Source organism: Poecile atricapillus, chromosome 1 (genome assembly GCF_030490865.1).
Source record: "Poecile atricapillus isolate bPoeAtr1 chromosome 1, bPoeAtr1.hap1, whole genome shotgun sequence".
Classification (NCBI taxonomy): Eukaryota; Metazoa; Chordata; class Aves; order Passeriformes; family Paridae; genus Poecile; species Poecile atricapillus.
In genome coordinates this window covers 5,811,691-5,955,869 of record NC_081249.1, presented here as the reverse complement: position 1 = coordinate 5,955,869, position 144,179 = coordinate 5,811,691, and the positions used below count along the sequence as shown (strand labels likewise).

Here is a 144,179-nt window from a genome sequence, read left to right as displayed (position 1 = left end):
ATGCAGGTCCCAAACACCTACATTAAATACAACACCACTGCAAGAGCTCCTTATACACAAGTTGGGACAAAATGGAGTGTCTAGCACATGAAAAAAATACATTACCAGCAACCCTTCAACAACAATTCTTAAATTCTCTTAGGTACAAGGAGTCTATGACAAGGACAAGACATTAACTAAGATTTTAACAGCCTTATAGGCAATTCTGCTATTTCCTGGTGGTTTTCCTTTTCACAATCATTCTGCACACCAGAAAGGGAAGCTCTTCTCACCTTCCTGTGGAACTGGAAGCTGCAGCTGAAGAAGTATCTGACATTCTTTCTTCTCCCTCCCACCCCCCAATCTCACATCAAGACACAAAGCCAGGCATTGCCTCCAGCTTCCTTTATCCTTCTTTAGTTCATCTTAGAAATCTTTTTCTAGTCCACTCTCTTTTCCCCAATTTTCTCATGTATATTATTATTTGCACATACAGTATTTTGATGACCAGCACTAGCACAATACTGTCACCACACAATAAAGTATACTAAAAAATTAAAGTTTACAAGTCTGATTTAGTGCAAGAACAAGCAAAAACAGCTCTTCTGATGCCTGACCACATTAGCTATTCTTCAACAATGCAATTTCATAAAACAGCTAAAAGCCAAAACAAAAACAATTAATACTTTAGCCCTATTTCTCCATAAAAGTACTTTATGCTTGATCCTTCACCTTCATCCCATCTGAATTAAGTGTACCATACCAAATGCTATTTAAGACCACAAACAAATGCCCCGAATGAATACTGAAACAAGTGTTAGTCATATTGTTAATGCTGTTTTATACCAAGTTACACCTCTGTGAGCCAAACCAAGAACAGTCTATTGATTTGCAACTCATTACTGCCCACAGAGGGTGAAACATGGCTTAGTAACTTAGCATCAGCACAATGACCACATCAAAATGAGAGTCTGTGAGCTCAAAATCTGCTGGAAAGAACAAGCCACATATTTTATCTCTGTATCATAGCAATGTATTTTTTCTGCACCTAAAAATTCACTGTATGCCACAAAAATATTCCAGGATTCAACATTTTAAGTAAAAAGGACTGCTACTGAATACAGAGGAACTAAAGGATAATGTGTAAGCACCCTGCTATTCCAGACAGACACATCACATTATCAGCTTAAAACGGGTATATTCATTTTAAAACCAGTCAGCTTTTCCTCCTGCATTGGTTTTGAGGGCATATCAAATACACATAAGAATGTGTTTTTATGATCAAGGCAACACAGCCCCCTAGGATTAGAAGAAAAGTGATAACAGACCTTCAATGTGAAATATATTGGCTGTCTTTGAACGCAGACTAAAGCTGCTACCATGTATTTCCAACATCCAAAGGGCTGCAACATTTCATGTTCTGCTCAACTGGACCCTGTATCTACTGTAATCAGCATGTTTGAGCTGATCAAGCCAAGAACACTAAAAGTGAAGTTATCAGCAGGCAACACCAGCACAGCACTGACAGAGGACCAACCCTGAGACCAGTAAGTACATCAAGGAATTGTAAGGGTTGTCAGCCTGGAAATATGCACAATAAATTGTGAACTGGGTGCTGCTGGGCTGCAGGGAGGGAGAGGAGCACCTCACAGCAAGCAGGCAAGCACAACCTGTACAAATAAGAGAACATAAAGTCCCAAAAGATCACTATTTCTGGAGTAGTGTTGAGCAAGTTTCCTACCACACAACAGACCTCAAGCATGGCAGAAGTCTCATTTTCTATATATATGATGCCTCAGTAGTTGGTGTACCTATGAGCTACTTTCCAAAATATTAAAAAAAAAAAAAAAAAAGGAAAAAAATAAGATGGAGAATAAAAAAGAAATAAAGGTGAAAAAACGAACAACACCACTACAGGAATTTTTGCTTGTATCTGACTGAATTCTATGAATTTAAAATGAAACATTCCAAAACCCCAAGTAACCCTGGAATTCAAACTTAGGAGTAAACCCAAAACGTCTGCACAAAAGTCTGAGAATTGCTTCAAAGATTTTGTTGTAGGATTTTTTGTAATTTTTTGCGAGTTGGTGAGGAGATTGTTTTGTTTGAGGTGTTTTAGAAAACCAAAATAAACACAAAAAAAAAAAGGAAAAAAAAAAAAAGAAAGATGACGACTCAACCGTATCACAGCAAATTCAATTCAGTGGATTGGTCTCAACATTAACACCCAACCCAAACCATTCTGTGGCTGTCAGTAATGAGGCCAGAGAGTAAATGATTATCAGCCACAACTTGAAAAGGACAAGGAAGGATGTGGATATAGGAAGGAAAAGTAATTCTGGAATGCTATCATAATTAAAATCAAGAAGCCATCTAGAGAAGGGTTTTCATCTTTCAGAACCAAAAGCAAATAAGACCTAAACATCCCATAGAGATGATAACTAGGGAGTAACATTAGAGTCTGGTAAACTCTAGGAGCACCTACCTCAGCCTGTAAACCATGTATGTCTGAATTAATCTGCTCCCCATCCAGATGTCAACAGACAGCCCACAAATACAGAAAGAACTCAGTAGCTCTTTCAGTGATACAGCACCAAGTACAGGGTGCTTCTGCACATGAAGTACTAACACACAACAACTGAAAGCAGTAATGTTCAAGTGATAGACGTTAAAAAGAAATACCCCGGGAGAAAGAGAAGAACAAAGCACTTGTTTCCTTTCTTTCCACATGACAAAGTTCAAAGGGTAGGGCCTTTGGTACTTATCTAAACACTTCACATGCTGTGGGTGGAGAATGGAAGGAGAGCAGCCCTGAGGAGAAGGAATTGGGGGTGTTGGTGGAAGAGAAGCTCAACATGGCCAGGCCATGTGCCCTCACAGCTCCTAAACCCAAAGGCATCCTGGGCTGCATGCAAGGCATCGTGGGCAGCAGGAGAGGGGGGATTCTGCCCCTCTGCCCTGCCCAGGTGAGACCCCACCTGCAGAGCAGCCTCCAGCCCTGGGGTCCTCAACATGAGAACAACATCAACCAGCTGGAATGGGACCAGAAGAGGGACACAAAGATGCTCAGAGTGCTGGGGCACCTCTGCTATGGAGAGGAGCTGAGAGCTGGGGTTGTTCAGCCTGGAGAAGGGACCTTAGAGCCCCTTCCAGTGCCTGCAGTTGCTCCAAGAGAGCTGGAGATGGACTTTGTACAAGGGCCTGGAGTGACAGAACAAGGGACAATGGCTTTAAGATGAAAGAGGAGAGATTTAAACATCAGGAAGAAATTCTTCCCTGTGAGTGTGGTGAGGCCCTGGCACAGGGTGCCCAGGGAAGCTGTGGCTGCCCCATCCCTGGAAATGTTGAAGGTCAGGTTGGATGTGGAAGGTGTCCCTGCCTGTGTCAGGGGTTTGGAACTGGACGATCTCTAAAGTCTTTTCCAATGCAAAGAGTTCTGTGATTCTTTCCTCCTTGTCCTTCTTACTGACATTCTGGTAGATCAAATCAGTGCAGCCTTCCTGCTTTCCCTCTTTCCCTATCTAGGACACTTGTTCTACTCTAAATTTGTACAGGAACAATAAAAACCAGAATGACCATCTAACCAGGACTTCCAAGGGAAACATGCACTCTTTGTAGCAGCCATCTAATACCAAAGAACCATAAAATACTGACATTTTTTAGGTTCATGCCTGTCTCAAACCACCAAAATCCCCAATAATCTATTTTTTTTCCTAACAGTTTCCAAACTTATTAGATGCTTACAGGCTTTGTCACTGTAGCATCTAAATATACCACAGTGATTTTTTTTCCTCTAGAGGAAATTATCCTAACCCACTAACTACACAGGCAGTTTAAAACAAAAACTCCTCAGGTCAGATGACTAAAGAAGACAAATATTTTCCTTTGATACCAATGACAAGCCCAGTCAACTGAGATAAAAGGCTTTGAATACCTTTAAAAGAAGGCAGGGCCAAGACTACAATTCAGGGTAGTTTTGTTTGGGTTTTATCCTGAAGTATCACTTACAGCTAACCTTTCTGACACCACTTATTTTTCTACTAGTAAAAAGTTCTACTGTGAATATTTTTTCTTAAATCACCAGCCTGTAAGAAGTGGATCTACCTGAAGTTTTGGTGAGGTTTTTATATTTACGTCTTTTAAAAGTAGTCCTCTCACCCAACTCAAATTCATGTTCAAAAGAGGTCTAAAAACCAAAACACAACACAGCTAAATTGCTATGTAAAAACCGTAACTGATTCACTAGAAGAAAATCCTTTTAGCAAAACTTTAATGTTGCACTTTTAAATCTGTAAAACAGGTTAATACTAACAAGTATATGCCACTACTTCTCTTGACATGTGTAATCAAATATTTAAACACAGAATAATGTATCAAGTACACAACAGTGATGACTTACAATGCAGGGAGCAGTTCTGGTTGAGAACAGGGAAAATGCATTTATAGGATATAGTTGTTAAATGGTCTCACTAGCAGCAAATCATTCTAATCACTTGGGCTACATCCCGCTTCTTGCCAGCACATTTTTTATTACATCTATCTACTAGTAACAGAAGAACTTTTGAATCAAACTCCTCTAGTCCCAGAACAATATTCTTAAGCCCCTCTAGTCCCAGAACAATATTCTTAACTGCAAGTATTTGTTTTCACCAGAAAAAGATGCAAAATTCCTCCCCACCCCTTACTTTTATTAACCTTTCTGTTCCTGCTGTAGATAATTGGAAACATTTTCTATTCTTGGGCCTACAAAGCTTTTGCTGATGGTTTTTCTGTTGCTGCATCACAGAACATTCTGAACATGGACCAGATAAAAATGATGCATGCAATTCTCTCCAAAGATTATATAAAGTCCATTGTGATAAAACAGATTATTGACAGTGAGAACAAACATGCGAACACACAATATAAACAGATACTACGAGCCGATAATGGAATATTCCACAACTGCATGAAGATAATTACAAAAGAACAGCTTGTTAGGAAAGCTCTGAAAAAACTGTTAATTACTTCATTTAGCAGAATTGCCTTTTGTCTTCAGCCTCCTCTTCATATGGCTAGAGCTAATAATTTAAGTGTAAATCAGCTACATAAGGATAACTTCTTTGGCTGATATATACACCCAACAACAATACATTTAAGCTCCAAAGACTTTCTCAATGCTTCATATAGGATTCCTGAGAAGGAAACATTGTTTGGATTTCCTAGGAAATCAATCTGCACTGGTTTAGAGATTTTGTAAAGTCAACATTGTACAGAAACTACTCGAGTTCAAGATGTTTAACGCAAACACTCAATTTGCCTCTGCAAAAAATCCCAAAAAATTAATGATGCTAAAAATAACCCTTCTACAGCAGTGAGAAAGCTGTAAGATGACTCAAAACACTTTGTAAGCTTACCAGGTCTGGCAGCAATGCAGATAAATTGCTACAGACTTGAACTGAGAGTTCACAAAGTAACGTGCCAGAGAGAGCAGAACCACAGCTGGACAGTGAAACTCCCCAGTGACTTCCCAATCTAGTAAAACTGACAGTGTAAAAAATATGGCTCAAATTAATTAGGAATTGAGTCATCATGGCACTCAGTCCTACATGACAAGAGTGATTTAACACTCAGGGGTGCTGCCATACTAAAAAAAGGGGAAACACAAAAAGGAACGGCAACTTTCTGTGAATATACTACTTTTGCCACACTTGGAAAATATGGTTGTCTGTATGCCTAGAGAAAGGGTCTCCAGAAAGTTTGTCATGCCTTGCTGAATTCTCGGAACTAAAAATTCTCTGTTAAAATTACAGGTGTTTCCAGTGATGCAAGCACAATAAAATCAAGGCTAATTCTCCTATGCACAGCTTCTGAGGGCAAAATAATCAAGTTAAAGCACAAACATGAGAAAAGTACTGACAAAAACTGCAAATGCAACTGGCATCAGATGTCTAAGACATGTGGAACCTGCCATTTTTGTCCACAGGCCAAAGCCTGTACATAGAGTGCTGAATTCAGGGTTGTGCCAACACAGCAAATAACTACAGTTACAATACAGACTAACTCATAGATTTAAAAGCATAACTCTCTTTACCAAAGCATTCCTTCCAGAGCACTGACAAATTTATTTCAAGTGGGTAAAAACATTTGTTTACAAAACAACTCAGGTATGCACAATGTTGAAAAGAAGTTTCACTATGAACAAAACTCTCTCTTCAGTTCTCTTTTATTAAGAACAAACCCTAAGAGTTAACAGGAGTTATTTCATGATGCAAAAGTTTACCTGACAGAGATTAATCTAAATCTTGTAGCAAAAGGAAATACTAATGTTCTGAAAAGCACCCTCACTTAACCTTCACTCTTGCTTGATGTAATCAGAATTCAGCCATCCCTTCAGAGATCTGCTTTTCCCCTACGTGCACCTCCTGGGTGGGACACTTACCCCAGACAGTTCCAACTGCCTGAAACTGGAACCACAGACAAAAGATAAACTGTGTTTGTTGAGCAGCTTCTAATACCATGGCTTTTAATGTCTTTTGCAACAAACCAAGTCCATCCTTTCCCTGGAAGGCCAAGCCTCACCTCTTCATAAATCTCTGGAATATAATGCTTAGAGGAGCTTTCCTTCAAGAAAGTCATTATTGGTGCATGCCCTTATTTGAAATATTACAGTCTCTAAGTACTTCACATCTCTGAACAGAGAAGAAAGGAAACTAAAGCAATTACAGTAAAATGTATTCCCCATTGAAATCAAACATTTTGATTTAAAGTGTAGCAAGTCACCCTTACTACATTCACCAAAGAGGTAATCTCTGAGCACTTTTGCTGAATTAACTTTAACTTCTGAATTAGGCTGTCTCAGACCAAGCCACTCTAGTCCATACCAGTAAAGATAGTACTGCTGTGCTTGTCCAGAGCACTAGAAATTATTCCCTCAGTCCAGGAGTGAGGCACACAAATGACACGTAATGCTCACCTCTTATCTCATCTTTAAGTCTGCTGCTACCATACTGGATGGGGATAAAAACAAAACATTTTACAATCATAATGTATGCTCACTCACTATGCAAAATTAATACTGTTTTCAATATCAGACAACTGGGCTTGATTGAAATCTGGTTAAATTTTGTCTTTGGAATTTTGAGAATTTCCTTGTACAGAGACCAGAGTTCTTTTCAGCATCTACTAATAAAAAGTCCAAGGATCTACCCTGAGGTAAAACTTTGTGTACTTCAACAGACTAAAATGTTACTTATTCAAATCACACAGGAACTGAGAAGACTGACCCACACCACCAAGTCCCCCTGCTGCACACATGAAGACTTTCCAATTCTGAATACACATAAAGCCAGAAAATCTAAAAAACCAGCCCCCACAGCCTGAACAGTAGCATTAACACCATAAACTACATCCTCCAGATATTTCTGATATGCATATTTTTCTGAAATGTGCATTTTTCACACATTTCTTTAAATCTAAAGTAAAATGGATTTCAAAATTCTTTAAATAAGTGAGTAGAGAAGATTCAGTACAGATCCTGTTCACTTCAGCTTATGAACTGCATTCAAAAAAAGGAAAAAAAGTTTGAGACAGAAAAAAGGACATTTATAAAGCAGTTGAGAAAACATACACGCAGAGCTCAACAATTATACAGCTACAAGGTTACAGTTGGATACTTTCTCTAAGCAACGTCTAAGACCTTAATCACCAAGAAATGCTTACTCCATAATAAGACGACACAGAACTGTGAAACAAGTTTCTATTTCACAGGCACATAAAGCATTCCCAGTGTTCTGGTGATAAAGTGCAAATATGTATTTTGTAACATCATCAGTAGAGATACTTCTGGTAGAGATACTACTGGCCTGACTCAGACCAGTCCCTGGCTGCCTTTTGTTAAAAAGAAAAAGCAGAACTCTGTATGCTGATCTCATTCACTTTACCTTTTTATTGACAGCATTATAGATTAGCTGAAATAAAAAAGACTATTCCAGTTGGAAGGAACCTACCAGGATCATCTGGTCCAGCTACATGACCACTTCAAGGCTGACCAAAAGTTACAGCATGTTAAGGGCACTGTCCAAGTATCTCTTAAGACACGGCCAGACTTGGGACAGACAGACACCTCTCTAAGGAGCCTCTTCATTCTCCCGTTAAAGAAATGCTTCCTAATGCCCAGCCTAGTCCACGTGCTTGTTTTAAGCGAACTTTGAGTGCATCCCTCTATACCTGTAAGAGCAGGGGGGGGCTCACGTTTTACATCAGGACCACCTGCCTGTCTGTGAAACCTGAAAGGACTAATTCATCGCTGGAAGCACGAGATCCAGTTCTGGTTAACTAAACTGTCTCAGGGATGGAACCAAAGCACAGCAGTTAAAGATTAAATGATAATGTCAGTGGGAATGCATCAGTGGGATCGCCGCAGAGGATGCCTCCTCGCAACTTCTCTTAGCACCAGCAAAGCCACACAAAGCTCGCTGGCAGGAAGTTTGGGATTCACGATTTATTCTCGTATTTTACCCTCTTCCCCTAAACACCTCTGAGCACGACATTCGGCTTGTTATTTACTACAGAAACACCCCCAAGTTTGCCCACTGCCATTAGAAAGGTGGGGGGGAGCAGTGAAGAGGCAAACCCCGTCATCAGATCCCCTTTGCAGGCGCCCTGTCCCCACCCGGAGCTGCGGGAGCCCCCCAAAAGCAGCCACCCCCTCCCGCCTCGCCCCGGGCCCGCAGGGGCACCGGCCGGACCCCCAGCCCGAAGAGCCGCGGCGACGGGGACACTCACAGGTCACGATGGGCTTGTTCTCCATGGTGTAAATCACGGGGGGCTTCTCCCTGCCCTCCTCCTCCTCGGCGGGGTCCATGAGCGGGCGGGGTCGTCAGCCCCGGCTCCCCCGCCCGGCCGGCGCCATGGGAACACGGCCGGGGGCTGGGACGGGACAGGCCGGGCCGGGCCGGGCCGGGGGTGGTGCTGCCGCTGCCGCCCCCCCCCCCACCTCCCCCCACCCCCTTCCCCGCGTCCCCGCAGCGCCGCTCCGGAGGGGAAGGCGGGCGGGAGAGGCTCATCCGCTTCCTGGATCACCGGGCAGGCATTACCGCTTCCGGGGAGCGCCGCCGCCGGGGCACCCGGAAAAGGGGGAATGCGGCGGGCAAGGAAGGGAAGCGCGGCCCGGCACCGGAGGGAGGTCCCGGCATGCGGGGACCCGGGGCGGGGCTGCCCCTGAGGGAGGGCCCGAGGCGCCCGAGGGTCAGAGCACCCCGGGCCGCCCCGGTCGGTGACGGCCGGCGTGAACGGGGTGAATCACGGAATGGTCGGGGTTGGAGTGACCGGAGGAGATCACTCGGTCCATCCCCCTGCCCACACAAGGTCACCCAGAGCAGGTGACACGAGGATGCGTCCAGGTAGCTCTGAAATGTCTCCAGAGAGGGAGACTCCACACCCTCCCTGTGCAGCTGTTCCAGAGCTCTGCCACCCTCAAAGGAAAGAAGTTCCTCCTTATGTAGGGGTGAAACTTCTCGTGTTTTAGTTTATGCCCTTTGCTCCTTGTCCTGTCGCTGGACACCACCGAAGAGGCTGGCACCATCCTCTTGACACCCTCCTGGGAGATGTTTATAAGTATGGGTGAGATCTTTCTCAGCCTTCTCTAGACTAAACAGGCCCTGCTCCCCCAGGCTCTCCTCATAGAAGAGATGCTCTTTATTAAAATTAATCTTATTTAAATTCATTGCGGGAGTTCTGTGAGGCTTTGGTGGACTTCATGGGCAGCTGCCCGATGTGTCATTCCCACGGCTGTTCCTGGCTAGTTCAGTGGGAGTCAGAGCATTAGGGATCTATTTTCCACTGACTACAAATATATAAGTAAATATAACCCTTGAAGTTTAATGATTTATAATGTAGGGTTTTAAATGCATGGAGATAATAACACCCCATTACACTTCTGTTGAGTCTAATTAGTGGTATTAGATCCATAAAATTGACCCTTGTTTTACTTTGCACTGAGATGCTATTCCTTTCTTTTAAATAAATCTCCTGTTCACCTTGGTCATCTGTAGTTTATTCAGAATCAATGCCAAACTTAGAGGGTTTGCATTTACTGTCTCAAATAAAAGTGAGTAAAATCTAGAAGGGCATATTGAAAGTAGCCTACCAGAAGGGGTAAAAAATGGAAAACACTGCATACATGTGTAAAGCCAAATGTAACCTCAGGTAGGACTATAAGTAATCTGTGAATTAATCATAACTCTTTATTGCAGAGTGGCATTGTGCTCAGGTGGTTTGGGTGTTCAGGTATTTACAGAAGTCAATTTGTTTAGAATTTTCTTTCAGTAAAACCTTAGCCCTGTTTTCTGGACTCTAAAATGTTGATTCAAAAATACTTACAGCATCCTTATAACATATTTCATTCCTTAATACTGCTGAATACTCCCAGTTTTATCTCTACCATTTTACTGTGGGGATTATTGGTTGTTCCCTATTTGAATAATTTCACCAACACATGCACAGAAATTTGCTTTCACTTTGGTTGTAACAAAGCTTGTTTCCTTGGCACAGTCAGACTTTAAGAATTTTATATAGCAAAATAAATTGTTTTACCTGATTTTCAGGTTTAGGTGAGCAGCTGGACATGAACATTTTTTTAGTGCTGTGAGAGTCAAGATATATCATGGTACAATTTTATTTTAAAAATGTCAGCACTTAAACCTGTTTTACAGTGTAAGTGGTAAGTGTATGGCAAAAATTATTTACTGAAACAGAAAAGAAAAAACCCTCTTTATGCACTTAAAAAAATTAGAAATTCCTCCCAGTAAGCTCCAAAGTAACTAATTTTGTGCATCTGTCAAATGGTCCTGAACAGCACAGGTAGGGAAACAGGTACACCAAAGTCAAATCTATTTATCCTCTTTTCTCAGAGATTAGAGCTAAGGCAAATAAATTCGTTTGGATTAACATTTTAATCACTATAGAATTTGATAAACAATTTGATTTCCTTTAGCTTTTATGTTGCAGTGTACCTGTTTCTATTAAAAACAAACATAAAAACACTTCCGAAAACAACCAACAAAAAGATAACCCCTGTCCTAGCCCCACTTGCTATTTTTGATAGCAAGTGAAGCAAATACTTCTCCATTTGTGGCTTTTTCCTAAACTATCTTCTCCCTCCCAAAAAACAAGACAGACTGTTTATTATAGACAAGAAGACTAAAGAAAACAACTTTTCACTGTCTCAGGTGTTTAATTGCCAAAAATATTTGAAAGTCATTTTGATAGGGAAGTGAGATTGACTGGTCTCTGATGGGAAAAGTAGATCTTTTATAGCAAACTGCACAGAGAAAAAAAATCAAGCATTTGGAAACCGAGACTTTGACAGTGTTGTGCTTTTACCTTGCATTTTGAAATTAATAGATGAAATGTTCCTTCTGGGGAAAATATGGTAAAGGAAAAAAGGGGCCACTTGAAGGGCAACTGGAATTTTGCTTTTCCTCTTTTACACGAACTAAAATACTCTCTGTCTCTACTAGAAATCATTACATGTCTTAAATGAATATTAATTTTGTATCCACAAAACATAATCATTACAGACACCAGGGCACTGTGGTGCTACAGTTCACTCCAATTTTTCAACCTCACATCTATGGCAAGATGAAATTTAATTCTTGCCTATCAGTCTGTCTCTTTAGCCAAACAAATACTCTTCACCATTTCAGATTGCTGGGTGTCAGGTGCCTAAAACACTTCTGTTGCCACATTAGCAGGGCAGAATTATGCCTGCACTTTGATTGAGGAGTCAGTAAGAGAGAAGGAGCTGAATTTGAGGTAGTTCATGGCCAGGCAGAGCCTGTACAAGTGCTTATATGTATCAGCATTATCATTTCTATTCCAGCCACAGGCTTAGTGCCCAAGTAGGTCACCTCTGGGATGGATCTTGACTTTGAGGCACAGTATAAAGGAGCAGATTAATCTAGGAGGCGTCTGTATGACTGGATGGAAAGACTGCATGTATATTACTAAACCAGGAAGAGTTTCCTGGTTTCCAAGTCTGTGCATCTCATTTTCCTGTGCATTTCAGGTCAGTGTGGACAGAAGGGCACAGCAGCCTTTCTTTTCATCCCTATTTCACAGCCTGGCTTCTGCACAGAGCAGAGGTGTGCTGATGGAGCAGGGCCATAGCACACACCATCAACACTCGGGTGGGTGTTCACAGGAACGGGGCTCAAACAGGAAAAACAACCTCAGAAAAATAGACTCTCTCCCAAAACAAGGCACATAAACTCATTATATTTCCACCCAGACTCTGCACATCACACTCACTTGGTTTAACTACACTTCATTACCTGTTTCGTTAGCAGTAGCTGGTGTCTCTTCCAACTTTCACTTTGTGCACGCTGCCTGTGCAGCCTCACCACTTCTCCCTCAGTTCATAGCTTCTCTCTGCAATAGGATTTGTAAGTTACCATACAGAATTCAAAATTTTCTCCTGTCAAAATTTTGCACCGTTGTTCTTCTGTGATGTTTCTTCTTACTGATGAGTTAGAGATTTATACACCCAACTGCCAGCAGGCAGTCCCATCAGTACTACCTGGCTGGGTTTGGGTTAGGCTAGCTTCATGGGCAGTTTCTGTGGCTTTTGGGAACTCTCCATCCTAGAGGAGGAATGAAGTCTGACTTGAAAGGTGAGAATTGTTTCAGAGAAAGAAACTGGTTTCAGAGGTGCTGTTTGTGTATATTGTGTGGTGGTTAATGTAAAACAAGGGTTAAATTTCTCATTGTCCTGTTCTATCATATTTTGTATGCCCAAACCCAGTGGCACAGGTGTCAGGCAAACAGAGGAAGTCAGCATATCCCATATCCCTTTTTCTGCTCCTGAATTTCCATTTCCTTTTTTTTCCCCTTGCTCCTCTTCTGTTATGAGTTTGTTTAAATGATGTGCTCTGCAAGGCAGGACAAGGTATTTCATTGTATAATATTTGGCACTTAACTTGATCAAAATAAAACGTTGTTGTACCCTTAAGAACCATATCACAGAGATTAATGACCTCAGTAACTGCAAGAGAAGCAGCAGTGGTTTTCTGAGGAACTCAATCCCATGTCTCAGTTCTCCCAAAGAGCAAGAAGGTTAATTAAATCCTGGCTCTTTGTTGTAACATTAAATCCTAAAATATCATGTCAGCCTTCAGGTCTCTACTGGGAGAACTCTTGGTGAATTTCTTTCAAATATTTAAGCAGCAGGAAAATGAAAGGAAAACACTTAAAGTGAATCCCTAATTGCCTTATGTTTTGATGCAGTGTCCATTACAGGGGAAAACCCACATTTGAAAATGTTCCTGCTGAGTTTGAAAATTATGACAACCATCCTATTTTGAGGAAGCAGAGAGAGAAAAGATAAACAGAAAGAATGGTGTTGATGAAAGGAAATGATTACCAGCAGGCAAGGTTTTGATAGGAGGAAAGTAAAATTCTTATGCCAGGATTCTGTCGGGATGAAGACAAAACCAGCAGTGTCTACAGGACAATTTGATTCCCCCTCTCCACTGTTATCTAAGATAACCAGGGCCCAGGGGTATCATGGTAGATCCTAGGATCCCAGGATTTGCTAGCAATAACAGTCATGAATTTCTTGTATCCTCTCAATCATATAAAATCCAAGTAAAGATTTACCATGAAAAATCTTATCTTTATATTCTCTGTATCTGACCACACTCTAACATTTCTGCTGGATGTAGTGGGTTGAGCCTGGCCTGCAGACACACAAACACTCACTCTCCCATCCCCAGCAGGACAGGGGGAGAAAAGAAGAAAAACAGAAGTGGGAATGCACATGGGTTGAGATAAAAACAGTTTATTAGGTGAAGGAAAGTGACAGAAATGAAGCAAAGGAAATCATTCACCCCATCCCACATGCAGAACAGCCATTCTCCAAACAGAAACCACCTTGGAAGCCAGAAATGTCCCTTTCTCTGTCCCAGTTTTTACTGGTGACCGTGACCTTTTGGCATTGTATTGTACATAAGGAAAAGCCCTTTGCCCAGTTGGGGTCAGCTGGCCCAGCAAAGTCCCCTCACAGTCTCTTGCCTATCCCAACCTACTTGCTGGAGGAAAGGAGTGTCCAGTTCTACTTGTTTTTACAATAATCTCATTTAACAGATTGGGTTGGTTTCCCTGCTATGACTTAGTGTAGGATTATGCCAGAGATATTAATGAAATAATATCCAGACTTTGACAGATTGTCACCCACTACTTAAAACTGAGCCTGTAGATGGACAGTCCTGGGTGAAATGGTAGGAGAGAGCTTATACATGTCCTTTTTTACTGAAGTTTTAGGTTCTGTCTGACCTGAAATGATTACAGAAGAGAAATTTTATGGGGAAGATGAATGTTTGAATGTTCAACAGTAGCAAGTTTTGGAATGAAAAACTGAAGGGATTTCTAGAGAAAGAGTCCCTTTTCAGGCTTAGCATCAACTTTCACCTGTGGAGAAAGTTCAAACAAACTTTTCCAATAAGGTTGAAGGATTAATCCTCACTTGTAGGGATTTTTCTTTGATACTTTGGTAATTAATATTTATGGAGAAATGGATATTGGAGTCCATGGGCTTCCACTGAGATGATCATCACTCCATACAGTGTTTGGGATTAAAAATAAAACAACATAATAAATATAACTAAGTTTTACAGAATTGGTGAAGGAAACTTTATCCCAAAGGAAGAATTATTCAAGGAGTCAGGGGAGAAGCAAAAGCCTAGTTTTATGTTTTCACTTTGATTTGTGGCAGCAGTCAGAAAACTGTCACCAAAAGGCACAGAAAGTTTAACTGAGGGAATTCTGTTTTTAATTAACTGATTTCATGAAATCACAGCCACCTACAGAAACAGAAAAAAAAAACAAAAGCTAGATTTTTATATTTGGGAAAATAATTTTATAAGATTGTAAATTCCTTTTTTTTAAATGAATACTTTAAAAGCCACCTTGTCTTTTTTGAATTAGTATATAGCCACAAATCATTAGTGGTACATAATAATCAGAATGTTGGCTTTTTATTTCATATTGTTGGGAATTAATCATTGACAGAAATACATTTAGTAGCAACAAAACCAGCATGGGGAACCAATTTGCATAGAAGCTCTATTCAAGAGCATTTTCCTTCCATCCATAGATTTCTGGAGCAGAATCTGCTGTGTTTTGTGAACTGTTCCCCATCACCAGAGTTAGAAAAATATGGGAATGTAGAGAAGGTGACAGTAACTGTGGAAGAGCTGCTGCATGTCTCTGTTCTGAATCCCCTAAATGACCACGGGACAAACCAGAGGGACAAAGTTGAAATGTGGGACCAAAGAACTTCTGGAAGGGTCAGGAAAAGCAAACAGCCTGAAGAAAGGGAGAGAAAAAAAGAGAAATCATAGAAATGCTTATTTTGAATCCTCTTTATAGCACAGAAAATATTTAAGAAAAGAGTCTACAGAAATACAGGCCAGCATGTGAGGGCAGAGCAGCTGGAGAAAGGAGGAGATGCTCCCTGGCCTGGAAGGGAGAATCAGTACCTTGCTATTTGTCCAGCATAATCTTCACAATCTTTTCAACATCAGTCTCTGCCATCTGGGACTCCTTTCCTGGTGCTGCCTCTCTTCTAGCACCCCTTGAGACAGACTTTCCTCCTCCTCCAAACAGTTTGCTTTGACTAGTTCTCTAAAATCCTACTCATCCAGGGAGGATGCCACAAAAAGGCAGTGTGTTTGAGTTATCAGAGGCAGCTCCAACTTGCAGACATGAGAAAGGCATTTGGACTCAGATCTAGTGCTGAGTGTGTTACAAGCATGCCAACCCACCTCAGCAAAGAGGAACGAGTTCAGAGTGTGAGATTTTGAGTAGGAAAGTATAAACATCATTACCAGGATGTTAATGTTACACATCTAATGATGCCAGCAACTGCTCTTGCTCCCCCTGTACCACATGAACCACATTAAAGAAAGAAGAGGGAAAAGCAGACATGACAGCCCTTATTCCAAGCTAATTCTGAAGACCAGAGGAATTCAATCTGCAGCTGAGCTACCACTGCCCTTGCTTCCTTTTCTTCTCCCCCTACACATCATTTAGATCCATTTCCCAAGCCACTCGAATATATTTAGTAACTTGCTAGCAATAGTGCAGTGATCTTGGGGCCTTTCACAGCTCCCTGAAATCCAAACAACTTTTCAACCAGTATGGGCAGAAATAAGGTCAGGTGCCAGCAGGCAGAGAAGGCCCTCAAGCCCCAGGAGTTCCTGCAGCTCTGGGCTGTGTTCAAGATAGACCCGAGCTGCAAAACAGAAACATTTCAGCTGCCAGCAGGGAGACACAGGGCTAATTAGCAGGTCTTGAACAGCAAGATTCAAACTGAGAGCATCCAGCACTCCCCTTGGTTTTTCATGGATGCTACTTCTCTGTATCACCTGCCTCTGTTCCCTAAGCACCCACCTTTTCCCTGCTATCCAGCCCTGCTGAGCAAGGAGCTGTAGTAGTGTCATGAGAACATCAGCTCAAACTGTGTGAAAATGGAAATCAATTCTCCTGACTCATGAAAGAGGTTTGTGTCAGGAGTTTCATTCTCATTTATGCCACAAGTATGAGTGGCAGAGAGCCCAAGGCAGAGTCCCAGGACAGTCACACCTCCACATAATTCTGAACTTCCTCTTGAGACTGGAGACCTTAGAAGAAAAGGGTTGTTTGTCTGGAAAATTACCCGATCCTGAGAGGAGTTAGAGGCACAGAAAGATACACATTTGAACACTGGCTGTTCTTTGGAAAAGGGGGAGGTAAAGGGACCACCCCCATGGGATGTTTCCATGCACAATTCAAGTGCAGAGGCTTTGGTACCACCACCAGCAACGTGATTTCATCACCAGACACAGGAAACCTGTCATGGGCTGCCATGAGGGCCTGCAGAGAGCACAATGTTTAATTTAATCTGTGTACAGCCAGAGAGCTCCCTGCTCCCAGTTTACAAGGTAATTCACTGTTCTTTTATCAGCTATACTCTGCAGTCTGTACCTGGACTCTCTCAGCTCAACCCTTTCCTCCAGAATATATTCATTTCTATTCATTTTTATTTACTACACGATTAGAAACATAGATGTGTAGTCACTTTAAAAACCACATTACAAAAAATATTATTAAAATACACCTTTACTAATTATGCTTTTGTGCAAACACATCATAGTACTTCTGGGTTGTTACTTCATTTATCATCTTTGTTAGGAGTAGCTTCTGAAGAGTAAGAGTTCTGAAGAGCTGGTAAGAATGAGACCATAAAATTTCTAATTCAATTTTCTAGACAATAAGGATCTATTCTAAGGATCTTCTAAGGATGATTGTTTAATCTCTGCCCATCATGCCAGCCTCAGAAAGAGCTCACACATGTCCAAGGGATAATGTAAAACTGTTGGGAATAAGGAAGAAGGGAATCTTAGAGTTACACCATTATTTAAATACTCCTCTCTGCATTTATCAAGGGAAAGCTCAATTCCAAATTAGAATGCGAAATTATTAGTTGTTAAATTAAAATGCATTATTAATTAGAAATTAGATTCCCTTGCAAGCTTATCTTGAGCAGGTCCTCCCTGGGTGGCAAAAGTGAAGTACTACAATAATGAAGTCTAAAGAAGAGGCCCATGAAGCCATTCATAATAAGCATAGAAGTAAATATTCTGTTGAGAATTCCCCCCTTCAGAATCCTTTTTTTAATTTTTGTATCCTGCCATGACAGCAGCACCCTCTCAGAAGGTTCAATTGATGGGGTATGTGTGATTTCATGGAGAAGAAGGAGGGTTAAGCAACCAGAGACTCAGCAGTAGCGTAAGTTTTGAGATCATAAAGACATCCAGGCCACAAAGGCTATTTCCACCACAGGTTTCTATTCCAGGCTTTGATCCTATTATACCCCAGTGCTCTTAGTAATAAAGCTACTGAGACAGCTGTAAAACAAAATATATCATTGATGGGAGAGAAAGGACAATGAAATCTCTCATCAATTCTTGCTTTGACCACCACTGCCCCCCAGATAATACAGCAGCAAATATTTCAAACAGATGATGCTGCTTAGATCCAGGTCCTGTAGCAGCACTGCAAACAAACCTTCACTCCTGTTAGTCCTTTTCAGCTGTGCCTGAAGACATGAAGGTACTGAGAGCCTTGCCCTGAGCACCAAACTGAAGCTGAGTAAAACTAAGCTTGAACCTTCCTCCAGGAGCGGTTGAGAAATGAGGTTTCCTCTTGCAAGTGGAACAACAAAATTCTGATATTTCATTTTTGTAAAGGTGCTGTATAGTTATGATGTTTTGTTTTGTATCTTGAGTGGGATTGAGTACTGTTTTGTCACAGGCTGCACAGCAGATGCAAGGCTCTTTATCCTTCTGCTGGGTGGAATAGCAAATCTCCTTGTCTGAGGGAGACAGAAGGGAAAATCTGGGTATACTGGTGGTTTGGGTGACACTTCTGAACCTGTGCTGAAATCTCTGAGAAGCCCAAGGGAATTAAACACTGACTTCCATCAGACTGAAAAGGAAGTCATGTGCCTAATCCTATTAGTGCCTGTAAAATTCCCAGACCTAACATTAGCTCCAGAGGTTACTCCACCAAGAGATCCCTTTGAGATTAAGCAAAAACCCCCATATTGCTTCCATGCAATTTGTTCTCCTTAACCATGTTATTGCTTTGGAGTTAACAGCAATAATTTATGTTCCATTATGTGCAGTACTTAATTTAGATAGGCCAGCTGCCTTCCTGCATTGCTGCCAGCAAAAGAGTGCACACTCTCAGGAAATAACAAATTTGCAGGTTTCCCTTGCCTGCCTTTTTAATCTTACTGGAGTTCTGGCCCAGGGGTGCTGGGGGGATGTGGTTTCTTTGTTCCCATCTAGCAGGGAACTAACCCTGGTGTGAGCAAGTTTTCCTCCCCAAAAATGCAGAGTTCCAGTCTGCAGCACAGGGTTGTGTCTTGTCCACAGCTCACAGCTGGAGAATATTCAAAAGCCTTTTCATAAGAGCATTTATTAGCAGTTTGAGGTCTTTTCCATCCTTTAAATTAATCTGGAAAGAAATATGGGGTTTGCCAGGTAAACTCTTTTATCGTGTTCTGTTAGAAAGTCTTGCTCTGAACCTACCTGCTGGCAGGAAGAGGAAACAGTGCATCCTTCTGGCAGATTATGCCATTATAATCCAAATATATGCTCTATACTGAAAACTTTAAAATCATTAATAAATTAAATTTTAAAAAATCAGAATTTTGCCATAAAACTTAAAAAAACGTAAAACTAAATGATGGGAATCACACAATCATGTGCTGAGTGGATCATGAGAAGAAGAAAGTAGCAAAACAGGAAAGAGTTTTGCCTGCTCATTCAGCATTGATTGTAGTTTCCCTGTTCCTCAGTTTTGTGCAATTGCTTAAAGTAAAGCCTTTCACAGCTGGGAGAAAGCCCAGTTGTGCCTAAAAGAAGTCATCCCTGTTTGGTCAAACATGGCACTTGCAGCAATTGTGTGAAGAGAGGAGTAACCTCAGAGAGAAGGATTTTCCCCCAGTGAGCCTCAGGGGATCAGCTCAGCTCTGTGGCAGAGTGGACCCTACTTTTATCACCTACAAAGCAGCTTTGCTACACAGAGGCAAAGGACAGCAGTCTCCTACCTTTGACAAGGTGCTCTGAGCTGATAGGAAGCAAACAGGAATTAGCATTTTCCTGAAAATACCTGTGGAATTCATATTTCACTGCAGCAAAGGTGGGAGGAGATTTGTATGTGTTCCTAAACTATTGGTTTCTCTCCTCTAATGATCTTCCTTATAAATGGAGCAACCACTAGCACTTAACTACTTGTAACTTCATTGGATAAGTGGAAAAAAAAGAGATGTCACAACTAGGCCAGCGCTGAATTTGGCTTTTTCAAGTGTTGCCTGACATCAGCAAGATGAAAAACAAAGGCAGTTCACACCACAAGGCACAACAAAGTAAAACAAGCAGTGCTCTGAGCGAGCTGTGCCCTGCACTGCTGCCTGTATCCCATCAGTCCCGTGCTGTGTCTGCATTGAGGCAGTGACCACACATGGCACAGGGCACCTGCTTTTGGCACCCTGCTTTTGGCACTCTGCTTTCTAGCAAATGCCTTGGTAAATAAACTATGTGCTTTGTCTTTCCTGCAGAGAGCAGAAATGCCTGCTCTGGGTTCGTCAGCTCAGGTGTCACAATTCCAGCTCCAGCCCCAGCAGCTCATCATAGCAGTGCTGTCCCTTTGGCACAAACCTTTATCACAGCACAATGTAATGATGTTGGCAGTATAGGGGGCTTCTATATGTGCATGTATCTCATGTAATGTATTGATATCATATATATTTTTGTGGGTGACCCATAACCCCTAGCAAGAGAAAAGGCTAAGTGAAGATCAGTGAGGGTGATGTGTATGGGGACTGAATAATGGAATCATAGAATTTTAAGAAGTTGGAATGGACCTTAAAGATCATCACCTGATGATGAACCTCCCACTAGACCAGGTTGTTCAAGACCTTATCCAACCCTGCTTTGAACATTGCCAGGATGGGGTGTCCACAACCTTCCTGTGCAACCTGTGCCAGGGCCTCACCACCTTCATAGTAAAGAATTCCTTCCTGTCTAACCTAAATTTCCCCTCTTTCAGTTTGTACCCATCACTCCTTGTCCTGTCACTACAGCTCCTGACAGAGCCCTTCTCCAGCTTCCCTGTAGCCTCCTCAGACTCTGGAAGGTGCTCTGAGGTCTCCACAGAACCTTCTCTTCTTTAGGCTGAACAGCCACAACTGTCCCAACTTGTCCTTGTGGAGGTGCTCCAGTCCTCTCAGCAACTTTGTGTCCCTTCTCTGGACTGGAACCAACTATGTTTGGGACAGGAGAACTGGACACAGCACTGCAGGTGGGGTCTCACCAGAGCAGAATAGAGGTGGAGGATCTCCTCCTTGGACCTGCCAGCCATGTTCCTTTTGATGGAGGCAAGGACAGGGTTGGTTTCTGGGCTGTGAGGGCTCACTGCCAGTTCAGGTTGAGTTTTTCATCAGCTATCACCCCCAAGTCTTTCTCTGCAGGGCTGCTCCCAATCCCTTCCCTGCCCAACCCCTAGGTGTGTCTGGGATTGCCCCAAGGCAGATGCAGGACCTTGGACTTCGCTTTGTTGAACTTCATTATGTTCACACCAGCCCCACCTCTCAGGCCTGCCAAGGTCCCTCGCTGTGGGGTGTGACAGACCACAGCTGTGGCACTGCCAGCTGACTTCAGCTCTCCACAACAGGGACCAGGGGTGGCCTTTGGTTCACATCAACAGCTGAGTGGATCAACTGGTGGTCTAAATATGACCCCGAGGGGAATTAAATATTATCCCCTCCACGTGTGGGATGGCTAAAGAACCTGGGCAGAGAGTGCTGGACTCTGATATATAATATAGGATGTGATGAAATCCGGGAGAGCCTTTCACTAACCCATGCCACAGCTAGGAACCTTGTATCCACCTACAAAATCCTGTTACACAAAGTTCAGTTTCACAGAGGCACTCTGTCAAGCCTCTCAGGAACAGATTCCAGTTTTAGAAGCATGTAGAAAGTGTATCAGCCTATTCCTCACCCCAAAAGCCTCTGCTCAACACAGCAGCACTCAGAGAGTGACACATCTGAACCATGAACTTGCTCCCAGTGTGGCAGCTGATTGTATCTGGTGTTGAGAACACAGCATTGCTTTCATGGAATTCCAGGCTGTTTTCCCAAATATGTTAATGCAGTATTGGAAGAAAAAGAGTGGAATTAGTAAGATGAAAGTACATACAGAAAATGCCACCACCACACCACAGGCAGCCTCCAACGGTGTTTGCAACTTAAAGAAAGGTTGTGTAAGAAGCTCCCACAGCCTAAAGGTCACTGTGATGGGGACTGATTAGCACAGAAAAAAACCACCTAACAACATTCCCTTTGCCTTCATCCATGCAGCAAATGTGTTCTTCCATTTCCACAGCTCCCTTACGCAGTCCTGGCTGTCAAACATGCAGTGACACACTGCCCCATTGACCTCCCCTTGCCCATAAACCCCACTGCTGACTGCTTCTTACAGGTGTAGTTGTGATGTCTGACACTGGTTCCAGATCAAATCAGGATATTGGTTTCAGATGAAAATCATCATCCTCTAAAAATGAATTATGGATCCAAAGAGATCCAGCCGAGGCACTGAGGCAAGAAAAGCTGTTATTTGTGAGAACTCAAATGTAACACAAGAAAGTTTCTGCTTGCATACTCTTAAAATGGAAGCCCATCCTCTCCACAAAAAATAGGCCCAGGTCCTCCCACACAGTGACACAACACCACTCACCTGTCATTGGAAGGCAGCTCAGCCCAACCTAGACTATTCAAAGGGGAACAGATCAAGGAAGAGAAAATCTGCAGGAGAAGCCAAGAACCCAGTGCTTGTAGGGTAGCAAAAAGATGACCCAGGAACATGATATTATGACACAAATATCATTTGCTAATGGATAACATAGGCAAAAGAAGAGCTGATGGCCCAGAGGACAGGCCATGTATAAAGGTAAAGCGTATGATGTTGGTGTACACAGGAGGAAGTGTTTAATCTTCTAGTGAAAAATAAAAACTTAAAAGATGTCAGATTTGACAAATTTGTTTAATCTACAGTATCTCTGTGTACAGCCACTCTACCCTGCTGCAGTCTCAACTTATTATACAGCTTTGGGGTTACTTTGGAGAATTCTTCAGGAAAGGAAGATCCCTCCCTCCCCATTCTGATCTTTTAGAGGAGCCATGCAAAACCTTACATATTGCTGCTATAAGTGCCTCAGTATTGAACCATCCCTCTGCAGTTCTCAAGGACTGGCTTTGTGCGGGGAATGCCCATAGGGTTAATCTTGTTCTTGCCTCCCATCCCCACAAAATCCATCCATGTTATTGCTGCAGACATGTGGCCCTCACATCGGTCAGTTTGCAGGACTGAGACCAAAAAGCATAAATGGAAATGAAACCAACCAAAGCAAAATGAAAATAGCCCTTAGTGCATGTTTAGTTACAAACACCAGAGTGGCAAGTAGGAGAAGGATGCAGATCTTGCAGTTACATTATGGCCTGCTCAATAAACACTGGAAAAAAACCAGATGTTGGGCAGTCACCCTTTTTCATTCAAGCACAATTAAACCCCCTCTATTCCATCACAATATGTACAAAATCACACACAGTTAAATAAACAACTGAAAGCGTGAATGAGATTCTAATATACAGTACTTTCACACAGCCAAAGCTATTTTATTTTACAAGACAAGGCTTTTGCGTTCATCTTTGTTTCTGAAAGCCCAGTAAAAACAGCGTAGACTACTTAAGCAAAATTTAAGAGACAACTTACAAAGTAAAATTTGCATAGCACTGTAAATCTGCGTATTTGTTTGGGCACAGTTCTCTGTAAAAACTACAGTAGGTGACAGGGTTGGGTTTTCTCAATAGCTTCTTATTTTTCACCAGATTCAGACACACTTCTTCTGAACGTCATAAAATCAAGTGTACGAAATAACTGTAAAAATGTACAAAAATATATACACATGCACAGTAAATGCATACCCTGTATACAGTTTTATTACTCGTTAGATTTGGCTAATAATGATCATCTGGTGACTTACACTTCCCTCCGAATGCCAGGTTTGCAACACAACAATCAGCTCAAGGAGGGCGAGTTTAACCTCGGAGAGAAGGTTTTGATTAAAGCTACAGTACTTGCTGGTGATGTGAGGAGTGAGCGGCTGCCGGGCGTTCAGGTGAGTTCAGCATTCAGATGTCACAAGGGACAGCCCGGACACAGCTGAAGCGAAGGGACACGAAGGGACACAGCCTGGCTCTCTGCACAGATGCACATGCACGGAATAAAGGAGGTACACAGAACCCACTCATGCCTCGGGGAGTAAAATTTAATTCCTGATTAGGCTCTGCTACCTACTCTTCTTTCCTTCGCAAATTGTATTTTAGTAATTAGTAACTCATTGTGTTTTCCTTAAGAATGCACGCTGGCCAAAATGAAAAAAGTTGTGTAAGACTGAAAATTGGTAGTGGTAGCCCCCACACTAAGGAACACTTCTAATTTAAATTTTAAAAGTATTATTATATTCTGATTGTTGCTGAAGTGTCTAATTTTATAATACATTTTTCTCCTGAAAAGATAAAATGCTGCTTTTGCTAGTGGTTTTTTAGGAATAGACTCTCTGCACTCAAGTGGTCTCAACAATGAATGTGCACAAATAATCCTTCTTCTTTACAATTTCAAAAACTGAATGGTGGCTGGTAACTACAGGTATAACATTTTAAGAAATACAGGCAGCTTTCTAAAAGCCTAGAGAGGCCAAGGATCAGAAAAACATGTTTGTCTTAGATGCCAATCCCATGTCTTCCCAATTCTGAAGTATGAAATATTTTCATGACTTTTTCTGGTGGCTAACACACTTGGCACAGGCCCTGTAACGCCGACTTCCAGAATGTTGTCACTCCAAACCACAGCAGGTACATAACACACAACCAACAGCCTGCAAGCATCTTGCTGCAGAGACAGATAAACCAGCCTTAAAGACAAACAGGTCAGAATGAGAGCCGCCATCTGAAACAAGCCCTTAAGAGGAATTCTGACCCAAATCACATGAACATGGCAAGGGTTATTTTGTAAGTTGTCACAGGGACATCTCACATCCACGTTACAGTCAGAGCTTGCCTCTCACGTAGTTGTCTCTGCTTTGCAAAGCTCCTGCTGATCACTCAGTTTTCTCAGAGCAACAATTTGGTCAGTCAGTGTTCCTGCTCCTCCCAGCGATGCACCTTGCAGTGTTCCTTCTCCCTCACAGCTCCCAGCACGGCTGTCACCTGCTTCAAATCCCAGCTTCAGTCAGCACCAGCAGCTCTGGAGCTGCCTGTTATGATCAGAAGGTTCAAGCAGCTGTGATACACTGGGTGGGAGTACAAATTCAGCATTCCCACTGCAGGGATGAGCTTCTTTGTGTGGGCACACAGCAGAACTTGCAGCTATCATCTGCTGGGGATCAGAACTTTCACACCAGGGGACAGAAGCACTTAGCATCCAAGAGATGCTGTGAGCTATCCTGCTGCATCCCATCTTTAAAGGAGATCAAGGAATGGATTCTTCACTTTGATCTGTGTTGGCCTCCAGCATCTGCATAAAACACTTTGGTGAGGTCTGCCCAAGCCTGGCTTTAGACTTCTTAGCAAATACTTCTCCAAGATGCCAAAAAAAAATCAGATTGTATGTCTTCAATCTGAAACACTCTGTGTAGCGTGAAGTCGGCATTATTAAAAGCTTCTAACCTCACATTTCTTCAAAAGGTACATGAAGCAAAACCAGGTCTTGGGGTAGTCCCAAGACAGAAACAGTACTTTCAGCAAATATCTGATGGACAGTGATTCCCTTGCTTTCTCATTATTCCAGGTCTTAATAAAAATCTTGTCCCAACTCCCTTTCACCAGAGGGACCTGTTGCCAGATAGGGAGGGCCTGTGTGAATAGGCCTGGGAAGGTCTTCTCTTCCCTGCTAGAAGTTTTGCTTTGAAGGAGCAAAGTTGCATTATCACATAGCAGAAACACAACCCTGTCACTTCAGACCTAGAGCTGTCAACCAGCGCCAAAATTCAGGAAGACAAAACCCCAGCCACGAGAGACAACTGCTGTAGGACTGGTTGAACTGGAAAGCTCCGAGTTCCTGCTAAGAGGTTGTAACCAAACCATCTGCAGAAGATAGAGGTGAGCAGATATACAGACATGGGTGATGGAGACAAGAGGTACCACGTGGAAGTGAGCAGACACACTCACTTTTCCTGTGAATACCAGGCAATTAGGACACAGGCAGCAGTCAGATTCATTGGTCAGCAATTAAGTGTAGAGCCCTTCGAGATAAGTTAAAGCAGAACAAAGGAACATTGCCCATGCTCTTTGTGCCAGAGACATATTTTGCTCAGTGATGCAAAGTCAATTGCAAGAGCACATTCAGCCCACAATGAGCAAGAGAGAACTGTAATCCTACTGAGCCAAGCCCTTCAGATACCACATCCTTCCTTAGCATCGGCTCTTTGTGCCTTCCTAACTCAGAGGTGCCACATGGCCAGCAGTCCCCGAGCTATCTCACCAGGTTATCAGATGTAGGTCAACGTGATGCTACTTTGGAACTGCAAATCCCACTTGGAGAGCAGCAACATTGCTGTTGGTGACAATGACAAGTGCTGCCAAGGCCAAGAGCACACATCTGTATCTGTCCATGTTAGTCTGAGAACCATTCCTCTTCAGAGTCAATGCTGAACTCCATGGCAGTCAGCTTGCAAGTCCATACTGGAAAACTCTATTTACTCCAAACAAATAAGCAATAAATGAAAATTCTGAAAGGTGGAGGGAAGAAACACTCCCATAGCTTTAAGTTTATTAAACCTAGCACGGTTGAAAAGCAAAAGACGAAAAACATGATATATTTTTGTTTATTATTGCTCTTAAAGGGCTCGGTAGTCAAATATACAAGCTATGCTCTATTAAACCAGAAGAAAATAAGATATAAAATCTATGCTCACTTTTCCAATCCAATCCACTTGCTAATCTTCATTAGTGACATTAACTTCAGCTATTTCCAGTCATTTTAATTTATACATACTCCGTGTACGTGTGCGCGCGTGTGTATAAAAACCCCTATTTGAGAGATAAAATTCAAAATTAAGAGATTCGTGTTGGTTTTGTACTGTTTTGTGCACTGCTGTAGGTTTCAGTTTTTCAAGTGGTTACTGATATGTCTGTTCAGAAGAGCGAAATTTTAAGTATCTGATGATGTATTTATTATATTTTCAAAAAGAAAGCATGGCCAATAAGTTATGATAAGAAAATATGAAAAGTTGATTATTCTCCCCTTGATGTACATGCACTAATCCCATGATCCTGAATAGGGAGTTACATGCACTAAGAGGAGAAAAGGATCCTGTAAAGAGAAAGGCTATTAATTCCTTTCTTCTCTAAGCAGCTCCCCTCTTCTCAGCTTTAAGAAGGGATTTATTTTGTGAAATTCTTGTCATGCCCATTAATATACTGCTCAAAATGTAAGTATAAAACATAGTCAATGGTCAGCCTGCTCTGCAAGCCTCTTCTGCTAAGCCAGTACAACTTATATATACTCATTATCATCTTCAGGAAGCAAGTATACAGCATTTGTAACATCTTTCTAGGAAGCAAGAATTATACCCATTACTGAATTACTTAAGGAAAAAAAACGAAAAAAAAACCCAAAACAACGAACCCCCCCAATGTTCTCAGTCCTCTGGTTAAAAACAGGGAAAAGCCAGAGTTAACTTTATCAGCATTTGGATGTCTGACTGTATTTGAAGACAAAGTATAAAAACACCCAGCAAGGAAAACAGAGTTATGGCTAGGCTCTGCTCTCCTCAGTTCCCAAAGCATATTTCAAATTCCACTAACATTTGCAACAGATTTGCAGCCCCTCTCTTAGGGAAGTTTTATTGAGGGGACAAAGATGACACACTAACGTTGGGGGTCTGGGTACAAGGATTGAGCGAGGTGGAGTCTAACAGGAGACAGACAGAACTCAGGTCATCCTTCAAATGCTCTTGTTGAAAAGACCACAAATAAAAATCAAGTGCATGACAGAACAAGTGATTAATGACCCCAAGTAAAATATTTTTCTAAGTTACAAAATTGCTCTTCCAGTGTTTGAAAACAGAAAAACCTGTGGGAGAAGAGGTTACATTCCAACAGTCAAGAGCAAATTTGGAAAGAAGGTAAATTATTACTCTCTTATCTTGGTTACTGGAGCAAAGATGAAAACAACAACCAGTGCTTTGATAAAATCTGCTCTTTACAAAAGTGAGATAAATATTCTAGTGGCAGCTGGGTTAAAGATACCGACCCTGAGGGTTAGCTTCTGCCCTCAGCTGTAGATCTGCAACTCATTTCACCCACTTCTGCGAGCAGCAAAATGCAGATTGTGACCTTCAGACTTGAACACACAGGTATAGTTATCATTCGTTTGCAAATAATTCTCCAGCTATGCATACAGCAGCAACCTACAGAAATCTCTGAATCTCTGAATGTGCGTTGGTAAAAAAAGGAGAGAAAAGGAAGAAAAAGAAAGGAGAAAAAAAAGAGGCAGGTACAGACATGATTCTGAGCTCTAATTTTCAGTGAAAAAGACCAAAATGTCAACAAGCAAAACTAAAGATACTTAAAATCCCTGAAGAGACCTTATACTCTTTCTAATGCTTTAACAGCACAGTTCACCTTGCAAAAAAACTTCACATGAACATCTAAAGCATGTCAAGTCAAAAGAGCAGCACACCCTGTCCTGACACACACAGGGTAAGGTCCTGGCCCCATCTGAATCCATGCTGAAACTCTCATTAGAAGTTCAAGAGATGCCAGCATTCAAAATCTGACTGCTACAGACCTCTCTTTTTCACATTATTTTGCAAAAGAAGACATTTTGAAAACTATTGTGCTGATTTCTAGTGCTGCCTCCCAGTTTACTGAGAGAGGTTGGCTGAACTGGACTTTGGTAATGAGAGATGCAAACAGAAATAAAAGGAGAATTGAAAAAATTTCCTTCTTTGCTAACTCTAAATCCCACAGTCAACCACTAATTCAAAAAAACCCAAACAGATCCAAAATTATGGAACATGTTTGATGTGAAACAGGGCAAACAGCACTCAAGACTGAAGTAATATTTTGAAATTAAACAGCCTTGAGCAGTTAGCAGGAGATAGGATGAGAATTTTATCCTATTGGATCTGCTCTATGGGATGTGCTGATGGATAACATGCTGCTTCCAAACTCCACTATTCCTTCTCCTGCTTTACAAAAGTCTTAAGATGTTGCCTGAAAATAAAAAGTGTCAGTGTAACATACAAACAGGATTTAATCTGTAGCCATGACAACACAGCCAAAAACACTCTAACCCAATGAACACCTGTCAATTCATTTAAGGAGGGTGTTTTTTCCTGGCTCATTAGTAAGAGAAGTTGGAAATCAATAAATGTTACATTGGCTTTAGCAAGAGGAAACATTCAATGGCTCCTGTTGTAAAAGTGAGTGTAGTGCTCTTGACAGAAACCAGTGTTTTCAGTCATCTGAAGATACATGTGGCCATGGCCAATGCCCTCTTTTCTCCCCCACCCCAAGTCCCCCAACAAAGCAAGAAAAATTAGTTTCTTCTTCCACCCCACCCCAGATTTTCTCCCACAGCTTGACTACAGGAATCCTTGATCAGGCAGAAGGTTGGTGCATTCTCTTCAGCCGATGCCTCCAACTTCTTCATTCTTGGCTCAAGTTTTATTCATTAATATTAGTCATCAGTTATTAAGAAAAAGATAGTTTCTAAGTGTTTGTTGTTGTTTTTTAACTGAAGTTAATCGGATACCATAGTCTGGTTATATGTGCTGAACTGCAGCCATCAGTTATTCCTTTTTCTTGAATTCCTGGTTGCCATAGCTGGAGCCTTTTTCTATTTCAGTTACTCCTATCAGTCTACGAACTCCAAAGGAAGCTTTAAAATACAACAGAGAAATGAGAGGCACATTAAAACCAGTCCAAGCACCTAGGAAGTTACATGTAAACACACAACACATGATTTAACCCAATCCCCAAGTCAGCAGTGACCAACAGTGCACTGTACAAGGCTGCACAGGGATCACGGGTCAAATGACACTCAAAGAGAGGGACAATCTAGATTTAAAAATATAATTACTGCCTCTATTGGTTAACATGATGTTATATGTAGCATGAACACTGAAGCATATCCTCCCTCTACTTCCCCTTCCTTTATGGTTAGGGTTTTCTTGTTGAAGGGGTAGGGGGGAAATTTGGTGGTGTTTATGTATTTTTTGTTTGTGGTGGTGGTTTTGTTTGGGTTTTTTAATTCACAAACAAATTATCCAGTACAAGTATTTTTTCTTCAGGCACCATAACAATGGGCTACAAGACTCACCTGCTACTACTACAGCTTTTGTTTAAGATATGAAGGCAAATTAGCCCAGATTAAAGCTTTTGAAACAATAAAAATGCTGTACAATAGAAAGACTAATGAGCGAGCTCCAAACATTTTCCTGCAAGCCCCATCTTCATTAATTAATACACAGAACTTATTGGAGGTAAAGGCTGGGCTTAGCATCTTCTCTGCTTTTATTACCTGCTCCTACAAGTCCCAGGAATGCAAGGATAAGGAGAGGTGATCCACTTGCAAAAACTCCAAAGCCAAATGTGAAGAGAGGAGAGAGGAGAACTGTGGCCCAAAAAAGAAAGTTTAGGAGAGTCCATGGTCTCCTAGGAGGTTTAAACTGCTTGCCAGGAAATACACCTTCCTGATTATACATCTCTTGCAAAGCATCCTGGGGAAAAGAGAAAAGAAAACAGGTTCATAATGTTTGCACCAAGCAGCCCAAGATGAGTCAGCTCCAGGACAACACCAGGGACAGTATCTGTGGTACAAACTCATCAAGAGTGCACAGCATCCAATTCCATCTACTGTCACTTATTTGTGCCTTTCTGTTGACCATCCAAGTGACCTTTAAGCCTTTTGAAGGCAATTTTAGCACCCTCAAAACATGAAACCTTATTGTCCTCTCCACTACCAAATACCTTCCTCTTGCCTGTTAATTGCTTAGGAATTCAGGGCAGCTTCAGGTCAGAGACCACTTCAGACACTACCAGCCCTCTTAGCTTTTCCTTCCAGAAAGGTCAGCATGATTCAGCACAGCACAAAAATGCTGTATGGAGAGCCAGGAGGGGAGGTCAAGGCATGAGCTGAGAGCAGAGACAGCACCACACCAGCCTTAATCCCAGCACTGCAACTGAGCCACTGCACCCCAAGCTGAGCCTGCAGAGGTGCAATGCTGGAACACATCACTCCAAGGAACAAAGTGCCCACCACCTTCCCCCAGTCTGCAAGATTGCTCTTTAAGGTTTCCAAGCCTTTACCAAGGATGGGTCAAATCTCTGGTGCTTCTTGGTTTTATTTCTTATTTTTTTAATTTCCTTTACAAATGGCTGAGAAGTGCAAGGCATTCCTTGTCAATAACAGCCCTTTGAGGACACATCCTTTGTGCAGGAAGAGGATTCCAGTTACAAAGTATTGCTAACACTGTATGATCAATATGTATAACACCCATGTCCATAAGCAACACCTCCTTGTCAACATCTCAAAATTAAGTTGAACAAAGGTACAGCCAACATCAGGAGAGATGATAGGAAATGGTGTCACATTGCATCAGGAGAGGGTTAGATTGGACATTAGGGAAAAAAAAACTTTCATGGAATGGATTGCAAAGCAGTAAGACTGTCCAAGGAACTGGTGAAGTCATCATCCCTGGAGTGTTCAAAAAATGGATCTGGCACTTGAGGACACTGTTTAAGGGTGAAATGGTGGTGGTGCTGGGCTGAGAGTTGGTCTCTACATTCTTAGAAACCTTTTTCAACCTCAAAGACTCTTTGGTTCTATAGACCTGCTAAGGGAAGGCAGGGGTAGAAGATGATGAGCTACTGTTCTTTGTAACATAACCCCTCTCTTTAACTGAATCAGAGCTCAGATTGTCAAATAAATTAGGTTGAAATAAATATAGTGAAACTCAGAACAACTTGCTGTATCTAGAGGCTGAGCATAAGCCTGGCAATGCTGCAGCACAGGTCATCATAGCTGGGGAAAGCCCAGGATACTTAAACTTTCTGTGCTCTGCTGTCTCCCCACAAAGATAAGCAACACAGAAATCAAAATACACTTTTCAAGTTCAATAATCCACTACTTAGGGATGGACAACAATTACAGCTCTCTGCTACTCCCCACAGAAGTGTTAAATCTGTGGTTGAGAAAACAATCATCTAAGGTTAGAAAAAGAAATGACACAAGGGAAAGCTGGGAGCCATCTGAAGGCATGCTGGGCATGTGCTTTATCAGTCCCTGGCAGCAGATCCCAGGGACTGTCTGTCCCATGTCACACACCACTGCAGAAGTATTACCAGGAGGCAGAAGGAAAGTGACAGTGGAAGAAAAATGAAAGCAAAGAACAATTGCAGCTGAAAGCTGGGACCAGCTCTCTCTGACAGACAGTTATCACTCTTCTCGAGTGCCTAAAAACACCCACAGGGAAAATGGAGCTTTTAGAAATGCATGACAGAGATCCAAGTGCTGAAAAATGTAAAAAGACAGTGGATTGCTATTAGTCTTCCACAGCTCAGGCATATCTCTAAATTCCATTGTGCTTCCTGGTAATTTGAGACCTCAGTACCCAGCCCTCTGCTGCCAAGGGGCTCCTCTGTCCTGCTCCTTCAAGCATTTTGAGGGATGGCTGCTTAGTTATACATAACATCCCCTCCATTCAGTGCAAGAGTGTGTATTACTCACTGCCTTAATACACTCCCCTGTGCAAGAAAAGACAGACAAGAAAGCAAAGCTATTTACCTTTTCCTGGTAAAGCTTATGAAGCCAATTTGCAGCTTCCTTTTCATCTTGAGGGATATCTTCCAGAGGAAATCTCCTAGTTTAATAAAGAGATTAAAAAATGGAAAGAAGAAAAACAAAAATAATTAAAGGAAAATCCAGGTATTTGATTTTATCCCTCTGCTAGGGAATATCTTCCACTCACTGAAGGGTGTAAATCACAGACAAGACTGTCACTGATGGTAGAGGTCTTAAACACAGAACCGGGACTTAAGAATCTGAGGTTTTAGGTTGGGAATTGGGTGCTATTTAAGACAGAAGAAACTGTACAAGCTCCTGTCAGTTTCAGAGCACATCAGTAAAAGATACATTTCCCATTGAAACACTATTCCTCCTTCACAAGATCCACCACTGGCTGATTCCCAGTGAGCTCAGACTGAGGCACTTGGAGCAGGGAAAAGACAAGCAAGCAGAAAACCCAAGGATAATTGTTACATTTTGGTAGTGAAAACCCTATTTTGGAAGTAGTGAGAGAGGCAACTAAACATTTTATTTAGAACCATCTCTAAGGAAAACACCTGCAGTGACTGCACTTGTCCCTCTTTGCAGCCCCTCAGACTGAGGCACACAGTTCTGGGGGTGTGTGACAATTGTGCCCAGTACCAGCCCATGACCTGACCTCACTGAGAACAGGTCCCTTGTCAGAGCCTCTCTGTAGTGGTGAAGAGCCAAACATCCTCTTGTATTCTTTTATCTTCTGAGACCTTTCCAACCCAGACCCCTCTATGATTCTGTGAATATGTTCTAACACATATCCAATGATTTTGGTTTCCTGTAAGCCAACTGAACACCAGATCTGGCAGATTTACTTACATGAGCTCTAACAAGAGAATCTGCTCAATTCATATAAATAATGCTCAGTAGAAGCTCAGTGAGAAGTCATTTGCTGGAAGCTTTCTGGTGAAGTTGCCATGGCGCTGCTGTCACCACTAGAGGGGACTCACAGCAATAACATTTGGTGATTTCCTGATTATTTCCTCTGGAGTCAGTGGGGATAAAGACTGGATCTACTGCAGAGCTAAGCTGCTTACCTCTGCACAGGTAACTACATCTGCACATACCAAGAACAAGAGCTTATGTGCTTCCCTCCTCTGAGCTACATTAAGTCTGTTGGCACAATAAGGACATGCTCCATTTTCAGCAGAAGTATCTGTAAAAATAGTCTCCTTACTCTCATAGCTTCTTCCCCAAAACAGAGAAAAAAAGTAGAAAAGCACCTTGAGAATATTCATTCCATCCACAAACATATTTTAAATCAAAACTATCTAAACACAGCCATTTGTAGGGTACAATTAATAATTTTACCTGGCAACATCCTCCTCAACAGAATTTTTCGAACCTGAACCTCTTCTAACACTATTGAAAACTACATTTCTTCCCATTATCCCTCCAAGAAGTGAAATAAAATTGCATCTCCATGAGCAAAAAAGGATATTTAACTGAAGGCTGCCACAGTTCAGTGTATAATTAGTAATTATACAGATGTGCATCCATGCATGTGCACCTCAGATCCAGTTACATATCCCACGTGCATGTGCCATCAGTGTGGAATTACAGGTGGAACTGCCTGCCCACCTGTTTTGCTGGCTGCCAAATTGTCTGCTCACTTTCCTCATCAAGAATGTTTGGCAAGTGTAAACAGTGAAAAGGAAACCCCTTGCAGGTGAGCAACTCCACCTCTCCATGGACAGCTCCACAGTAATCTTTTCAGCTGAGAGACTAAAACGTTGTAGATATTGCAGCAACACACAGACCCAAAGCCAGATGGGAAGGGTGTGGGGAGGGAAGGAGAAAGGCTTTTTTTTTTTTTTTAAACTTTTAAAAACCAAGCATCAACCTCATCACCAGAATACAGCAATGTTTTCCAAAGAGTGGGTGAAGCCCCTAGAGAAGCAGAAGCAAACTGTCCAAAGAACTGTGGAAAGAATAACCAGGTCATGTCTCAGGTCAAAACATAAAAGGGAAAAGAAGAAATTCAACCGGATTGATCATTTTTATGATCACAAGGAAGCCTTTGAAGCGAGAGGCAGCAAGGAGAAAGCAAGAAAGAGAAGGAGCGGGTGTGCATGCAAATTTGTAAGTGCTGCATGGGGTGAGGTGTTAGCAGCTACTCCTTGAGGCAAAGGAACAGTGAGGAATGTGAGCAATGTCCCACCTCATTCATACAATGTCAGAACTTCAGCATTTTTTAATTTTTAATCTGCTGATCAAACCATGTGAGTGAGGGAGAGAAACTGGCATGTAAAAGAGCTATTTACTACAAGTGACCACTGAAGCTGAAGGATAAGGAGAAGTTGAGTGGACTACAGGAAAGGAAATTACGCTCTAAAATCTGAATACACTCCAATGTGCCGAAGTATGCTTCTTATGGCTCACCTCTATCAGTATATGCTCACCTTACACACATATCTGCTTCATATTTCTTTCCATAAAGAATTCCTAATAAAGATGGGTTCTTGTTTCCTCTGAAATTTAGTGTTACATCATACACTGCTGAAACTGTTGAGGAAAAAAAAAGAAAGAAAACAGGGCTGTTACAGTAGCAGTTCCAACAATCACCTTCTGGCATCCTTTCTTGAGACAGCAACAGAGCCTTGTGCAAGCCTTGCATTAATGATGTCAGAGCCCCTCACTATTTTGTGTTTACACATCACAGCTATCTGTACCAGCCCCCCTGACACTTGCAGCTCTGTAAAACACCAGATGACTTGATCAACTAAGCAACATAAGAAGGGTTTTAGTATTTTATAAGATTGGGATCTGACAGTTCTGTGGTAATTTACAAATTAGCAGCTGACACACTGGATCCTCATTACTGCCAGCTCACTAATTGTAATGAACAGAGCAGAGTATGCTGTGCTACACATAGTGTGCTGAATAACACATGAAAGTGCTGCAAGGCTTGGCAGTACCTGTTCCCCTGAGACACTGGACAGCAGTGGTGAAACCTTTGGTTCTGGGCAACAGGTGGTATTTCAGTTTAGGCAACCCCTTGGATTCAGCTACTTCCATACTGATGCGGTGCTTGGTCTCTGTGAAACGAGTTCCTTCACAGTACAGCAGAAACTGTGCAAGACAAAAGCAAAAAAAAAAAAACCCAAGGATATCTTGAGATACCAAAAGAAAGCCAGCAGTATACTGAAATTTTTTCCAAGATAAACATACATGTGCACACACTTCAATTGTCTCATCTCTTCACCAAGTATTAGGCGTAAGCACTAATCCCCAACTCATTTACCATTACCTTTACATTTAAAAACACTTATCCCAAATTTAAGGTGACAAAAAGACAGCCCTAATTGTGGCATTTAGAATGCACAGAAATTAGGAAATTGATTTGCTCAAGTCAATTTTAATCATGATTTCAATTACCAAGCAGGAAGTCTTGATTTAAATAATCAATGCTAACTACATTTTGCACTTATATTTTCTAGTTGTTTTCCCTAGAGACTAGTCCTTGGTTCTCAGTTGTAGAATCATTAAAATGTATAGATCTGAAGCTCAAGTTCAGTCTTGAGATTTTCTAATTGGTAGGATTTTTCTGTTTTTTCTTTTCTTCCCCACACTAATCAGGAAGATATATTCAATATAATTCATATCTATATAGCCAAGCAATTAAGTAGCTTAAAATACATTCTCCAGATTCTTACTTTTTCTATCTTTGTAATGGTAGAAAATTACAATGCATTCACAATGTTCTGGTTAAGGCTTAATGTTTCACTATTCATTTTAACAAGCTGTACCAGATAATACTGAAAACTCACTTAAAATGCATAAAAAGCCTCTTAATGTTTTATAAGCCAAATAACTGTACATTACATGTGCTGCTATAAAAGCAAAACTGAGAATTTATCAAAACCTTTGCATTCAAAGCTCTAGGAAGGTTAAGGGGTTGATTACACCACTATGCTGCTGCAGTGAAGTCTAATAGCGTTGCACACAATGAAACAGAGATGTTTTACCCTTGATTTTAAATAACTTTAAAATAAAAAGGAAAAAATGTAACTGCAGAAGCAGATATAAGCTTGCCCCTTTGTTCTCAGAGACTTTCTGGGAAACCTGTAATTTCATGGATCAATGGACACACTAACAGGAACTTTCTATCAAAATCCATGGTCTGTGCTGTCAAATTCACTCACTTGTCCAAAAAAGATGTTTTGTTGATGTGTCTTTTCAGCCTACCTCATAAAATGTTATCCAGATGTAGTAATCACATGTAAGCTTTCTTTTTAAATGGGTAAAAACAAGTTTGGACAGAATCATTAGTGTCACACAGGCCTGACTTAAAAATTATTCTCAAGCTTCTGAACTGTTTCCCAAATGACTTCCCTTACCAAGAGGCAAACAGCAGCTTTCTGCAGCATATCCCAAAAAAAGCCCCTGAAACAGAGCATGGCTCTTCCCTGACAACTCTTGGAAGCGAGCACACCTTCTCCTGACACTGAAAGCCACAGGCAGCAGTCTGTCACCATTTCACTTCTAGCAGCCAATACCAGAGGAGGGACTCAACACTTACCCACATATATTCAGGATAATCAGACAAACGTTTCAATCCCTCAATAACTGTATCTCTGTCCTCTTCCCATTTCCTTTTGCAGAAAACAATCTCGAGGAAGTACCACGTCCAGCCAATTAGGGGCACATATAGCAGCTCTCTCTTAGCAAGAACTTTGGAACTCTTGGAGAAAAAACAAAAGTGACAATCCAAAAATGTCATTTGCTGATTTGTGCAACGAGGTTAAACACGTTAAAGCTAAGATGATGGGAGTTGTATCTGGGATCTTAAATGCAAAGGAACTGTTCATAGATGGGTTTTGAACAGACCTATCAAGCTGCAGAGGAAGGGAAAGCTCACGGCCCACGTACCCCCAGCACTCCAAAGCGCTCCGTCATCGTCCAGCCGCACAGGAAGTCAATCTCAAAGTTGTGGTTCAGGATGATGATGACATGTTCCTTCCCAAAGGTTTTCACCGTGGCCTCGTCTGAGAACAGGGTGCATTCTGTGCCTGACCACCATTCCAGCAGCATTACCAACTCTAGCAAACATAGAAGTTGGAGAGAGGAGTTAGGGGGACCCCTCACAGAAAGAATTTAGAGTTTCATCCTCAGCCCCATTCACTGCCCAGCCTCTCCTGACTCCCAACACCGTCACCTTCCCAAGCAGAAATGAAACAAAAGCTTGGAAGGGTACAGACCAAACCACATAACCATCCCTAAGCAGTATTTAAGGCACCAGACATATGCATTATAGATAATTCAGCAAGTTTTTAACAGCAACAAGTTTGGGCATTGCATTACAAATGCAAAATTTCACGACCACTGGAAAAAAAGCCCAATAACTTTTATGCCTGAAAAAAAGGCAGTGGAGCTGTTGATTGTTCCACTAAATGAGCACAGTTCCTCCCAGGTGAAATACAAATTATGCATAGATGCAGCCTAATGTTTTCACTCCACATGAAATAAGCCTTATGGAGGTAAACAGACCAATAAAGGTCTTTTAAAGGGATGCAGTGACATAGATCTTCTGTGATAGATTTTAATACTACAACACAGTGCTCTAATTGTTCTGCATTATGATCATCAACACAGAGTTAAAAACAGCAGAGAATTGAGCTAATTTATCAAAATACCTGGGCAAACACAGGAATGGTAAATTGTGTCTTTCTTTTACTGCAAAAGAATGATCCCTTTTTCCTCCATTTACTCCAACTTTAAAGTTGGAGTATTTATTCAGCCCTGAACATTTGTTACCCTTTCTTATTTTCCACCTCCCCTTTTTTCATCATAAAACCCCCTTCCACTTAAATTCAGCATGCACTGACTGTAGTTGCTATGGTTAGCTTATTTCCCTCATTTCAGAACATTGAGGCAGATGGAAGGCACTGCTTGCATCATGGGACAACTATAAAAAGTATGAGGATAGTTCATCCTCCCAGTAGGAAGATTTGCTTCCCTGCAAACCATAGTCATTGGTATTTTCTCATTTCAACGAGATATGGATGAAATAAAAATGTGGCTGCACAAATACAGCAGTTAAAAAGAGTCCAACCCTTCCCACATGACTACACCTGCAGGGTTGCCCCTCTGTTCCCTCTATCAGGCTCTGCCAGGAGGTTTTTCAGGTTCCCCCTGGGAGATTCTGTGTTTTCCAAATAAGGCAGCACCTTCCTGCACAAAGGTTTCTGATCAGTGGGATCAGACAAGGTCAGCTATCTGTACTGCTAAACAAGAATTTGGGATCCAGTCTTGCATCACGCTAGAGAGAAGGCAAACACAGTATTTAGGTGAATAATGGGGAAAACCAGTTCTGGTCTGCTGAGGGTACAGAGCTCACCTAGCACTGCTTTTTTCACTCATGACCGCTTACCCACCAGGGTTATTCCCCTGTATCACTTCCAGCACTTGCTCTTTTGGAAGCAGGACAAATTTATGCACCTTGCTGGCCAAGAGAGCTTAACCCCAGTCAACTGGAAATACAGCAGAGCAAAGACAGAATTGTTCCTTTACACCAGGTACAGGTTTCTATCAGTGCTTCCCAGCTTTGCATGCTTTGTGATCACTTCTTTTTGCTGGTTACCTGGCTCAGTAAAAGGGGAAAGAGGACAGCAAGAGTGTCCTCAGAGCACCTTCCAAGCAGGTGGCCAGGAGAATGGAGCAGTGGTACCAAACACATCGTGGTACTCTGTGCAATTTTCCCTTTCCATTGCTCACTGTACCAAGGAAGAAAATCTCCAGGACCTGCTATATTTTTTTATAAAAATTATAATAATTTGGTTGTGCTTCCTCTTCAAAATCAGGAAAAAAAACCTGCAGAGGCCAGCATGGATGACTTTCTGCAGAACATTTCTTTCACCTTTCTCCCTAAAACAGTGGAGGATTTGCCAGAGTTCATACTGAGAGAGGAGGGCTGACAAGCCAAAGGATTAACACGAGGAAACAGATTGTCCTTTACAAGTGTGCTGACAAATGATGTAATTATAACCAGGAGTGGGCTCATTTCCTTTTTTCGCTGTGTGGGTTACAGCTCCTTTGCGTGGCACTGATCCTGCCAATGCTACAGCAAGAACATCCTTCTGAATAAAGGAATGGGAACACTTGCACTGCCCAGGAGAGTTCCTACAGGGAATAAGCAACAAGCTGGGCTTCCCACACACCAAAGCAGCTGCATTTACAGCCTCACAAGCCCTCCTGAAACAAAGCAAACAAGGGGCACAGCACAGCACATCCCTCAGCTGAAAGCACCAACATTTGAGAGGTTATTTTTGCAACTGGACTAACCCAAACACGCCGCGCTCTCCAAGGGTGTGATTCATCTGAAAGGAGCTGACGTGGGAGAGCTGCAAGTGCAGACTACCTGTCATGAATTTATGGGTTTATGTTGAGGCCAGAGCCTGAGAGACTTCCTTCCCCAGATGTCTGTCAGGAACATTGGATAGAGTCTCTCTCTGTCCCTTCTGGAAGCTGAGCTTTAGGTATTTGAGATGAGATACAGTAAGAACAGAGCCTGGTTTTCAGTACAGAGCCACATGCAGGATTAGCTGTGTATCCCTCCCTGCACACTGATCCTCTGCCAGCTTCTCTTACAGACCCTCAACCTAAAACCACAAACAGCTTGGAGAAAGTGAGCAAAACATAGCACCCAGAGCAGAACACCAACTTACAGGTTCCTTGCCAAAAGGCTTCTCCATACTGAAATATATTTCATTATGAATGGCAACACTAGAGCTAGTGCATTTACCCAGCTTACCTAAAATGCTCTAAATCACAACTGAAGAGCATATTCTCTCAGCTCTTCCATTACAGGCCATCAGCTCTCTGCAATCCCACATAGCATTTACATTAATTTTCAGAGTTTAATTTCCCAATGTGTTAATTTATAACAGGTTATACACTAGGGGTTATCCTACATACAACCCGATTATCTACTCAGATTCTCCAAACCTCTTTGAACAATGGTGAGGGTTATTTCCAGTGTTTAGAGGATATAAGACAGCAGCATTTTTAAAGTGTGATTTTTTTCATGCACAATGCTAACTAGGGGCTGAGCCTAAAGCTTTACAGGAGTAAGCAGCTCATATCCTCAGAAAATTCTATTAATGCAGCAGTAATTTTCAGCATGAGATGATATTCTAGATTACTAAAAGCACAAAGAAATTCTTACAAGCAAATTAAAAATAAAAACTCCTATGTGTCCCCACTCTTATCCAATCAAAATAATTTTGAAGTTTGTACTAAGCTCTTCTATTATCTTCCATTTTTCCTGACAATTTGCCTGCTAGTCTATTTAATTTCCTCTCTCCTGTGCTTCTCAGTGGGCAGGACAAAAAGGACAGCAAAGGCAGGGACAACAAGCTTAAAAAGAGACTGAACCAGACACCTCAGAAAGCTTTTGTTGGTGATACTTCACATCGATGATTTACGAAATGTGGGTGCCTGTCAGTGGACTGCTGAACTGAAATTTCAGTGTTCATTCTGGTGACTCATTTACCCAAAGTGGGAGTTGGATGCTGAGCTGAGCACTAAGGTAAGTGGCCATGCATGCTGGGAGGGGATAGAGAATGGAAATCGATTAGATGATTCACTGCTGAAACAGGAGGTGACATTTGGGCTAAGGAGCCTTCTAAACACACTAAATATTTTCAGAAATCCAGCCCTCTGTTATGCTCTGTGAGGAAAAGAAGAAGGCAACCAACAGGGAGGAAGTTTTGCAAAGGTCTGAAAGAGGAGAACAAAGAAGCTGCACTCAGTGCAGAGCTGACCCACGGACAGAAGAAGGAAACACTGACAAATTGCTCAAAGAAGAGACCCTGGCTTCAGAGACAGGCACTGAAGGGTGCAAGGGGATTCTGAAGTTTGTCACACAGCTCAGCTGCAGAGACATCTACACGAGATACTTGAAGATAGACCTCTCCCTCTGCAGCCCACACAACAAACTTGGGCTCCTACATGACCAGTATTGCTCATATGCTCAGTACCTGAGCCAGTCTCACGATTGTCCCTTAGCACAGGTGCTGATACTGGCTGAAGATGGCATTGAGACAGAAATAACTCCTATCAGCCCACAGAAGGCTGAGGGTGCACAGGAGCTTTACTTCCCACTTTTTTGAATGACAGAATGACAACACACACCAGACCCTTGACTTCTGTATAATTTCCCAGCACTCCAGAAAAAAGTAAAGGCTGTTTTGACCCGCTCTGAAAGAATCTACATCTGACTTACCATTTCTCTCGCCTCTGTGTGCAAACAGATACATGCACATACACATATTTTTTTGGTTAACAAAATCAACAAGAAGAAAAACCCTTTCCCAGCCCCAGCCCTACCCCTCCCCTCCCATCCCAGCATACTCACGGCTCCAAAGGGAATAGGCAAGGCGACAGTTTACTCGGCGATAAAGCTGCTTGTTGATGGGCCAGAGGACCAGCGTGCATAGTTGAATGAAGTTAATGATCAGTCCACTGACAACAAAGACGAACCCAATGAGGAGGTGAACTATGAACTGGGTCTTCAGGAAGGCAATGAAGCCCATGATAACCACTCAGAAGCGTGTGCAAGGGCCGTCACTCAGAATAACTGTCCTGGAAGAGGGAAAAAAGGGAAAACCAACAAAGGAAAGAATCAGATGGAGAGTGGAGTTGCAAGCTCTGAGATAGGACAAATCAAAAGCTCTGAAACAGTCCAGGCTCATTCATCAAGAGGGACCCAACCCAATAAATACTGTGCTCTCCATGCCTGCCTCATGCAGGTCTTCACACAATAAACTGGTGATGGTTCGAATCCCTGACCAAAATAGGAAGAAATCATTATTTACAATTTACAGCCCACCAGAAAGATTATTGTTTGCTGAAGAGACTCATCTCACAGCTCTCTTCAAACAAATACCATGTAATTGGGAGTTAATGCTGTGAGGAAGAGCCCTGCACTCACAGTGAGCAGCAGAGCCCTTGTGGGCAGACAGGAGCTGTATATTTAGGGGTGCTGTCCTGAACTGGAACAGGAGCCTCACCCTGCAAAGAGCAGGGCTGGTCACACACAGCATCAGTCTGGCAAACACCAAGGCATGGAAATGGAAATCAGGTATTCCCACATCCAAAACCCATGCTGGAGCAGGTTTAATAACTTCTCACTTTGTCAAGGCACAGCTCTGTGATCAAATATACCAGTTAGTGTGGGGGAAAATTGTAAAATGATAAAAAAGCCCTAGGCTATGTAGCAGTACAAACTTGATCGGGAATGGGCATTGGTGTAGAATCTTGATTCCAATGAATTAGCCAGAACACTTAGCTCTGAGTATGTGCTGTGTTTATACCAGGTGCAGAAAGACTGGCAATGTGTGAACCAGCAGAGTGCCACAGGAGCTTAGACAGCCCTGATCCACCACAAATCCTGTCAGCACAAAATTAACCCAGCAAACTGTATTTACCAAGCCACCAAACTGAGTTTATTGCAAACCCCACACTATCCAGCACTGGCCTGTTTTACCTGTTGGGTACTGGAAGCCCTGCAAGGCCAGCCAGGGTTTTATATATAAAACCACAGCCTAGAGGTCTCATCCCAAATATAAAAGCTTGACCCTGATTTTCTGCCACAGCCACAGCTTGCTGATGGTTTTCATGCTCAGCTTCTACAAGTGTGGCAAATGACCAGATCAAGCAGTAGATGGTAACAAATGCTTTTGACAGATCAGGCATCCCAAGGTGATGTGGACCTGCTGTCTGAAAATAAAGTACCTGCCAGCTGTGGGGAACCAAATAATTTTCACTTGCTATCTACTTACAGTGTGCTGCTATTTATAAAACTCTACAGCAATTTTATTGTGAAAGCTTGTTTTCTATCCCCTCTTCTACCAATCAGGTACAGCCTTTCAAGGCACAGAGTCTCTAGTTTTTGCACAATTAACATCCATTTGCATCATTAGTAACCTACCCACTTCAGAAGCACATTAGAGAGGCAAAAAAAAAAGCCTGGTTGAACACAGCCAGTATTGTGCCTGCCACAGAAAGCAAAGCAAAGCAAGATGAATAGTATTGGAGCTCATGATAAATAATCTAAATTCTCCCAGTGTTTTTCTGTAAGGATGAAAGAAACATTTCTTCCACTAATAAATTACTTTAAGAACAGCTGTTAGGAAGCAGAGACTTCTGTTTTAAAAGGAACAAGTGGAACCCTCCTTCCTCTTCCCTCCCCAAGAGGCTGCAGTTGTCTCACACAGCCAAAACACCACACCAGTGTTCACACATTGCCGTGTGGGAGGCAGCCGTGGCATCCAGGGACTCCCTAGCACTGGGCTTGTTTGTCTTTTCCACTGGCACACTCTAATAAACACTGCCAGACATCAAGCACCAAGCTCTTCACTCCCAAGACCAGAGCCAGTCTCTTCATCTGGTGTATCTCAAAAGTCAGTTCAAACAAACAAGAAAAGAACAATTCTCTCCACCCCCACAAGCTATTTCTTAAGTTCTTGCTTGCCCTCTGCAGAGCCATGTGCAAGCAGCTTGGCTGATGACTGTGTCCTGTCAAACCATTCAAAGGTTGGACTTGAGGATCTTGGAAGCTCTTCCAACATGACTCTACCTGTGACAGTCATTAGAGCAGCACTTACAGCCTTTTGCTGCACAGCTTGGCCCCTCTCAGACAGGGGCACAAAGTACACACAAACAGCACAAGGACAAATAGAGATCTCCTCAAATAAAATGGTTTGGCTCCACTTCCACAGCCTCTTGGCTTTGACAGAGTCTGTGGCACTCTGGTATTTGTCCTTTACATTAAGGACATTGATGTTTTACAGACCCCAAAGGACACATCCCTCCTCACATTGCAGCAAGATGGTTTCTCCAGCTTTGTTAGACATGGAAAACAGGATTTATCACTCTTGCACCAGCATCCTGCCCCACATGCTCGGCATCATAGAATCATTATGGTTGGAAAAGCCCTCCAAGATCAAAAGCCAGTCTTTGACCAACCACGACCTTGACAACTAAACCACAGCCCTAAATTCACATCCAGTCACTCCTTGATCACCTCCAGGAATGGTAACTCCACCATTTGCCCAGGCAGCTTCAATGCTCAACATCTTCCATTAAGAAATTCCTCCTGATGTCCAACCAGAGCCTTCCTGGCACAGCTTGAGCCCACTTCCTCTCGTCCTGTTGCTGCTGTTTGATCCTCCCAGTTTTGCTGCTGGATACAGAACCTGCTGGTCTCTGCTTTGACAATCCCTCACTTAAATGTATTTGACTTTTAAGAGAATTAGAAATTAACATTAATCCAGGAATTCTGTAACTTTCTGCATCCCTGCCCAAGTAGGCCAACCAGGCAATTTAGGGACAGGCAAAAGGTGGTCAGCAGCTGTTCTGCTGTATCCCATGGTCAGGGTGGAGGGAGGATGTGGAAATCAATATTTGCTGAAATGAGGAAAAGCACCACTTCTTCATTTGACATATGTATTAAGATCAGATTAGTGAAATATCTAGGAATTAAACATCTGCCCCAGTCTATGACAGCAAGTCTTAGCACTATTATTTTTTTCCTTTTTTAAAAACCTACCCATATCATTTGCATTTTTAAAGACCTGCTGGTAAAATCTTATTTTTGCCCCTTATTTTTTTTCCTAAAACACTGTAACTTCCCAGCATTGACCTTTCACCACAAAACCTTCATTTCCTCCTCTACAGCCACACCAAGAACTGTGGGGAATTTCATCACTTTCCCTGCTTTCACAGGATCAGAGAATGGCTTGGGTTGGAAGAAGCATTAAATATCACCTACTTCCAACCCCTACACCATGGGCAGGGACATCTGCACCAGACCAGGCTGCTCAGAGCCCCATCAGAGCCTGGTCTTGATCTTTTATCTGCCCTGATGTAAAAGTTCTTAAATGCTTTGCATCCTTCAGGGCTCTCTCCCTCACTTCTTCATCTCTCAAGAAAAGGACAAGGAGACAAATGCCTTGGTGTGGTGGGCTGACCCTGGCTGGAGGGCTGGTGCCCACCAAGGCTGCTCACCTCCTCACCTGGACAGGGAAAACACAACAAAAGGCTTGTGGGTGAAGGTAAGGACAGGGAGAGATCAGTCACCAATTACTGTCATGGGCAGAACAGACTCAACATGGGGAAATCAGCTCAATTTATTACCAGTCAAAGCAGAGTGTGGTAATGAGATCTTAAAACACTTTCTCCCAACCCCTCCCTTTTTTGTTGGGCTCAACTTCCTGATTTTCTGTATTTCCTCCCACCCAGCAGTGCATGGGGACAGTGCAGGTCAGTCCATTAAGCATCTCTGCTCCTTCTTCCCCAGAGCAAGAACTTGTCACACACTTCCCTTGTTCCAGTCCAGAATGGAGGCCCTCCCACAGGAGACAGTCCTCCATAAACTTCTCCAATCTGAGTTCTTCACCAGCTGCTCCAGCCTGGTTCCTTTCCATGGGGTGAAATCCTTCAGGAACAGGCTGCTCCAGAGTGGGTTCCTTGCAGGGTCACAAGTCCTGCCAGCAAACCTGCTCCAGCCTGGGCTTCCCACAGGGTCACAGCCTTCTTCAGGCTCTCAGGTGAGCCCTTCCAGGGGCTGCAGATGGATCTCTGCATCCCCATGGATCTCCATGAGAGCAGGGGCACAGCTGCCTTGACAGAGTCTCTGGGGGAACCTCCACTCCAATGCCTGGAGCACCTCCTGCCCCTCATTCTGTGCTGACCTTGGAATCTCCTGGGCTCCTCCCACGATTCACACTCCTCTCTCTGGCTACAGCTGCTGCTGTGGAGTTATTTCCCACCTGCCTTCCTCAGTACACTATCCCAGAGGTGGTACCAGCATCTCTGATGGGCTCAGCCTTGGCCAGTGGGTCTGTCCTGGACTCAAGGACTGAGCTGTGTCTTGAAGCCTCACATGGATTCTCTGGTTTCCAAAAGATATAATGTGCCTCTCAGCAGAAGTCAGAATATAACCATTCTCCTTTACCCAGCTTTCTACAATCATGGAAGTCCTAACAATTAAACTTCCTGGAGACTTCTACCTCTGCCAAATGTCATTGGAATGTGTCACCAAGCTCAAAGCCATTAGAAGGGAGAATGACAGAGAAGTGTGGCTTTCATTAAGAAATCAGGTTAAAAAAACCCCAAATGCACAACATGCACATTACAGCATTTCATAACATGCAGCTATTTATGAACAAAATTAAAAATTAAGCCACTATTTATTCTATAAGAGAGTATATTCAGTGTGAGCACCAGATTTTAATTAATTTCTTGCTGCCATGTGTGTGCAATCCCTCTGAAGTTCATGATGTTTGTATGAATATGAGCATGAAATTAGAAACTGGCCCACTGATCCTAATATTCCAGCCCAGTGAGAATTAATGTGCTTGACAACAACAAAAACTGTGGCAGGCAGTATGTACATCTCTAGACCTTCGCCTTCAGTTTTTCTGAACACGTTTTCCCATCTTCTGCCCTGAACACCTTGCCCCCACCTTGAAATCTGGTATTTTACCTACTTTTGCTATTTGAGAAATGAGTGGAACTTTTAGATAACTGAATTTTACCTTCCACCACCACATTTTAAAAGACTGCATTTTTCAGATGAAGCTTTCTAAGCCTCCTTGATGTCTGTATAATCTTGGCAAGCCCTGCCTGTGAGGAAGGGTTAATGATGTTACATGTCAGAAGCAGTACATAAAAGACATTTTGTTGCCCATCAAGTTTCCTGATGATTTTCCAGAATTCTACAATTCCACACACAAGGAAAATAAAATCTAGTTTTTATTCAAAGTGAGATCTACCTGTTTCACAAGCTGCTTCATCAGAACAGATAAAAGCAGCAGAAACCAGGAGCTCAAGAAAATGGCTTTTTCTCAGTATACTTTCTACCCTTCCAACCTTTCTGATGACCCAACTCAGACTTCTCTTTCAAGAGCATGAAAATCATCAGCTTAAGTGTCTGTTCCTTCACCTCTCCTTCTGAGATCAGAAAATCCAAGAATACTCAGCAGCTACCTAAGAGCCAGGGCAGAGGTAGGAAAGGAATGAAAGGTAGGAAAAAAGGTATGAAGGAAAGCTTCCAATGAAGAAGGTATAGGCTCTGCCTATACTTCTTTGTCACATAAATAAAAGTACAGATCCCAGTCTGGTTATTTTAGACTCCTTCAGAAATACCACAATGCCACAGGGGTAACAGGTTATTTTCCTGGCGATTTCTGGGACATTCCACACAAAAATATGTTGGTCACCTTATGATCAATGCTTAGAAGTAATCAGTTACCACTAAGAAATAACTTTTTCTTGCAGAATACACAATACTCTTTAGCTGAAAGACAGAAGTGCAGTGGCTATCCAGCATTTAAAAGCAAAATGATACATTCATAGCAAACTACCCTGATAACAAGAAAATGTTCAGAAAGACAACAGGTCATTGGACTCCCACTTCCTGCACTGTACCACATCTCTTTCTGGGATGAGGAATTTGGAAAGCTGACCCCGGTGATGCAGAAGTCACACAAAACCAGTGGAGAGAGTATTTACCCAAGGCTTTGCCCCAGACTTTGAAAAAGCATCCCAAGACTCCTGCCCACTCTGCCAATGGCACAACTAAAGCAATCTCCACTCAGGTCTCCTTTATTTTACAGCCACCACTGGCAACCACAGGTGTCTAGGTAGGATGGAAAACAGAGTTTAGATCAACAGCAGTGAGTCAGAGAGAATAAGCAAATAAGGTATAACAACAGTTTTGGTACCCATTTGAACAGTCTGTACCAGGGATTCTCCAGATAAGCTGTAAAAATAGACAGCTACTCAACTGCATCCCACACAGCATTACAAACTGTCTACTACAGACCCAGCCTTTTAAACCTAAGCATGACAGAAAGATTGTCTTAGTTTCTCACACAATAAAGGTCTAATTTCCCTGAACATGCCTCAGTGAGACGCAAGGCTGATTCAGAGTCCATTAAAAATCCTGCTTGTCATGAATTTTTAAAATTGAAGGGTATGGGAAAGAACATTAAGCTAAACTGAGATCACAGAGTTGTAAGTTTGTTTTTGAGTTGTAAGAACTAGGAATAAGATCTTGAAAAAGAAAAAATAGTACCACCATGAAATCAGATGAAAACTCATTCCGTGAAATGTTGTCCATCTTGGCCTTGAAACAGCACCACAGACAATTTCCAGAAAAGGTCAAGAGTGAAAGATTATCACCACTATCTGTCTGAAATATATTCCTTACTTTGGGCTTGATCTAAAGGCATTAAAGCCACAGAAACTTCGACTCATGTCAATAGGTTTTTAGAGTATCTGTAGAGATTCTTGATAAGACTACCTCCATCAAATAAAAAGCCTTTGGTTTGACTCATCATCCTAATGAGATGCCAGTACTTCAAGGTTAAAAAAAAAAAAAGAAAGAAAAAAAGATGTGCACATGGCTCTGACATTCATGATCCCTTTACAGACATATAGAATTAGACTTACTGAGAAGTTTTTACATTTTCTTTTTATCTTCAGCATACAGGTTGCTCTAAGAAAAAAATACCAAGATAACCAGTTGATTGTTTAACTTGCATTTTGCAGTCAGAAGACCACAGAACATAATAACAAAGCAAAGAAGAGCATTCAAACAACTCAGTGCAACCAGAAAGGAAAAAAACAGCTCTAAATACTACACATCACTGCACATAGGGGCAGATTTCCCTCTTCCCTGCCCTAAATGCAAATTTACTGACATGACTGAGCCTCCTCAACAGCTGCAAAGAGCATTGTGCTTATGCCACCACTAGGGATGAAATTGTATTTTCTCTAACTTATTGCTACAATACTACAGCTGAAAACACCAGCAATATTAAAATGGCTGTTTTCCAAATTTAATTTAAACCATTTCCTTGTATCACACTTGGCACAAAGAAAGAGAGAGCAAGTGTGCACAAATTCAATTTCTCCTCAGCATACACCCTCAGTTAACATTGCCTCTATTTGAACAAACGGATTGGATAATCAAAATGAACCCTGACTTGCTCAGAAATCTGCTGGCTGCAAGACAACCCCCACAAGGAAGCAGAATGCCTTGTCTTTGTTGACAAAGAAAATAATGGTATTTTCATAGGGATATTCTGTTCACAACAGGGAAACTAGAGAGATTCTGTCATGAGTTCCCTGGGTAAAACCAGCTCAGACAACTTCAGTGTCATGGCTGAGTCTCACCAAACCAGGCTGACATCACTTTTCCCACAAAACAGCCTCCCACACTCACAAGACATCACAGGGTTCTGCACTGAGCTTTCCAGGGAAGGCACCCCACAACTTCAACACTTGGTTGTGCACCCAACTTGCTTTTGTTTCAGGAAAACAATCACTGTCTTATATTTTAACAAATTTACAATAGCTCCTATTAGAGTATGTCACTTACAACTGCTTGTAGGTGTTTGTGTGCTGCTTCTCCCCTGGATACACACATTTGTCATCCCTCAGTCTGCAGTCTCACGCTTTTGTTTCAGTGTGAGCTGCAAAAATAATTTTTCTTAGAACTATAATTACAAAACCCTAATTGCATATTAAATTTAGATTAGATAATAATTGCGAATTTGGCAAGTTTGCCTCATTTCTCACAGCTTCAGATGGGTTTTGTGGGTATATGAGTATTTACACATACTTGTGAGAGCTCTTGTAGAACTCAGCCTTAACAAACCTTGTCCCAAACTTGAACATTACTGATCACCACCATTTACCCAACTGCATTTGTGCTTGAGTTTTCTTTTATCTACTTGCTATCAGGGGGAAAAATTAACACCATGGAAGTTCTGTTGTTCTACAAAGCATACAATCACATAATCAGCCTGATTTTGAAAACCAGAGTCAGGCAGACACAGATTACTCCTGGTTTCATCCTTAGAGAAAGGCACAGAGACATGAGCCATCCACCCAGAGCAAGGGGACACAGCAGGCTGGAGCAGCAGAAGATAAGCAGGACTGCAATTTCAAAGAAAAAAGGATTAAAACCAGGGGAAAATACCAGCCCACTGCAAGACATTTACACTGAAATGCACGAGCTAGAGCACTGTCATATTCTGTGTATTTTAAGAAATAAATAGGAACAATTATTCAGCTTTGCAAATTCCTTCTGGCTCCAGACAGACAGCTAAGAGTGACTCACTCAGAAATGGTTGTCAAATACCTTCTGCCAGTCTTGTTCATTCTCTTGGGAACTTTTAAACTTCTCCCTGGCCTTTTTTGTTTGCTTGGTGGCAGCTACTTTCCCCACTTTGCCACTCCAGATAAAACTCCCCCAAGGAAGAAGCAGGATGCTAATCCTTGCTAGCTCCTCAGTTCCCTAGTCCTTCCCTCATGTCATCCTCTCCTCTTTTACACACACCAGCAGCTTCCAGGCCTGTGCAAGAGCCCTGCTTTGAGTCACAGTGGATTTAAGCCCATCCCATCACTGTGCACAGCGGTGCAGGCACTGCCTGCCCACCTGGTGTTCAGTTTGTGTCTCAGCCCCAAGTTCTGAAAAAATGTTGAGTTTCCAGCTTGCTTTGAGAGCAAAAGTGGGCCAGGAGAAGCTCTTGGAGATCTCAGCACACTCCAGCAGGTCCACTGCAGTTCTTTAAAGGACAGGCAAATATTTTCAGTCCTGGTAACTGCTCCCTGGAATCTCCCCCTGAGTGCAATGGCTGAGTGTCCTGCCTGAGTTAAAATTGGGGAGATTATGGGCAGTACTGGGATGCAGAATCTGCCAAACAGCACTGGGATGCTCCTGCTGTTGGACTCTCCCTTTCTTTCCCCAGCCAGGTTCACTCACCAGTGATAAACAAGAAAAGACATCACAGAATCACTGGATGGTTTGGGTTGGAAGGGACTTTGAAGCTCATCTCATTCCACTCCCTGCCATGGGCAGGGACACTTTCCACTATCCCAGGCTGCTTCAAGCCCCATCCAACCTGGCCTTGGACATTTCCAGGGATGGGGCAGCCACAGCTGCTCTGGGCACCCTGTGCCAGGGCCTCAGCAGCCTCACAGGGATGAATTTCTTCCTAACATCTCATCTCACCCCACTCTCTTCCAATTTCAAGTCATTGCCCCATGTTCTGTCGCTCCAGACCCTCTCTGGCTTCTGTGAAGGCCTCTTCAGATCCTGGAGGCCTTTTTGAAGTCTCCACACAACCTTCTCTCCTCTAGGTTGAACAGCCCCAACTCTCTCATCCTGGCTCCATAAGGGAGGTGCTCCAGTCCTATGAACTTTGTGGCCTCCTCTGGACTCACCCCAACAGCTCCACATCCTCCTTATGCCAGGGGCACAGGAGCTGTACACGCTATTCCAGCTGAAAGTCTTGGCTGGAGAAGCAAGCAGAGCACCTTTGGCAAAGACAGTGCACCCCTTTAACCCTGTACAGGAAGGGAGGGGTACCTGGGAGAGCCAGGAGCCAGCTGGAGCTCCCTGCACAGCCCAGCAGCTCCTCACACATCATTTAATGATGCACTTGCAGTGAACAAAATCACCACCAGCACCACAAATCATTTAAGCAGTTTTGACTGCTCATTGTGAAAAATAAGCCAACAAATCTCCAATAAGCACAGAGTTTTGCATGCTTCCTACTCCCAAAGTTATACCCAAGGCATGGGAAATCCTTTCCCTAATGCCAACACAGCTTTAGGATGTTGCAGATGTAAAACACACCCCCAGAGAAACCTGCTGATTGTCCACTTGCTCTCTGCAGCTAAGCCATGACTGACCAGTTTGTGTTCAGCACCACACTGATGTGGCTTTGAGGGTTATGGAGCTGTGGGTGAGGGAGCAGGAGGTAATTTATCTCCCTGGAAGGAGCAGGATGCAGGGGATGGCCAATTTTAGCCATGTTTAGTGCTCACAGTATGGGTATTCTGGAGGCCTTGCAGATAGCACCAGAGAATGCCCCTCAGCCAAAGGCAGGGCTCACTACTAGGGCAGAAATCCCTGGATTTGAAAATCACTTTGTTTATATATCAGTATACACATAGATACAACAACATGCTGAGGGGTCCAGCAATTTCCAGGACAGGAATTGTAGGTCTGAAGGAACTTAATTTTAACCCAGTAGTTATGCTGGGAAAAAATGATCTGTAGAAAATCAGCACCGTAATCAGAAAAGGGTGGGAAGTGGAAACCAGAAGAGCACAGATCTGATGATTGAAGAGTAATGAAACAAGGCTGGACTGACCATAATCAATGCTCTTCTGGAATGAGCTCATTATTTATTCCATCCTGCTGCAGTCTGAACACCTATGTAAATGCTACACTGCATCAGCAATCCCACAAATCTCTGATAGAGCCTGCATTTGGACAGAAGCATTAATGTGTTTGGTTTTTTTTACAGGCAATGTGGCAATAGCATCAAATCTCTCCCCTCCCCACAAAAGTGATTGCTGCCAGTTGAATTTTCTCCTGCTAAGTCAATGTGTGGGCTAACCAATACAGAGTTGTAAGAAAGTTAAAGTGAACATTTTAGACATACTCTTGCAAAAAGGACAGACAGAAGGAAGCAATTCTTGCCAGTTCTCAACTGGAACAGACTCCTGCCCTGAGCTTAACTTCTCAAATGCTAAAAATGTGACACATTTTTGGTTTCTCCACTTTTGTTCCCCATGCAGGTCACTGTAATTTCTGCACCAACACCTTGAATGTTGTGAAACCCTGATCAGGCTGGGTCCTGACACAATTCCCATGGCTGTGACAGGCCAGGAAGAGCTACAGCCTCCCCCCTCCACTTGACATGAAGGTGGGCAAAACCAACAATAAACTACATACTTGTGAGTCAAAAATACAACCCAGGATTTTAGTTTGATTAAAAACCAAAACAACACAACATACCAGGCACTCAAAAACACCGAAACAAATTCTATCTGCTTAAAATGATGAAAGAGGACTGAGACTAAAACTTACAAACATGCTATTTCACAGAAGCAGCTGGAGCTGTAAGTTACCTCTGCAAGTTCTTCTCATATAGCTGAAAAATGGGCACATTTTTAATTTGGAGAACTCAGGACTTTTGCACCACCTGACTGCAAATCATGTCAAGATTTCACCACCAGGAAATCACATTCTGCATCTAGCAGCTCTATTATTTTCAGCCTTTCCCATGGAGCAAATGCTGATACTAACATTTTCCCCCTCAAATGTAAGCATTTTCCATTTCTCTTGCAAAAAAAGACTTTTTGCCTTAATTACTTCGGCTTTTGATAGAGCTAGCAGGTGTAGTGAGTATTTCCTTCATTTCAACTAGTTCATTCAAAGTTGAAAACCCAACTGGGAGTTGAAAAAAAAAAAAAGTCTCTTGCAATCTCTGAATAAAAAGCAGGTGGGAGAAAATGAGGTCTCTGAATTTTAAAGCAGCCAGACTTTCCTTGGCACTTAGGCCTTGTTTTCTCCCTTATATTCTGGCTGTGGCTGCTCTTTAGTGAGAAGAATACTATCCAGAGTGGATTTTCACAGTAATTCAATATATTTCCAAAGCCTTTCATTCTTCCTGAAGTTATTAAGACGGAAAGCTTGACTGCATGGGTGAAAATGCATTTTTATGAATCCAAAAATCTGAAGCTACCACAATTACAACTGGCACCATAAAACAGGATTTAGTCAGATTTATGTCTAGACTCTGATAATGACACTTTTTAAGCATTAATTGAACACTGTGGAGAAAATACTAACAAATAGTTCAAGAGTAACATGCTTAGATAATATGTCATCCCTTTGACTCCTCATTTCTAATTTGAGATTAACATCTGCCTTGTATCTGGTAATTAAACCTCTCATTAAGCTCAAAATTCTGAAGTTTAATCTGGTAAAAAGAAGTTTTCTTTGTTAAAAAAGACAAACTCAAAAAAAAAAACCAATCAAACCAGGCTGAAAAACAACTGTTTCAGGGAGAAACTTTAGCATTTCTGTATTTCTTATGCAGGGATTCTCAATTTGACAGCAGACTTGCTGAAGTGCCCTTTCCTGAGTCACCTGCTCTGCTCTGTACAACTCCCAGGCTGCAAAAATTTCAGAGTTTCTCCACCCTCTTTGAAGACAGAGTTTCACTGACAGCAAGTGGCCAGAGCAGAGCTATGGAGCAACCAGACAAACTGGAACGTAATAATTTAATTAGACACAGTAAATGAAACTGGAATATTTTTTTTCCCAGGTTGCCCCAATAAACTTTGTAATGCCACAAAGCCAATATAAAGGCTTTAAAGAAGTTAAATATTATATAGAAAGGAATCTTTTAGAAAATGTTGCCTGTTTCTAGATGAGTGTATGGTTTCCCCCCAAAGACCAGAGTGCACAGCCCCAGGTGTGCCCTGGAGTCACTCCCCTGGATGGAGGAACAATTCCCAAAGTGAGCCTCACAACTGCTGAACAGAAAACCTGACCCGTGGGGCTGCCACTTCCAATATCAGCAGTAAATTAAATCCAAGGAGTGCACAGGCACAGCCAAACCTGCAAAACAGCAGCTTCCCCACACCCCTGTGGAGCAATGGGCCCAAACCTGATTCACAATCGCTCAGGTGGAAGAGAAAGGGGAAGATAAATGAACACAGTCTAAGAGCTGAGAAACTGAGGAGTACAGACCATGCTCCCCCCTGAATCCACAACATGAATAATCCATCACTCCACCTTCCACCCAGCACTCTCCACCTCCATGCCAGAATATTTAGCATGTTATTTCCTTCCCCTCACTACATGCAACTACAGGAGTTATTTATACGTCAGAAGAAACCTCCCTGACTTCACTTTTTCCTCTACTTGCTGAATCCACAGAGTAAAATGGCAATCTGATGTCCTGACATCAATCTGATGCTAGTTACTATCATGCCACAGAGACTTGGCATTGTATTAATAACCATAACCACTATAACACTTGGATTTAGTCAGACAAGATTACTAATTGCCAGAAAAAAACCCCTCTGAACTGGGCTACTTGTTTCCCAACCCACTGAACACAGAAGGAAGCTGCATCCATCCACACACAGCTCAGCCCTGTTCATCAGCTTCCTTCCACCAGACCTGATCCCACCAGAGAAACAAAGCAATCTCCAGCTAATCCAAAAACTTCCCAGACATATCAAGAGGGTAGTAAACCTAAAATATCTTTGCTTCATCTCCTTCTCCACGTAAACATCTATTTTCAGAATTGTAGCTTCTATTATTGATCTCTGGAGAACAAATGATTTGTTTTTAATTCTCCCCTCACCATGGCAATACATGCACCAAGCAGAAAGGTCTCTTTAGTAAAATGCATTTGGTGCTATTTCTGAACTCCAGATACAAAACAGTATCTTAATGGTTTACAAGTTTTATTTCTACAGTAATTTCATCAGAACTCAAGTACCCATAAATTTTTCTGATATTACAAGCCACTCGTGTTTTCTGCTAAAAAAGTTTTGAAGAAGGCTATTATATTTTAAGAGTTATTTCTTTTTTTCCTGACATTTCATACCATCATTTCTAGTTAGTTTTCTCTGCAAAGTTTCTCACTCTCCTCTGTGTTACTGTATTCATTTTTGTCATCCTACCTGCTCCCATGTATACAAGTTGGTCTCCTCAATCCTTCCCTGGATGACAGTTCCTATGAGAACTTTATGATCTTTGCTACATGTGTCAAAGTTTTGCTTTCACCTTCTGGTTTTATAAATGTATTGGGCTGTGTAAAAGCAAAAAGGATACATGTACGACAGGGATCTGAGGGAAAGCACCTTCAAACAATTACAGATGAATATGTATTTCAAACTATAGGACAAACAGGAGAAAGGGAGTGACTCCAGCTGCTGACAGTGTGTTTCCCTGGCACACTCCTAGTGCAGGATGAAAAATCAGCACTTCACAAGGCCAAACCATGGACACCTTCATTGGTTTGAGTCTCTCCAGGCAAAAAAGGGCCACCAAAAGAGAAAACCCACAGGCTTCTTCCAGGTTTATTTCAATTTCAAAGTCTACCAAACTTCAGATGTTTGCATTTTCCAATGGCCTGTCCCAAGCAGCCACCTCTGGAAAAAGCAACTCATCACTCACTTTTGGACATAAACAAATAAGCTTAAGTCTTTAAAAGAAGACACCAATTTATATTAGTGCCAGCTGTGTTAACAGCACAAGAACAGTGGTTCAGCACTGCAACAAGTTGAGTGCAACAAGGCCAAGGGAATGCTACCCTTGGACATTTTCAAAACCAAACTGGACAAAGCCCTGAGCAAACCAACCTGTTTCTGAAATAAGTTTGGCTGAAAGCTGCCTCATACTCAAATCACACCCATGCAACTATTTTCTATGTTGTTTGTTTAGTTTTTTTTAATGACAAGCCCACAACAACAATCTCCACAGAAAAAGAGATGCTGAAATCTCTCATTTGACCACGTGAAGCCATTCTGAGACCTCTCTCCTTGAAATGTCAGCAGTGGGCTCTACAGGACAGCAGGCATTGCACATGGAGCAATAATAATTTAGTCCAAACTGCCTGAGTTTTCACTCCAGTTCCCAGGTGTTTTTTGCAGCCTGCAATGAGCTTTACCTTGTCATGGCTACTCTTAAAAGCATTTCAACCCTCCTTTAAAACAAACCACATCCCAGCTGCAGTACAGTAACTCAGCCACAGATTCATTTTTAACTAACAGCTAAATTTGTGATGTGATTTGAAACACATTTGTCTGTCTTAAGACAGACCTAAGTTTAAGTATTACTTACAACATTTGTTTCACTCCTCTTAATCTCTTTGCTAGCATTAAAATGATGGGTCTCTCTCATGGTGTCTTCCAGATTACAGAGTACTGAATTACATCTCTCTCACATCACAGTCTGACAACACTTGTTTTCAAAGGGCAACCAAATCAGCCACAGGGGACCAAGTGCCAGGGGAATTGTGCTGCTGCACGTCCTCAGGGGAATGGGAACTCTGGACCAGAGGTCTGTGGCACAGCAACCACTGCATGGAGCCAGATCAGCCAAGTCCCTGAGGCCAGCTTGGTTCGTGTTCAAAAGGAAAAAACAGCCTGGGCAGTGTGGACAGCTGCTCCTCCAGCCTTTCCTCCAGGCTTTAATATCTCACGTTTTATCTAACCTCCAACTCAGACCCATATATAGGAATCTCTGTTTAGTTCTTGGATAACAATTGCTCTGGTTGTAGAGAAGAGCTTAAGTAGCTTAGAGAGCTGCCTGCCAGAGAAAGGAATTTAGCATGTAGTTCCAAAAGCCTGGCTCCTTATGAACTTGGATTTTAGTGCTGACAGTGCTCACATCCCTGTAGAGACATGGATAGCAAAGAACATCCAGCTTTGTCATAACAGGTTCTTAGCATCCCCCTTCTCCTCTCCCTGGCTGCTTCCATGAAACTTGTAGGATTCCAGTTATTTTGGAGACACCCTCACAGACACTTGCCAGCCAGCCAAGTGTGTCTGGAAACTCCTCCACGAGTTCAAAACATATCGCTGAAGAGAGAGACAGATGAATGTATTTGAACAGGACAACACTAAGTTTTATTTCCATAGCAAAGCAGGCTGAAAAATCTGCCAAGCTCAACCTCTTCAGCTCATCACACTTGAACACAGCAATGCTGTGTTAGCCCAGATAAATTCATGGTTTAGGCATGTGGGCATGGTCACAAAATTCTTTGGGTAACAAGCTTTTAGATAGTCGAAGTTTCTGTATTTTCCACAAGCAGCAGCCACAGCAGAGAAACAACCCCCCTGAAACCCACATTGAGAACGCTGCTCAAAGCTCCAACTTCTCTGCAAACTCCTGATTTAGATGAATATACTCTACACTCCTCCAATTGCGTGGTTTGGTGCTACGGGTGTGCTGGGAAGACAGAGGCTGTTTTAATCTCCAGGCACTTATCTCAGAGACAACTACTCAGTCAATGTAGGACACCTATCATCATCTCACTGCTTCACTTTAAGCTGCCTAAATAAAGCAGCAGAGCACACAGTGCCTTTAACACAAACACGGTGACACTTCAAGCACGGGCTGCTAGATTATGGGCACATTATCCACAGATGACAGATAACACAAACCCAGCCCTGATGTGACAGGAACAGGGCTCAGTGCTCACATTTCACCAGTTCAGTGTGTACACTGCACTTCCCAAAGTACCAAACCATTCCCATGGCCAGGGGCTTCCCATGGAAACAACCTGTCCCCACTGTCTGTGAATCACCCCCCCAGCACACAGAGATTGGGAACCTCCAGCTTATTGTGGCTGAAATAACAGATAATGCATTCAATCCAAAAACACCATGATGGGAATTGCTAATAAAATCCAAGTGAAGATAGACAGAATTAGAGATCACCTGTTAAACTACTGTTTAAACACTAGAAACAGAGAGAGCAATATATAAATAAATAAGTAAATACATGGGGCTGTGAAATCATATAGTTCACTAAAACTATATGTCTAGCATAGGTCTCCCTTCTCAAAAAAACATTAATGTATTGCAACCCAAAATACAACAGTAGCCAAAATGCTGTGCTCTGAATTATTTTGCTCTTAAGCTGCATTAATAAAATCAAAGCATTCATGGCAAGTTCAGGCATTTGGGCACATCACTCAAGCAACAAGGTTGCTCTAGGAATGAGGTAGAATCACTGTGTCAAATTACCTTCACTTCTAATACAATGTATCCCAATTAATCACACTAAATACATGTTAGTGTTCCAGGTTCCTTTGGTGGCCAGAAGCTCAAACAGAAGGCAGATTTGGCAGTAGGGGAAAAAGAAAGGAAAAGCGTTTATTTCAAATATTTTGTAGCTTGGAAATGGTCAATTAAAACACACACAAAAAAGTACAGAGGATTCTTATGAGTTTATCCTATATATTAAGTAATGACAAACCTACATAGAGTGATAAATCCATTATTTATGGACTAGGAGATTTCTTGACTGGTAAAAAAGGACAATTCTTTTAGGGGTTCATGTTGTGGAGAGAATTTAACCAAACACACACTCTCTGAAGTGGCAACAAGTGAGACAAAGAAGAAAATGTGATGTTGATGCTCTTATAATTCCTGTGTACGTTGGTTCTGCACTGTTGGATTGCTGAGTGTATCCTGTGAGGATTCCCACCTGGAATCAGAATGAGCCTGCATGAGGAGACGAGGCTGGGAAATGGGGGAACCCTCTGGATTATTCCCATTACAGCTGCCTGTAGCTCTGAGACTGTGGTGGTCCCTCACCCTTTCACCACTGCCCGAGCACCATGTCCAAGAAATACAAATTTATCTTTCTCAGGTTTTTTCTGGGGGGAAGCAGAAGGGACACGCTGATTTCCAAGGCTTGGGGTGATGTTACATCAGAAATGCAGCGAGGGCACCCCAGACCTGGAGGGTGCCACAAGTCCCAGAGGAACAAAATCCTCACTTCCTGAGATGAATTCCTTAGAAAGGAAAAACTAAATTTAGCCAGAAAGTGACCAAAATGCATCTAGCCCAGCAAGTTAATAAGGGTGCTCCAACCCAGGAAAAGCAAAAGATCTGATGGAATTACAGGAAAAAAAACAACCCCGAGTTAATCTCTCAATATGCAAAGTTGATTCCCTGCTGAACTGGTGATCTCTGATCTTAATCACCCCAGCTCTGTCTGAGGATATTCTAAGGGAATTGCAGCAGCCAAACTAACATATTTAAGAAGAAAAAGGAAATAATTAGTCTTTCTAGTTACTTCCTACAGGGCAGACTTATGTTAAAAATTAATGAACTAAAATATTTATCAAAGCCAGCTTTCTTCAAGCAACAACAAACTAAGAGTTAAAAATACCCAAACCAACAAAGGCAAAATATACTGTGAGGTACTCGCATTAAGTCTCATCTATATCTAATCAAGAGGTTTGAATGAGCTCTCTTTTCACAAACAAGCAGGTGATGTAATTAATTTTCTCCTGAACCCTGAGGTTGTCAAAGAAGAGGATCTGACCTAATACCAGCTAATTCCTGCTGTGTGCAGAATTGTAATCTCTTCTGCAAACCAGATTTGACCTGGATTCAAGTCAAGAATTTTAAGAGGGAACAAAATAAGGGGAAAAAAAGAATTCTAAGAGATGCCTGCATGTTATGCTGCATGCATAATGCACACCAATTTGTATTTGCATCAGTACAAAATCTACCTGCTATCAGATGCACACACCACACCCCAATATTGAGTTAAGACATGAAGAATTTATTAAAAACAACACTGGGTTCATGTACATACTTATCACATGAACTTTCTTTTGTTAAAAAATAACATTTAGCAGGACAGCTACAGATGTCCCTAAGCTCTAGAATTCCTGATTTTAACATTAAAACTGTAAAGTCACTTACACATGCCTGTTTTCTTGCACATATTGAGGGCTACAGAGACTAGTAATCGCATATAATTTAATTTGAGCTGCCACACTGTATAGCTGAGAGTTTACATATCTGCAGAGAATCACTGTCAAGCTTAAATGTAAATAAACTCATTAATATTACAACTGTGTGCATACAAACACAGAGGATAGTAGGCTTGCAAATAGTGCAGGCATAACTGCCTGGAGGAGACACTTGGCAAAATAAAACCAAGATGATCCTACATAGGTTTTATTTTGTTTTTTAACCACCTTATAAAACAAACAAACAAACTCATGCTGGAAACTTGTTCTCAGCAATGTCACACCCCTTGGAAAGTTCTCCAGGTACAGCCTTATTAATTCTAACTCCAGCAAGCTTTTCCTTTTACAGCTGATGTGTATTATTCACTAAAACCAGTCAACAGATTGGGTTTCTAAAAGTTGTGGTTTGCTCCAGACAAGGTTCTAAAAAGTTTCAAGGTTTATTTTGGCTGAAAGTCTTGGACACATGTGGAGACACAGAAGAACAAGGCCAGCCCAGAAATGTAGGGCAGCCCTGTCCTGCTCCTACCCTTCCCAAACCCAGTCTAAACACCCAGGCACATGTGGGCTCCTGGCTCTGCTGCTCCCAGCCACCATCCTCCCAGGCCCAGCCCACCCTCAAGGGGTAGAATCTTAATTTTCACCTGCCTGAAGCATCCCTTTTCTATTGCTGAAGACATACGTGTCCCACAAACACCCTAATACACGGTGAGCCCGTCAGCCTGATTTCCGTGCTGGGACACAGCTGTGAGAACACTAAGAGCACAAAATAGGAGTAAAAGAGCTCTACAAGGGCTTGCAGAATAAAATGGAAATACACAGTCACCATCTTGCCCAAGTGGCATCCTCAGCCACTGTGCTCTCAGCTGAGTAAAACACAAAAACTCAAACAGCAACAAAACCGAGTCCTGTAACAAATAACAAGGGCACCAGAGCAAATCAGGGAAGATATCTACCCCAGCCATACATTAGTAAGGACACATCAGCCTTCCAGAGCACTTCAGGAAGGACCACCACTCTCCAGCTCACCCCAAGGAAGTGTTTTAAAGGACAAGCCACCACCAGCACAGTCACGGTACAAAAATCCAACTTACCAATACAAGTAATAGGCTAAAGCCAGGACAATCAGCGTGGCGCAGACTCCAGCTAATAAGCAAAAGCCTGACTGGTTTACCAACATCTTCCCAATTTGTTATTGATTAATAAACAAACAAACAAACAAAAAAGGGGGAGAAGAAATGGAACGGCAAAAACGCACGATGTGAGTCTCGGCTAGGAAAGCGAATCAGTCTTGACATGGAGGAGGGATTAGGGTGACAAAAGCACATCGAGGTAAATCTGGAAGTGCTTCAGCTACTAAAACTGCCTGCTCAGCAGCCCAAAAAAACAGCTGGGTGTCCTCTCCACTTCGTGGCTTTGTAAGCCACTGAACTAAAAAGGCCCCTCTTCCCTCAAGAATGAAGGCATGAACGGGGCTGAAGTGGGCTAATATTTCAAACAGGTAATACTGCTCAATAAATATTACAGTCAGGTGGTGTTGCTGACAAACCAAGCTCTAATCCAGTAAGCTCCTTACAGGAAATTACCAGGCTACAATCGACCTCTCCTGGTCCTGTGTGCGCTCAGCACGGCCACTTGACACTTTTTGTTTCTGCAGGACCTGACCAAAGATTTTAACAAAATCTAGATTTAAGCACAAAGGACCCATGTAGATCTCCCATCTCCCATCACAGGACCCAACAGATGACAATGGTGTTACCTCTCCCTTCTCCCAAATCAGGGCTTTTGGAAGGCCTGAGCAACCACAGTCCATTAGTTTGGTTAACAAAAAGGAGAAACTGGAGCCTGGAAAGGGAAGAAATGAGGTGGCAGCAGCTACACCCTGTGCAGGAACACGGTGCTGATGGGGTGGGTAAAGCTCAGAGCCCCATCCAGATGCTCTGCACCCCAATCTGGACAGTCCAGGTAAAGAGAGACTTGAGGGCACATCCACACAGCTGGACTGAAGAGTGATTCCCATTTATCAACACAGCCCTCTAGGAAGATGCATAACTCACCTGGTCAGAGTTAGGCCTCTAAAGGAACAAAATCCAAACAAAATCTATCTTAAATACCAAAAATAAAATTTAAGTGCTAGTCACAGGCTCCTGACACACCCATTTTTTGACTAAACTTTAGCAACAGCACTAAAGACAGCAAAGCCCCTCTTAAAACCCTGGATGCCCTGAAGGTAGAGTCACATCAAAAGATTTTAATAAAGTTGAAAGAAGCAGCACAAAACCACTTAAAATGCAACAAAGTTTTGCATTCAAAGAAACAGACAATGCTTAGAATTATTTAGCCAAAAAGGGGAAAAAAAAAAAAAAAGGAGGCTGTGAATTTAAAAGTTACAGACAAATAGGAACTTCATCTGATTGAGCAGAGCTGGGTGGAATAAGAATATTAAAAGCTGCCTCTGAGTGTAAAAGCACACACAGATTAAATACAACATACTCCAGAAAGTGTGGTGAGTAAGAGTGCAGTGGAAAACCAGGACAGAAGCACCACAGCATTCATAAAATGTAAAGGAAAATTTCAGGTGCTCTCCATGCACCAAGTCAATACATCCTCCTGCCCTCTTATACCCTGCACAAAGTCCAGGTCTGTTGTAAAACCTTTTGCAACCTCACCTGTAGCTCAACCACATTTCCCAAGCAACTCCAAGGTTAAAGTCTTACAACTATCTACATCTTTGTCAGTGGAGGAGACAGCTTGCAACTAAATTCCTTGCTTAGGAATAATCAGTTTCTGTGGGCTCCATACTGATTGTGTTCCCCAATCTCATTTTGAGACTGCTCACACTGCTTCTGTTCTCAGTTGCAGAAATAAGGTTATATTTAATAACATCACAATAAACCCCAAAGCCCAAGAGACAAACACACACACAGTTCAAAGATGACAGGAGGGTTTCAGACATGCAGAGTCACTAAACTGGCACTTGCAATGTTTTCATAGGTGAAGCTCAATCACCAGTTTCCAGGACTGCTGATCAATACTTCTCCAATGCACAACATTCATTACAGAAAATGCACATAATGGATTATGACTGGGCACAGAACAGCATTGTCATTTTTTTAATGAAAACAAAACCCAAAGTAGCAATTATCAAGAGACCTCATTTGGAAAAAAAAAAAAAAAAATTACAATATTGGAATAACTGCCTATATTTGGAACAAGGCTTACTTGGTATTTCTATCATAAAAGCTATTCTAAAATTATAGTGCTGGTATTCAAACAGCAATTCTATAATACCAGCCCTTACATAACAAACAGAAAAGGAGTTATCTAACAGAAGCCCTATTAGTACAAAATTATTTCAGTAATAGGCCTCTTGCAATGTATAAAATAGATCAATGTTACGTAATTACAAAATGCTGCCAATCTTAGTCTCTGATTATTAAGAAAAAACATCAGTCATGTCTACTCATCTCTAAGACTACATAAAATGCTCCTCTTCACTCCAAGTGGTTGAATTTTCAAGACAAATGGGGATTCATCCTTTGTATTCAGATAAAAATAAACTACAAACGAAACTTCAGGAGTGTTAAATGCATTTACACACCAAGCTGTGAAACCTAGGGAGCCACCTGCTAGACAGAGTGGGTGAATCTGGAAAATGCTTTGTGGCACAGGCTCATCACTTGTTAAAACAGAGATGCAAAATAAAGGATAAACAAAAGAGTCTCACCTGAGAGATGTTATAGGGAGAATGAAATACTTTGCTTTCTAGATGGAAAAATATGAAGGAAAAAAAAAAAAAATAAGCCTCAAACATATGACAGAGAGAGAGAGCCAGCCAGGAGACATCTGTCTGCATGCAAATGTGCTGTGGCTGAACACGAAGTTGTCGCTGCCCGAATCGGCCTCTTTTGCCTCGGCTAGCTGTGGCCGATGTCAGCGGCAGGAGTGGGGAACCAGGCTAGCACTGCGAGGCTCAACCTGGAACCTCCAGAGCTCCTCTGCGCTCTGGCGTTGAGGCTTACAGGGCGACACAGGATGCGGCGAAGGGAGAAAGAGTGCTCAAACTCCTCCGATTTCCCAGGAACAAGTTTATTCCAACAGGTGCGGGGCTGGGATCACAGGGGAGAGGTCTGAGCCGAGACCCTGGGCACCCCCATGCGCCAGGTTTTAAGGACCGTGGGCGGCTCGTATGGTGACCAATGGGACAGCAGTCACGGAGGGGTTAAGGGTGGGGATTACAATATGCAGGACCAATGGTAGGGACCCGGGGGGGGGGAAAGCAACTGTACAATCAATAGGGCGTCGAGGAAGGGATGATAGGCAGGGAAAGAGCTGGAACAAAAGGTGGGGGTTCACATAGATTGACAGGGCTTAGGGGCAGGATTAGGGTGATGGATGGGGAACAATCTGGAAAAATGGGAAGGGTTTACCATGATGGGCACCTGGGGACAAACCATTCTTTATGACCGGGGAGCAACTGGGGTAAACTACCTCTGAACTTAATAAAACCAAGCAATATGGGCGGCAACATCTCCCCCTTTCCTTTTAAGAAACAGAGGAAGGCGTGGGGTCTAGGGGAGCAGAGGGTACAGCAAACCATTCAGGAGTGGGAGAGGGAAGAGGAGGAGGAGGGGAAAGAGGGTTTACATCAACATAGTCAACTTGCCGTGGGGGGAATAACAAAGAAAGGATAAATTGAATTAAACACTTCCGCAACACCGCGAATGTACCTAATAAAATTCACAAAAACAATCTATAATATGGTTCTTATAACAGAAGAGAGCCATCCGGAGACACCCCATCCTGCAGGAGCACGGTGGCTAGTGCGACGTTCGGGGTGGTCATCCTTCTGATGGCTCTCTAAAATTAAAGGAAAACAAATACTTCAGTTAACATAAAGGGAGAGCAAAAAATCAATAGAGAAAAGGGGTTCAAGACATTCCTCCTCCTCGTCGTCCTCGGGGGTTACTGGGGCGGCCTGCACGGACGCAGCGACATCCTCTTGCTCATCTGGTGGCCTGGTAGGATGTTTTGGGACATAAGGTTTCACCCACTTTTGTGGGATCCACCTTAGTCCCTGGGGCGAGGAGACGCAAGCGTAACCTCGCCCCCAGGTCACCAGATCGAATGGACCCATGATCTTTTGGGTCTCTGGGTCTCGGACCAGCACTGGAGGGCGATGTTGGAGCTCGTAGTTGCTGGTGGAGTTAAAGTGCAGTGCCACTGGAGGATTGGGATTAGTATCAGTACAGTTCAGAAAATTGATAGTAAACAGCGCCTTTGATAGCCTATCCTGAGGGGCGCAACCTTTCATTGAATCCCATTGACGTTTTAGAACGCGTTTGAGCGACTGGTGGGCTCGCTCTACAATCGCTTGGCCGGTGGGGGAGTGTGGGATGCCTCTCTTATGTGTCACTCCCCAACTCTGCAGGAATTCTTCCAGTTTCCTGGAAATGTATGCTGGGCCATTATCTGTCTTTAGCTCTTTGGGGACCCCCAGCACAGAGAAAGCCTGCAAGAGGTGTTTGCAGACCTGCTCGGCTTTCTCTCCTGTGTGGGCAGAAGCAAAGACTGCCCCTGAGAAAGTGTCTATGGATACATGTACGAACTTCAGCCCGCCAAATTCGGGAATGTGAGTTATATCCATCTGCCACACCTCACAGCTCCCCAGGCCTCGAGGGTTCACCCCCGCCCCTAGAGAGGGCATGACAGTGGTCTGGCAATGGGGGCATGTGGCCACAATGGCTCTGGCCTGATCCCGCCGCAGGTGGAATTGGCGGACCAGGCCAGGCACATTCTGATGGAACATTTGGTGGCTCAGCTTAGCTTGTTGGAACCGATCGGGGAGCTGAGCCCTGGAAACAGGGGCAGCGAGGGAATCAGCCATCTGGTTTCCCTCGGCTACTGGGCCGGGGAGATCTGTGTGCGACCTCACATGCATCACGAAGAATGGTTGCTTCCTGTGGGAAACAGTATATATTAATTTAGAAAGCAACTCGAACAATTTTGGGTTAGAGACCTCCTTCAGGGCAGCGTGTTCCGCTCTGGCAACCACCCCTGCAACATAGGCCGAATCAGTGACTAAATTGAAAGGTTCAGAGAACCTCTCAAAGGCCCTGACGACTGCATCCAACTCAGCAACCTGTGGAGATCCCTCCACATATTGAACATCTGCTTCCCACTGCTGAGTCTCAGGATTTCTCCAAGTCACCACAGACTTGTGAGATGCCCCGGATGCGTCAGTGAACACAGTCAGGGCTTTGAGGGGCTTCCTGCTCCGTACTTCTTTTGGAATTGGTTCGAATTTGGAATTGAAAAATTTGTGGGCAGGGGCATGAACAGAGACCTGGCCCTCAAAACTATCTAAAGCAATCTGGAGTGTCTCATTTTCCCGAAGTAACTGATTAAACATCTCTTTTGTCAGCTTATTTGGGGACTCTTTGTCCCGAGACAAGCTGACTGGTACCCGAATGCATGCAAAGTCGCACCCAGCCATCTCCCGAAGCCTGGCCCGAGCTCTCCCGATGAGCTGAGCCATCAGCTCCTGTGGCCGGGTGACACTTTTGGACCTTTGATGGCTCAAGAAAACCCACTCTATGATTAAGAGGGGATCCTTTGAGCCCTGGTCCCACTGAAAAATCAGCCCACTGAGGTGTGGCATTCTCCCGAGCACAATAAACTCAAAAGGCAGGGTCGGTTCGTACCGATGCGCCTGTCTTTCAACAAGGGCCTCTTCTACTTTCTCCAGGGCTTTCCTCGCTTCTGGGGTCAGGGTCCTGGGAGAACTCAGCTCTTTCTCCCCCTTCAAAAGTGTGAAGAGGGGGGCTAGGTCTTCAGTGGAAAGGCCCAGCCAAGGCCTGACCCAGTTTAAGGTCCCACACAGCGAGTGAAGGTCTGACAAGGTTTTCGGATTGCTGTTTATTGCCAATTTTTGAGGCACAACGGTCCTCTCAGCAATCCGCAGACCCAGATACTTCCAGGGTGGCATCCGTTGAACTTTATCCTCCTGGAGTTGAAAGCCTGCAGATGTTAAAGCCTTAACCACTCGGTCAAGTGATCGGGTGAGTAGATCGTCATGGGGGGCGCACACTAGGACATCATCCATATAGTGATGGATGATGACCTCCCCCATCTCTTTGCGCACGGGAGACAGCAATGAGGAGACATACCACTGGCAGATGGTGGGTGAATTCTTCATGCCTTGTGGCAACACCCGCCAGTGGAATCTCCTCATTGGGGCTTCTCGGTTGAGGGTGGGCACCGAGAAGGCAAACCGTGGGGCGTCATCAGGGTGCAAGGGAATTTGAAAGAAGCAGTCTTTTATATCAATTACGGCCAGATTCCAATTTCGGGGGAGCATCGTTGGAGTAGGCATCCCTGGTTGGAGGGGTCCCATGTCAACAATGATCTTATTGATGGCACGAAGGTCGTGAAGGAGCCGCCACTTGTCTTTCCCCGGCTTCCGGATAACAAATACCGGGGAGTTCCAAGGGCTGGTAGTCTCTACAAGATTACCTTTTAATAATTGCTCCTCCACGAGCTCGTTGAGCGCCTTTAATTTGTCTTTTCGAAGCGGCCACTGATCAATCCAGATTGCTTCATCAGTGGTCCAATCAAGTTTTTGGAAGGGGCGCTCTACAGTGGCCGCTATTAAAAATCCCGAGGGGTTTTCGGGATTTCAATCTTTACCCCCCATTGTGACATAAGGTCTCTCCCCCACAAGGGAACCTGGAAATCCGCAATGAATGGGCGTAAATTTGCCAATTGCCCATCCGGCCCCATAATTTGCACTACGCTCCTTGATACTTGCGCTAATTGAGTACCCCCTATACCCTGAATTTTCCCTGCCACAGGTTGCAGCTCCCAATGTGACGGCCATCTCCTCTGGGGGATGATCGTCACATCTGCCCCCGTATCAAGCAGACCCTTCAGATGGACAGATTCCGCACCCTGCTTGATGCTGCAATCGATGATGGGTTTGTCCTCACCCACTATTTCAGTCCAGTAGACGCCTGGTGCGTGGTCGTCCACTGGGACTCCCTCCGGGACAGGAATATATTGGGCTATGATTTGCCCCTTTGGGAGAAAATATGGTGGGTGAATGCAGCGCGCTAAGAGGAGGAGATCTTCCGGACCCTCTGGGAAGGTGATCGGGGAGATCTCAATCTCTGGGGGTGTGTGTTTAGTGTCCCCGATGGCGATGTACTTACAGTCACATCCAGTGTTTTTCTTGCCTCCCTCCAGTGGATCCACAGCAACTACTGTCCAGTGCTGGGTTTGAAAGAGGATGTCCTTGGTGGTGGTTAGATGTCGCGTCCGGTTGGGTGTCCAAGCCTGATGTGAAAAGCCCCCCTCCCCCGCAAGACCTGCCCCATTTATCGCTTCGCGCGGGGCAGGCTCGCGCAGCTCCCCTAGTTTTTTTTTATTATTGTATTGTTTGCCCTCGCCCCCGCACTGCTCCCTTGGCTAGGATGCTCTGCCGGGCAGTCCCTAGCTAGATGTCCAGGTTGCCTGCAGCGGAAACACAGTGGTTGACGCGCTGGTGATGGTGGAAACTGCATCACTGCTGCCGTAGGCGCTCGTCTCAACTGTTGCGGTGGGATGGCTCTGGACATCCCCATCATCGGCACCTTCCTGGAGCAGGCTTCGATGAGGATGTCTAGTGTCGGGGTTGGGTAGAGAGGCAAACTGAAAATTATCTGTTTACAAATGTCATTGGCATTGGCTTTTGCCACTTCTAATACAAGCTGTTCTTGTAGATTTGCCTCTTCTACTTGCTTCTCTGCCTGGGCTTGCAATCTATTGATAAACTTATTAAAAGGTTCATTAGGGAGCTGGAAAATACTCATTAAATTTATCTGGGGTCCCTCCTCAGGTAATGTATTGAAAACCTTTTCTGCGGCCTCCATGATTTTAATCAGGACAGGCCGGGGTAATACCCTGGCCTGCTCCTCTGGCTTGTCCCAATTTCCCTCACCGCACAAGTGATCTAAAGTCAGAGGGACTCCATCTATACATCTATCAATACTGTGCAAGAGGCTTGGAAGGATGGTCTCTAATGATCTCTTCCACCCCTGTTTCCACAACCTGAAGTCAGCTGTGGAAAGGAGGCAGGAAAACAGCTCCTTCAGATCACTGGGCACCATTTCGTTCGCAGAAAAGGTAGCTTTTAATAGACCTTTAAAATATTCACTACCTCTCCCAAACTCCTTCTGTGCCTTGCACAGCTCTCTCTTAGTCTGGAAGGAGAGGGCTTCCCATTCCCGGGACCGCCCCCCCCTTCCACTAGAAGTCACCGGTGCGGCAAGGGGGATTTCTACCTGTTCCGGGTTCTGGCTTCCAGGCTTACCACCTCTAGCTCCCAAAGCATGGGAACCGGGTGTGGTACCGTGGGAACCGGAAGAAAAGGCGTGGGAACCAGGAGCCGGAGGGGGCGGGACTGGAGGACCGACTGAGGAGGAGGGCAAGGGGGAGGAGCGGCAATCAGAAAAGGCGGGGTTTAGGTGCATGACTTCAGAGGGGCCCGCCCCTGAGGAGGAGGAGGTTTTCGAGGGGAACTGGGTGGAGTTAGGGTAGGGAGAAGGGGTGGAGCTAGGGAGGAAAGGGTTGTTCCTGGGGGTCTGAAAGGGATTATGGGGAGAAGAGGCACAAGGGAAGGTCCCAGCCATGTGGTCCCCGCCATTTTGTGCCCTCTGGGAGCCCTCTTGAGGGTTAGGAGAGGGGTAGGGGAACACAGGGGAACACTGGAAACTGGGGGAAACTGAGGCACGGGGGTCTGAGGGTGAAAACTGGGGACTTGCAACTTGGGAAATGTTTAGCTGAGGGTTTGTAACTGGGGAGACGGGGGAATCGAAAAGTGCTCTGGTAACTTGGCCAGGGCTACCAGGGCAGGGGTTCTGGGAGAGACGTGGGGGGCCAGGGGTCCTGTTACCCTTGGGGGAACCCTGAACAGGACAATTTGCCCTGCAGGTCGCTCCGCAGGTCTCCCTCAACTCGGGATCAGGGGGAGAGGAACACGGGGATGGGGAAACTGGGGAAACCGGGGCAGTCTGTGGCAGCTGCTCCTGCAATTTTTTTTCTTTTATTACGGCAGACTGAATTAAGATAAACAATGTTACAAATTTGTCAGCCGATGTATCTCCTTCATTTACTAACTCTGTTAACTTTATTCCGACTTCATTCCAAAACTCTACGGTGTTTGCTCTGTCTGGGGTGAAGTTGGGGAAATGCAGGAACAGCCATCTCACAAACTGTTTCACCCTCCCACGAGAAAACCGTCTACTCTCTCCTTCAAGGGTAGTCACAACTTGGTAGAAAACTCTTTTTTGCTGTGCTGACAGACGTGCGCCCATCTTTTTAACCCCAGCACAGCAATTCCCACCACCCCCTGCAGCTAAAGGCACACGTAACAAAGTACGGGTCTGAACCGGGCTACCCCACACTCCCTCCCCGAGGGATTCTCAACACACAGCAGGGGGAGCTGCACACCAACACACAGCAGGGGGAGCTGCACACACTTGCACACCCCCTCGTCCCCCACGTGGGGCTACTCACCCAATTCCGGACCGGTGCTGCAGGAGACGTCCACAAACCCCGAGGCGATCGTCGGCACGTCGACGGTTGCCACCTCGATCCCCAGGAGCAGCACTCGACAAAAATGAGTTTGCTCTACCGGGGATAGCTGCCGCTCACAGTCTTTTGTAAAATCCACACAAGTGCGTAGATTCACCGACTTCTCCGGGGGTCTCCACGCTTCACGAGAGGCCCCGCGTTGAGCGTCATCTGTCGCTGCCCGAATCGGCCTCTTTTGCCTCGGCTAGCTGTGGCCGATGTCAGCGGCAGGAGTGGGGAACCAGGCTAGCACTGCGAGGCTCAACCTGGAACCTCCAGAGCTCCTCTGCGCTCTGGCGTTGAGGCTTACAGGGCGACACAGGATGCGGCGAAGGGAGAAAGAGTGCTCAAACTCCTCCGATTTCCCAGGAACAAGTTTATTCCAACAGGTGCGGGGCTGGGATCACAGGGGAGAGGTCTGAGCCGAGACCCTGGGCACCCCCATGCGCCAGGTTTTAAGGACCGTGGGCGGCTCGTATGGTGACCAATGGGACAGCAGTCACGGAGGGGTTAAGGGTGGGGATTACAATATGCAGGACCAATGGTAGGGACCCGGGGGGGGGGAAAGCAACTGTACAATCAATAGGGCGTCGAGGAAGGGATGATAGGCAGGGAAAGAGCTGGAACAAAAGGTGGGGGTTCACATAGATTGACAGGGCTTAGGGGCAGGATTAGGGTGATGGATGGGGAACAATCTGGAAAAATGGGAAGGGTTTACCATGATGGGCACCTGGGGACAAACCATTCTTTATGACCGGGGAGCAACTGGGGTAAACTACCTCTGAACTTAATAAAACCAAGCAATATGGGCGGCAACACGAAGTCTCTGACTGCTGCCACACACCGCATTCGTGCCCGCAAGCCCTGCCCAGGTTCAAAGCTTTCCTTTGAAGTACTGAGCACTAATTGGGAAGAAATGGAAACTCTGTCTTCCAAGAAGTGCTGAGCTGCTTTAAATTTCAGGTATAAAACACTACCTTCTGCAGAAGAGAAGCAGTGTGATTTGCTCTCTGATCCACACTAATGCAGGATCCCTGGTGCAAGGAACAGGCAGGGGCAGGAAAGCTCCTGGGGCTGTCTGGTGGCAAAGCCAGCACCTCCTGAGAGCCAGGGTGGCCAGAGGCAAAGCCAGCACCTCCTGAGAGCCAGGGTGGCCAGGGGCAAAGCCAGCACCTCCTGAGAGCCAGGGTGGCCAGAGGCAAAGCCAGCACCTCCTGAGAGCCAGGGTGGCCAGAGGCAAAGCCAGCACCTCCTGAGAGCCAGGGTGGCCAGAGGCAAAGCCAGCACCTCCTGAGTGCCAGGGTGGCCAGGGGCAAAGCCAGCACCTCCTGAGAGCCAGGGTGGCCAGAGGCAAAGCCAGCACCTCCTGAGAGCCAGGGTGGCCAGAAGCAAAGCCAGCACCTCCTGAGAGCCAGGGTGGCCACAGGCAAAGCCAGCACCTCCTGAGAGCCAGGGTGGCCACAGGCAAAGCCAGCACCTCCTGAGAGCCAGGGTGGCCACAGGCAAAGCCAGCACCTCCTGAGAGCCAGGGTGGCCACAGGCAAAGCCAGCACCTCCTGAGAGCCAGGGTGGCCACAGGCAAAGCCAGCACCTCCTGAGAGCCAGGGTGGCCAGGGGCAAAGCCAGCACCTCCTGAGAGCCAGGGTGGCCAGGGGCAAAGCCAGCACCTCCTGAGAGCCAGGGTGGCCAGAGGCAAAGCCAGCACCTCCCGAGAGCCAGGGTGGCCACAGGCAAAGCCAGCACCTCCTGAGAGCCAGGGTGGCCAGGGGCAAAGCCAGCACCTCCTGAGAGCCAGCTTGGAGACACATGCAGGGCTTGGCACATCCCTTTGTTCATTTATGCCTCGTGCCTCTGCTCCAGAGTTTGCTACCACGAGCTGTACTGCTGGGATGGAAAAGATTAAATAGGATTATTTATTATTTTTATTATTAATCAATAAGTATGATGAACAGGGTAAGGGTAAGCTCTGGTGACACCAGAGCTATCCACATGCTGTGGGAATCACAGCTGCAAGACCAAAGAGAGACAGAAGGAAAGTTTTCCCCTGCCAGTGCCCTGCTATATTAAACCTAAAACATCCCCAGAAAAGCATTTGCATGATCTCACCTACAAATGCACCTCCAAACCAGGAACTGCTCACAGCTTACCAATGAAGAAAGGCAGCTCTAAAACTGAGAAGCAGAATACATGCCATGCAATTTTGACTTTACAGTCCCCAGTCTTTCTAACAGATCTGTGACAGGTGATAAAGACCAGCCAGCCTCCTGTCACCAGGCTGACGCTTGTCACACGGACAAAGACACCTTGTCTATACATTTCTGTATAGGAAGACTATGCTTTCACCATGAAATTCAACATGGCTTGAGCCTGGAAGGAGACAGAGGCCACATGGAGAATAAGGGAAGACAAAAGTCACCATTGTTCCAAACCCAGATGTTTCAGATCTTCGTCACAGGGGAGACAGAGAAGCAAAACTGCTAACACCAAAAGTAGGCATTCTGCTGAGTGACTGCCACCGAGGCACCTTCAGATAAAACCCACTGTTCTGCAGTCAAGAACAAATAATAGGTGAAAAATAGGACCTGAAAATGCAGCAGATACACGAGCAAACAGTTTCTCAGTAAGTTGAGTGAGCTGACCTGGCAGCCTCAATTACAGTGGGTGGGAGCTGGATCCTGCATGGACACTGCTCATACAGAGCTGGGCATCTGCTGTTCACAGCCCAGAGGGGCAAAAAGGAAGAAAGGAAAAGCTGTACAGCAGGGCAGGGACACACATGATCCCCTAACTCCTTTTATGGGACCCAACTTCTGCTCTCTTGGATGCCCTGACTGCCATCAGCAGCATGTTCACTCCTGAATAAGACATCTATTCTTCTCTTGGATTATTTCACTGACAAATATTGCACAAGGCTGTTATCAGCCTGAATCAGTCATCACCCCTGTGGTCAGATCTCTATTTTGCATACACACAAAAGCAGATATCTTCCTAAAAAGATAGACCAGACTTATCAAGCAGGATGATAACAAAACAAATATATGCTGAACAAAGTTTTGTTGTTCTGTGTTTTCTGTCAAGATCACACTAGCCCCTTCTGGTCTCTATACCAATACTGGCAGCAGCCACGCACCACACAACCTTTACACCCCCTCACCCAACAAAAAAAGCCCCTCAAACCCCCAAAAAAGCCACCATAAAAAGAAAAAAACCCTTCTCCAGTGAAAATTTGAAGACCACATTTTTAACTCAAAGCTGAACTGCATGCTTAAGTGTGCACTTCTGCACGTGGTGAAATCTTTATGAATTACAACCAGAATTCTTGACAAATGCAGTAGCCCACAATTCAAAAAAATTAACTTATAAGTGGGAAGGCTGCACATTGTGAAAATTCAGGCTTTTGTTGGCCAGTCTGGGTCAGCTGGTCAGCTGGGAAACTAAACAGCAGCCATTCTGTAAACATCCCATCTGTCTTGAAAATCCACATCAGGCTTAGATGAAAAGAAACATCTACAGCTCTCACCTTTTCTTAAGATCTCCCATCTCCTGAGTGGCTTTGGCATTCTGTTGCTAAATAGGCCAGCATATTTAGTTAATTTAGGCCATTCTGGATTCTGCAGAGCAGGAGACCCTTCTGTGGTAACACACAGAGTCTTTGAAAGATGCTGCCAACAAAGATCACAAATCCAGGACTGGTCAGCCCTGTCACGATTAAGTTTCCCTTGTTCAGCTTCTTCTGAACAGAGGCCTTTTAATGCAATGTTTGAGAGAGACATGACCTAAATACCATTTTACTGAGGGCTGCAGGAATCCCAGGAATGACTGGCCCACTAGAAATCCACGCTTGCCTTCCACCAGCAACATTCAGACAGCAATGTTGCACAAGGGATGTTCCACAGCTGATAGTGAAACTTTGGGAGTTCTCACAGATGCTCTCTTTATCATGGGCTCATGTAAACTGGCTCTGACAGACCCAGACAAAAGGACATTCAAATATTCTGCCACTGTGAGTACTTTTTTCAGTCCTACAAGTGCCACAAATCCTGACACTAATCTGACCATAAGGAGATCTCTCAGTGATCACAGCCCCAGCCAGGTGGGCAGATGCCTGAGTGGAACCTTCTACATCTCCCTACATTGCTCTGCATTGCTTCCACTTCTGTCAGAGACACAAAAAAAACACCAAAGCAGAGGTTGTTTCCTGCTGGAACAGTTATAAAGTCCTGGAAGAAATGCAGAATGTGAAATTTCTTGTATAAAAGTAAAAAGTAAAAAGAGCACTCACTTCTCTTGGAGCTTGCACCTTCAGAACCGTTTGCAAGTCAAAAACTGCTCCCCATCACTTGAAACATTAGAAGCTAATTAGAAAAGAGAGGTGTTCACTGTACCAAAGCTTCATATTCAAAAGACCCTATGTGCCAAACTGGAATTATGGGTGTCACCACTGCTAGCTTGGCACTGCTTTTCAAAAGCTCCTCAGTCGGGCTGAGTAGCAGCATTTATGCTCTTATGATTCATTTCTATCTGCCAGAATAACCCTCAGCTCATCTGCAATTATATGCCAAAAAATTCAGATATTCAAGGGTATTACAAACTGCCTGCAGTTCAGTGCAATGTGTTAATATAGGACACATTTACAGATTATGAGTCTAGCAAACCAGACTAGCTTCATTTAAAATAAACAAACAAGCAGCCTGGTTAATTACCAGAACTAATCTAGAAGAATCAATATTTCTCCAATCAAGACATATAACAAGAACCTTCATGCTATTTACTCAGCAAAATATAATTGCTTCTAGAATCTGCAGATTTTGTTCACTTTTAAGCCCATTAAGCACTAACTACTTTTTATTAGGTCTATTTAAATTCTTTTTTACCTTTACTGTAATAAACCAAATTTTGAAATAACTGGAATAATTTAAACTTCACTGCATTAATCAGAAGTACTTTACTGTAAGTAAGTTCATTACTTCCAGGCAACTGGAAGCTTTTTCTATGCCTGGTTTGACTGACTGCTCACGAGCCTCTCCTCCCAGGCACTACTACAGGCTCTAAACTCAGGGTTAAGGTCAGCATGTCCTCAAGGTTTGCTTGTGTAACTGCTTACATTTATTACTCATCCCACATCTGTACCAACAAGATATATCTTGAGCTAAACTGTTTGTTTTGGGGTTTTTTTTTTGTTTAGGTTTGGTTTTGAGGTTTTTTGGGTTTTTTGGTTTTTTTTCAATTTTATAAAGTAGATCACTTCAGTAGACACTAGGGAACAGTTAACCCAGGGCACACAGGACAGTAGTAAGGGCCTTTGTTATATCTTCAGCACAGGGAAAAGAACTGCACAAGGTGATGCTTGGGCCTTTTGCTCCCATCTTGCAACACAGATCCAAAGCACCCAGATGACTTCATACTGAACAAGTTGAAAGCTCACAAAGCCAAGGCAAAGAGCATCCAGAAGTGACCTGCAAAATTCCCACAGCCAGGTCCTGCAGTGCCACGAGGGCCCAGCAGCCCCATCACCAGCTCACACTGCACTGAGCCTCTTCCTCTCTGTCCTTTTCCTACATCCCACAGGAGGGGGCTTGCTCAGCTTTTACAGGGTGTTCTTTATCAGCATTTGCAACCACAGGTTGGTTGTCTTCAACTCCTCAGTCTGATTCACGCTTGGGCACCACTTATCCCATTAAACCTGAACACCACAAGAAGGAGGAAAGGGAGGCTCTCTCCAGAGGGAGACACAGGTGCAGAGATTGGGAAAATGAAGCCTTGAATCAAAAGTGGCCTTGCTGCTAAGGTACAGTAATATTGTCCTGAAACACATCCTCTGACAGTATTTGTATTTAAATCTGTGCTTTCTGCTATTTTGGAAAGCACTGCCAAAGGTCCTGAATGTGTGGCCTTCACAACTTATACATGTGAAAACAATTGCTCCCACAGCAACATTGACATTTTCAAAACAATTATGAAAGAGTAAATGCCATTATGGCTTCTAAGAAAGCATTTTCCATTTGGATTACCTTTTCCTTCTCAAAATAAACACCCCCAGGAGATCAAGTTTGGTTCTTAAAGTTTCACCAGCAGATATTCCCAGCTGGAAGTGGATCCTGTGCTGGTCCAGAGCAGTGACCACCCTGGCAGGGCTGAACAGTGCTGGGTTCCAGCCATAAATGTACCCAGCACTGTTCAGCAAGGCTGCTCCTTCCCTGGGAAAGAGGCACAAAGCTTAATGCTTTAAAAAGTTTCTGAAGAGCAGGAGAACTGAGTGCTACAGAAAAAAAACCACTGTCATGTTCCCTTCCTCCAAATACAAGGTGCAACGACTCAGTGCCCCACCTGTTAAAAACAGATAGGAGAGAACATCACTTCTGCAAGTTGGGAAAAACTGACTCTGCCTGAAAACCAGACCACACCAACAACAGCAGGGATCACACCTCTGGGAGCAGCTTGTCAGAACAACACTCTGCCAGTGGAGGGGCCTCTGTCCTACAGGCTTTGAAACCACAGCCTCCACACTGGTAAATTAAACATGAAAACAGCAAATATAACTGGTCTTCCAATATATTTTATATTTTGCCTTGCTTGAACTGTAGAAACTCTGGAAACTGTGACTGCCATGACTGCCTTTGTGAGCTGCTTTCAGGTCTAGCCTGATGAATCCAATTATTTTGTTTTCCTTTTTCTGGTTCCAATTAAGTTTTTTATCAAAATTGACTTTTTCAGCAATTTCTACAAATTAGAACATTGACAAGCCTGAGAGACAAATCCCCCCAGAAAGACACACAATAAGGACAAGAGCAGCAGATGACAGATCACAGAATCACGGTTTGGGCTGGGAGTGACCTTGAATATCATCCAGTCCCAACCCCCTGCCATGGGCAGGGACACCTGCCTCTATCCCAGGTTACTCAGAGCCCCACCCAACCTGGCCTTAAACACTTCCAGGGATGGGACATTCACAACTTCTCTGGGCAACCTGTGCCAGGGCCTCACCACCTTCACAGGGAAGAGTTTACTCCCAATATCTGATCTAACCCTACTCCCTTTCAGTTCAAAGCCTTTCCCCCTTGTCCTATCACTCCAGGCCCTTGTAAATAATCTCTCTCCATCTTCCTTGCAGGCTCTCTTTAGGCACTGGAAGGCCACAGTAGGGTCACCTTTTCCAGACTGAACAATTCCAATCCTCTCAACCCTTCCTGGCAGTGGAGGTGTTCCAGCCCTCTCATCATCTGGGTGGCCTCCACCGGACAATCAAGAAAAGTGAAGGCTGGAGGAATTATTCAGGGGTTTAGTCAATCCATGCAGCCTGCAGCATGGCCATTCACTTCACTCAGAGAATTTCATTTCCAATTTATTCCTCGTTGCAGGTTCTAGTGACCCAAGACACGACACCCAGGCAGCACACAAGGGCACAGGTAACAGGGCCTGGCAGCCTGCAGGGCTGGGTATGAGAAACTCAGATTTTCTCTTCTCTGAACAGAAGCACAGCTTGAGAACTCAAGAGCTGTTACAATTCAAAATCTTGCTCTCCCCTGCACCAGCATATTTTAGCTTCTCAGTAACTCATCAATGGCCTTTTCAAGCCTTACACACAAAGAAGAAATGCAGAAATTGCAGCCATGCGAGTTAAAAAGTATCCTACAAAACAGCAAATGCATAAAAAAGGGCTTTCTTGTGCTTCTGGGGCATTTCTCCTACACCAGTGTCAACCAGGGCAGGCAAAAACATTTTACACAACCAGTTTTGAAAACAGCTGGTCACCATGACACTGGGACAAGGCTACCTTAATAAATCAACCTACTGGGTGTCCCTCCACACACCAAAGCTGCAGGCACTCAGCCAGCTATAGCTGCAATAGCTAATATTTGGGGGTCAAATTTTTGACCCAAGAATATTTTGAGCTTGCAGGGAGCATCTATTTGCCCACTTAATGAGCTGGGATCACTGCTTTCACTTCCTCTCTACAGCAGGAAAATGTACATCTTAAAGGGATGTAACTTTGCACAGGGTCAGTACATGCCCTGAACACAGATTGTGGCTGATCCAGTATGTGCTGCTTTATGAATCACAGCTTTGAGAAATATCTCACAGAAAATAACATTTTTGTCCTACAATAAACCTTGAAAAGTGATAGAATACCAAAGCAATAATTTAGGTCTTTGCAAAATCACCATGGTCAAATTATTTTTCTTACCAAAAAAAAAATCTACTAATAGCCCCTGAAGGGTCAGGGTATCAGAGATCATCATTAAAATGTCAACATCTGACAGTAACCACAGGTTTTAAGAACTTGCCTTGAAAAAAACTGCTCTACTGCTGTGTCAGTGGGGTCTCAGCAGCTTTCCACTTTCCCTGTCACTGTTTGTAGGACAGACTACCAAAAAAGGCAAAAAGCAGGAAGCTTGCTGATATACTTACAGATTTTCACACCTGGTTATTAGATAAAATTTAAAGATGTTCAGATTAAAGGCAGCCTAAGATGACCCCAGTCAGTAGTGATGAGATTTCTATGAAGCCCATAAAGCAGGTCCTCCAAGCACTTAAGGGCATAGCTGCCCTTCTTGTAGATTTTAGGAAGGAGGAGCCAGATAAGCACTTCTAGAGTCCCAGGGAGGTTTATTTGTGGTTAAATCTCTGCTACAATGATTACCAGCAGATACAGCACACACCAGACAGCAGAAGCAACAAGCTCAAGTGCTGATTTCATTCCTCAACTAAAATTCTCTGAGTGGGAGACTTCTGACGCCTCTCCCAGCAGTTCATGCAGCTCTATGAAAAGAACAGGATTTGCACACCCTTTTTTTCAGTTTGGTTTTTTTTTCCTCTCCCCAAAAGCATATTGCTACAGACAAAACGCAAATACAGAAACATGGGGGAAGATTTCTTTCTTACCACCACCTCTGGGGACCACTTCTGGCACCTGGCAACACTCAGAGCAACAGGAGAATCCCCATCTCCTCCCTCCAGGGAAGTACCACTGCTTATGTCTCAAGAGATTTGTTTTCTCATTTGCCTATAAGCAAAAAAGACATTCTCCAGTGAATGAAGGTAAAAATATTTTGTTTAGAAGCAAAATGCAATGCAAACAAGCAGCTGCCAACCCAGGTAATGAATAACTCAGACACTTCTTTCTACAGTTATGAGTATTTTTCCTTTCTCTGAAGAAAAAAAACCCTACTTGATCCTTCTTCACATATATTTTTCTACATTCAGCTCCACAGGTACCAACTACTACTGCTTTCAGAGGGACTAACTGGCACATGTCTATGAAATTAAAAGCAAGTGCTCTAAATTTACCACTAATAGTGAAATTGCAGCTTCTATTCAGACAGAAGCAAGGGCTTGCATAAACAAGAACTAGCCTACTTTTCCTGGCTTTACTAATCAGCATAATAAAAGGTTATTTTATTTCTCTTACCTCCAAACCCTGTCTTGAGAGAAGTTACTGAAAACGAAGCAGAAGCAATTATCTGCTCTCAGAACACACACTTAATCCCTATATTTTATTAAGAGTGTTTTTTATGATCCTGAAGCAATTAAGCTAATCATTATTTAATTTTAGATTACTGAACTGGAGATTTACTTCAGACACAAGCTCACTTTCACATAATTTAGTCTCAGTAATTAGAGATGTACTTTACCCAGAGGTGGCTTGTTTAAAGCATGTTATCTAATTTCACAAGCCTCACACCATGAAAGTTTCATGCAGAAATCTACACCCCAAACTTCAAAAATGAGAGAAGCCCTGAAGACACTCAGATTTACCAGACTGCAAACCTATTTTTCCTTAAAAAAATAAAAAATATTCTCCAAACATGTGCCCAGCAAGTTAATGTATCACAAAAGCTAACACAAAACATTTCTATAACCCACCACTCCTTCAGCAAGTTGTTAGAACAAAGAGTGCTCCTCTCACACGGATCACTTCATTTATAACTTCTTTTAACCAGGATGCAAAGTGTGCAGACAAATAGAAATGTTTGATTAGGATGTTCAGCAGGTACCTGCCACAGGATGTAATCAGTGAGGAAACATTCAGACACTTGAAGAGCTCTGTGACAGTGTTACCAGAGGAACAGAAATAGGGACCAGGCAGGTAGGTTCTCAGTGTACATGCTGCCCCTGGACATGATGCCATTGGAAAACTGCTCAATTCCAAGCTACTTCAGATAAAACTGTGCTGTAGAAACCAAACTGTACTTGGAAACACCAGGTACCCTGGACACTCCTACCCACGCTGCTCAGCTTTAGCTCTGCAGACAGTTAATGCCAGGCCATCCAGGCTGGGATATCGGCCAAGGCCACTTTTATGTCAAAACACATTTCCTGGCTTTTGGAACAAAGGGCATCATCTTCCACCACTGCCACTAAAGAGAAGGAAAACATGACCAGGCAAACATTTGAAAAACACACACTGCTTTTTGCAACTTTTTGCCTTCTAAATCCTCCAACAAAACCAAAACGTGCATCTGCTCAACACTCAATTAAAAGTCAACTGTATTTCAACCTCTAAAAATGCAGAAGATGCAGATTCATTTCAAGACTTTAGTGCCAGTACTTTCATGAACCAGTTTGACTTGTCACATAAGAAAGGTGACAGAACTCACCAACAGCACGTGAGATTTCAGCAAAGACTGACAAAAAAGAATCAGAACATGAAGCTACAAAGAGCTCAGAACAAAACAGGCTGGTTACTGGGAGTGTGTTCAAAATAAATACAAGTAAGTGTCAGCTATCTGGATATTCAACAAACATACTTTTCCACGTGGTATCCCATTAAAAGTGTGAACTTGGAGACAGAGGAATTGTGACAGCAGTAAAGATTCTGCCCAAAAGAGATGGTGCTTGACAGCACAGAAAGAAAAATCTGCAGGCTTTTTGGAAGTAACTGATGAAAAGACAAACCCCAACAATCAGTCTTCTTGTTAATTAATGGCTTGCATACAAAAAAAAGAGTAATTATGGCAGCTGGTGACAAAGCTGGGAAGCAATCTGAACATGAAGGAGCATGGAGGTGTTAACAACACAGGCACCATGGCCATGACTGGAGCCACAGGACTGGGATGCAATTGCTCCTCATAAGACAGTAAAGACAACCATTAGGAAGGAAAATAAACCACTTCAGGCAAAAAAGGCTGCTGAAACCAGAACAAACAGGTATCAGCTGGTCAAGAGTAAGTTCAGGCTTGAACCCCTGAGAACAGCAAAGTTCTGGGAGAAGTTTTTGGTGGCAATAAACCTACATGCTTAAGGAAGCTCTATTATGACATACTACCAGCTTTCTTTAGCTCCAACTATTTCTGTAGCTGTTCCATCTAAATATTCATCAAAGGGTCTATGAAAGAATCACCAAGAGCAGGTGGTTCAGTTGTCAGTGCTGGGGGGGGAAGATGATATTGTGAATTACAGAGCTGGGGGGAAGCTGGCTTATAGGATAACATATAAAAAATTACCATAACATTCCTGCACACCTGCATGACAAACAAACACTGTTAAATTTAAAATAACAACATTAGCCGTGTTGTTTTCATTAGAATCCACACATGCAACTATGGCAATAAAAAGTGTTCATTAAAAAAGCTCAGCAAGTCACGAGCAGTATCTCATCCTGCTTCCCATTATCCCACAACAAAGGGATCCTTAAAACCAATCCAACACAAGCTGAGCTGCTCCTTGGAACAAGCACATTCTCTGGTCTTGAAGCAATTCTTGAGAACATGGGCTACCAGAAGGATCTTTGCCTTTTTCATTGCCTGTGTACAGCAACTCCCATGCAGACATTTCACTAAAGCTGATAAAACTGTGGTCAAAGTTCCCAGAATGAAAGAGTGAAACTGGTAAGAGAATAATTTCTGGTTCAAGACTGAAGCACAGCAGTGTTATGCAAGAGAACAGAATCTGAAAGCAAGCTTTGATCTGGAAATGTTTATTGTCCTGGTGCCTGCTAAGAGGTACCTGAGCCCCAAAGAATGAGAGAGAAGCTCTTCCCATTTGAGATCTTCATCTTTCTCACTTGGAAAAAAAAGGTATTGAGATATAAATATATAGATATATAAATAAAACACTATGTACTGGACACTGGCAGCTGTATCAAATTGCTTTTCTGATGTCTTCTAAAATGGAACAAACAGATTTAGGCAGTACATTGAGGATGAGAGACACAGTTAAGCATACACACACAAGTATTTTTCCATTTCAAAACAGTCCTGCAATTAATTATAAATGTGCATGCACTTAAACACACAGTTTCTTTCTTGCACAGTACTTGCACTGAATTCAATATAACCTTCAAACCCATGTTCCCATTAGCTCCTTTGTGATACCACAGCTTTGAAAATATTCTCAGTGCTCCAACATTCAAGGCACACAAGATTCAAAAGTGGCCACTCACAACTCTATCTTCAGCATCATCTCACAAGGAGAACATTACATTCCTTTTTATTTCCTCCACTCCTTCTTTCCTTTTTCTTAAATAATTTATTAAAACTACTGAAAGTATTTTCTGGTCAGCTTTCTTCCTCACTATAGGAAGCATAAATATCTTTTAATCCCTGGTTCCACAGCTTGGTTCCCTTTCTAAAGGCCATCTTCTATATAATAACCTGATGTTGATGGACTAATGTCAGGAGAAAAAGTGGGGGAAATGATAATGTATTTTTAATCACAAGTTGAATTACTCCCTAGATAGCAAAGCTGATTTCATGGCATGCCCCTCTCTCAGTGTCTTACGGAATCATCCAGCACTGACAGAATGACTTTGAGAAATTTCTTCCTGCTACCATCCTACAACTGTGACCATCACCTCTCAGAAAGAGAGCCTTTAAAAACAAAACTAAAGATAACTGGAAATTAGCAGCAGGAAAACCAGAGAGGATGTCAGTAAGTTATGATGGGTGTACAACAATCAGAAGTGGTTTCCCCCCTTGTAATCCATAACTGACCTATGAACCTTCTTGCCACAGCTGTCAGAGGTGGTGTAAGTAGAGTGAAAACAGAACTGGAATCCTGAATTACACAGAAATGACAGAGCAAATACCAGTTACTGTGTTGACTGTAAATCCTTTCGTAGGGAAATCCTTTATAAACCAGACTACTGATCTAGATGGACCAATGACAGACAAATTCTCTCCTTTGCAAGATGGAAATTAGACTTCTTCAGCAAACAAAGCTATTCATTTTCCATTGCAACTTGCAACCAAACCCTTCAGTCCTGAGCTTCTCTCTAAGACAAGAGAGGCAAGAATGAAATGGGTGAATGTATCTGTGGCCTCATAATTCCACAAAGTTCCATGTTCACTCAGCAGGAGAACGTGAGCACCAGCAGCCCATCAGTTTCATCCAACTCTGTCCCTAACCATGTAGAGCCAGGGCTCTGATGGATAAACATCCTGGAGCAGGTTCAGCTGTGGCAGCCTAAAACATTACTGCCCCCTCTTGTCCATCCCAGCCTTCTGCCAGGCATCACTGCTCCATTCATCCACCTCAGCTGCTCCAAGCCACAGCACAGTGTCACTTCAACCTCCTGATGAAGGTGGGCTCTTATCATGACTCTTATTTATTTTTCATAGGCAAACTGCACCTGTAATTTTCCAGCTGTGAACTGCTGGGGCTGAAGCAGCTGCACATGGTCCCTTCTGCGGTGGTTGGCAACACCTGGAGGAGGAGGAGGTGATGTCAGAGGTCACTGCAGCAGGTTTGATACAACTCTGGTCCAAGTCGAAGAGGTTGAATTATTCTTGCTGAAAGAGGCTGCAATTCTCCTGTTGCTAGAGCCCAGAGCCAGGGTAAGTTCTCAGCAAGTTAACTCAGTACAGAACTACAGTGCTGGAAAACTTTCACTCCGAGTTTCAGAGGGGACAGAATTCCAAATACTGGACAGGAAACCATGGCCATGTGAAAATGAAGCTGGGAGACAGCTGCCCTAAGCAACCAGGGCAGAGCATCTTTGAAGCAAGTGAAGTGTGCCCTGTCCTGGGAAATCTAATCCCAGTTACAGTCCAGACAGAGCACTGTACTCCCAGGAGTAAATTCTTACAGCCTGGTTGCCTCTGAGGTTCTCCCATGCCTTATCCCTGATTAAAGGCCTACATGAAAAGCAGTGTAAGAGAGTAAGAGGGGGATTTGAGCAGGCTTAGTCAAGGTTTCTGCATTTCCTTGTGTTTTGGAATGCTTGGGGGTTTAGATGGGTTTATTAACAAAATTTAAATTGTAAATAAATCTTGAATGTTGATGCAAGCTCATCCATACTTTCTAAAAGTGCTGCCTAAACTGGCTTCTGGGAAGAAGTAGGCTCTGAAAAAGGACCTAAATTATTATTTTTTAATGACCATTAAGTGCACACTTTTTTTTTTTCCTTACTGCAATATATAATCTATCACATTCAGAGTAATTCTAAGATTTTTTTTTTTCTTTTAAACACTTTTACTTAGAATAAGCCCATTACAGACAATGTTTATGGCAACAGCAGAACACAGAGCTATGTAAAGCACAGAAACAAGGAGAGGTGCTGTAATCAGCATTGAAACACTACAGAGACAGACCTGAGCAGAGTGAGTGTGGGACACATACACAGGAACAATCTGCAGAGTAAGGGATAAGCTTAACTTACTGATTTCTCCTCCTCTTTCACTTTTTCTTAAATAACAAACAAATAAAAAACTCAGTTGCAAACACTCTTCCTCTGGCTTCCATTATCTCTCATTGTTTCCTCTGGCTGATCTTTGTAGCAGCACATCCCTTTCAGTACAGTGGTCCTCTGCCACCTTCATTTTGTGCCCTGCCTCAAACCCTGGGGCTGAGGGCCCCTGAACTGTCCCCAGGTGCTGCATCAGCTTTTCTCCTATTGCTGTGATGTTTTCTTCAGTGTGCAATAGATTCATAGGTAGCTTTTAGAGCTTTCAGTGGACTTCAGTCAGGGAAAAAAAAAAAAAAATTCCTAAACACAATTCTTCATAATTACCCAATAATAAGAAGCAATTGATCATTAACTTTCATGCTCTGATCTTCCACAAGCAGGTTTTCCAGTTACTGCAAATTAATCATTTCCTTAGGTACTCTTAGGCAAAGGTAACAGGAAGGAGCTATCTCATGGGATTTGAGAATTGCAGCAAGTCTTTGGCAGAAATACCTTTCCTTTACCAGCTTTGAATCCGTAAGGTTCCAAAATGAAAACCTGGAGGTGAAGTGTCATCAGGATTAAAACTCTCAGCCACCTGGACGTCCCAGCAGGCCGGACTCACATCACCTTGAGCTCACCCACACCCTTTCTCAGCCTACTTTAAGTCCCCTTCAGCAAGGGACTCTCACCAGGGTCACAAGTCAAGCAGGCTTGGCTAAAAATATTCCCTGACACTGTCCCTGGTCTGCCTCACTGCCACATCCACCTCACCCTGGACATCATCCAAGGGACAGTCATGTCCCAGCACTGGGCACAAACCTGTTTGTAGCTCAGGGATCCTCCAGGAGTTCTTTTACCCCCCCTGGTTAGATTAAACTACCTACCAATGTTTCTGTTTATTCACTATTCATAATTCAAATTTGAGTGAAATTAAAAGGCTCTAGAATGGCAATCTAGTTAAGAACTTTAATGAAGAGCACTTTAGAAATAAAATCTATTACAAAGCACTTAAACTAATGAAAGTTGCTCCCTGTCCAAAATCCTTAAAAGTCTTTTAAAGAAACCTTTAAAATTCTGAACTGCTGCAGGTAAGATCTGAAGAGACAACAGTGAAACAAGCTACATTTGCTATCATATCTCATTCCAGGACAAAACATGGAAAAAATGGTTTAATACACCTCTAACCTGAGAAAAATAATATTATTCTTTTTTTTTTAGGTGAAGCCATTTCATAGTGAATGAGATGATAATCTTGAATGCATCACCTCTTCAGGCTCTCAGAAAAATTATACATCTGCATACTCATACTATAGATATTCATACTCATACCAGGGAACAGTGTCTAACAATAGAATAACGATAAAAAATTCAAAATACAATCTTCAATAGAGCTAACTGTGGAGGTAGAGAAGGCTTAGCTCATCTTATGTAGCAGGACCTGTACACTGGAGTTTTGAACTGTCTTTTTTCCCCTTGTTTACACAAGGAAAGGTTTTTAATACCATCTTAATAGCATTTTTAATTAACCAGAAATATACATAAATAATAGATTTCCAGAAGCCTGATGGGGCTTGCAGTCTAAAATAACAATGTAATTAATTCCTATGAGGAAGCATTATCTTTACACTGTCCTACCTTGGTCAAACACAGCGAGACAGTAAATTTGGTTAAAAGCAGAGAAGAGTGGGGGGGGAAAGAAACCGAGTCAAACAGAAGAGCAGCGGCTGAGGAGACAAAAATACTTGTGATCAAAGGCTGGCACAGCATGGGTGTTTTATTAATCTTGCAGAGCCCAGGGAGCAGCCCTGCCATGGCCCACGCTCCTCCCCACAGCCACACCTGTGACACGCAGAGAAAACCTCCCCAGACCACTCTCCCTGGCCAGCCAGGGCTGGCACGGGGCCCTGCTCACCCCAGCCCAGCAGGGCTGGAGCAGGTGCCAGCTATTTTTATGTCTCAGCTGCAGTTCACATCTGACCTGCTCTCAAGTTCAAAGAGAGAAGCAGCCTCAGCAAGGCCTGGGGGAGGGCAGAGCCATGTGCTCCCGGCTCATCCCTGGAGGAAGGGTGGCTACGGATGAGCAGGTGGTGGCCATGGAACCGTCTGTAGGAATGGTCTGCTGCAACCATCAGAAAGCAGCGCCTGTCTGAGGCTGCACAACCTGAGAGATGCCCAAAAGTCCTGAGCCCTCATCCCCCATCACCACAGCAGCCACCCCTGACAGCAGCAGGCCGTGGGGGCGAGATCGGGCCGATCTCAGTGTTTCTGGACACTGGAATGTCTGCACAGCTCGTAAATACAGGAGCACAGCACTGAATTCATCCATGTCAAAAGGCACTGAAGTAATAATCTCATCTTAAACTGATTCACCAGCTCACTCTCACACTGCAGATCTCAAAGGACTATTTGGAACACAATCAAGTGGCCGAATACCTGCAAGGAATCATGTCCACAGCAGCTCATCTGCAAACTGAGAATTACTTGAAAATCCACTTCAAGCAAGTCATTCTCCTGCTACGAAAATCTCAGCTTCCAGGATTAGAAACCTTTTGGAAGATTATTCACTCCCTCATCTGACAGTTAAAAGGATGCCAGAATTACTATATCCTGGACTGCAACTGAGGCCATTCAGTGAAAGCAGCTTTCCTATCAAGGGACCATCTTTTCGGTGAGATCCATAACATATCTCAGGGTTTGACTGAAGTATTTAGTATCCTTCTTTTTCCCCATAAACACAAGGGCCGAGCAGTCCTCTAATCCTCAAGATCATAAATGCCCAGCTTCTACAGCTGCAGTAATTAAACCAACTTCTCATTCCATTACCCACATCAAGTCTCTTCCTCGGCATCTGCTCTATTCCCACACTGCACTTTCAATCAAACCAAGATAAGCTATTTTCTAAGATCAGCTGATTTGTCTGTCCCTCAAGACATCACCAGAGCCAAAAGGATTCTGAGCAGATATGATGCATCTTGCTAAATATCCAAAAGGTCTCTTAAAGGGAAAAAAAAGCAGACGTCAATGCAAGTGGTTATTTTTAGCATCTGAGTTGTTCTATATTTACTCCTTTATGTCCTTCTAAAAAAAGCACAATCTGATGAAGCATTACCATAAAACACACTCTACTGGGAAGTCTGCTTTATGACTCCTGGCTACTGAGCACTGCAACAAGTACATCACAGCACCCATTGAACCACATGAGTTTAAGAGTGCACACAGAACAATGCTTCCTCAGTTCCAAAGAAATGTTTAAAACAGCCCAAACCCAAAAACCAAACCAACCTATCCACACAGAAAGCAAACTCCTCAGTATAATCTGTCATTCTGATTAGATGCCACTCTTCAGACTCAAGCTTAAAACCTGCCACTTTTAAGTATTTCTAATTGTCTAAACCCCCAAAAAACCCTCAAGACACCTTATGAGTTACCTGTTAAAAACAACACAAACCAAACTCCAGGACACACCATACTGCAACAAACTCTGAAGTTAGCAGGAACAGCAACTGCTCAGCTCATACAAATACTCAGACTATAAAAGACTACTTAATCTCTTCCTTATTCTCTTCCCCCAGAGCTTTTACCTTCTTGCCTTGAAGACTACTGGCCCTCTACCTCCAATATATTTACCCCAATATCCCTGTGCCTTTGATCTTACGCAAATTAGCTGAAGATACATTTTCAAGGACAAGAAAATCAGTTTATCAGTTAATCAAAGGTGTGGTGTGGTTTATTTGTGTAGGAAGAGTTATGTCAAATGAACAGGAAAAGAAAAACTGTGTCAAGGAAGCTTCTGCTAGTTGCAGTAAACTTTCATAGGAAAAAGAAAATAGTTTAAGACAGGGTCTAACATTTACAAAACTGGGAAGAAAACTCGCGTTTTGGAGCTAATAGTATTTTAATTTGCTGCTCTAGAAAGACAGCTGTTATCTAGCCACAGTTATTTTAGATTTTTGCTTTATGCTAGATCTCTCAACGTGCCCATTGAAACAGCAGGAGTTGGGATGGGGTGGGGGAAGACAATACATGTATTGTCTCTGTGCCTTAACCTGAAACCTCTCCCTCCTCTGACCTTGAAGAACTCTGTCTTCCTTCCATGTATTCCCTACCTACAAGACAGACATGTCCCATCACTCAGCCGTGCCCTTCAAGTATTTTACCAACTGGCATTGCCTACACATCGACAGCTCTCTGATCCCAGGGTAAACAACAGATGGTGGAGGGACTCCAGAGTATGAAGCCATGCTCAGCACACACACTGATATCAGATGAATAGGTTTGGTCAGTGGCAGGTTATTGCTGCCTTCATGCAGTACAAATCAGCCAAGTCAGAGATTTTCCACCGGGTAAAAGTATGGATCTTCAAAAAATTATACACTTTTGAAGTTAAAAACATATATGCCTTAATTACCTCAGTCTCAGACTGACCTTTGTATATTTGTCTACAGAGACCTTGCACTACATAACTGCTGTACTATGGAAGCCAGAATGACTCCAGGTTAATTTTAAAACAAGCTGTTCTGAAAGCTTTCAACTGAGCAAACCCACCTAACTTCTCCTATCTTGTTGTGAAATATTTTTCCTTACTGATTAAAATGTTTCCCATGCAGCTGTGATTTCATTTTAGTCTTCTGCAGAAAACTGAAGAAAATATCTAGTTTGAATTCAAGGATCCTCTTCTCTTAGCAACATAAAATTCACCAAAAAAGGGAATTCTCTCACTGTTGTGCATCCTCTACTAACAAAAAAAATCAGTTCCTTTATCACTGTAAAGTACCCCAAAGCAAGACAGCAAAAGCATGAAAAACCTTAGGGAGAAATTGAATGCTTTCTATCCTCTCTGATTATTAAAAACAAACAACGAAACACATACACCAAGCAAAATGAAGTTATTTTTGCTTAAGGAAAGTTCATCTGTGGCAGAGGGAGCACATCTGATTTATTCTAATTTCCTAGATGAAAAGCTATTTAGTTCAGATGAAAATTCTGAGGCAGTTTGTCTCTTTTGTGAATTGGATAACCCCTTTTTCAAAATGGATTAAATTCCAGAGTAAGCACGTCAAGAGAAGTTTGTTCAGAAACCTGCACTGTGAATGAAATGGGGTTTGCCTCCTGGCAATCTTCTCTTTTCCTCTATTACTTAATGCCCAGACTTAGCTGTTTTATAGATCTTGTTAGTATTTGGGTGTCAAACTGACCAATACAACCTGTGCACTGGAGAAGGCCAACACACAGCCAGGTGTAACCCACTTGTTTAGAGCTGCTCTGTCCTCCCCAGCCCCCTGATGTGCTCCTCTGAGCAGACACCCTGCAGACCTGAGCTGGTTCCTCAACACAGGCCACGAGCACAAAGCTCCCAAGGACACAAACCACCGAGGGGGCCACTCCCTGGACCAGCCATGCTGTAATCAAGAGCACACAAGGGACAAAAATAGCTTCTTTCAGAGGAATTAAGACTGCAACATGACCTCTGGCACCTGCTATGAGAAGGTGGAAAAAGCAAGAAGGGAAGTCCAGCCAGAACACATCCAAGTCCCAGCCATAGCCAGCATCAAAGGTAGTAGCTAAAGAGGGCTAAGTTGCTCCCTTTGCACTTTTATAAGTAATGCATTTTATTATTTGATGTTAACCACCATTTCTGCAGCTCTCAATCCTTTGTGCTGCTTTGCCTTCTGCTGAGGCCCCTCCAGCCTCTTGTGCCACTGTTCTTTCCTCAATATTTGCTCTGCCTTCTGTCACCTTCCTCATCACTGCTGAACACCACCCCTATTTTCAGCTTTATTTTGTATCATCCGCTCCAAAATATCCTTTCCCAAGACAAAGATCAATCTCCCCTATGAGCACAGAAGCATAACCTATTGGTTTATACTGCCTTCCAAATAAGCCTGGCCTAAATCCCCCCTAGGCACACTTGGGATCTGGGACACCTGGGTGGTTTCTTACACTCACTGGTTATCCTCATCCTAAAAACTCTAGGCACCACTGCCTTCTCTCAGCAGCTTCTTCCCTTGAGATGGCAACAGCTAACAGGGCTTTTGCTAAATTTTCCTTCCCTTCCCCAGCCCAGCAAAGCAGACAGCACTCCAAGAGCAGTGTCCCAATGCCCTGAAGCCCATTCCCCTCGAGGTCTCCTCAAGGAAGGTGACAGGAGTCAGAGGCACAAACCTGGTGTCATAAAGTTCCTTTACCTTTAAGAAAGTTAAAGTTGCTGGGGTCTCCTGGGAGTCTTTTCTCTTGACCAATTATCGGTCATTGCTGAGAATTGACAGCAGTTTTAGCCATTGAAAAGTAGAATCAACTTGTGAACCCCACCTTAAAGTGTACAACCAGAAGTCTGTAGTGCTTCTTTGTTTCCTGGTTGTGAGGAGTGGCGGAGCTCCGGCTGGCCTCCCGTTCTCTGCCCAGGCCATGCGGCCTGGGTGGGGAGCCGGGCTGGGCCTGCCGTTCTCCCGCCCGGGAGATGGGGGCCGGCGGGGGCTTGCCCCGGGCTGAGCCGGGCCAGGCCGGTTCCTGGCTTAGCTGCAGGTTTTGCTGTAATAGAATTTACTAGGAAACTGCCGAGTAAAGAAGAAAAGCTCTGGACCTGCGACAGGCTGAGACAGCAGCTACACTGCAGAGCAGCCATGAAGAATCTTCTATCGAAGACAGCTCCAGCTGCTGCTCCGGCAGAGATCACAGAACCATCTACAAAAGCCTGGGCAAGATTTTAACTCTTTCTTATCCAGATGAAACTTGCAGATTAATCTTTTCATCCAGAGAGAGAAAAGGAAAGTAATCAACATGAAAAGAGACTTTATAAACTACTAGTGGCAAGAAAGAAAAGAGACTTCAAGAAAGGTAGAGAATTAAGGAGATGCTTTAATTAAGCTGAAATATCTTTCTGTTAAAACTATGGAAATGGACAATGAAGTCTTGAGAAAAACCCCTTTAATTCATAATAGAGTATGGAGAGGAATAAGGTGTTCAAAGTGTAAATTTGAGTAATAAGTGAAGTAATTGTGGTATAGTGAAGTGCTGAGAAATTTGAAGCCTTGAGAGGCAATGAGAAAAACTGTTTCTTAGTGAAGCTCACAGAAACAAATGAAGAATACTTTTTTACCTTTGACTAACTTATCCTTAAAAATGCTATCTTCAAACTCATGACCCATAACACATTTTCAGAGTGATGTGAAATGGGAGGGGTGGGCTTTAATAACAGTAGCTCTGAGCAGCTGATATCAGAGAAACGAGAAACTATAACAAAAATAGTTTTCTTGTGACAAACTCAATAAATTAACAGAAAGGAACTTCTGTTTCTCTACAGAAACTGAAGAAAAGACTATAGAAAGAATTAGAACTGTTTAAACCATCAAAATTATACAGTTTTTGTCTCTGTTGTCATGTAAACAAAAGAATAGTGAGCAGTGAGAAATGAAAAGGTTTTTCTAAAAGTTTATTCTGGTGTTCTTATTCTTGTAGTTTGTCAATAAACTCTTCTTTATTCCTTTTAAGTTTTATGCCTGGTTTGCTCTTATTTTAATCCATATCTCACAGCAAGAAATAAATAATTCCTTTTTTCCCCTTTTTGTTAATTACTGGTTTAAACCACGACACCTGGAAACGAGGAAGATCCAGCGGGATGGAGGCCCAGCAAAATTGCTGTGCAGGATAATCAAAAGGGACAAAAGGTTGGTTGATTTGAGTGCACACACAGGCACAGAAACGTGGGGAGAGCAGGTGAAGCAGATTCAGGATCCATCTCTTGCTCCATCTGCATCATCTCAGGATCCATCTCTTGCTTTTTATTCATCAGTGCTCACTCACTAAAAAGTCACAGCACAAAGTTTTGTCCCCCTGTGTCTGTTCCAAGACACTGATCACAACAGTTTTTCCTCTGTGACAATGACAAGTGTCTTACACAAGACCCATGCTGGGTACTCCAACTTTTTGAAGCAGACTTGTGAAGCTGAAATGATGCCCTCAGTGTCCACAGCAGTCCCCTGTGACTCTCAGGGCCCTGCAGGTATCTGTGTCCAGCCTTTCCTGCAGGCAGAACCGGGCAGCACGTGCCACCTCCGTCAGGCAAGATACGAGGTACTGGCCTGGAAATACCTTTCCATGGCCTGCAGGCAACGGGACTAGCAAAGAACTGCCCCCAGTGTTTATTTAACAGCGGTCCTGGTCAAGGCACCAGGCTGGAATCAGTACTGCTCATGCTGCCTGGGGATCCACAGAGAGCAAAGGCACAGGTTACCTTGCTGATAACTCCCTCTACATGAAGGTAAAAGGTCTGGAAGACATCCTTGGAAACCTTGACCATAACTACACCCAGACCAGGCTCTCTCACCCCACATCAGCTCACAACTTGCAGGGACAGAGGTTCACAAGACTTTACAGGTGACAGTCTCTGTTTTAAGCAAGGCTGAGCTGTTAATGTTCCATTCAAGGACAGCAGAGATGCTGTACCACAGGGTGGAAGAAGGCTTTGGCTTGTCCTCTTTTCACAGCAAAACTCTGTGCCTGCTCCTTATCATTTCACATATTGAGAGGAATGGATCCAACTGGATCAAGCTTCTTCACTGGGCCAGAGGAAAACAGCTGCAAAACTTGAGAGAAAGCTCCTTTTCTGTCTCCCCCAAACAACAAGATGTGCAGAAAGGTGAGACCCTGGTCTGGGTGTGCTTCTGGAGAGCTGATGGTGAAAAACACCCACCCCCTGACAGCACCCTGGTCTCAGAAATCAAGCAGGATTCAGGCAGCAGGTTCCACAGGTCACTAAAGTGAGAAGGAAGAGAAATAACATTTGTTCCCACAGGAGGCTTACACAGACACCACTGTCAGGGAAATGACACTCTGTGAAATGGGGAAGAGGATAATTTGACACTTCCTGGAGCAGCAGTTCAAGGACCAGAGATCCAGGGGACAAGTTTCCTCCAGAGAGCTCTGCAGCACATGCACAGGAAGGACGGCCAGTCGAGGGAGTAGGGTACCTCAAATGTAAAGAACATGAAGAGGACAAAGCAAGTAAAACTGAAATCTGCTCTCTTGGCCTGCTCCTACTGCACTGCACATGGGGCTCAGCTCCCCTGGCAAAGGGATCCTCTCCTGTGTGGAGAAAAATCCACAGAGAACAGCTCCAAATTCCCAGCCAAAGCCCAGCACTGGCACTGAGGGGAAGAGAGGACTTCTGCTAACAAGTTTTATGAGAAATACATGCTATGCTGCAGTATGGTTCTGTTGCTTGGGGGTTTGTTCATCTTTATAAACTTTTGCTTCAGGCATCTGATGGACAGGTGAATTTTCAGTCTTCCTTACAATATGTGCCTTTGTCACTGTGGTTATAATCCCCACAGCTACTAGAAAGAACAGGGATTAGCATGTCTATTTGAACTACTGATAAAGACAGAAAAGCATACCACATAGTCCTTTCATTTCCAGTTTGAGCAATATCCTGAGCCTGAACATTCAACATGGGTGTATTTTCCCCCCTTCCTCCTCCAAACACGACATTCAAACACCCAGAGGTTATCAAACACAGAGCTAGTACTAACCAGCCTCTCAGGATATGAATCCCATGGGCTCAGGGCAAATTGCTGTAGAAGCCTGTTTCTTCTTCAGTGGACTCTGTGCTGATTCACAAGCCTCATGAAGGGCTCAAGGTAAGGGCAGGACTCTGCTGTGGCACGCACCCTGCCAGGCAATGCAGCCACTGCTACTTGAAGTTCTACTCTTAAGCTTGACCAGTGCTGCTACAAGACCGGCCAGAAGGCCAGATTTGGTCAAAAACAAGTCAGGGGGTAACCTAACAGGGTGTAAGCAGGGTGGATGACAAGGGGCCAGTCCTTACAATCATGTTTCTGACTTTTTCTTTATTTTTTTTCCCCCAGAATTGTCTTCTTGTGTCCCAGAGCACTGCAGCAAGTAACACCACCAAGTGCTTCATTGAGCCTCTGCTTCCCAAACATCTCCCTTTTACAGCTTGCCATGAAGCATCACCAACTCCCACACAAGGGCTCTGCTTCAGACATCCACTGAAGATGTCTCCTACCCTGACCCTCCCTGTCTTCACTGTTCTGGATGAGTACCCAGAACCTAGAGAAAGCAGCTATTAAAGGAGAGAGGGAAGGTTTCCTTACATCCAGGCTCACCCTGACACGAGCAACATGTGGAGCAATATTTTAAGTGTGTGTGGGAAATCTCAAATCTTTATGAATATACTAGAGACTCAAATATATTTTTTTCAGTAATTTCTTGTTCTGTTTCTTTGCTTTCTCTGCTCCTGCTTTGTATATCATACATTCTGGCTTATTCTCCAGCCATAAGCACTGAGCCACTGAAATCTGAGAGAAAGCAGATCTCTCATGCACTCACATTATCACCACCTAGATGTAAATCCTCACTATTGGCTCCCCAATAAAGAACCAGCTGCAGAACAAAAGGAATATATCTCTTTATATATCTATATATATCTTTATAATATATCTCTTTATCAGGCAGTTCACTTCTCTTACAGGGGTTGGACAACAGGGAACAGCCAAACTGGGGGATAAAAAGAATAAAAAAGGTCAGTGTAGGGAACAGACAAAGAAGATCTGGCAGCTGCCTGCAAAAGGAGACAGAAACAGTTCTACTTCCAAATGAGGTAACAGGACCCTCAGAAACACACAGGAAAAATCCTTACCAGAGCTGTACACTCATACCTAGCGCCATCCATTCCTGTTCATGTCTGGACAATACTCTGAAGCCTGGGGAAAGGACTAATTTGAGCACAGCTCTTCACTGGGCTGATGAATCAGCTCTCCAGTGTGCATTCTCCTTAGGGAGAAAAGGGAGAATTGGCAGAGGACAGCACTGCAGAAGACAGCAATACGAGGAAACAGCTGCTGAATTTGATGCAGAAGCAGCCCATCATGTGGGGAATATTTTGGTGCAGTGTTCTTGGCCAAAATCCTCATACCCAGCCGAGCACATCCTCCAGCATGAAAGGAGCAAGCACATTCCCTTAGGAAATTCACAGGCGTTCCAACTCCAAAGCGCTGGCACAGCAAAACCAAGGCTCTGGGTTCAGCACATGCAAGTAACAGCAAGACAGAAAATACTCTGTAACACACGGCAAACACCAAGGGAAACACATTATCCATGGTACTATCCTTGAGAAGACTGCAGCAGTGTGCACCCAGAAGTGATGAGCTTGTCACATGCCCACATCTGTATTTCATGAAACCTGCACAAGTTTGAGGATAGTTTTTACAGCACCTTGAGGTCCACTGGCCTTAAGTCTGTACTGTTAACTTCACTCACTAACCTTTCATAAGATTATATGAAAAACGAACTTCAAGTATTTTCTATAAAATTATTTTATAAAACCCTTAAAAATACTCAGAATAAAACAAGGGTACAAAGCAGGTAGGGCCTCTATACCCTATACATGCTCACTTCCACAGGTAAAAACATCTCCAGGAGAGGCTCCTGCAGGTAAGGGATGCAGAATCAGCACTTCAATTTCCTCCTCTCCATGCAGAGGCAAAAAAACCATCCCTGCAAGTGTCCTAAGGCCAGGTTGGATGGGGTCCTGAGCAACCTGGTCTAGTGGAAGGGGTGTAGAAATGAGATGATCTTCAAGATCCCCTTCCATCCCACCCCATTCCATGATGCTATAGATGATTCTATGAAACATGTAACAAAAAATTACAACTGCAAATGTGCTCCAAGGACTCCTCACACAATTCAATCTGTTCCACCAAGCAATTTTTATACTTTGAGGAACAGAAGTGGGTTTATATTCCTGTGCCAGACTGACTGGTCCTCTCCTTTTCCTTGGAAGTAAAAAAAACCTTCTCTCAATTCTGTCAGCACAGAGATAAGGATCAAACTTCAGAGAACTGCAAGTAACCCAACCTTTTAATTTTTCCTAATGCTTCACATGTGTCCTGTCAGTAGCAGACTAACATTTTCCTTATTTGTTCTTTTCCTGCACAGAAGAAAAGAGCTTTCAGCCTGTGTGAAAGACGATGCCTTGGGCACTCCCCACGGGCCTCTTATTGTTCACTGTAACTTATTTCTCCTGCTGGCAACTGGAGACTCATTCAGCAGATTTCTCTGGTGACAGGTATAATAAGAGACAAGCAGATAACTTCTATTGCATCTCTGGACACCTGCTCTGAAAGGGGTTTCTGTTCTTGCACGCTGTTATTTGAACACATATTTGACCTTTCCAAAGAAAGCGCCAGTTTTCCACAGAAAAGCCTTGGTCTGACTGTCAAACTGAAGGGTGGTAAAAAAAACCACTTATTCTCCTCAAATCTCTTCCAGCACTCCCTTCATGAATTGAAAAACCAACAGTCTCAAGGACTTATTTCCAGTCCTGCAAAATACAAGGCTTAAAGCAAATAGGCCTTACTGTTGTAATACAAGTAAAACTGACACTCTGCCTATCTACCAGAACTGTAAAAATACAGAGACCTGTGAAGGAGTCCTGTTGTTTTTCCCACGAGTTTTTTTTTCCATGTGACCAAAAGGTCTACTTTCCCCCACAAAAGCCTTGACAGGAACCTGGAAAAGCAAAGGAGCAGATTTTTTTTTTTTTTTTTTTTAAATTCTGAATGCTGAGGCACTGAAAACTAAGGGAAGGCTCTACATACACAGCAAATTCCTGAGCCTGGTGAGACACAGGAGCTGAGATCATTGCTTCCTCCAAAGTCAGCCTGAAGAGTAGAACCATACTAGCAGTCTTCTAGAATTCACTCAATGGCTTTCAAATCAGTCAGTAACTCTACCCAAAAGGCATAAAAATTAAGTCCTGAAGAAATGTGAAGAGGAAAACATGCACATCAGATTTTGGGACAGTTCTTGAGTGAGGGGAAGAAGAACAGATGAAGAAAACTCCATTGGAGAGGCAGGAGAAGCAACATGAGTGAACAAAGATGCTGGATGAAACTAAAAAACGAAGAGGTCATGAGCCACATACTTCAGCAAAAAATCAGCATCCCCTGGAACAACTTCCCAAGGGCCAGGATAGTCTTTGTAACTAATAATTTTTTATATCAAGTTTGGAAGCTTTTCTTGGAGGGAAATTACAGTTTGCACCCAGATTTATGAGACATGGGTTTATCCCTGGGATAATTCCTACACCCTCTAATTTTGGCTTGTGACTTGAGAAGCCAAGGGGTGGCTCTGCAAAGGGATCAGGGAATGAAAAAGGGGAAGGGAAGGAAAAGAAAACAAGAGAAAGTACAGAAAAAGATACAGGGGGAAACAAAGAAACCATACTGATAATGAAGAAGGATGAGTAAAAGCAGACTAAAAAGATAAAGTAAAAGTATGTATACAGTAAGTGGATTTCTTTTAGTAGAAAATGCGTGGGAGAAAATAAACGGATTAAGAGAAAACAATTCTGTGCAGGAAACAATTCTGGGGCTGGAGCAGGACAAGCAGGGGCCATGAGGGAAAAGACAACAACTTTATTTGCTTTTTCTCTCAGATCACTGAGTATTTCAAGGGTGACTTTTCCAAGCACAAAATTTCCTGTAGCAGAGGCAGGGAGCCTGGGTCCAGCTGGCCATGTAGACACACTGACCAGTGCTGAGCTCAGCAGTCAGTACACAACACCACATGACAATAATCCAGAAGAATGCTACACATTCACCCAGGCTCTTCCAGGTGACAAATCCTTAGTGATCCCCTGTTCTAAGCAAAATGTGGGAGCAGCTGCTCTTTTAAACTCACTTTACTCCTTTCCATGCTGTCCTGATCAATACAGTTGTTGTTCATTTACTTGTTTTGAACTCCATGACAAGGGAGAGCAGCGAAACTTTACCTGGACACCAGCTCTGGGGGGGATCAGATGTGTGCAGGCTTTGTGATCTATGCAGAAAGAAAGGGGACACCAGGAACAGGGACACAAAAGCAAGGGACTGCCCAGCCAGGCTCTTTCTACTGCCTTCTTTAAGCAACAGCTACAGGATTAAATAACAGCAACCAAATTTAAAGGGTTTGCCACATAATGGTGTAAGTCCAGGTCTTTATAGTCAAGAGTAGCTCGGGTGGAAAACTGTATAGGACAGATCAAAACATCCTGACTGATTCATTAGGCACAGAGGTCTTAAAGCAGGCTGGTTTGTCTCATTTACAGCTCTATCAATGAAACCAATCAGCCTCTCTGAACACAGCAAGAAAGTTTATTTAGGGCAGCACAGCAGGCTTCCTCACCTCTTCAAGGCATGGGATGGCAGCTTCCAAGGGGTGCTGGACAGAGGGATCAAGTCCCTCACCAGATCCAGGTTTACTCCTGTCTTTGCTCTAAAAATCACATCCAGCAAAACACACAGACAGAAACTTCCAAGTGGATGAACACTGCATAAAAGCTTACAGCAGCTGGGCTCTAACTTAGGCAGAAAAGGGCAGAAAACACACACAGCATCATATGCACGCAAAAAGCCATAGACAAAAACTAATTTAGGGAAAATAAGTCTGTTAAAAGTTTTAGGGAAGTAAAAACAGGCAGCTTTACTGCATCCCCTTTTGCTTCCACCTATATGGTTCATCCACACAACTTCTACCTGAGACTGAGAAAAACAAAACACACACAAAAAAAAAACCAAACCCAAAAGCCAAAACCCCCTGCAATAAGCAGAGATATTAAAAAACATGTTTCCCCTCCCATCAATCCTACAGAGTCTCTTTACAACTCATGCAATACTACTCTGGATCAGCTCAGTGAGCCTCACACTGAGCAGTATCAGAAGAAACAGAAGAAGCCCTGCTCATGTACAGACAGACTTGAACGACTCCAGAATGACTCAAGGAGAAGGGAATAATTATTCCTAAGCACTAAAGACAGCTGGCAATTTACTCACACCACATGCAGAAAGACTTTTGAGCATTCAGCAGCACAGTCAAAGAGATTTATTCCTTCTTGCATGTGCCTCTCTCCCTGTGCTTCCAGTCTCTTTGCTCCTGGGAGCTCCATTAGTTGTGTTAAAGTGTATTCCTTTTTAATCTACCTACTGCTTTCCAGATTCATTTCACAGCATGGTTTTTAAAATTTTAAAATCAAAGGGAAAAAAAAAAAAAAAGAAATCACAACATTTGACCATAGGAAACAAACACTGCCCAAATAAGCAAGTTGAGTTTGGGTTTTTTTTCCCTTTCTCTGTATAAAATTTTTAAACACAAAGAAAGGCAATGGAAAAAAAAGATAAATGAACAGTCAAATACCAAATAAACCAGATTTCTCCATGTCATTTAAATTTGACATATCTGGGTCCTGCAGTAAGACTGACTGCCTTCAAGCTCCACCAAAAAGACTCAGTTGCATCCACATGTCAGTAGTCTGTTTTCACACCTCCCTGTCAGCCTGAGTTCAGGTTCAGGCTTTCCCTGATTCTTATTTTCCAGGTGCCACAAGAGGCTAAAATGGAACAGTAGAGCCTCTTCCTACACAAAGAAATTCAAAAGAAGTGAGATGCCTCTCCACATCCATCACATTCATTTATTTCCATAAAGAAAGCAAAAGCTGTCTACTTCTTATCCTCAGAGGAAACAGAAATACATGAGTAAAGACAACTTTTCCTAAGTAGATGAGAAATTTAAAAAGTAATTGCTGTTTATGAAATATGGAATCCATAAAACAGCATTAGTAATTAAAGGTTAAAATATTTACTGGCACATGGAAAATAGAATTCCATGCTGACAGCATCCCAAGTATAGCACATTCAGTGGTAAATCCATTAAGAACTCATACACACTCCAGAGGTGACATGTAAGGGAATTGTGGTGCAGGACAAGGAGTAACCAGTACAAACTAAAAGAGGAGAAACTTAGGTTAGATATTAGGCAGAAGTTCATTACTGTAAGGGTGGTCAGACACTGGAACAGGCTGCCCAGGAAGGTTGTGGATGCCCTGGAAGTGTTCAAAGCCATGCTGGATGAGGCTTGGAGCAACCTGGTCTAGTGGCAGGTGTCCCTGCCCATGGCAAGATCATCTTTAAGGTCCCTTCCAACCCCTTGACATTCTGTGATTCTGTGATTACAGCTTTTCTGTAACGAGCTCCCAACTTCACCTTGCCCCCCAGCACAATCATCAAAAATGATGAAATACCAAATGCCCAACCACTTCTAGCAAACTGAGAAACGAGGTTGCCCCCTTCTTCCCACCCAGCACCGAGGACCTGCTGTGGCAGAGCTCCCCAGGAAGCAGCCCTGGCTCACCCACTGCAGGGAGAGCTGCTCCAGGACAGGGGAACCACACACCGTCCGCACCAGGAATTCAGGCACAGCCAGAGGAGCAGCTCCCCTGACTTCCCCAGCACCTTCTGCTCTCACAGCTCACCAGAGTTCACCTCAGCTTCAGTGCCCCAAAGGGATGGCCAGCTCCACGTTCATGCCCTCTCCTTAATCCAGGGATCCTTCGGCAGAGAAGCGCCCGGCGGTATCCCCGGCACAAAGCACGGCTGCTGCCTCCAGATGTGTCCAGCTGCACGTCAGAAGATCAGGGAGGCACTGCTGGAATGGCCTGTGCTGCTCAGAGCAGGCTCAGAGAGGAAGAGCCAGCACGTTCTGACCACCCCGTGCAAAACACCCCTCACGTCCTTCACGGGTCCAGCTGCAATCTCATGTTGCTTAAAATATAAATACCCCTTGGAAAAGGCACACAACCAGGGTAAAGTGCACAGGTAGAGCAAACACACAGCTGCCCTCTGGACCTCTGGTGGTTTTTTTTTACGATCACAAGGAAGGGTTTTGATTCCTCACCAGTGCATTTTGCCAAGAGCCAGAATTGGCTTTTCAACCCCGTGTCCTGCCCCACTGCCCAGCCCTGATCACAGCGCTGCAGGCACTGCTAAACCCTGCAAACCTCACCAGCCCCGCTGCCAGTGGTTTGTCACACCACAAAGCAGCATTTCATTACAACCCTCAAACGTAATTTGAAATATTTAGAAAGCACAAACTACAGTATTACTTATCCATTACAATTCTGATACACTGCTGTGAGACTCTTTGCTTTTCACTGTACATACTGGCAAACAGAATATATTTTGACCCATATTCGATGTTGTGGCTGAATTTTAGACCAAGAAAAATAGGTAAAAATAAGCAGAATGCCTTCTGAAATCAGGCACATTAACCACTACTGCAACAAGCATTTGATGCACTTCAAAGGAAAGAATGTTTACTTTCAGCAGTGTAATAACCTGGATGAAGCATCATTCTAAATGCTTGTCACTAGAGATGGGCACAAGTTACTCAACTGCAGGGAAGGTTTCTAGTTATTAATTTCTAGGTATAAGGTTCTGCTTATCACTTGATTCTTAAAATCAGCCAACTCTGCTCCTTTCTATTGGACTTAGAAAAAAAACTAAGAGAAAAGGAATATATAGGTAAACTCCCCCCATGCAACTTTTCCCCTTCCATTCTATGCCTTGACTCCCAGAAGGGTGTTCAAAACCAGGAAATACTTACCCAAAATACTAAACAACTGAATCTATACAGACCTTTATAAAAGGATTCATAACAAAAACAGAGTCTTAGTGACCAAGTAACCTGCACCACCTTAATATCTGAGAGATATTCAGACAACAAGAACAGCACCATTCAGAGACTCCCTGAACCTTACCCCAGTTTGCACTGCTGATGTGGCTGCTTTCCAGAGACTGGATTTTCTCCTAGTATCTACACTCATCCTTCTTTCCACAGCTCAGGATGGTTGTCATATTTTTCGTTCTAAGGCAATTTGCAACAACAGCCCCTTTTGTAAGTCCAAATCACTCTTCAGGAATGATGACAGAATTAAAAATAATGAAGCAACTTCATTCAGGACACATGGGAATCTTGAAATCAAAAGGATTTAAACATTTATCAGAGTGTTATCCTCTGGATAACAGAGGATTGGAAAGCACAGAGGTGCAAGTAATTTTTGCTAGGGAATGACTTCTGTCTTCACAGGACAAATATTTTTCCAAAGCTGCTAATCACTGGAGTTGTTTTATTTTGTTTCTTTAGACCATCAGAACTACCACAAAGCTACCACACAGTGTTTAGTTTGGAAGTACTGTGTTAAAAGACAATGGCAAAGTAGTGGGAGGAAAAAAACATCTCACCATACCAATCACTACCTTACTCCTTCTGCCTTGATCAGAGGAACTGTATTTCACTGAAATGTGGATAATGCTGGGGGCCAGAAACAGGGAAGACAGCAAGCAAGCAGACACTACATTGCTCAGCTGCCTATAAACTGTTTAATGCATAATAAAAATCTTGATCACAACAATAGTAAAAATATTAAGGCTTACAGCACTTGCAGGTCCGTAAGTATCTGTTTTTCAAGGCAAATTATTCCTATTCTGATGCACCTGCATTTTTGCAATGTTCCTTTGTTACAGATTACTCACAGATCTTAATTTCAGAGTCATTTTAAAGTCATATAGCCATGAAATCACATCTTCAAAAGAGTCAAATAATGTCAAACTGAATTCATGCACTGACCTGTGGGTGTATTTGCATATTGGCACTTAAAGCTTTTGGCTTTGAACACACTGACAGTGAGGCAGGGAGATGAAAAGGTGACTGAGGTTTGGGGAAAAGGCTTCCAGGTAAACAGGCAGAGAAAAGCTGCTCCTTGAAATTCTAACCAACACTTTTGGAAAAGAGCTGGGTTTCTAAACATAGTGCCAAGAGATGTTTTTAGATGTTTCCAAGACACATCCACAACATCCACACAGGACTGGCAGATACCACATTAGACCATTGGGAAACCAGTGCCCTTTGAGAGTGGTGGCTCCAGGCCAGAAGAAACACCCTAAATTACCTAAAGAGACATTAGATGTTCAGCTAGACAAGCTGCCCCACAAGTCTCTACAACATTTAATTAAAGCAGAGGTAACAATTTAGAACCAGCCTGGTCCCTCCATCCTGTCCCCTTCCAGACAGTTCATTTGGTGGACATGTGATTTCAGTGTGCAGAAAAAATGCTGCTGTCTCACTGTAAATATTTTTAGTATTTTGCATGGTAGCAGTCTGTCTGAAGAAATTTTTGAGAATAGTGACTATGAGAGAAAGAGCACATAATAAAAATCCTGAGCTGCACAGGAGGAAAATAGAAAGTAGCAACAGGAAAGGTCTGGGCTTTCACAACATATAAAGGGATTTATAATACTGGTTCCCTCTATTACTTTGTAAGAGATCATGGCAGTTTTTCTCCCTCTTAAAAAAAAAATAATTTTTTTTAAAAAGTCATTCAAGCTTAAATATGAAAAAGCATACATTATCAACTCAAAAACCTCCCAAGTTTTAGATATCAGACATTATAGATTTTAACTACCTGATATGCAGGTTTTGGGAAGTGTTTTCTAACTTCATAGAGCCATCCTGTTCTCCAAAGCCACAATGACTGCTAATAGGAACCACCAGAATATGGTGAACAAAGGTGACATCTTTTAGACTCCAAATACTCTGCCTTAATCTGCTTGAGTGCTTTATAAGTTTACTCTGCTCTGTGGCAAGAACTTTAAATTTCAAGTTCATACTAGCAATGAAACAGGTCAAAACAAAATACATCCATGTTTGATCTACAGAAAAAACACTATGCCAAGAAGAAAAGGTTCTGTTACCCTTTGGGCTTTATTACTTTACCCAACACATTTCTGTTAGTCAAAAGTACATTTAATACAAAACAGAAATTAGTGTTCCAAAGTCTGAAATGAAACCGTGTCAGGAAAGCCAATCATTGCCAGTGGGAAAGACCTAGTAAAAATTAGTTTGAGCACTCCAATTCTTCCAACTTCTATTGTGAGCAATGCCCAGCAACCAAAACATGCCCATACAAAATGAATCAGCCCTGACTGAAATTTGATTTTTGACCCGATTACATTCTTCCTCCCAAAATAACCTCTCATTAAAGAACTAAAAAGGCTGCAGTGAAGAACTGGCCAACATAACCAGAATCTTTAGTGAGTTAGCACAGCCCCCTCCACATGCAGAAACTCTCACTTCCATCACAAGAACTGCAAAGCTGTCTGTGGTAAGTTAACAGCTGAACAAGTTTTAAGATAGGATTTCTACATAAATTAGGACTGCATCCAGACCCGAGGCAGAAAACTAGGACTCCTCAAAAGGAAGAGATAATGCATCCTAAAATATGGCCAGCAGCTCTTAAATGGCTGTAAAAGCCCTCCAGAGAGTAGTCTGAGCCTCTTGGCCTCTGAAAAAACAGCACAAAGTGCCTCGGTGGGACACAGGAGGGAAGAAGCAGCAGGAACAACTCCACAAGTTCCTAGTGGAGAAAATAAAGAATTTGACAAGCAGCACATTCAAGATGTGACAGATCCCAAGGAGCAGAAAGCAAGGCCAGAAGAGAAGTGCCACAGGAATTTAGAACATGCAACAGGAGTCCCAGAAAGCAACAGGTTGAACAGATGATGCTGCACAGGCCCCACAGCATCTCCCTGACACATTCGTCTCCTCCAAGCCAGACCAGCCTCTAGACATGCTGGCTTGCTTCACAGCTTAAAAAACAGCAGTAGGTGCCCAAATGTGGACCTGTTACATTCAGGTCTGCTGGTTGCCTACAGATGGACTTGGCAGAGAACAGCAGCCCCCACCCCGTGGCAACATAAATATTAAACCCAAGAAAAAACAGGAATAAAGTTCATTTTCACTCCCTTCATGCTGCTCCTCTTTCCCCCACACACAACTTGTACCAAAAAATAGAGGTACAGGAAAGAAAACCTGATCTGAGTATACTGGAAGCACAAAAATGCAACCCACAAAGATGAAGCGTTGCTAGTACAATTACTGCATCTATCACGCTGTGCAGTGCTCAGCTTACCTGCTTGTTATTGTAATTTGGCAACTGATTCTAAATGCCAAAAAAAGGGCCCTGACAAAACCCACAATAAGTGGGATGAAACAAGGAAGAGAAGGAGGAGGAGGTGAACAAGAGAAAATTATACCAAGATAAGTTGGAGATGCACAATTTCACCTGTCTGAGAAGATCCACCCTCTTCTAGAGAAGACATGCAAGTTAAAATTTCAAGAAAAAAAGCTCAATGCAGGAAAAAAAATCCCCACTTTGTAATCAGGTTGTATCTTCCTGATGCTGCTGTAACTTGTTCAACACTATTGCTGTCAGCCAGGCACCCCTGCAGAGAGGACCTGTATCAGTGCAGTGGGGATTTTAATTTGTGTAACAATTATTTACAGCTAATGAGGACTCACTGGCTATCCAGAGCAAATATGGACTGTGGAGTACAGGTAACTGGGTTATGTTAGGGCTTTCTGCTGCTCATTCCCTCTCTCACATGTGTAATTCCACCAGATTTGTGAACTGCAAACACTGTATTATCTGCAAAAGACATGATGGAACGTCCATTTACCTCACAGTAACGTCCAAAATGCTTCCAGTGGACAGAACCCCACCTTAATGTTGTCCTGGAATCAAGGCAGAAACACAGCAGGGCTCCCCTCCCAGAAGCCCATCTGGTATTTTGAAAACCAGTCAGTGAGGATTCCCCCAACAGGTACTGAGTTATTAAATGCAAGCTCAGTTTATCTCAGTTCTGTCTGCCCTGTGTAGGCACGGGACCCGTGGTGAGACTGAATTTCCTTGTGGTCAGTTCCTTGTGGCAAGTTGTGCCTCATTTACATTAGAGATACACACATTTTTGATGCTTTTTAAAACACAGCTGATGAGAGCTCAGCACTGCCAAGGTCACATGTTGGTCACTGCTGGGAAGAGAACTCCAAGAACAAGATGCTCCACTTGCACTTCCTTGCATGGAGCATCCCAGATCGCCTGTGTTTCACCAACACACAAAGACCATATGTCCTGCCAAACAATTTTAGGCTCACCACACACCAAAGAAATCAATTCAGGAAGCTGGATGGTATTTCTTTTCTGCTCTCACAGAGTGACAGACCATCACAGTCCATAAATTTTCTGGTACTTCGTCTCAGATGCTTGCTAGCAAAGCCTTCGCTGGTACAGGGAGCCAGGAACTTGACTCAGATTTTAATTCAGTGCTTATGGTTCTGCAAAACTACTTCAGCACCCACCAGCTCTGTGCAATGGCTGCAATACCAAAAAGGCAAGCAGGACTGTGCTGTAGAGAGAACCAGCACCTGAATTTAAATTCTGCCTGCACTTACCCTGCCTTTCAGCTTTTGTTTAGTGTCCTCCATGCATTCCTGGTAGTTACGACTCTGCTTTGGCTGGTCATCAGGAATTAATTGTGCCACAGAAACTCACTGAGAGCCCAAAGGCTGAAAAAAATAGCAAACTGGAGGCACCATGGTTTTTCTGGTGGCTGGGTTCAAGCACCTGTTTTGAGGCTGATCTCGAAGGTCACCACCTTCAAGGCTTTGCTCCACCTTCTCCATGGAACACACACGAATTGCAAGTGAATTGCTTCACGTTCTCAAAGAGGAAGATAAGAAGCAGCCCCTATCTGAAAGGACCACCTGACAGCAAAGCAAAAATACCAATATCCTTCCCAGGGTCATTTGATCTGACACTCAGATAGATCACTGTTGCCCTGTGCTGGAATTCACAGCACGTGAAGCTCCAAGAGCAGAGCAGGGTTGGAACACAAGTCTCTCCCAATATAAAATTGCAGAGTGTGCAGCTAAAGGAGATTTCTGTAAGCCACCTAACCCAGCTGTCCCCAACCTGTGACAGCAAAGCTTCTTCATCACCTTTTAATTCTCTTCATCGTGACTACTAATTTCTTGTCCCCCACCCCCTCCTAGCTTTTTTTTTTTTTATTTTTTTACATCAGCATAAGGGATGAGCAGGGAAGGCCAGAACTTACATTCTTTGGATCTCCCCTGCCTTTAAAACATCTTCTAAGGGCTCATTTCCCACCAGGGACCAGGCACTCCACTCCCCAGTGCAGAAACACCAAACCCCAAGTCTTCTCCAGCATTTTCCAGGATCTTTTCTTTTTGAGTTTCTTCCAGCAACATCAATTTTACAACTCCTGCTTGGCAACAGAAAGCTTTTTCCAAAGTTTTGCCGCTCTCCATTCTGCATCTTAAATCCTTAAGTTGTCCTCTCTACAGCAGGCACAGACAGCAGTTCACTCCCTCCTGCTCCTGCAGCAGGCTTTCAGGTGTTCTTTACGCAGAACCATCTTGATTATTTAAACCTTCCCTTTATTACTGTTTTCTAGACATCTCTGTGATCTTTCTTTTCCCCCCCTCAGTTTTTCTTACAGCTTGGTCCACAGGAAAAGGTGCCTTCAGCTGCATGCCACAGTCCAGCTCATGCCAAGGAGAAGCATTCTGCAGGGGTGTGTGTGTGCACCCTCATCTAGGGTGCTTGGTTTTTCCTTCTGGAGGCAGAAAGCAAGGAAGGGTTTGCTCTTCTTGGTGTTTTTTTGCAGTCAACTGACTGACCTGCATTCAAGTTTCAAACTGCTAAGTGGAAGCACTACATTTTTGGTTATTATCAGACAGGTATTTGGTAGGAATACAAGAAAGCCTAGAGCTTTTTTCCCCCTTTAGATATTTTGCCAACCTTGCTGTGTTAATAAACAGCACTGAAGAAAAGCCTCCAGAGAAAACACAGAGGCACTAATGAATGTAGGCAATGGCATCACCAAAAATTGAGGCTGTTGTGATTAATCTTATTCAAAGGGAGGGTTCAAGAGTACCAGCAGACTCCTCTGTCCCAGATTAAACTGCAATATCTCTATATATGATTGTGCCAACCTTTTTTTTTTCCAGTGTTGGTATTCCTACTGCACTGGGGAAGAGCAAGGAGCCAACTAGACAGGAGGTGGCCAGTTTTCATGTTCAGTGACAAAATCCTGCTGCCCAGGAATACTCCACCATTCCACACACTGGATTTTGAGGCAGAAACCTCAAAAGAGGGGAACAGGGCTCTGTTTTCTCTTTAGGGATCCAGGACAGTTAATGCTGGCCAACAAGAAAAGACAGGCCTGTGAGAGGAACGGGGGGTGAAAAAAGGGAGGAAAACCGTAAGTTGGTTATTTTAGGTCACCCAGTAAAACCAAGACATCTATGAAATGCTGCAAGGCTCATATTTAGAACTAAATTCATGAGGTTCAGAAAGGCAGCTTTACAAACGCCACAGTATGCTTCAGACCATTCTTAATGCTTTTTGGCCTGAACCCATCACTTTAAAAGTCAGCAATTTTTTTTTTCACCAAGCCTACCCCTCCCACATACCTCCCTGCCACAGGGCAGCGATACAACAGACATTTCTCTCCAAATTAAATCCACTTCTTCTTGAATGAAGAGGGTCATGGGGATGAGGGCACTACACTTTAAAAAAGGGCATTAAAAAATAATTATGCTAAACCACGTATCAGCACAAATTAAAGAGAGACAGTAAAATGCCTGCTTTCAGCTTGCTTAAATATTCAATTAAAAAAGCCATCTAGGCAAAATTTTATTAAAATAAATCAACGGAGGAAATGCCTGTTAAACCAATGTGAAACCACATTCTTTTGGATGTTCTTTCACTGAGAAGGAAGTCTTCACTGTCATTATCAACCTGATCATGTTCTCAAAGGCTGTGCCTTCCTTCACAGCAGCAGTGGTGTGAAGAGCATCCAGTGCTAGCTTCAAATGCAACACCAAGTGCAGTAAAGCTTTTGCTGGCCTCCCTCGTACAAAACCACATCCTCCTCCTCCCTCAGGCCCAGCAAGCCACGTTACCCACAGATAAACCTTCACAACAGTTCATAGCTTCCTTTGGGAGCCATCAGAACAGGTTTAGAATTGCTGCTGGAAGAGTTAGTGTAGATGGATGCAAAGTACAGCCTTTGCACCCTTCAGTGCCTTGAAGGAAAACCAAAGGTTCAACCTGCAGACCAGATCTACTGACAAACGTGATCACTGCAGATACAGAACATGTCAGAAAATGTTTAAGGCTTAGGACACTAAAAAATTGATGAAATACAAACAGCATGAGGAAAAAGAAAGGATTATACCACTTTCTTTTGCTGTAGAGAAAGGTAGGCACTCATTACCTGAATGAAGCAAGGCTCATAGTGGGTTGCATACAGCAGGTCCTGTTATTTCAAAGATGAACAGTGTCTACCTGGTTTTTACTGTGAAGTATAACTGAGGTGATGCTGTGAGTGCCCCAGGACTCATCATCACCATTTGGGTCAGCTCTTGTTCTCCAGCACGATACTGCTTCTGAGAAGTCAACACACTGCTCCAGCAGTGCACTGGAATACACCAGAAAAAAACCATAGTATCCAGACAAAGATTAAACTTCTTATTGGAAAGTTGTTGGCAAAAGCTTCAAAGTCAAAAAAAACAAACAGAGAAGTACCATCAAGAGGGCTTTGATATAGGCAGAGCCGCACCCAGGAGAGCTTGCCAGCAGTAGTATTCATCTAACACCATAAACATATATATTTAATGGACATGTCTTCATTCTTAGACTCTATGCTCCAAAAACCTTTACCATAAGTCATGGTCCTCAATTCACAGCCACAGCTCCAGCTGCAACAAATGAGCTGAAGCAATGGCATTTTAAACCAAAGCTTTCAAAGGCGAGGTTAAATGGCTTTTCTGGGGGCTGAGCAGGACCCTGGCAGCAAACAAACACATCTGTAGCAGGTCAGAGCCAAGGTCCAGCCCATCTCACAACACATCCCTGGCAGCAGACAGCAACTGATGGCCAGGGAAGAGCAGAGGACCAGGGCAAGCACACTGTGACCCTGCTGCCCAACATCCCCGTGATCTGCAGCCAAGGCACTTCTCTGCTGCTGCCTTCTAAGTTCAGTTTAAGGCATCACTGCTGTTAAGCAATGAATGCAAACTCAGTCTTTTCAGAGCAGGCAGAGGGAAAGGGCTGAGTGTTTTCTAATGAATATTTGGGCAGGAAAGCTTGAAAGGAATCAGCAGTGTTTGGCAGCAATAGGTCTTGTACCATCACAGAAGACGCTGGGGGAAAATGCAGCTGGAGTGTTAGGCCAGCCAGTTCAGCTTCCACTGAGAGAAACAACTCAAAACAATAGAAAGCAAACTGAGTTACTTAAAGTACATCCTACCTCATCTCAATTCCTAAAAGATTACACAAACAACATCCTTGCTACAGTGCTAGCTAAATATGATATACTTCTTTTTTCAAGTAGTTGCCCCCTCCACAAGTAAGAGCAACACCACAGGCTAATTCAACGTGAAAACCTTTTACAAGTTTCAGAATAATTGTGAGCAGAGACTGCAAAAAAGCATGGCCCTGTCCCCTTGCCATGAGTGGCCAGGAAAGCAAAAGACAAGATAAAAACCATAAAACACAAAAGCCACCTCAATCCCATGATCCCAGCAATGGTGCTTCACTGGAAACAGAGATCAGTAACAACCTGCAATCTGGCCCAAACTCCCATTGATACTTATACATTTAGCCAAATGTACTTTACAAACAAAGCAAGCTTTAAAATTTTTTTAAAAATCCCTGAAATAGAAAGGGGCTCAACCCTCTGTACCATAAGTAATCACAGAAAGTTGTCTGAGGAACCAGAGGCACCACCTCTGCTGTGACCACCAGAAGGAGAAAACATTGCTCAGGGGGTGATTTGGGTCACAGCCTCTTCACTGGCCTCAGGAAATGAAAACCTTTCTTTCCCTTTGGCTTCAGCCCTCTCATAATTCAAACCTGGCTAGCTTAATAATAACCCAAGGCCCATCAGCATCAGAGAGATGCAAGAGGAGAAAATTCAGCTCAGACACACTGGTAAGGAGATCAAGACTTCAGAAAGGTATTTGGAGCAAGGAACCCACAGAAAAGAAGACACTGCAGCATAACCTCGGGTCAATCAATCACAGCTGCAACTGGGAGATGAGCTCTTGCATTAGGCATTAAAGATGTGTCAAACCTAGAGCTGCACATCCCTGCTCAGATGGGAGAACAACATTGACACTGAGACCTGCTGGAAGGTTACCTACCTTTGTCAAATACCCTGATTATGACTGTGTTATTTAGCAGTATGTCAGCTGTTATCAAGACTTGGGTCCATGAGCAGTCCAGCCCATATCACTACCAGGAACATGAAAGCTGACCCAGCAAGAGAAGACTGAAAATTGGTAACACTAAAGCATGATATGAATTATGTCAAGAGGAAAGACAGGCTGCTTTTGAACCAGCACATAAATCACACATTTCCTCCATCGTGTTCCCCTGAAAAGACCAAATCTGCATTTGAAGTACCAACAACTTTGAATCTCCAGGGGGAAAAAAAAGCGTTCTTTGTGCAGAGTCAAGCTTCGGCAAATCTTGCAGCAGTAATTACAGACACTGCCTCCCCAAGCCATCTGCTGTGGCATTTATGACTCCTGGAAGGGCAGCAGGCAGAGCTGGTGGAGGAGAAGAGGAATATCTCAAGTATCTCAGCAGCCACAGCCAGGCTGCACAGGAAAGCTGTGACACTGCTCTGACCCAAACAGGAACTCATGTCCTGGTTATCCAGACCTCCTTCAGCTGCCAGATACAGCTGGTGTTCACAGCAGAGGGAACAGCGGGGTCTGCACCCTTTTCACATCAAAGGAAATTAGGAGACCACCCTCAAGCCAAACCAAGCCAACCCAGGCTGGCCAGAATCTCACCCCACAAATGAGGAAACTTGTGCTTGGATTCAGTCTGAGCAACTTTCCCGTTCAGATGGACACGCCAGGTCACAGCACAAACAGCCCCACACCCCTCTGCTCCAAGAAGCAATGCCAGTGGCGCAGTCAGAATAACTTGGAACAAGTTAAATCCATCCTTTATCAGGACATGCAGGCTCCACCCTGACCTACACACCTCCATGCTGATGACTGCAGTACCTACAGGTTGTTTTTATCAGCACAGGTCCAGACAGAAGAGGCAGCAGGACAGGCTCACCCACCCCCTGCTCACACAAGCAGGAGCTCCAGCAGCAGGCCAAGCCTGCAAATCCCACCTTCCCAGTACAGCTGGAGACAATGCCCATTAATTGTTTTGCCATCCATACAAAATTACTACAATACTCACTTCATAGGGTTGTCACAAGGATTATTTAACATCTCTGAAGAGCTTTGATGAAGAAACAGCGGCTATTGTTCTCAGTACCATAGAACTGGGAACTATCTCACATGAATTTTGCATGACTGTGCATGTGTGACAGTTGCAGCACCAATAGATTATTTTTCTTCACAAAAAAAAAAAGCACCTCACAGAAGCTCATTTACTCTACATTTTAGTCAGAAATGTATTTTGTTTTGCTTGTTAATATATCCTAAATAGAAATCAACTTTGACTATTTAATTAATAGATTCAGGTGCTGTTTCCAGTCTCTCTTAATTAAGGGAAACACCACATTCTTTACAAAGAACTCAGTTTAGACTGTCAGGGCTTCTAGAGAGCACAACTATAATTACCTAAGCAATGCTAACACAAAAGAACAACAAGAGGAGAAAAAAAAGGAACTAAAAATGTCACTGGAATCTCATTTAATTTGCAGCAAATGAGAAAGTCTGCATGGAGAAGAGCTGCTACACACAGAGTCCAATGTCATACCACTTAGGCCTGACCATTGAACAGCTCTTAGCATTGATGCAGAATATTGTAGCAGTTTGAATAGTTGGGTTTTTTCCCTTGAATCCACAGGAGCTGTTGGATTCTAAATGTTCTGCAATACACTTGGATCCACCTCATAGCTATGGAAAACTTCTGCCATTTCAGTCCAAATGTACAAGAAACCTATGTGCCTTTTCTTTCTCATAAAATACAGGGAAATCAATGTCTGCTTCACTGATATGCCTTTTCTTTTTTTTTTTTTTTTCTGAGCAGTCTGAAACTCCAGCAGTAATCACACGATTAGGCAACAAGGTTGCAACCCAGGGCTCAGCCGGTTTGGCAGAGAAAACTACCATTTCCACTTCTCCAGGCTTCAAATGATCTTTAAACTCTTTGGGACACAAAACCACATCTTTTGTTTGGAAAGCAAACACCACATTATTGATACTACTGCAAGATAAATGACAGTATTAAGACTAGTCAGCACACCAGCTTTCATTCCCCATCCAAGTAGGAACAGAAAACTCGTTCTCTTTTTTTCGTGCTGGCTCTCTACAGAGGAACTGGCACCTATAGGTGCACAAAAAATGCAGCATTGCAGCAGCAAACCTCACAGAGCCTAGGTCCCAAGTTCCCCAATTCCCAGGGGAGGCACAAGCCCAGAATTACATTTGCTTGTTAAATGTAAAGTTTAATGTTGCATGCCTCAGAATAGCCACAAGGGCTGGGGGCGGGGGGGAAAAGAAATTTAAAAAGATAAAACCAAAAAAAAACCAGGAGACAAAAAAGCAACAGGAGCAACTGGGCTGTATTACCAACAGCAAGATGTACTACAAATTCCTGCTTTCTCCAGGTTTGTCTCATAGAGATCAACAACTTTGGAAAGTTCAAGGTGCAAGACAACACTGACACAGAACAGGCATGAAACAGAAAGGCCACTCTGGTGTCTCCTCTGCCCATCAGTCCAGTGTGAGGTGTCCTCATGTATCCTGAGCTGTGCATTATTTCAACACCTTCCAGGGAAAAGGCCAGGAAAGCTTTATCAAAATTGCCACCCAGCACTTCCTCAGTCAATGCACTGTCCTCCTATAACTTTTCTGGGTTTTACTTACTGCAAACAAGATCCCCATAGGCTCTCAGTTCTTTCTTGTAACACTGAATACTCATTTGGACAAGTACAAAAGCCCAAGTCTCTTGCTTCCCAAGACAAATGTCCCATCCAGCACAGTTATGCTGCTTAGACAGCTTAAAATACACTCACAGCACAAGGAGGAGCTGCTGCAAAGGGCTGGATCCAAAGGCAGCACTTACAGATTGGTCTTTACAAAATAGACAAATATTTCTCTCATCTTTGCCATGACTTGTGCGTAACACGCCTAAGTGCTCATCTTCTCATCACTGTCACATCTTGCATGCTCCTAAATGTGTCCAGACTCACAGGCACATGGAAATGTTACAGATAAATCATAAATATATACTGACTTTGGAGGCATTGACAAAAAAATACATAAGCAAGGGTTTGCTTCCTTTTTAACCATTTGAAATTTAGACCTCTGCAATTAATAAACCAAGTTTGGTACATCAGCAAATTAAACACTTCCTAGATTATGTTGATTTTGCCCACAGGTGCCCATGTCCTAGTGATAATCAGTCCCTAACTTAGGTGCTGACTCACGCCTGGAATCCTACCAGGATCCTGCATCAGATGGCAAACTGATTTTCATGCAACACATTGAAGAGTTTCTTCATCAAGCACACAGCAGAGGCCTGGGGATTAGTGTTCTTTTTTCTTATTTTATCTTGGCTAATATCATGGGTAAAGAAGAACTTTGGATAACGCCTTCAAATATCTCTCTATTCCCTTCCTTTTCATTTTGGTAAAAAAAAAATTATCAATTACTTGCTAAGAGCTAGCAAGAGTAGACAGAGAGTATTTATTACTGATGTCTCAGCACCAGAAGGGAGTAGAACAGTCTGAGAAACAATGAAATCCCAGGTTCTCTTTGGGTTTTGTAATTTCTTTTGTTCTTTATCTCCCAGCAATCTGGGATTGCCAAGACACCTGGTCTTTGTTCAGGCACTGACTATAACCAGGCTATGCATGCACTAACCAAGTATGAGCACTAAAAAAACCCAGTGAAAGAACAGGACATTTTTAGGCACTGCAGATGATAATTTAGTATCTTCATCAGTACCCTGGCCATTCTTATCAAGAATTATGTTCTCATAATCCAAAGCAGCAAGACTGAATGCAACCTTTCTTGGGTTGGTTTTTTTTTTTTTTAATTTGCATAGAGTGTAGAAGCAGCCTCCCCAAATTTATGGCTATCATAAATTTAGAACAGGTGAACTCATTACAGCTTACAGCAATACCTTATTCACACTGATACCCCAAAAAATGTAAGCCTCAAATTAATCATTCTGTAATAGTTTTGTGAGTAAACAAAACACCATTTAGGATTTGAAAACAATGCATCTTTTTGCTAACAGAGGCAGAAAGGGGGAAAAAAAAAAAAAAAAGAATCCAGCACAGGACTATGCAATAATTTCATTTTGTAAGAAGATTAACACAGAGCAGAAAGCTTTAGCTCTGGCTGGGAAAAGAACATATACTTTGTGCTAGTAGAGTTCCCTGTAACTGTAAGTGGAATTTTGTCTGGTTTGTTAATGCACCTCTTCAGAGATAAAAGAAACCACAAGAGGAAGAGGAAATAACATTCCTTTTTTTTCTGTCCAACATTACCTCAACTAAAGCCCATTCTGATTTCAGCCCTTGTCAGGCACAACTTGAGCACTCTCAGCGGAGCTATCTGCAATGCATTGTTAAACTGCACTACAAAGTTTTGATAAGTGGTCCTGCCATTTTTATCATGCTCAGTGGGGACAATCTGGTCAGGTGTTTTTCCTGTGCTTGTTGAATTCCAGCTATATTTGGAGACCAACTGTTCTCTGTCCTGCTTTCTCCAATTAACTGTGTGTATAAGGGTGGAGAGGTGAAGGTGGGAATTAGGCAAGAAAGAGATAACGAGACTTTCTTAAGAGTACATAAAACTGCTCTTAGAAAAGGCTGAAAACCATACTGAAAGTAATGAGCATAATCTTAGTCATGAAGGCTCAGTAAAAATAGATGTGAAAGGGAAAGAAGAGTAGAGTACACAGAAGGAAACCAAAAGTCAAGGCTCCTATGAAAGTTACAGGAATTATTAGCACATTTACATTTAAAATCCAAGGGTCAGAACCATTCACAGCACAAGGAGCTCTGTAACAGCCCAGTGCTCAACCATAACTCCATTTAATTTCATCATCTCCTACACAGCTGCAGTCTTGCAAGAAAATTAATGGAAACTCTGCAAGTTCTACTGCCTGTAGACTCAAACTTGGGAAAAAAAACCCCACATATACCTGAGATTACGCTGAACTTCACCCAAATGACCTGTGGTTCAAGCACAGTCTCAAGTGAAGAGCATCACCACAAGAGAAAGAGTGCCAAGTCAAGTGGAGAGCTTTACCACTCTGCTCCCAAACACGCCTGTCACATCAGCAATTCACTGACAGCAAACATGCCATCTTGGACTCCAGCCTATTTCCCTCAGAGCAGGAGAGGGGAAAGGCCATGAAGTTTATTTTGGCCTTGAAATTTATGAGTAAGGTAACATGATGAGCTAATGAAATTATTACTGCTTTGAAGAATGAGCAGCAAGATTCCTGGGAACTCTTGACACTTTCCTTTCTCATACCACACAAGCTCTCTGCCTAATCAATGAGGAAATATGAAGATTAAAAGAGGAAAAAATACTGGAGGGGAAGAACATACAAGCGTGGCATCAAACAGGTAACCATCTCAAGACAAAAATTTCCATCAGAATACAGTGTATTAAAAGCTCTAAGGGGATAATCAGCATGTTTATTCATTTATATGCCTAAAACCTTAATATATCCATCAGCACCCTCTGAACAGGCACAACAGCATCCCATTTGGTTGCCTCTCTCAGATCAATAGGGTTTGCTCTTCTCCATTTTGCACTCGCAAGCCGTGCACCCAGGCACAGCCCGGCTCTTCCGAAACGGGCTTTCCTTCTTTCTTTCTTTTTGTTTTAAACCGCTGCCCCACGTTTTGCCTGCCTGCCTGCCCATCCATCCATCCATCCATCCATCCATCCATCCATCCATCCATCCATCCATCCCTCGCACCCAGCCACCCTCCTCCCGCCAGCCTGCGCCTCCCGGGACGGCGTCCATCTCACCCGGGATGGGCAGGATGCGTTCCAGCCGGGACCATTGTGCCCTTCCCCGCACCGCCGCCGTCCCCCCGCCCCGGTACCGCCCGGCCGCACAAAGCGCTGCCCCCGCCGGCGGCACCGGCACCGCCGGACCGAGCCGGGCTGGGCCCGGCGCGGCTCCTCCCGAGCCGCCGCAGCGGGGGCGGCGCGCCGGGGCCTTTCCGAAGGGGCTCCCGGCCGAGCCCCCGGCGTGCGGCAGCGCCGGGCGGGGGATGCTGCCCCGGCCAACGAGGCTCCGCCGCCCGCATCCCCCCCGCATCCCGGTACCCGCGCCTCGCCGGCGGAGCGGCACCAACCTGCAGTCCCCGCCGCCGCCTCCTCCTCCTCCTCCTCCTCGGGAAGAGCCGGAGCTGCCTCTGCCCGCTTCAGCCTCCAGCCCCCGGCGGCGGCGGGCTGGCTCGGCGCCGCTGCCCTCGGGAGGCGGGGAAGGGGCGAGCGGGGCGGGCGGCTGCGGGAGCGTCGCTCATTGAGTGCGGCAGCCCCGGCTGTCGCTGCCGCCGCTCCCCGCAGCCGCTACTTCCTGTGCGGCGATGGTTCAGTTCCTCCCGGGCCGCTGGGGGCAGGAGAGCCGGGGGGCGGAGGAGGAGGAGAGGGGGGAGGTCGGGTCAGATAGCGGGGGCGGCAGCGGCCGCGGCCGCCGCTCCTCCCGCCCGGCGCGGCTCCGCCCCGCAGCGCCCGGCCGGGGCTCCGCGCTGCCCGAGCCGCAGCGGGACGCGATGCGGCGGAGCCGCCCCCCCTGCGCCCGCACCGCGCCCGCCCCCGCGCTCCCTGTGCCGCTGGTGGCCCTGGGGACATCACCCAGCCCGGGGACGGCAGCGGCCCCGCGCTCGCCCGGCAGCGCTCACCGGAGACATGGCTGTGGCTGCCGCCGCTGCCCCCGGGGAGCGCGGTCCGTGTGCGCCCGCCCGCCCGGCAGCGCATCCCGCGGCACGCACGGAGGGATGCAGGGATGCGGCGAGGGAGGTGCCCGCGGGCCCGGCCCCGCCGCAGCCGCCCCGCGGGGCCCGGGGGGAGCGGGCGGCCGCCGGCTGCGGTGGGAGAAGCTCCCGGGCACGGGGGATCTGCCTGGGAGAAAGGCGGAGATGGAGCCGTGGGGGATCGGTGACGGAAACTCTCAGTAAGGCAGGAAACGGGCACGTAAGGGTGTTAATAAATGGCACGGTCCCGGGGCGGGATGCAGGAGAAGCGATGGAGGGGGTGGGAGCTCGGTTGCAGGCGCTCCATGCGCTGTAAATCCGTGCCCTGCCAAGGACCGGACGTGGTGGAAGCGCTCCATGAAAGGAGCAGGATCTCACCTGGGCTGTTTGGTTGGTATTTGGTTGGTACAAATGTGACACCAACAGACTGACGGGGTCTTTTTGTTCCTACACATAAACATAAAGGAGCAGGTCGGAACACATCGAAGGCAGTACAAATTCGGTCCGTTTTTCAGAGTAAGTTTTAAAAGATGATGGTTTTGTTTGGAATCGTACTCATTCTCCTCAGGCTGTGACGGGATTGCATGCAGGGTCTGTCCTGGCCAGAGAAATTCACCATGAAGAGGTATTTACGGGAAATAATGAGTTGAGGTAGGGAGGTCTTCCTCTGCTTTCTTGGATGCAGCATAGGAAGTGTCAAAGCTTGGAAGTCAAAACGAGAAGGGAAGGGAAGGGAAGGGAAGGGAAGGGAAGGGAAGGGAAGGGAAGGGAAGGGAAGGGAAGGGAAGGGAAGGGAAGGGAAGGGAAGAGAAGAGAAGAGAAGAGAAGAGAAGAGAAGAGAAGAGAAGAGAAGAGAAGAGAAGAGAAGAGAAGAGAAGAGAAGAGAAGAGAAGAGAAGAGAAATCATAACAACATTTTTAAATACCAGTTCCTAGTTTTATCTTGCAAACACCTTACTGATGCTACTGAATAATTAGGTATAATCTCCAGGATGGTGAGTGCTTGCAGCTCACAGAGCTTTTTCTTCAAGATCACATGTGTTCATTACCTCTGAAAGATACTTCCAGAATACAGATTTTGAGGAGATTAACATTAGATAGTAACATGGAAAGAGAGGGTCATAGTGTTCTCTGAATCTTCACAATAAAGCAAATGTTACCCTCACAACCATGCTAGACCTATATAATAAAAGTAAAATAAAATGTGGATTTAACTGTGATTTAGGTTTCAAATGTTGTCCCTCTTTTGCCTGTGATAGATGACATTCAGAACATCATAACTCCACCTACTTTAGAAAAGTACACACAAGGAATATCTAAATATTTATGTTCTGTGTTGATTTGAAGTGCCATTAAATCCCTTTATTGCTGTGCTTTTACTGCCATCACAGAATCCTCAACTGGTTTCCAGTTGTAGTAGGAGGCAGAGATTCTGCCCTTAGGTCAGGTGGGTGTGTTGCTTTTCCTTCCCTCTCTCTCCTCCTGGCAGTTCTGATCAGCCTCAGCTAATGCTGCTCACCCCACGCCGCCTTGGCCAACCACAAACTCTTTGGCTGATCTCCTGTGCTGGTGCAGCTTTACAGGAGGCTGCCATAAACTCCAGCAGCCTCCCTGGCTTCCTGGAGAACACCACAGGTGGATTTCAGTCCTCCCATGGAATGGAGACAGGACAAAGGCAATTCCCCTGAGGTTCCTCTGAAGTGCTGAACCTCCTCTTCATCTTTGTTTTCCACACAGGTATTTGCGGCTCATTTTTTTCTGCAACTTTTGTGTTTAGACAAGGATGTTTATAGAGCAGTGCTTCAATTTTTTTTTTCCTCTGTGTGAATTTTAGTGTATCTCACAAGTTCCTTTCCAGATAAGAAATAGCTCATTCAGAGAAATGATCTCATAGAAGTGGTTCATGGCAGTTTGACTGCAGAAACAAAGCATGATGTAATTCTTTAGTCAGAAAAATACTCAGATTCTATCACCAACAGGACGACAGTTAAGCTTGCCTGACCTGTTTCTGGTCTACCCAAATTTTAACTACAGCAAAGTATAAATTCCCTATATTATTATATACTGGCAGTCCTACTTTGCAGTGCTTGTTGTGTCCAGTGAGGGTGTTGTGCACATAAAAATCAAATGATCAAAACCAAAATCTGAAAGGATGATGCATTCATGGGGTATTTTAACATGAGACAGATAGAGAAAAAAAAAAACAACAAACAAACAAACAAAAGGAAGTACTTCTAGAGTTCAGAAATAAAAATGCTGAATGCAGAAACAGCATTTTAAAAACCCCCAAAGGTAGCACTTACAAAGTTTGCCAAGAAATGCGTTTCCATATTCGTGCTCTGCTGTGTTCTGACATCTTCTGGCAAATGACATCTCTTTTTCAGCACTTAAGAGAGCTCTCTGAAGTTCTGGCCATTACCTCTGGGATGAAACCAAGAGCAACTGCCCTGATATTTATCCATTGTCATCCCCAGGATTAAAATAAACTCTTCCACAGAAGAGTTTGCTGTGTGCATGAAGCAGGATTTCAAATAAAGCACTGCTAACCTTTTCAATTGAGCAAAATCCACTTAACACATCAAAGCAGCTGAAATCTACTTAAGAGCATGAGTGAAGCAGCTGTTTCAGAGAACCCTGGCAGGTCTGCAGGGCATCCTGGAAAGAAAGTCTCCTGCACTGATCTTCACAGGTTAATTTTTCTGAAAGTCTGAAAATAATCAGAAGCAGATTTCTCTCTACCTGGAGGCTCTCAGTACCCATTTCACCTGCTCGAGCCCCTCCCTCCCCAGATCTCATTCTGGCTTCTCAAACCATTGGGTAGAAGTCACTGGAGAAGGTTTTCACAAGAATTTTCAGTACTGAGCTGTGTCTAAGGCATGTTCAACACCCTGGTGCAAAGGCAGCTCCTCATTGTTTCCAGTCAAGTACAGAGAAGCCCCAGTTCCCTTCTGGAGCGAGCAGAATCGAGACAACCACTTGCTTATTGATACAGCAGGTTCTGCACGAGCTGCTGAAGGGTCAAGGAGACTTGAACTGACACTGAACTGGAGCTCATCCATTCTTAAAAAATCAGGGGTGCTCCAGCAAGTGCAGATGCACAGCTTCGGTCACAATGTGTGAAGCACGACAGCAACAACGCTCATTTTCTACTGTTGACACATCCTGTCCTAAATTTAAGCTCTAATTAATTTGAGGTCTCAAGAAAAAAACGCATTCTGACACAATGCATTAACGTGCATGTGACACAAAAGATGGAGAAGGCCAGAATTCATCTCCCGAAGTGGTTAATGCTGTAAATCCAACCTAACTGAATATCCGCTTAGCTTACCAAATGTTCAGCATTGCCTTCTCCTCATTACTGCAATATTCCCTGTCCTGCTGTGTTCCTGGCAGTGTTGTGCTGCTGTTGGTGACAAATGAACAGAAACCTGTGCTATGAGAGCAGCTTTCTACCAGTTACCTGAAAACTAATTGCTGTTAGAGCTGAAATTTCTTAATGCATGAAACTTTTTATTTTGTTTTCTTTTTTATTTTTTTTTTTATTTCTTTTGGAAAGTGTGGTCAGCTTTCATTGGGTCATTTTTGAGTTACACAAGCATTTTAAAAAAATGTCCTATCCCCATAATTACAAAGGCTTCCAGTATGGTAGAAGAAATGACTAGAAATAAAGAAGCTGCAAGCTAAAAATACATATATAGAGGGCATTTTAGAAGGGACTGCTGATTTGGAGTGTCTGTGTATACTTCAAGTGCCCAGCTTTTCAAAAGCTGTTGAGTTTGTAAAAACAGTTCCCTTCCAGATGTCTCTGGAATTATATTTATGCTTGTTATTTTTCTCTCTCTCTCTCTCCTCTCAGATTTAGTGTTAGCTCAATTAGGAATGAACTCAGAAACTCTGATAGGGTTGCTTATGAGACTGGACCACAGGAATTCCTGTTTTAGGAATACCAGATGATTTTAGCCAGAGGTGACATCTCTAAATTTTCATCTCCATATGCAGGGTTTAAAAAACTTTAGGCAACTAAGCAGAATCTAAGCAGGAAACTTCAACACCTCTGTGAGGTAGGAGGTGTGGGAAGCAGCTTAAATTCCTTTTCTGCACTTTAAATGCCTAAGTGCTTTGCTGCTGTTGTGGTTGGAAATGGACTTTAAATCATATTAAATACTAGTGTAGTTTAATTTGGATTTTCCTGATGCCTTGTACATTTCTTTGAATGAAATCTTAACAAAACTACATATTGCAACAGATAAGTATGTGTATATATTTTACTTGTCTGTATCTTTTAAAAGGATGATGAAGCTAAAAAAAAAAATATATATAAAAAGTAATGTTAAACTGTGTCATTGGGCTGAACTGGGGAAAATCAGTATTGCCTCTTTTCCACTGGAAAATTAATTCTACTTCTTTACAGAAGAGTCTTCCAATACAAAAATCACATGATGCTGGGAAATAGGTCATGCTGCTCAGCGAAGAACAAAACCTTGCACAATACAAACACACACAATACACATTTTGCTGTAACTACAATCCCTACACTTTGTCTCAAAATTTCATTTGTTGTCTTTGGATGCCCTGAAGTGAATTTTGGTTCTGTTCTTCTCACACGGCACTTGGAGCTGAACCAAACACTCTTGATTTATATTGGAATTGCATATTTTTGCCTGTAGTCTAGGAGCTGTGTTTTGTACATCTTTTTAAGGGAAAAAAAGTACCCATTAATGTTAGTGGGAGCTTTTCTGTACAAAGGAAGCAGAATCACAGTCCTATACATAATAGAATCTGAGGAAATACTGGAAAAACACCATTTTTATTTAACCCCTCTTAGCAGTATTTATTCAGCCCCTCTCTTTGCAGTTTATTTTCAGCCTCAGGAGCCTGAGCAAGGCTCGCTGTCCCAGCCAGGCCTGTTTCCCACTGATAACACAGGAGCCCAGGGAGTGCAAACATCTGTACTTTAGATGCTGAATGGGAAATGAATCCAGCACATGCTGTGCTGTGTGGCTGCAGAAGTGTGGATCTGGAAGGGACCCTGGAGATCACTTAGCCCAGTGCTCATTTATCTGGTCCAAGTTCTACATAACCACTTTAGATAAAATCCAGGGGTCTTGAAATGCACCCATGAAAGTTTCCATTTACCAGTAGAAAGCCCTGGCTTCAGCTTTGAGTGACTCTTTACTTGGTTTCCTTTAATGAACTGATTTTCTTGTTTGCATGCATGTAGGTTTGATCCTGAGTTTTAGTGTCCATCACCCACCTTCTGACAGATTATGAGCTGTGCACAGTCCCCAGATCACAGAGTGAAAAAGAGCTCCTCTATGGAAAACATCTATACAGAGAAGTAGGATGGGGTAATGAAAACCCCACTAAACACATGTGATCAAGGAAACAGAGTGGACTTCACTGGGGATTCTTAATTCTGAATTTCCTGGTGTTTGCCACAGACACAGGAAATTGATTTGACACTGTTTGAGTCTCTAAAGTAATTCTGGAAGCTTAGTCAATTGATTTCCCTTCACATTGTCGGAATGGTGGACCTGGGCCAAAATGTGAATGTAAATTAGGTCCCTCAGCTTTGGGAATGCATCAGGAGAGGTTCTCTGCCAACCACAGTACCCTGCTCTCTAGAGGCACTCACACACTGCTCGGTTTTGCTGTGTTTATGGTGGTGGTCAGCACTGCAGGCAGTGCCTCCAGATTTACAGCTGAGTGCTGACAAACCAGCACACCTATTTCATGCTCTGCTCCAGTAAAAACCTCCTCACTCAGAGCTAAGCTGTCTCTTCTGGTTTTGGCCAGAGCTGCTGGCAGGTTGCCCTGCTATGTATAAACATGTAAACCACAAAAAGATAAAAGGCTGCAGCGTGCCAGGTCCCTAATATAGATGAAAATTTGATTTCTTACCTCTGTGAGGAAGAAGTTGCTTTTTTCCTGGTTTTGGAAACACTTGCAGTTCAGTAAGCTGCTGTTACATGGAAGGGGATGTGCTTTCCTATCATGGTTTTGATTTACTTCAAAATGCTTTTCTGGAGTAATCGATTGCTTTGCCAGTCTGAAACTCAATAAACATGGTTTTAAAAGGGCAAAGATTTAGTGGTGCTGCAGTCTGCACCATAAATCTCAGATGATTTATTAATGAATGAATGAGGCCAGAGATGATTGTCCAATATTATCTACCATCATTGTTTACAGTCCCTGATTTATGGACCTGACTCCTTTTCTCAGGTGTGGTTTGGTGATGCTTCTGGAGTCAGACTGGTGTTGTGACAATAAACCCAAGAGGAAAACCAGTTCCTATTTCTGCCACCAATTAATGTTGTGGGTACAGGTACTGGATAAGCCCCCAAGCTCAGGTGGGAACTAGTGACCAAGTTGTGGCAACATTTCTCTTAGTCAGGCTTATTTGTATGGTTTTCTCTGTGTGTTAATCTCTACACATGAGTAATTTACCCCACACAATGAAATGAAAATTGAGTGTCATGCTATCTGCTTGCTCTGTACATCTGTTACTGGTGCTCTGTTTTGCAGAATGGTGAAATTTTCTGCAGTTTAGAGTGCATACATATTTTATTGCAGATTTCAATGTCATTGTCACATTTCTGAGGCTAAGAGGAGGAGAGAAAGGAGCCAGTGGACATCCTTCCCTGCAGGAGTGTTATAGATACATTTGATATTGTTGGCTTTTCGCAAATATTAAAATGAATGTTATGTGTATAAAAATGAGTAATTTTGTTGTATTAATGTAGTTTTCTTTATTTCTGTTATTGATGAAATTTAGAAATAGTAGTATAATACATATATGTTAGGCTATAGCATAGTATTAAAATAAAAACTGCTTTTGTTTGTATAACCCAAAGACTGAGAAAAAAAAAATACCTAGAGAACTCCTGCATTTGTAAACTATCTTACCCAGATGAAGACAGCAGTGACCAGAACTCTGGGGGAGGAATTTATTGCATTTCTGGTATCAGAGAATGTAAATCTCAATAGCACCAAGAAGATTGATCTATTGGGAAGGGGGCAAGAGAAAACTAAACAGAAGAACACCAAAGATCCTAAGAAGAATGTCTGAATATGTATGAGAATTTATGGATATGTAGTAGGGTTCTGTTTTTAAGGGACAATCCTTTGTTAGTAAGGTGTGCTCTCTTGGCTAAATGCAGAGACACCCGGCCGTATCTGTATACTTTATTTTTTTCTCCTAATTGTTTTTTTATTAAACTTTTAAATTCTATAAAAATTATGTGAACCTCGTTTTTCACAAAGAGCATGAAAGGCATTTGTAATTCACACAGTCTTACAGATCCCATGGCTGAAGTGTTGCTGTGGTGTATTCCTGCTTCAAAATCTACATTCACAAAATGCAAGTTTGGAGAAAGGGCAGTTCCACAGTCATGTCACAACCAGGGCTTGCCAGAGCTGGGAATGGTAGCAGGGAATGGCAGATTTGGTGTCATCAGCAGTGCTTCAGCACATCTACAGCTGGGAAGAAATGTTTGGTATTTGTGTCAGAAGAGAAAAGCAGCAATTACTGACAGGGAATCTCTGAGGCACATCCAAGTGCATCATCATATGAAACAGACTGTCTCCTGTCAGATGAAAAAAAACCACAAAACAAACCAAAAACTCAAAAGCAACCATATTTGAAAGAACCAGGGATTCTTCAAGTGCTCCTAAGTATAATGCACAGTGACCAAATGCCTGAAAGGAAATGAACAATTTGTGCTTCCCAAGTTTCCTATGAGAGATTGGGGCTGTAAAAGCCTGTTGTGATTGTACTTGCTCCCATGATATATAATGAAGAGGTCATTATAGCAATATATAACAGGGACTCTTAGTCTGGAGTCTAGATTAGAATATGCCCCTTAATACAAACATTTCCTGGTCAGAAATAGGATATCCATTAATCCAAGTGCAAGGGCTGTGACTGACTTCACAGTGAGACCCATACCTCTGTGAATTCATATATATGTCAGTATTTAGAGGATTCATGGAAGAAACTCTTCCCATTGTAAATGAGGGAATGAATTTGAGGAACTACCAAACACCCTTGTTAAGACAGGAAAAAAAGTTACTTTCAGGTCACTTCTTTGGAAAATGTTTGCTATTGGTAATCTGCTGGTAAAAACGTAGCTGACATTTCAGAGCTCAAACCAAGCAAACACAAAGCACAGAGGCAATAGATTTTGAGCAGAGCAGCATCATGGCAAAGAGCTGACTTCTCTAGTAACACCCTGTGAATCACTGTGAGGAAAAGGACAGGCAGAATGGAACAGGAGGCCAGCTGAAACCACCCCAGGAAATCCCTGTGCAGTACAAACTGAATCAAAGCAAAAGGATGAGTGGATATGTGTAGACCTTCCAGAAGTGTATTAATGCTCCAGGAGGGGAGTGGTAGATTTCACATGGCATTTGATATCTGCCAGGAGATACCAATAAAGGCACTGCAAGAAGCAAAGGAAATTCCTCTTCTGTGACACACCTGCGAGCACACTGTCCAGGAACAGAGACCTTTTGTGTGTAGCCCTATTTACAACCCAGGAGTCATCAAATAATCACTTAAGAATGGAGAAGATTCTAGTGAGATGCTGCATGGCAAAGATCACTGTCCCAGACATGGAACCTCAATCAGACTCACCAAAAACCACTGAGAGCAAGCTGAGCTGCTGAAATCAGCACAGGAGACACACAGATGTGTCCTCCAGGATGAATGACCAAATCAACCCTCACTAAAGGCACAGAAGCCTTGGATTCAGCAATGCTGTGCTGCACTGGAATATTGGGGAAGTGCTGCTGCCTTCTTCCTGTTTTTCTGAAACACAATCTTGGGCAAGACTCCCTGCCAAGAATAATAATAATAATAATAACAACAACAATAACAACAATAATACATGTTCCCTGGGGAGTGGCTTTTGGGATGAGACACAGCTTGTACATGTTCCTGCAGTCAGCAGAGCCTCAGGAGCCCTGCTACTGACAGAATTCTTGCAGGCCTGGATGTCAGGGGAGTTCCCAGTGGGAAGTGTGGCAGTGCAAATGCAGTGGTTGCTGCTTCTGGGCACTGCAAGACTCCTGCCTGTGCCAAACGTGGGTGCAGGTGAAGCCAGGAGACAGAGATTATCTCCAGACACTTATTCCACACAGCAGCCACCAGTGCTAGGAAGTGACAATCTGGATAATGCTGTGTAGTGTGTGCACTGTTTATTTTCAGTTCAGGTTGAGAAGAGAAGAAAAACAGTATTGCTGGAATTATGCATCTTGTATCATAATAGTGTCTTGCAGTGTACATTATACCCTTACATTCATCATGAAAGAGTAATATTCCATTTGTTTATGGTGCATTTAAGCAATGAATATTGGTACTTGTATTGCAACTTTATCTTCTAGCTATAACTTTGTGAAGTTCAAGCGTTTTTGCACCAAATACACTTGTCACAGATGGGAGGAGGTTGCCATAAATACATTAATTACTAGCTGATAGACTGCTACAAAGAGAAGGTTGTTATATCTAAAACAAGCCTAAAAATATAGATGTCTCCAACAAAGCATCTTTAGAATTTGCTGCCTTCAGTGATGCCAAGAGCTGATATTTCCAAATTTGTCTCACTGGCTGCATGACCCTTAAAGAGTGAAAGAAGCAGTGTGCTCTGGTTTTGCTGCAATTGTACTGTCATTTCAACAGAATTCCACACCATCAAAACATGAAACAGGTAAAAAAAGTGAATACCTCCAAAATAGTTAAATCAGCAGATGTTCAGTACTAGATTATGTGTAGTTGAAAGATTTTCTTACCCAGTAACTGAATAAAGTCTTGGCAAAATTTAAAAATATGAAGAATTCTAATTACTTGAGCAATCAGAATATCTGAAAAAATACTTTCTGAAGCTTTTAAGCTTCAGGGAAAGGAGTGAGTAATCATTTGTTTGTCTAATAATTTAAATGCAGACAGGTACCAGAGAAGGTGCTAGGCAAATAAATCACAGATGTGAAATATTGACTTCCCACATATCTTTCAGTTTCATTCTTTATTAAAAGTGCTTGGCATTAGTTCATATCAAAATATTATTTTTTTTTTAACTGTCATTATATCACCCAACACATTCAGAATGAAAAAATTAAGCATTTGGATAAATGTATGTTAGAGCAGGTAATTAATTTAGTAAGTATATACACAGATCTTGTTTGCAAGAAAAATACCTGACAATGTAAAATTATATATGATTGCAAAGCAACCTGTTTCAATGGCTTTAATGCAATAATAACCAACTTCTCCAAATGAAAACAGCAAAGAGATGAAGGGCCAAAAAATAGCTTAAAATTGAGTATATAAATCTGTGTGTATAAATCAGTGAATGTCCAACCACTTAAAGGATAATTGAAGTGACTACGGATTCAAAATTAGAATTCTTGAGTACTACAATTTCCAATACATTAAAAACTTTTGCATATAAGAAAGGGGTTTTTTTTCCTCACACAGAAATTGAAATGGGAATATTCCTGACAGCAGAGCTTTTTAAACTCTAGCTGTTGAAATGTAAAGATAGGATACAGGCACACACACAGCCCTGAAAATATACAGGTACAATTTGCCTGATTCACAGCTGCCCAGTTACTGTTCAAAAGAAAAAAAAAAATATGTATTTAAGTGTCAACAAAACACAAAAGAGAAGCAAATCCTTCTGATTTGGAACCTGAAACAAAAAAAAAATCCTAATATAAAAAAAAATCCTGTCATAGATCAGCATGCATTTGTTGCCTGAGTATACAGACCAGCTTTCCAGTCATTGGTTTAACTTAAAGTATGAGAAAGGAAGAGAGCACAGATTAATATCTTGATTTTTCTTTTTTGCCAATCAACAAGATATTACCTCCTTACAATATATTCCATCCACCACGCAGCTTACAGAACAAGTACTGATGATTAGAGTGTTTCATAAGACAGTCTGAACATGGGTTTTTGGGAAAAACTATAAAAGTTGCCATTTCCAACTGGGAGACAGCTCATTAGAAGGCATGAGATCAGCTCAAATTATGCCAAGAGGGAGAAAGAAGAAGGCAAAAAGATCCCAAGGTAGGCTGTTGTAAGTATGGATTATTTGCCTTGCCTTGAATTTAAGACATATTTAACAAAGGGGATGTTTTCTGTTACTCCTTGGAGACTTTAAAAATAAATCTACTCTGCTTTCTGTAATTTTTCCTTGGTTTTAATTGCTCAGGACTCCGGGGTTCTGCTGTGGTAGCAGTCTTTAAATCAGCAGCTGAGGCATATCAACATCTCAATGTTTATTTACCTACCTCTGAACTTGGTTAGAGGAAGGTAAACAGCCTTCCTAGGTTTTCCTGGGTGCTAATTATTTGATTGTAAAGCACAGTGAGGTATCTGTGCCTGAAAAAATGCCTCCTGTGCCTTTTGAGTGGCTTCTAAGTAAACCCTCCCACATCTCCCCAGTGGGGCAGCCCCACTAGTTGAGTGGAAAGGCGATCCTAAATTCACTCAAGGATGTTCAGTGTGCTGAACCCACCCTGCCCTTCATTCCCAGCTGCTGCCAGCTTGTCTCACCAAGCGGTGCCCACAGCCCTGCCTCTGCCTCCAGTCCGTGCACACAGCCCTGATTTTTGGGAAGGGGGCTGCAGACACTCTAACCATGGATGTCTGCATGGAAGGGTTTTTTTACCTTCTTTTACCTTCATTTAGCTGGTTTTTACTCAAACTTGCTCCTTGGCACTGACTGTGATTAGGAGGTGCAGCAGGCTCAGGTGGTTTGGGTTTTTTATAGGTTTTCAAAGCTCCAGCAGCAATGTTGGGCTGCCAAGTGCTGTACCTGTGTCAGGAGGTTCTGGCCATCACCATCAGATGACACAGAAGAGAGGAATTTTCCTAAAGATATGCTTTTAAATGTCACCAAGATAAGGGAAAAGTCCTGCAATCTTGAATTAAAGGTTTTTTACGCTCACTGTCTCAAGATCATATGCGTTTATGATCATAATAGATAGACATACTTAACTATTGCCTTTGCAGCATTAAATTTTACAGCTGCTGCTTGCAAAATCTGCTGTTCAAAGTAGTCTGAATTTATTAAGTCAAGGGTTTAAGTGCAGCTTCTCTCCAGGAAAAAAAAAACCAAAACAGAACAACTAAAACCCAGGAAAACAGCCAGAAAACGATTAAGACAGGTCTTAAGAAAGCTTAGTTCAGTGTAATTGCCTTGTCAGAGAGAGGAAGGGAAAGTCATGTTCATGTTGCTTCCTCTTCCCCTAAATCAAGAAATGGAATTAAGTGAAACTGATGCAATCAGGGCTCCGATTTGGCCGTGTTTGTGCAGCTGTGTCAAGCAGTGGCAGCTCTGATCTCTGCCTTGCTGTGACACAGCACAGGCTGTGCAGGAGCCAGCTCCAAGGAGCTCTACACTACACCTCTCTCTGCAGAAAATTTTGCCCCTTCTTCCTTTCTTTCTTCTCCATTTTGCCTACATTAAGCACTTTGCCTGGTAGTGTTATATCCTATAATACCTCAGAAAATATGCAAAAACATTTACAGTAAGTCTACACAGTATGTGGCAGTTTTGTTGCCATTTCCCTAAATTTGCCCACTAGTTAAAGCCAAGGTAAAGTCCCTATTAAATGGAAGGGCAGAGGATGCTTTCTAAACACCAGTATCCTCCCAAATTCGAGGTGCAGAGGAATCAATCACAAAGAGAGGAGGGCAGGGAGGTGGCCTTGGCAGCCACGGGGACAAGGTGATGTTTTATGTGGTGGAAGTGACCAGAGGCCCACATGCTGAGGTGGTCTGGAGAATTCTGCACAGCCAGAAGTCATTATTAGGGAGCAAATAATAACTGATGACACATTTGATCAAAAAAGAGGGGAGGGTGGTATGGGATGGAATTGTTGATTGTTCAAGGGAAACCTTGAGACAGTCATGACTCCTTTCAAAACAGCAATCTGACCACCCAAGAGAGGTGGTTGGTGTTGAAAAGTTCTCTCTGTGAGTAAGGAAACCAATTTCCTTCCCAAGACAAACACAGGGACCACAGAAAGTCCTGCTCTCCTTCTCCTGGGGCTCAGCCTCCTGGTGTAAGTCTTCCATCCAGCCTTCCAAGCTGCACTGGTACACACCAACATATGTACCACATACTCACACGACATTTACAAAATTTCAGGACTTTTGAGGAATTTGGAGGCTACCGAATAAAAATCATTTCTGAATCAGGAGCAGGAGTGCAGACATGCACACCTAGCAAGTGAGGGATTTGGTTTTGATGCTCCAGCTTGCATGCAGACAGAAACCTGTGCGGAGTGGCTTCATTGCAGCTGAAGGAGAACCTTCCCCCAAAGGAAGCAAACCTGACTGAATTGTTCAGGAGGGCAACATGGTATCAAGTAATGGCAAAGAAGAACCACCAAATAAGCATTGGTTTAGCATAAATTTGTGTCTGAAGAGGAATTTAATCAAGGCACCAAGGACATGACAAGAAGAATGTCTCATTTTCTATAAATGAGCACTTGATGACTGGGTAATAAACGAGATTTGGGATTTCTTATGTAGCTCAGCCTGTTTAGCTTAATAAGGAGAGAGTGATGATTATATGATAGGCTGTAAATATCTACCTACAGGGGAGCAGAAATCTGATTAGTGAGAGCTCTTCCACCTACCAAACAAAAAGTCCAATTGTCTAGATGAAGCTATAAACACAAAGTAAAAATGACTAAAGTCTGAAATGTGAGGACAGGTAACTATTACCAAGCTGTACTAAGGCTGAATTCCCATTTCTTTAATCCTTTAGGAAGCTGTAGCAATGGAATAGTGGATTTCCTATTTCTGATAATCTTAAAACTAAAAAAAACCAAAGGTTAGGTTTGTTTCTTTGTTGTTTTGTTGGGGTTTTTAAAGTGGGTTTTTTTCCTCCAAAATAAGTTGTTTTAAAAAGATTTTTGGGAAGGTGGATGGTGTTGTAGAGATGATCACCCTACATAATCAAACTCCATGTTATTTATAGTCTGCAAATCCCTTTTTTGTGCAAACTCATCTTTTCAAGGCGCTTAGCAGGGTGTACCACAAATTAAAGGAGTAAATTTTTCTGGGAACTTCTTGCCAAAACATTGGTAGCCCCTTGGCATGGCATCCTCATGGAATCCTCACCTTGAAATCACAAATGTGTGTGAGAAAAAGACCCAGAGCTCTGCAGAGCAGCACCGGTAAAATTACAGTGTTCTGGAGAGATTTTTCTCAAGTATATCTAAACAGAAAGGAACTGAAATGATTCACATGACAAAGGGAAATATCTGCAGTTGAAATTAAGTGTCCCATCCATCAAATCTTGGATTTAAGCCTGGCACTTTACACTAAGCAAGAATTGCTTTCAGATTTCCACCAGTCACGAATTGACAGTCTGGGTTAAACAGATCATAATGTGAGCGCTAAGAGAATTTTGATGGAATTGTACAAAGGGTGAAGAGCATTCTGAAAGCTCCACATCTGGTGGTTTAGAAAAAGAAGAGTTTCAGCAGAGAGAAGCTTAATTCAGTCCTGGTACAAGTGAAGACATCTTTGGTGTGCTGTGGACGATGCACACAGCGAGATGGACCAGTAGCACTGCCCAGTCACAGTGTGAGCCTCTCTGGGATCTGCCTCTATTTTTAAAAATTCAGGACAGAGATCCAATCAAAGAACATTTCTGCTCCTAATCTCCCCCTCCATCCAAGGCAGGTAGAAGAACTTTGCTACAGAGTCTGGAGCCCAAGGGTTTGGGCAAACATGAGTGACCATGGCTGGGATATGAATTATATATCCACACATAAAAGTAAACTACCAAGACCTGGAGAGGATTCCTTGGGTTATTACCAAACCTTATTTTTGCAGTTTTTCAGAGCAGCAGCAGAGTTTGGTCACTTCTAAGTAACATGAATAGCCTTCTTCTGCACATGGTTTAGGTCAAAAGCAAACTGCTTTTATTTGTTTTTTTCTGTGGGAGAAGGATTTCTCATCTGAAATCTCAGACTGGAGTCACTCTCCATGAGATTTGCTTCCAGACTTCAGGCTTTATTGATTGTGTAGCAAGGTTTAAAATCAAATTAAATGCAGTAATTTGCCCACAGGAAAATTGTGTACAAAAGATGTTTCTCCAAGCAAATCTCCTAAAAGAGAAAAAAAAAAAAAAAAAAAAAAAGGAAAAAAAAAAGGAAACAAAACAAAACAAATCTCCATTGCTTAATTAAATCCCTTCCTATGTGACAACACCTTTTTCTCTTTAGAGAGAATTATTTTTAACTTTGATTTTGAAGAATACTGGTGGAACAGCTCTCATGTGAGCCACAGCAAGTAGCAGCAGTGCCAAAAGAATAGCTAGGATTTTGCTGGGTTGCTGGGACAGTAGTGAAACTGCTGTTGTGTCACCTAGAAAGATAAAAATTATACACTTTTCACAAATTCAGACAAAAATGTGATAGCAGTCAGATTTTGAGAAGGAACATTTCCATCCATTGTATCAAAATGAAGCTCATTTTCTACCCTAGTACACTCTGATGTATTTTGGGATATTTTCTAGCATATCTTTTTTCCTCATCTCCCAGGATTGCATCAAACCCATCAGCTTACAGCATTATACATCAACAGCCAAGGAGAGAAGAGGGAATAAGACATTTCTGCCAGCTCCATTTGCAAAGCTCACATGAATCAAAATCAAGCACTGTGGTACTTCTAAGCAGCCCTTACTGCTGAACCCTGGAGCTTCAACCTGTCATTTCAACAGTGGGGTTACTGCTTGTGCAAGCAATCAGGTCTGAGCCCTCTGGAATTTGAGGAGGGGGGAAAAGTGAAGTCAAACCCCCCTTTTTCTGTCTCAATTAAAAATGTTGTGATTCCCAGGGTGAGAGCCTGTTGGGCAATACCTTAATGGTATTTTCTTTTCATTTAGCACAATTAAAAGGTGATTTGCAGCAATCCCTGCTGATGAGGACAAGTTCCTCCCTGCTCACTGCCCCAGATCTTGCCCTAGGCAGCATCCTTATCTCTTGGATGCTGAGCCCCTAGAGCATGCTGCTGTTAGGATATGAGCCATCCTTTCTCAGGGATAGGGGAACCTCTGCCCCAGCTGCCAGAAAATCCCAGCTGGAAGGAGCTCTGGTGGGAAAGGGATCAGCTGGAGAGGGTTCCCACTGAGGGCAAGGCACAGAGACCTGTTTGGAGGAGGCCTTGGTAGGAGAGCTTGCCTTTGGGAGCTGATGGATAAAGGGAGAGCAGCCCATGAGCACACGAGGGGCAGCTGCAGAATCACAGAGCAGTTTGGGTTGGAAGGGACCTTTAAAGGTCAACCAGTCCAAACCCCCAGGAGGGAGGTTCCAGGAGGACACAGAGGAATGGGTGGCTGATGTGGGATGAGATTGCTGTGGCATATTAAAAAGGATGGGGAAATGCTCACGGATTGTGCCCAGAAGCAGCCCAAGCCCTTGACATTTATTCCTGATCTGTCCCAGCTCCTCTGGGCTGTGCCCTCAGCAGGGACAATGCAGCACACCCAAGCAAAAGGCAATTAAACTCCTTCTGTATAGCAGCAGGGACTCTCTTTTTAGCTTTAGAAAGCTGCTCTCCAGGGCTTGAATTGAACTTTAGTCTACAATTGAGCAGCACTATGGGGGCTCTGCTCTCAACTGGAGTACCTGGGAATTACTGCAATGTAAATAATAATTTCATAATATTCATGTAAGCCTGTTGTTGGATTGCAGAGTCACACGTTAGATTTAACATGCCTGGCAGAAGGTTTGCAGAGGGTGTAACTGGGAGGGCTAAATAGCTATGAAGGGGTTACTCTGACATTTCTTCTGAGGGTGATATGGGTTTCACTGCCTACAACTCAGTAGATCCATATGGAGGATTCTGCTTTAAGACTGGCTTTTATTCAAGGCTCTTCAGAGAATCTCCCTGCTTTGCTTTTCAAATGCAGTCACAAGAGGAAAGAAAAAACAGATGAAAAATTTCACTCTTGTGGGATTTTTTTCTTTAGCTTTGCTATAGCTGCATATTATTTCCCTCCTATGAAAAGTAGCTGTGAAACACATAGGTTAAATAGGGCAGGGAACATTCATTTTTATTTAGCATTACTATTTACTGCAGAGAGATTATAATTTGGGTAAATTTTCCAGGTGCAACCACAGCTTTACTCTCAATAACAACTCTCCACTGCCTTTGTGGGATGAGTGAAGGGAAAACAATCCAAAGGTGGGACACTGTTGGTGTCTCCTCCAGAGATACTACTCAACCCAAATCTAAACAAACCTTGCCTTGACTTTTAGTTTTATGCTTGAAGGTCACACGTCTCAGTTTTGTTTAGGCTGCACATGGACCTGCTTCTACAAACAGTAGACTCTTCTCACAAGTACATCTGGTGTCTTATCTCTGGTGTCCAGGAAACGAGCCTCCCCCCTCCTATCACATTGCTATGATGAGAAGGAGGTTTTGTAATATATTGAGAGTAAAAACCATACAGGACTTTGTTAATTCAAAAAGAAGATCTTGCACTGGGACCATAAATAAAATACTCCATCAGGGTATAGTTCATTCTCGTGCCAAGGGATACTGAAGGACTGCTGAAATCAAAGGACTCCAGAGGACACCACAGTTTTCAAACTGCAAAACTGATGGATGTCAGGATGATACAGGTTGGTCTTTTTCTTACCTGTGATGATGACTTTCTGGTGGCAGATATTCCCAAATTTCAGTAACAAACTAGAAAACCATCCTGAACTGCAAGGACTGCAGCTGTACTTGGTAAGATTGTATTTCTACACTTTGCCTGTTTTGCATTGAAATAATTTTGCATTAATTTCTCTGGCTGCTTAACTGCTCCTTTTTCTAATGAGTTAATTCACCTAATTTGGCAAAATACATGTGCACATTCCAATTTCTACTTATTTACAGCACTGATCATATAACTCCATTAATGTCCAGCTTAATTCTGTGGTGAGTTATATGTGGTGGAGGCCACCACAAGAATTTCATTAGCTTCAACTCTAAAGCAGTGGCAGTAATTGCCGTAAGGTTGTAAAGATTGAGGAGGATGTCATAAAAACACAGCAGTGGCAATAAGAAATGTAAATATTTTTGATACCTGGAGACCAGTTACTCTGTGCAGGCAATGTATCATGTTCTATATATTTGTAATATTTCTTTCTGTGCATCCTGTTGAAAGCAAGAAACTTTAAACTGCAGAAAACTTGATTCTAACTCTCAGCAGGTCACTCATCTCCAAAGCTGCAGTGTTGATTTGTGCTGCTAATAGTGAATCAATAACTCCTTGAAGAAAACAACTATCAAAAGTGGAAATGTTGGAGTGACACTCACACTCTTTACAAAAATAACCTGTCCAGAACCTCTCTGGACAACCAGAGCCTCACCAGCCTCACAGCATAGAATTTCTTCTTAATACCTGATCTAAAGTTCCCTTTCACCTTAAGGTCATTCCCACTTGTCCTATCACTCCATGCTCTTGCAAAAAAATCCTTCTCCAGCTTTCTTGGAAGGCTCTTAAGGCTGCTCTCCTTAATATAATTTGTGCTTTTCAACAGACACCAGAATCTCATCACTCCCTTCTTTCGAAGGTGTGTCAGTGGTAGTTCTCTGCCCACACTGTCCTGCACAAGCCCTGACAAGCCAGTCTCTTCTTCCTGATGCAGCAAAGTGCATCCTAAGAGAGATGAAAATGCAGGAACTTGTTTCTAGCTCCAAACTTGCCATCTTACTCCAAGCAAGACAAGCAGTCCTCTGCAAGAGCTCAAAGGGTGCCTGCACACCTGTAGACAAACCTTGGTGATGTTAGAGACCAAACACCTCCATTTTAATGTGCCTCTGAGTCATCATCCTTGATGAGGCACAGGCTGTGTGGCTGCAGTTCCCTGAGCTGACATTAAGGAAAATAAACACTGCTCTGAGAGAAGCAGAGCTGAGGAAGATCAGTTTTTAGGAAGTTTTTAGGAAGCTACATCTTTTCTCCCTACTCTTCACTCAGTATCCCCCTCTGCCTTTGTCTCCTGCAATTCACCCTTTTTCTCTGATTACTCCAGCACCCCTCACATCTCATCACTGCATCCCATGGATGTGCTCATCCTACTTCCAACCTCTTCCCTTGCTCTAAGTCAGGGGCAATTTCTGCTGTGGCCAGTCCCAAGCCAGAGATGAGCTGCTTGTCTGGACATCTGACCACAGGCTGCCCCTCTCTCAGGTCAAACAGACCCTGTGGCTGCCAGCACAGGCTGCAGTCTTCCCCAGAGGAGGACACACATGGCAGCTTCACTACTCTGTCTTCAACTCACCTCTCAAATTTGGGTGAAACTGCTCAGTTTTGAGCAGGAAATCTGCAGACCAGTGTGATCTCATGGTCTTTGGAGAAAGCAGCAGGGTTTTTGCTGTTATGATGGTACAAGTGGGCAGCACCAAGGCCCAAGGCTGTGGGACATCATGTCTCTGGTTCTCTTTTGCCTCTCTTGCTCTCCTCTTTCCTATAAAGCTCCAGTGTCTACACCAGAACTCCCCAGCCTCAGAGGCCACGGTTGCACAAGCTGCTCTTGATCCTCTCTCGTGCTGTCTGTCCTTTTGTAGCAGCCCCTCAGGCAGGGCTGACTCAAGTGTCCCCATGGCCTCCTGAGAGACAGAAACTGGAAACTGATCTGACTGCAGGGAAAATAAAAAGGCAAAGTGGGGGTAGGCATGGTAGCATTAGAGATCATGGCAGTAATGCTTAACCCAGCACCACTTCTAGGAGGTCATTCATCTGATACACCCTGAATTTAGGGCAGGGGCCACTGCAGTCACAGCTTGAAACTGAGGTGACAACCCTTGACAAGGGAAAAAAACAGACAATGAACCAATAAAACAAACAAACAAAACCCAACACTCCCCCCCCCCCCCCCCCCCCAAAAATACAGGAAGCCCAGGGACATCTTAAAACATCTTCTGGGAAATGGTAGGGAAATCAAATGTACACAGCATGCCTGCCACCAAGGAAAAACTATTCCTATGTGGAAATTTGTAAGATAAATAAGCCTGGTTGGAACAAAGCAGGGATGAAAATGTGGTTTTTAAATCACCAGGAAAAAAAACCAAATGCAAAACAAGGATTAAGAGTAGCCTCTGCCAGTAGCCAAAGTCAGAGAGATAGCTGTGATACATTAATGAAGGTGTTTATGCCAAGACCAGGTCTGTGCTCAGATAAAAGCACAGCTGGGATTGTTCCTCAGCAGGATCCCACAGGAGAAGGGCAACAAGATTACAGGTACCACTAAGAATCCCAGAAGAGGGAAGTACAGACAAAGCACAGACAAAGGTTTTGCTAACAGTCATGAGGGATGAAATGAGCAAAATTCTGAGGCAAATTATTGCTGGCTATAATTGCTGGCTTCTGAAAGGTATTAAAGGCCCATCCAAACCCAACTGGCCATCACCAATGTTATAGATACATTTTATATTGTTGGCTTTTCGCAAATATTAAAATGAATGTTATGTGTATAAGAATGAGTAATTTTGTTGTATTAATATAGTTTTCTTTATTTCTGTTATTGATGAAATTTAGAAATAGTAGTATAATACGTACATGTTAGGCTATGGCATAGTATTAAAATAAAAACTGCTTTTGTTTGTATAACCCAAAGATTGAGGAGAAAAAAGATAGCATTTGTAAACCACCTTACCCAGATGAAGACAGCAGTGACCAGAACTCTGGGGGAGGAATTTATTGCATTTCTGGTATCAGAGAATGTAAATCTCAATAACACCAAGAAGATTGATCTTTGGGAAGGGGGCAAGAGAAAACTAAACAGAAGAACACCAAAGATTCTAAGAAGAATGTATGAATATGTATGAGAATTTATGGATATGTAGTAGGATTCTGTTTTTAAGGGACAATCCTTTGTCAGTAAGGTGTGCTCTCTTGGCTGAATGCAGAGACACCCGGCCGTATTTGTATACTGTATTTTTTTCTCCTAATTGTCTTTTTTTATTAAACTTTTAAATTCCATAAAAAATATGTGAACCTCGTTTTTCACAACCAATGAAGAGGAGCTGCCTGTGTCTATTATTCTCCATGTTACACATGAGTGGTCCTTGGCCAAACTGCTTGAGCTCACACCTCTGCCTCCCTGTGCGTGACTGTAACAGGCTGTGAGTGTAGAGGGAGAAATCTGCAGTGCAAAAATCCCTTACATCTCCCTCAGACATCACTCTGAGCTCTGCTGCTCTGGTTTCCTGCACCTGAAAGCATAGAGACAAACAAATAAAGAGGTTCATAGCTCTGAGACCTGATCTGTTCACAGCTCAGCCCCCTCACTCATAATTTTATGTGCTCCTGAAAGGATTGCACTTACCAGCTGATTTTTTTTTTTTTATTAGCACTTACCTTTATCTGAAGTAGCTGAGCAGGTGGAAAGGATTTAACAGTTGGCAGCTTTCCAAATCCATCTCTCTCACCTTCCAGGTCTTCTCTTCCTCCTGCTGCTGCTGCTTTACTGGAATGGGTGAGCTGTGTCCCTTGTTCCTGCTTCTCCTCCCTGATCCCAGCTACAGACCACTGTGTTTGGGAAGTGTCACAGCAATGAGCTAACTCATCCATTTCTCCTGAGCACTTCCCATTCCTGCCTTCATCTGGTGACAGCAGCAAAAAACAGAGCAGCAAGAAGCCTGAATTCCTTCAAGATGACTGAAGCATCAGGCTGTGACCTGTCAAATCCCTCCGAAACCTTCTTTTGTTGTCTTCAAAACAAGCCCTTCTGCAGAGTCCCTTCTTATGTTCAGTGCCTTCTCTGTTTTGACCTGACTCTTAATGATTAATGTCATTTCCAATACTCCATTCATGTAAGACATGCATCCTGTTTATTTGGTTATTGGCCATATTTCTCCACTTAATAGGCACAGAGTGCTCACAGATTCAGAGGATCTTCTCTGTTCTTCAGGAAGTTGAAATTCAGAGCCATTAGAGACACAGCTACCATCTTGCTGGGCACCTTCCCATATTTTAATGCAAGGCATGAAAGGGCTTTTACAATGAAGGAGTTAAAGCAGAGTCATGGCATAGCTGGAGCAGGGCAAAGGTATTTAGAACTGACTGTGCCGTGCCCTGCTGCTCACCAGAGTGACCACAGCTCCCTGGCTCCTTCATGGCTCTTTTCCTCCCTGCCTTTGGATGATCCAGGATTAACCATCTTTCTCCTCTTTTTGCTGGAACTGTGCTGTCTCCCCAGCCCTCCCTGTCCTCTTGAAGACTTCCATGACTAATCTGGGACCTGGAAGATTCCTGCTCTACCTGTAAACTTAAGCTGAGGGTTCCACTTGCTGCCCAGTGGAGTACAACAACAAGGAGATGAGCCAAAGTCCCGGCAGAAAATCACCTGTGCAAATCCTTATTTGTGTGCCTGCCTGGGGGATGTTCAGCTTTTTATCTGTGCTGCAGCTTCATGAAAATAAAAATAATAGGAGCAGGGAAAAAGCCTCCTGATTTGATCCCAGCATTTTCCCAGATTTACTTTGTGATTGTGTAGAATCACACCCATCTGCCACCCCTTTGGTAAGAAGAGACAAATAACAAAAATAACAAAAGCTATTTGGTCTGCAACCAGCACAAGTGCAGAAGTGCGAGCAGCCTGGTTAAGGGAAAGGTTGTGTAATGCAAACTTACAGTTCACAGTAGTCAGCAAGAAGTGGTTTATGGCTTTACTTGCCAGAGGCTTTGTAGAAACAATTTCTGGCCTTGAAAATTCCTGTCTGCCCAGAAGATGAGGAGCATTTCTATCACAGCAATGATAGATGTTCCTGAAAAAAAAAGGCAACTTTCACGTTCCATCTCAAATATTTATATGTATGAGTGATAATACACCACTTCAGAAGAAAAGGTTGATAAATATTATAAAACCAAGGTAGAGCCAGGGCTCAGCTTGGCCAATAATGCCTCAGCAAACTGAAGGCACTTCTACCTCCTTTTATCTGAACCCGTGTAAATTATGGAATAGTTCAGCTAAACAATAAAGTTACTGAGTTCTCATCATCCATATTATCACTTTGGATCAGGCAGTCATCTGATGCTTCTGGCTAAACTGAGATCTTCTTCCCTCACATATTATTCATGGTGTTTGGAAGGAAAAAAAAAAATCTTTGTGCTTCTCCAATAATTTTTAGAAAGTGAGAACTCCTCTGATGCACAAAAAAGGGAATCATCCTTTCAGCACTCACATTTCTGGAATAATAGCATGAATATTTTATTTCTTGCAACTGTTTTACACCATGTGTTAGCAAACCCACTTAAGAGGAAGTTGATTATTCAAAATATCAGAGACACAATGTGGGCTTGCTGGTACAATGAGAGACATCTTTCTGTGTCTGAGGGGTTGTTTTTTGGTTTTGTTTTGCTTTTTGTTGTTGTTGTTTTTGTTTGGGTTTTTTTTTTGTTTGGTTTTGTGTAATTTTGGATTTTTTGTTTGGCTTTTGTTGTTTGGTTTTTTGTTTGTATGTTTTTGGTTTGTTCTTGGTTTTTTGTTTGTTTGGGTTGTTTTGGTTTTTTTCGCTTTTTTTTAACTGCCAAGCAACATTTGGATGCTAAATGGGAGAACTCTGGACAGATTGTTTTCTGTAGCTGAGTTGTTGGTGGCTTTGCCATTGTAGAAATCAGAGGTGGTCTGCAGGAAAACCTGTCTGGCAGAGGGTCAGTGACATAAAAACCCAGAATACAGAGATGCTCTGCCCTCCTCCCCATGTGCTACACAGAGCAACAGAATATCCCACACTCATTTGCAACCCAAATCATTTTCCTCTCACTGGAGACTCACACAGGTGCTGCTCAATATTTTTTAATTAAAAGACTTCTTCACCTTCTGGGAAGAAAAACATCCCAACCAAACAACAAAAAACCAAACAAGCACCTGGGCAGGATCTTTCATTTCCAGCAAAACTAAAATGCACCTATTTCTCTTTCTTTCCCCACTGATATTTTCCACTTACTGAAAGACATTGGTGTGTGCATGTTTTATTTTACTTTAAATAATCCAAACCCATTCAATCTCACCACCTTTGCACACCCACCAGTGACCTGGTCTGAATTTAAACAATTTGGTCATTTCACAGTTTGAACATTGAGATTATCAGGATATTTCTCAGAATGAATCTGTGCAAGCCACACACAACTCTCTGAAGAAAATGAGTTCTTGGCTGCTCCAGCTCTCATCACCATCCCAGAAAACTTCCCCTTACACCAGCTGGGTTTCATCTATGATCAGTCAAACTGGAACCTCAGAAAAGTCACTATTTTTTTCAAAAATCTATTCTTTGTAGAGAAGATAAGGGTTTTTTTTTTTTTTTAGGTAAAGGAAAATTAAGAGACTCATTACATAACCTCTCAGTGTTTTCTCCATTACAGATAATTGTGTCTTCTTTAAAATGCATCAGGAATTAATTAAAGCCTAGAAAATGAACATCTTTGGCATGGGGCAGAGGGACTAGCCTTATCATTTAGTTTTAAAAAACC

At 43.2% G+C, this 144,179-nt stretch overlaps 3 protein-coding genes across 9 annotated transcripts in view; 1 reads left to right on the top strand and 2 right to left on the bottom strand.

The window, feature by feature from the left end:
* TRAPPC10 (trafficking protein particle complex subunit 10) overlaps positions 1–8,942 on the bottom strand; it is a 37,905-nt gene extending 28,963 nt beyond the window's left edge. The window contains exon 1 of the mRNA XM_058854416.1: positions 8,746–8,942. Coding sequence (XP_058710399.1) covers positions 8,746–8,824 — 79 coding nt within the window. The 5' untranslated portion in view covers positions 8,825–8,942. The remainder of the gene's footprint in view (positions 1–8,745) is intronic.
* A 14,258-nt stretch (positions 8,943–23,200) lies between these two features.
* Positions 23,201–119,313, bottom strand: AGPAT3 (1-acylglycerol-3-phosphate O-acyltransferase 3). 7 transcript variants are annotated; one of them, XM_058833426.1, is made up of 10 exons: positions 119,066–119,312; positions 80,279–80,399; positions 41,812–42,038; positions 37,326–37,495; positions 36,976–37,137; positions 35,372–35,525; positions 34,856–34,958; positions 32,421–32,496; positions 30,156–30,354; positions 23,201–29,513 (listed from the first exon to the last, which is right to left on the bottom strand). In XM_058833426.1, the coding sequence occupies exons 3-10, from the start codon at positions 41,987–41,989 to the stop codon at positions 29,425–29,427; spliced, it is 1,131 nt and encodes a 376-aa protein (XP_058689409.1). In that variant the 5' UTR covers positions 41,990–42,038; positions 80,279–80,399; positions 119,066–119,312; the 3' UTR covers positions 23,201–29,424. The 7 variants fall into 7 exon arrangements, with proteins under 7 accessions (XP_058689409.1, XP_058689391.1, XP_058689401.1 ...); XM_058833408.1 differs by lacking the exon at positions 119,066–119,312 and adding an exon at positions 102,310–102,590; XM_058833418.1 differs by lacking the exon at positions 119,066–119,312 and adding an exon at positions 102,320–102,590.
* Positions 119,314–119,455: 142 nt separating this feature from the next.
* On the top strand, positions 119,456–126,875 carry LOC131587313 (putative cuticle collagen 80). The gene is made up of 3 exons (XM_058855040.1): positions 119,456–119,886; positions 120,152–120,202; positions 125,875–126,875. Exons 1-3 carry the CDS (start codon positions 119,486–119,488, stop codon positions 125,879–125,881), a joined length of 459 nt encoding a protein of 152 aa, XP_058711023.1. The 5' UTR covers positions 119,456–119,485; the 3' UTR covers positions 125,882–126,875.
* Positions 126,876–144,179: the final 17,304 nt, after the last annotated feature.

Excerpts from the sequence above, each read along its gene's own strand:
- LOC131587313 (XM_058855040.1), top strand. The coding sequence starts at position 119,486 with ATGCGGCGGAGCCGCCCCCCCTGCGCCCGCACCGCGCCCGCCCCCGCG. Across the intron at positions 119,887-120,151 it reads ATCGGTGACGGAAACTCTCA|GAGCAGGTCGGAACACATCG; the intron begins GTAAGGCAGGAA and ends ATAAACATAAAG.
- AGPAT3 (XM_058833460.1), bottom strand. The coding sequence starts at position 41,989 with ATGGGCTTCATTGCCTTCCTGAAGACCCAGTTCATAGTTCACCTCCTC. Across the intron at positions 30,355-32,420 it reads ATAAGCTTTACCAGGAAAAG|GATGCTTTGCAAGAGATGTA; the intron begins GTAAATAGCTTT and ends TCTTTTCCCCAG. Across the intron at positions 29,514-30,155 it reads CCTGGGACTTGTAGGAGCAG|CTTCCTTTGGAGTTCGTAGA; the intron begins GTAATAAAAGCA and ends TGTATTTTAAAG.